At 45.1% G+C, this 144,179-nt stretch overlaps 1 protein-coding gene across 1 annotated transcript; it reads left to right on the top strand.

The window, feature by feature from the left end:
* The first annotated feature begins 54,559 nt into the window (after positions 1–54,559).
* HEY2 (hes related family bHLH transcription factor with YRPW motif 2) lies at positions 54,560–126,746 on the top strand. Its single transcript, XM_085611686.1, has 5 exons — positions 54,560–54,759; positions 81,436–81,514; positions 81,632–81,715; positions 101,577–101,658; positions 124,839–126,746. Exons 1-5 carry the CDS (start codon positions 54,677–54,679, stop codon positions 125,504–125,506), a joined length of 996 nt encoding a protein of 331 aa, XP_085467812.1. The 5' UTR covers positions 54,560–54,676; the 3' UTR covers positions 125,507–126,746.
* Positions 126,747–144,179: the final 17,433 nt, after the last annotated feature.

Raw genomic sequence — 144,179 nt, 5'->3', positions numbered from 1 at the left:
TCCGGTGAAATCACGAGATGCCTGGTCTGACTAAGTTTGGAAGAATTTGTTGCTTTGGTTGTAATAGGGATTCCTGGCTTGAGGACTCTTGTCCGATTCCTTCGGTTGGAACTCCCATTGATGAACTCTACTCTAAACATGGTGTTGGCCCCATCGCCTTTAATGAGGTATGGATCCGATACACGAAGAATGATGGTGTTTTAAAATGGAAAGAAAATGGTAGTTTTGAGCCTGACATATTAGATAATTTGGAAGCAGTTTTAATCAAAAGAAAAACCCGGCCGGCAATGTTTGACTCTTTCCGCCTTTGGCGTAAGGAAGCCAAACAGAGGAAAATTAAGCAAGGAAAACGAGATAAGAAAGCACAGGGTATGACCATTATACAGGCTGCTCAACAGTTTAAAGATGAAGAAGTCGATAATGCGATGGAAATTTCAGAGAGACAGCATCGCATGACAATAGATAAATGCTACCCGATGTTGCCAGCTTCCCCCTCTGATAAAAGAAAGGATTTAGAAGAGGATTCCTTGATGTCTACCTATTGAGATTGCCTCCGCCTTATGCACATAGTGCTAATGCACCCCAGTTGTTACAGCCTGTTCAGCCGCCAGTTGCGCCTCCGCCTGCTCCGGCTCTTCCACATTTGCCCCCTCAAGTATTGCCGCCTCTGCCAGCCTTGCCTTCGTCTCCTTTGCTTTTGTCTTCTCTGCCTTCTGCTCCTCCGGTAATTACCGATTCCATTTCCGTTAGTTCACCTAATACTTTGTCCCCTATTCTAATGTCCAGTTCTCCGTCTATGCGTAAACGACTCACAGAAACGGTCTCTGGTCTTTTGTCTCCTTTCTTTGAGGCATTAAATGTGTCTCCGGCATTTTCTCGAAGACAGTCTCGTAGTCAGTTCCCAGATTCCGAAGAACGAGAAATGTTGGACTCTCTTGCTCGTAAATGGATTGAAAAGGGTCCTCGGTATAATGTATCTGATATTATGCCTACCTTCTTACAATGGAATGCGCCTACGCAGAGATATGTTTTCAATACTATGTGCAATACTCTTGTTAAAGGATGGGAGGATATGGACTTGGGTTCAGTTCTTCAGGGTCTGTTAGACATTCAGGCTAATTTTGATAAAGGTCTCATTGTGGGTTCTAAGGTTGAGGACGCTGTAAAGACACTTGTTTCTTTTAGAACCTTATTTTCCACACAGACTTTTCCAGAGTCCGATCCTTCATTTAGGTTGACACTGAAAAATTATCCAATGAGAGAGGTTCCTCCAGTATGGAGAGAAGCGGTTCCAGCAGCAAGTGCTAATCAAGCTATTCCTGCTCACTTCCAGCGTATATGGGTACATGTCCCCTGGAAAAGATCCAAAGTTTTAGCCCTTAAACAGTCTCTACCAGATCCTCGTAAGAATCCTGCAGGCTATTATAAAGAGTTGTCACAAACTGTTGAAGCCTGCATCATGAATCTAGCAGATATTGATATGTTGATGGGGAATGTAGTTCCACAAGCATTATGGGCTAGAATTCGTAAAGAGAATCATGCCCAAGAATTAGGTGGAGACTGGGATGCTATAATTGCCGCAGATAGAAACCAAGTGGGTGGTGCGAAGCCTGATGCTTTGATTTCAGAACTCCCTGGTAGGATTATTAAATTAATGAAAACGATGATACCTGCCTTATGAGTTAATTGGGAAAAACTAGCCGCGTGTAAACAGAAGAAAGATGAGAGTGTCTCCGATTTCTTTACTCGTTTCGAGGAGACATTCATTGATCACAGTGGTCAGGACATGACTACTGAAGGTGGACAGCGGTTATTTGTGGATAAGTTCGTATTTAATTTGCTTCCCGAGCTGTCGCATAAATTGAAAGACTCCGAAAGTTCATGGGCTGTTTCTTCTTCAGCCCAGATATTGGCTACTGCTCAATATTATGAAAATAGAGATAAAGAAAAAAGAGATAAGCAGGAGAAAAAGACTAAAGAATTAAAAACTAAAGTTCTCTTGCAACAGGCTTATCCACCTCGTTATGCTCAGCCCCAGTTTCAACAGCGTCCGCAGTTTCAGAGGGTGTATCAAAAGCCTGAGCCATATATTTCGCGACCTTTGTTAGGTACTAATCAATGTGCCTATTGTAGAGAGGAAGGTCACTTCAAGAATAGTTGTCCAGTTTTATTGCAGCAAAATGGGACACCATCTGCTTCACGAGGTCGTGGTGGCCTCCAGTCAGCAAACAGAGGTAGAGGTCGGGGTATGTTAACCCAAGAACAGTGTTCTCTCCCTCCTTCTAATTCTGTGAATTACTTTGATCAGCAAAACATTCGGTCTACACAATATTACAATGAGGATTGTTATGTTGAAGACGGGAATGAAAGTCTTCATGCTAACTAGGACAGCCATGGACAAAGTAAGGGAGTTATGTTGATTCCAATAGATCAGAATGGACCTTATGTTAAAGTCACTACAATGGGTGTTTCAGAGCCATTTCTTTTAGATACTGGTGCGATGAGAAGTTCTATCATTCATTCAAAACTCCCTGGGGCACCTTTGTCTGGCTTAACGAATGTATCTGTAGGATTTTCTGGCGCCCCTGTTCGTAATCCGGTTTCTTGCCCTTTGCCCATTTCAATTGGCCCATATGATTTGGAAGCTCCGCTTCTCTTGACGAATGGTTGCGGTGAGAATCTGTTGGGTTTGGACTTATTGAAAAGAATGCATGCTACGATACACTGTTCTCCTTCTGGTGTACATCCTACTTTAGGTCAGAAATTAATTTCTCCAATGTATTTGTCCAAAGATCAGTTTCCACCTGAATTGCTTTCTCTTCCGGAAACGCTTTGGGCCACGGGTCCGAACAATGTGGGCTGTCTTGAGATCCCACCTTATGTTGTCACTCTCAAGCCTAATGTTGAATTGCCTCGTATTACACAGTATAGAATTTCCACTGAAGGTGAAAAAGCGCTTTTGGAAATCATTCATGATTTGATTCAGAAAGGTGTGGTTGAAGAAACGAGAGGAAACATATGCAATAGTCCTATTCTTCCTGTTCTTAAACGCACTGATCCTTCTCAGCCACCTGTATATCGTTTCGTAATTGATCTTCGGGAGGTAAACAAAATTGTTGTACCACAATTTCCTGTTGTCCCAGATATCACTGCTCTGTTGACAATGATACCTTCCACAGCGACTTGGTTTTCTGTTATCGATCTAAAGAATGCCTTCTTTAGTATTCAAATTGCAGAAGAGAGTAGAGATATTTTTGGCTTCTCTCTTGGAGGCCGAAGCTTCCAGTTTAAGCGCGCACCTCAGGGCTATTGTGAAAGTCCCTCTATTTACAGCCAAGCTTTAAAATGTCATCTTGATACATTTCATTTGCCGTCTGGTGCTGCTTTAATCCAATACATGGATGACTTGTTGATCGCCGCTGATTCAGAAGATATTTGCAAAAACGTGACCGTTGCATTGTTACGCCATTTGTTTAATCTGAATCATAAGGTTTCACCTTCCAAACTACAATATGTTCGTCGAGAGGTTACCTACTTGGGTCATCTCCTATCAAAGGAGGGACGACGATTAACCCCAGAACGAATTCAGGCGATTGCGCAAATGTCTGTGCCATCCACACAAAGAGAGGTACGTGCCTTCCTGGGCATTACTTCCTATTGTAGGCAGTGGATCTCTAACTTCTCTCTGTTGGCCAAACCTCTGTTGGCACTTACTTTGAAAGATACACCTCAGCCCCTTCCATGGACTGACGAATGTCAGAAGAGTTTCTTATTTTTTTCTTTTTTCTTTTTTTTTTTTTTTTTTATTAATTTTTTATTGACAACACCAAACAAAACAAAAGATTAGCTGATAACATGTACATCTGATATCCAATAGACCGTACATATAAATACACATTAGAGACATGTTGGCAAAAAAAATAAATAAATAAATAAGCTTAAAGAAAAGTTCCCCAAATTTTTTCAAATTTTATCATAGATTTCAATCCCCTCGTTTTGGCAATAGCACGTTCCATAGTGTAAATTTCATTAACTAAAAACCACCATTCCATGATATGTGGGGGTTTCTCAGATATCCATAGCCTGGCAATTGTCAGTCGAGCACAGGAGACTAATACAGTTAATAAATCTTTTTGTGGACAATTCTCAGATTGTATATCTAGTAGTATAGACAATGGTGAAAGAGTTACCAAGAGCAATTTGTTTTTGCAATAAAATATTTTCAAATCCGGACCAAAACTCAGACAAAACTGGGCAGGAAAAAAATATATGAATGATATCAGCCGCAACAAGATCACATTTGGGGCACTTAGAGCGAGAACTTAATGTAGGATTTAAGGACCACTTAGAAATTCTAAACGGTGTATAATATAAAGAACAAATAGTTTTATATAACTGAATCCTCAGGCTTGAAGATTGTACTACTTTGTTGATATTACAAAGTGACGCCGAGATCTTGGTGGGAGTGATATTAGTCCCTAATCTAGAAGCCCATTTCAGAGCAATTTTTGGACAATTATCTTCTTTGAAATTAATTAAACATTTATAACCCTGACTAATTACTGACTTCTGATTTTTTAAATAGAAACATGCCCATGAATCTGAATCTAAGATTTGGTTAATTTTCATTTTACCAACCAAAAAATCTCTAATTTGCATATATTTAAATCGCATACCATCCGTTAAATTAAAAAGAAGTTTAAGTGTTGCGAAATCTAAAAATCCCTGGTTGCCATATAAATCACCCAGTGAATTGATTCCTAAATTAGCCCAAGCGGTCCCACGTCCATCGTTGAATATATCCGGTAGCCCAGGATTACCCCACAGATCAAGCTTAGGATGAAAAAAAGAGGTCTTGCATGTAGTTAATAAAGTTTTCCAGACCGCAACTGTCTCTCTCGCAGTCTTGAATTTGACCCTTTTGAAGTAATTAGGGTCGTTGACTCTTGCAAGAAAGCAATTAGAGTCATTGCCTAGCATAAGTTGGTGGTAGTAGTATTGATTATTTATAAAAAATAAACTACGCAAACGGCCAATAAAAGTTGCCAAAAAATATAATTTAAAATCGGGGAAGTTTAAACCGCCCTTATTAATTGGTAATTTAAGCAGGGCAAGCAATCTTCTAGCTTTCTTATATCCCCAAATATAGCTGCTTAAAATCCCATCTAGTTTCTTAAAGAAAGGATTGTTTAGACATAAGGGTATAGACCTAAATAAATACATAAATTTAGGCAAAATCTTCATTTTAATTAAATTAATCCGGCCTATAAGGCTTAGAGGTATTTTGTGCCATTTTTTGAGTATACAAGCTGTTTCTTTCAATAATGCGTCATAATTCAGATTTTTTATATCGCTTACTTTAGCAGAAATTTTAATACCTAAATACGTCGCCACCCGGCAAGTACCTTGAACAGGGGTCAATGATTTATAGTTTAATACAACTTGCGTTTTGCTTAAGTTTAATTTATATCCTGAGACTACTCCAAAAGCATTAGATTCTTCTATTATCGCGGTAAGAGCTTTTTCCACATCAGTAGAATAAATAGCGATATCGTCTGCATAAGCAGTAATTTTCAGAGAATTAGAACCAAGTTGTAATGGAATAATATGTGATTGGAGTGATAGTGCATTTATAAAAGGTTCCATAGAAAGTGCAAATAATAAAGGTGAGAGCGGACATCCTTGCCTTGTACCCCTAAGTATTTTAAAACTTGGAGAAATCATACCTGCATAGCTGATTTTGGCGGTTGGCGAATTATATAGGGCCTGTATCCATTTTAAATATCTACCATTAAAGCCAAAAGCCCGCATTACAGTCCAGAGATACTCCCAACCAACTCGGTCAAATGCCTTTTCAGCATCTAAAAGTATCATACCGAGTTGGGTGGAATTAACCGATGCTATGTCAAAAGCAGTAATTGCCATATTGACATGGGCCGTAGTATCCCGTCCTGTAATAAATCCATGTTGTTGTGGGTTAACTAATTCGGGCATAAAAGGGGCTAATCGAAGTGCAAGTATTTTAGAGAAAATTTTGGCATCGACATTAATTAAAGATATGGGCCGGTATGAACTACATTCCTCAGCTGGTTTATTTTTTTTAAGGAAAAAAACTATTTTAGCAGAGTTCCAAGAATCTGGAACTTTCCCTGTTTGATCTATTGAATTGATGACTAAACAAAAAAGGGGGAGTATTTCATTAAGACAGATTTTATAGAATTCTATGGGAAGTGTGTCTTCACCTGCAGCTTTGCCAGATGGAAGAGACGCTACTGCCTTTCTAATCTCAGCAGAAGTGACATTCTCTGCTAGTTGCCGACTATGTTCTACCATTATATTGTTGGTAACATTATTACCAATATACGCTCGAATGTTGCATAAAGTAGGAATATTTTCTGGAGTGTATAAATGGCTATAGTATTTAACAAATTGTGTTATGATGTCCCTAGTTTGGTCATAGATAATATTATTGGGACCTTTAATACATTTAATTATTGTATTAGCTTTATTATCTGCAATTTTATAAGCCAGAATCTTACCGATTTTATCACCACTCTCATATTGAGAGATTTTAAATTTCTGTAATTTTACAGTAGCTCGTTCTCTAAGAACCTTTTTAGTAGCAGATCGGAGACTGATTAGCTCCAGTCTTACTTTATCTTCATCCAAAGTATTTTGTATTAAAGCATCTGCTAGTTGACTTTCTAAAGATAGAATTTTAGTGATAATATTCTTATTATCTTTACGAAGTTTAGAGTTTTGTGTAAAAATATATTGTTGAGTAAATCCCCTTATGCTAGCTTTGCAAGCATCCCATACATAAATTAAAGATGTGGAATCCAGATTCGTATCAATAAATTCAGAAACGTGCTTTTTAAGTTGTAAAATGAATGCTGACTCAGAAAAAAGATATCTCGGGAAGGAAAATAATCTTGTATCTTGAGTTCTGGTGACTGTTTGAAAGATAAAAAGAATGGGATTATGATCTGATGTAAGTCTAGGGCATATTTCGATAGTGCTAGCTTCTAATATCCGTTCAGAAGCCCAGATCATGTCTATTCGGGAACATAATTTATGAGGTGCAGAGTAATACGTATACCCTGGTATTTCAGGATGAAGAGTTCGCCAAGTATCTTTTAAATTGTGTAACCGACCTAGCTCTAAAATTGCCGCACGTGTCTTCCGCATACGTTGAAAGCCAGTATGTTTAGTAGTATCTATGGCATAGTCAATTATACAATTAAAATCACCTCCAATTAAGAGTTCTCCTTCCCATTCCAAAAGTTCCATATTTAACCAATCAAAAATGTAAGGATCGTCGACATTAGATCCATATACAGAGCATATTACATATTTACAGTTTCCCAAGTGGAATTGAATAATTATCCATCGGCCCCTTTTATCTACAGCAGTTTTAATAATATTTAGTTTCAGCTGTCTTTGTTTTAAGATGGCAACCCCTCTGATAGTAGCATTTAGGGTTGTACATGCAATAACCTCATACCCTACCAGCCTTAACAAATTCCTATCTTTATAGCAAATATGTGTCTCCGTGATTAAAACTAAGTGGGGATTGTACAATTTGAGCTCTTCTTGTACTAATCGTCTCTTATTCTTACAGTTGAGGCCCGAGACATTCCATATTAAACAACTAAGTTTAGACATTTTTTAAAGAGAAAAAAAATATATATATATCAGCATTTCTTTTTTTATTATTTTCAAAGATTATTATCATAGTGTTGTCATTTTTAACATTTTTTACCAATACCCGTGAACCCCTCCTCCAGACCCACCCAAGCCAGGACCTTCCCCCAAACCCTATCGGGGAGAGCACCCCCTTGCTACATGCTGCCGTTGTTTGGTAGCCTAATAGAGGGGCAGCATTAGATAGCTCCCTCTCTCACTCACCTCCGCCCACTCCTAAAAAAAAAAAAGAGTTTCACTGACTTGCGTGCTGCGCTATGTTCTGCTCCTGTATTGGGTACTCCCGATTACAGTAAGCCATTCACGCTATATGTTCATGAAAAAGAAGGTTGTGCGTTGTCAGTTTTAACGCAGCGTTTTGGAGAGAAACAGCGACCATGTGCATATTTTTCAGCTACATTAGATCCAGTAGCTAAAGCATTGCCTAGTTGCCTTAAAGCAACAGCAGCAGTAGCAATTTCTATTTGACAGTCTGCTAGAGTAGTGTTAGACAACACACTTATTGTTATGGTACCGCATGCAGTAGATACCTTACTGAACCGAACGAAAACACAGCACCTTACGAGTGCTCGTTTGTCTGGATATGAGCTGACACTCTTGGCTAGTCATGTGCACATCAAACGATGTAACACTTTGAATCCAGCTACTTTATTGCCCCTTCCAGTAGATAAAAACGATGAAATACAACACGATTGTTTCCTCCGTACTGAGGAAGAGACAAAAGGTGCCCGCTATTATGTTTGCGGATGACACCCTGCTGCTGTCTAAGTCCCCCATGGGAATTCAACGAATTTTAGATGGATTCTCGACCTTTTGTACTGAGCGGGGTCTAGAGATCAACGCAATGAAGACGAAATACATGATTCTCAATCCCCCAAATTCCACCCGGCCTAATCCCATCATAGGCACTCAGAAGTTGGAAAGAGTATGTACATTTGAGTATTTGGGGGTCACCATTAATCAAACAATGTCCTGGGACACCCATCGTAACAAGGCCAATTTGAGACTCGTTCAATTAACTGGAGGTATCAGTAGGTTGAGGAATACTTCGTCCTTTAAACCTTTGACCCCAGCCCTACAAATTTATAAAATGCAAGCGCGTGGGGCAGTAGTATACGGCGGGGAACTGTGGGGCCACACCTCTACACAGAACTTACTAGTCACTGAAAACAATTTTATTAGGCAGCTGGCAGCCCTTCCAACAAGTACACCTCTTTTGTCGTTGAGGCTGGACCTGGGATTGAGACCAATTAGTGAAGAGCTGGCACTCAAACCGCTGACTTTCTGGCGTCGATTGTGGGCTAGGCCAGAACTTGCAACATATAGGTCTGAACTACAAGAGATTTTAACTCTGCCAAAAGCCGCTCTTATCCCATGGTTATCCTATGTGAAAAAGACATGTGAGAATCTGGGACGGCCGGAGCTTTGGCTAAACCCAGGGAGTGCGTGCTGTAGGATCCCTAGGAAACTCCTGGCAAAGGAATTTTATGAATTTAAATTATCAAAACTTATAGGGGCTACAAAGGAGGGGTCTCTTACTAACTTATTTGTTAAAATGAAAGATGTGTACCACCAAGAGAGTGTTCTTGACAATATCAGCCCGGTCTTCACCAGAAAATTGTTTCTTCAGTGGAGACATAGCTCACTCCCACTTGGGTCATTTACGAAGCAGTGGTCCAATCCCCCCTCATCAGAGCAATGCTCACTATGCACCCAAACCCGGGAGGATGACCTACATATGATCTTTTTCTGTAAAGCATACCATAGACCCAGAAATTATTGGCTTGTTCTCCTTCTTAAGAACCTGGGTCTTAGGCATTATCTACATGCATACAGAGTGTTAAAAACAGATCTTTCGCCCCCGGTTGTATTTGCGGTAGCTAAATTTTTAAGAGCAATGTGGCACATTTGAGCAAGACATATAAAGCAGGTTGAGGCTGGGGATAATAGAACTATTGAATATATTGTATTTTGCACCATGTTGTTATTTATGCTCCTTCTCAAAATGTCATGTGCTTTTTATTCGAAAGTTAACTCTATTTTAAATGTTTTTATTGTTGTATATCTTTTCTGATCTAAAACGGTCGAAATAAAGATTATAAAGAAAAAGAAAAGAAAAGGAAGAATTGACTTGAAAGATACGCCGCTAGAGAATCCGGACGGAATTCTATGGGTGGACGGTTCTTGTTTTAAGCTTCCTAATGGAGATACAGTTTCAGCCTACGCTGTTACTACTTTGCATACAGTTGTGGAAACAGCTCGTATCAGACACAATTCAGCTCAAGCAGCAGAACTAATAGCTTTAACAAGAGCATGTGTGTTGTCAAAAGGAAAAAGAGTGAATGTGTATACTGACAGTCAGTATGCCTTTGGTGTGGCGTTTAATTTTGGGCGTCTTTGGAAAGAGAGGGGATTCCTTACTTCACATTGCACTAAAATACAACATGGTCAGTTGGTGACTGATCTTCTTGAGTCACTTTCTTTACCTGCTCAGATTGCAATTGTGAAATGTAGTGCACACAAGAAGATTACAGATGATGTTGGTGGAGGAAATGCATTTGCAGATGAAGTAGCGAAAAAGACAGCGAGAGATGCTACAAGTCGAATGTATGTTGTGGGTCCTGCGAACTGGGTTAGAGAGAGAGAAATGTATGAGGATACAGTAGAAAGTGTAAGGTCGATTCAGGAAGAGGCTACAGAGAAAGAATTGAGTAAGTGGAAAGAAAGTACAGGAATGTTAGATGAGATGGGATGTTGGGTGGAATTATCTGAGCACCAACGTTGGCTGTTACCGGACGCCTATGTACTTCCAGTAGTTACTATGGCGCATGGTCCAGCCCACTTAAGTGCAAAAGGTATATGCAAGCTTTTGGCTCCAGTGTGGCAAAATGAAGGAATCCCAAAGTGTGCAGACAATGTAGTAAAACACTGTATTATTTGTTTGATGTACAATCCAGGAAAGGGAACCCCAACTCCAGCGGGTCACTTTGCTCCTCCGACATATCCATTTGAGGTGTTACAAATCGATTACATTCATATGGAGCGATGCAATAACCTCAAATATGTTCTGGTGGTAGTATGCGCCTTCTCTAGGTGGATAGAAGCATACCCTCTAAAAGACAATACAGCCTTATCCACAGCTAAGGTTCTACTGAAAGAATTCTTTCCCAGGTTTGGTTTGCCGCGCATTGTCTGGAGTGACAATGGAAGTGAATTTGTGGGCCAAGTCATGCAGAAAGTTTGTGCGGGACTTGGTATCAAGCAAAGGTTTCATGCGGCAAACCATCCACAATCAGCGGGTTTAGTGGAATGCTACAATGGAACCTTGAAGCTAAAGCTAGCCAAAGTCCAGGCTAGTACAGGACTTAATTGGCCCGATGCTTTACCATTGGCTCTTCTATCCACCAGAACTGCTGTACATTCTCGTTTGGGACTTAGCCCTTACGAAGTGGTGTTTGGACGCCCAGCTAATATATGGGGAGTCCCTCGCCCTAAGAAATACTCAGACTTGCCATATCCAATATTGATTGATTACTTGCATGAACTTACAACTAAATTGCGTGTTCTCCATCAACAGGTTCAGAGTGCTTTGCCGGAGGCCTCCACAGACCCAGGTCATTCCATCCGACCAGGTGACTGGGTCTGTACTAAGAATTTCAAAAGGACGAATAATTTGGAACCCAGGTGGAGGGAGCCTCGGTTGGTTCTCCTCACCACGAGAACGGCAGTAAAGGTCGAAGGAAAGAAAAACTGGATTCACGGTGTGCATTGTAAGAAAGTGCCTTTGCCCCTACCCTTTGATCAATGGATGCGTAAGGGCATTAGCGACTCTGAGAGCGAGAAGGTTCCACGATTTGTACCTTTCAGTGATTCACGCCTGAATGGAACATTGTCTGAGAAAGAGGACGACGACATTCTTCAGGGAGCAATAACACCACATCGTCGCTTGAACACGACAAATTCGAGAACATTGTTCCAGGACCAAATCGTTCCTGACAAAGAACACTATAACCTAAGACCTAGACTGAAGAACACTTAAGATTTTCTCTCACCTATGTAGTATTCTATCCCGGTTGCAGGGTCACGGTAGGAGTCTTGATTGTGACCTGAGTAGTGGCAATAGGCCTGCAGGACTTGCAGTGTCATAGGACGGCAGATAATCATAATTAAGTGATTAAGGAAGATTGCCGTGAGCATCCATTAGAAAGATGGAAACTACATTAGGGAAAAGAGAGAGAAAGGATAAAATGAAAAAAGAATTCTGTAAATTATTGTACAGTCGTTTTAGTATAACCTTGTGTGTCATTATATTATTGTGTATTCTTTTGGCGTGTATAGTTTGGATTATTTACGCTCTGCAGCAAAAAGTTATCTCTCATTCTACCTCTTTGTCTTCCTCTACTGTCTCTCCACATTTATTTCATACCCTTCCTCAGCATGAACTCATTTGAAGACCCGAGTATTACAACAATTCATTTGTCCAATTATTACATCAACACCAATTAGTGATCAATACAACTGACTGTTGGGTGTGTGGACTTATACCACATACCACAGAGAAAGGAACGCCATATTTAGTACTTCCGTTTTCTTATGAGGGTTCCGCTTGGGCTTACTTTGTTATTTTCGCCAATGCCTACCAAAGCAAATTCAGACGACCCGTTAGTTCATATATTGGTGGTCCGGATTTTAGTCATAGTTCACTGATTAAGGGAATGGTAGCTATGGCTAAAATCATGGAGAATGGTAAGATTTCCATTGACGAAAGAAAAGCGTACACCAACTGGAATGTCACCCATTATGTCACTAGCCTTAGTGATAAGTTAAACAAGGGAAATCTTCACCGATTTGGACTATTCCTCAGCAGGGAAATTTCTGTCTGCAAATTAATGATCCCATACCGTACAAAGAAACAACTGTTCCCACACATACGTCTACTCCTCTCAGAACTCGCCTCCTCTAGTACCATCCCAAGGCACGTATTTTATCTGCCACGATAGAGCTTACACGTGGTTGCCAACTGGTTTTTCTGGTACCTGTTATATAGCTTTCCTTCTTCCCCCTACATACACCGCTTCTGCAAATCATCATCGAAACAGATATGGCAGAGGGATTATTGACTCAAAAGACACAGCAGGACAAGAGGGAGGAGATTTCTTCAAAGGAATTCTTCCTTTTTGGGGTCCGATGGCCAACAGCAGAAATATAAGGCATCTGGTTCGTGTCGTAGAAACCACTATAGACATCACTGTAGGAGCCTTAAGTAATATCACGGCAGAACTACAGGCAGATCGTCTTATGACGTTACAAAACCGAGTTGCCTTAGACTTTGTTCTTGCGGATCGTGGTGGAGTGTGCAAATTGATCGGGTCAAGTTGCTGTATTTTCATACCTGATGACGCACCGACAGTATACCAAGCTATCTCTAAGTTACATATAATCTCTGAGTCGATTCATCAGGACGAAGGCGATTGGTCATTATTGGAGTGGTTTTGGGGACTACTGTCCAAATGGGGTTGGAAAATATTGACATTCCTTGGAGTAGTTTTGACCATCATTTTCTCTTGTTGCCTTTGTATGCACTGTGGTCCCGTCTTCTGCGACCTGTGTGCTACTATGTGCATCCCTAAACCCAAACCAGAAGTAACAGAGAATATTAGAATGATGCTACAGCAACAGCTCGATGACCTCATGGCCATCGACATTGACTCAGATTAACGTGAGTCTATGTATCTTGCCTGAGTTCTGGAAAAAGGAGGGTCTGAGGAAATTCGATTTTCGATCGGGATCGAATCGACCTGCCATTTTGTGCTCCGCCGCAATTTTGTGTTGCCCTCACTCAGGCAGCACGGCGAACATAGTCTTTTCTGCTTTTTCTGCAGCTTCGTGTCGAAATAAGCCTTCTGCCTCTATTTACAAAGCTGATGTTAGCCCTGGCCGAGTACACTAATCCCCGTCTGTTTTTTCTAATCCCTGTCTCAACTATCTGTTGGTTCACACTATTCTCTTCTGCTGACTTTATCTTATCGTCTGGCCTTCGCTGTCCTCTGCTCGTATTCTCTCGTTTCACAACTGTCCTCCAAAACATACAAACGTATCTCGTCACCTGCGAGTCGACCACAAAACCTGTTAATGAATTAGTTCTTGGGGAGGGGTGACAAACACAGTTGGAGGAGAGGCTCTTCGAGTTATCCGATACCTTGTTTTCGAACCTTTCCTATTGGTTCTGTTCTATTTTCCAACTTTTCTTATTGGCTCTTTCTATATACTTTAGGTGTGTTCTTGGTTAATGTATATTTCACGTATGTCCTATATAAGATTGTGCGCCACGGAGTGAAGTGGCAGTCTCCTGAGAACATACCGTGTGTACTTCTAGGATAACTGTACTAGCTGCAGCTAATAAAATCTGATCTTTTACGTCGACGGAGTGTCCCCGTGTCTCTGTGTAGCTGAGCAGGAGAACCCAGGAGATTAATGCGTACCCTGCGCCGCCGGACCCAAAAGGTTCCGGTTCTTCAACCTCGTCCCCACATTAAATGACAGTAAATGGCTGAATTAATATAATATCATAACAGTTGAAGTAACTTCCTTTTCTCATGTCACGTTGGTCCCTCCCTTTACAACCAGACAATTCTGTGGTTCTCAGACAACAGATCAGACTGAGCAGGGAGAACTGCTGCTTGCTCTATCAAAGCACTGTGTAATAGGTATTTTGTGAAGACGTCCTAGAGGTTACCTATTTTCTGGCAATGGCTTGCACTAATGCTTCCTATGCTGTCCCAATTTAGTGCCAGTGAGGCTTGTGCTATCACTTCTTTAACATTAAGCAACTGTTTTCTAAGGTAGACATGCACAGTTAGATTCTTTTGTGAACATGTTTTGCACCACTACTTCATATATTTTGTAAGAGGGTATTAACAACTACTGCCCACTGTACCAGTTTTGAGTGAGGGAGACTTGTTCAGCTACTTTGAGTGCTGTGTCTGCTGTTCATGGGGGACTTCCGCACTTCTGCCGCCCATGCTGTGTCTGTTCTGCTTGAGGGACACTTGCACTGGGTGTAAAGGTCATTTTCCTTTTTGTTTACTCTTGGCCACCAACTTATTACTGTTGGTCCCAAACAGAAAAAAATGTACATCAGAATGTCCACCCAAAAAAAGGTGCACTGTCTGAAGTACTTACACCGATGGCCCCAAGTCCGTTGGGCCATCGGTGCAAGGTTTCTCTGACAGAGTCACTGAAGGCCACTGTTGATGGAAGCATGACAACCTGTCCAACAGTAAATAGAGCAGGTGGATCATTAGTTTACTGGACAGGGTACTCTGCCATTTTGTGGCGCCGTACGCAGTCTGCCAAACATTAAATGACTATTTATATGTGCAATTTGGCCAATATTTGACAAACGTTTCTTGGGCAGATATGACCTCACCAAACGTCTGTAGAAGATCAGCTTTAGGAGATTGTCTTTGTAGCTCCTTAGCGAATTTCTTTAAACATTGTGATTTAAAGGCACTATTTTTCCCCATTTTCCATTTTGATCAACCTTTTTTCAGGGGGAGAACGTCTTCGTTCCTCACAAGGGAGGGACAGGCTATACTCACTTTCTTAGCTCTGTGCGATTGGTGTTGTGGATGAAATTTAGGGGACTGTGGCTACTCCCTTGGTACCGCTCCTGGTGTACTTTTGTGTAAAAAATAAAGACAGTTCCCAAAACAAAGGCACAAAAAAGAACTATATCCAGTTTTTAACTACAGGGGTTGCAGTGGTGATGTAGAGAATCTAGGTCTCGATTATGGGTTGCCTGAAGCAATATACCCAGGAGCCTAAATTTGGGACTCCGTAGTAATGTTGCTCCCCAAATGTTAGTTCCTCTTCAAGGGCAGAAACTCAGAATAGTATTATGCGGAGGAGGCTTTCACAGTCAGAACTTGTCATCATCATCATTCCAACTTTAATTCGATCATACAAGATCAGAAAAGTAAAGAGCACATTGGGGATAAATTATGAAAAATAAATAATCATAAAAAGCAGTAATACCATACAAATAGAGTATGAAATGCAGGGAGAGAAATAAAACAATGTCATAAAGTGCATTTAAATAGACATAAGGAGCGTTGATACCATACAAATACAACTAAAAGTCTTGGGTGAAAAGATTGACATGTCATAAAGTACATTTAGTGTGCCTGATCCAAAGTGCATGCCAGTATCTAGACAGACCAAAAACCACCACTCTATGGGTATCAGTCATCATAGTTCTTATCACCTCGAGATAGTAGCCCGGGCCGACTAGATTACACAGTGGAATTATCAATTTTTTCCTTGAGAGTTGATAATGAGGGCAGAAGAATAGCAGATGTGCAATTGTTTCTGGGCTGGCATTACACGCAATCAATCAATCAATCACGGCATTTGTAAAGCGCGCTACATACCAGAGAGGGTCTCAAGGCGCTGGGGGGGGTGGGGGGGGTCTACTGGTCGAAGAGCCAGGTCTTGAGCAGTCTTCTGAAGGCCAGCAGGTCCTGGGTCTGTCGTAGGATGAGGGGGAGAGTGTTCCAGGTCTTGGCGGCGAGGTAGGAGAAGGATCTGCTGCCGGCGGTGGTTTTTCGGATGCGGGGGACTGTGGCGAGGGCGAGGTTGGCTGAGCGGAGGCTTCGGGTGGGGGTGTGGAAGCTGAGTCGGTTGTTGAGGTAGGTGGGTCCGGTGTTGTGCAGTGCTTTGTGTGCGTGGATGAGGAGTTTGAAGGTGATCCTTTTGTTGACGGGGAGCCAGTGAAGGCCTCTCAGGTGGGGTGTGATGTGGCTGCGGCGGGGGATGTCGAGGATGAGTCGGGCCGAGGCGTTCTGGATGCGTTGGAGTCGTCTCAGGAGCTTGTTTGTAGTTCCTGAGTAGAGTGCATTCCCGTAGTCGAGTCTCTTGGTGATGAGGGCCTGGGTGACGGTTTTTCTCGTGTCGAGGGGGAGCCATTTGAAGATCCTGTGGAGCATACAGAGGGTGTTGAAGCAGGACGTGGAGACGGCGTTGACTTGCCTGGTCATGGAGAGAGTGGAGTCGAGGATGACCCCCAGGTTGCGTGCGTGGTCCGTGGGTTACGGTGCTGTGCCTAGTGACGTGGACCACCAAGAGTCGTCCCAGGCTGATGGGGTGGGTCCGAGAATGAGGACCTCCGTCTTGTCTGAGTTCAGCTTCAGTCTGCTGTTCTTCATCCAGTCGGCTACGGCCTTCATTCCTCTGTGGAGGTTAGCTTTGGCGGTGTGGGGATCTTCGGTGAGGGATATGATCAGCTGGGTGTCGTTGGCGTAGGAGATGATGTTGAGGTTGTGTTGTCGTGCGACGTGGGCGAGATGAGCCATTTAGATATTGAACAGCGTCGGGCTGAGGGAGGATCCCTGTGGGACGCCGCAGATGATCTCGGTGGTTTTGGAGCGGAAGGGGGGGAGGCGGACGCTCTGGGTTCTGCCGGAGAGGAAGGATGTGGTCCAGGCCAGGGCCTTCTCTTGGATGCCGGCGTCATGGAGGCGTGCTGATAGGGTGCGGTGGCAGACCGTGTCAAAGGCTGCTGATAGGTCCAGGAGGATGAGGGCGGCTGTTTCTCCTTTTTCCATCAGGGTCCGGATGTCGCCAGTGGTGGCGATGAGGGCGGTTTCGGTGCTGTGGTTGCTGCGGAAACCGGATTGGGAAGGGTCCAGGATGTTGTTAACTTCGAGGTAGCGGGTCAGCTGTTTGTTGACAATCTTCTCGGTCACTTTTGCCGGGGGATGGGCCGGAAGTTCTTGAGGTCCTCGGGGTCCGCTTTGGGCTTCTTCAGAAGGGCGTTGATTTCGGCATGCTTCCAGCTTTCTGGGAAGATTGCTGTCTCGAAGGAACAGTTGATTGTTTTCCGGAGGTGGGGCGCGATGGTTGTGCTGGCTTTGTTGAAGATGTGGTGAGGGCAGGGGTCCGACGGGGATCCGGAGTGGATGGAGTTCATGGTTTTGATGGTGTCTTCGTCACTGACGCTGGACCAGGCGGTCAGGCGACTGGTGCGAGTGGTGGTAGCAGGGGTGGTGGACTCGGTGGTGGGTGCGGGGGGGTCGGAGTTGAAGCTGTTGTGGATGTTGGTGATCTTGCGGTGGAAGAAGGTAGCCAGGGAGTCACTTAGGTCTTGAGATGGCGGGATGTCGTTGGTGTTGGAGCTGGGGTTGGAGAGCTCTTTCACGATGCTGAAGAGCTCTTTGGTGTTGTGTACGTTGTTGTCTAGGCGGTCCTTGAAGGCGTTCTTCTTGGCGGTCCTGATGAGTTGGTGGTGTCTGCGGGTGGCGCTCTTGAGGGCTGTGTGGTTGTCTGGTGTGGTGTTCGGTCGTGGAGCCATTTCTTCTCCAGCTTCCGACAGGTGTGCTTGGAGATCCGGAGGTCCTCGGTAAAACAGGCGTCTTTCTTGTTGGTGTGGTTGGTTGTAGAGGTCTTGAGAGGGGCGAGGGTGTTGGCGCAGTCATTGATCCACTGTGTGAGGTTGGTCACGGCGGTGTCTGGGTCGGTGGGGTCGGTGGGTGGTCTCAGGGCGAGGGCGGTAGTCAGTTGGTCCTCGGTGACCTTGCCCCAGCAGCGGTGCGGTAGCTGTTGGGTGTGGTGGTGTGTGGTGGGTTTTCTGAAGGTGAAATGGACGCATCTGTGGTCGGTCCAGTGTGGTTCGGTGGTGTGGTTGAAGGAGACGTGGGGGCTTGCGGAGAAGATAGGGTCGAGCGTGTGTCCAGCGGCATGAGTAGGTGTCATTACGAGCTGTTTGAGTCCGAGGTTGGCGAGGTTGTCGATCAGGGTGGTGGAGTTGGCGTCGTTGTTGTTCTCGAGGTGGAAGTTCAGGTCCCCGAGAAGGATGTAGTCCGTGGAAGCGAGGGCGTGGGTGCTGATGAGGTAGGCGATGGTGTCACTGAACTGTGGGCGGGGTCCGGGAGGTCTGTAGATGAGAGTTCCTCTGAGGGTGGTGTTGGGGTCGGTGTAGATCTGGAAGTGCATGTGCTCGGCGGTGGTGAGGGTGTCGTCGGTATTCGGTGAGATTTTGATGGAGTCTTTGTGGATGATGGTGATTCCTTCTCCCACTCCGTTGGTGCGGTCTCTGCGGGAGATCTTGTAGCCCAGTGGGATGGCTATGGCGATGTCTGATGCTGAGGTGGCGTTCAGCCAGGTCTCCGTCAGGAAGGCGATGTCGGGGGCGGTGGAGTCTAGGAGGTCCCAGAGTTCGATGGCGTGCTTGCGAGCGGAGCGGGTGTTGAGGAGGATGCAGCAGAGGTGGTTGGGTTCTCTGGCTGGTGGTGTGGAGGGTTGGATGCTGGTGAATCTGCAGTTCCGGCAGGTGAAAGGCCCCTGGGTGCGTTTCGGGGTAGCCCGGTAGAAGGTGTGGTCTCGTCTGGTGTTGAGTGCGTGGAAGGTGCTTGCGTCGTAGTGCAGTCTGGCGTTGCGGGGGGGGTGCGGGGTCCAGGGGTTCTGGCGCTGGGTGCGGTCCAGGCACGCACGGGCGCAGACGGGCTTGCCTTAGGCACGCCTGCTGCGCGCGCCCGCTGCGTGCGGCCTCCATATGAGGGCAGAGGTAGGGAGGAGCAGCTGGGAGGTGGGAGCGGGGCGGCCAATGGGGGTGAAGGGGGCGGGGCCGCAGGGGCTCAGCGGCGGGGGAAAAACGGCGGGAAAAGGACGGCGGGAGGGGGACAACAGGGCACAGGGGTACAGAAAGCAAAAAACACTGGGGCACAGAATCAAACAACAAAGGGGTACAGAAAGCAAAGAACACTGGGGCACAGAATGAAACAATAAAGTGGCACAGAGTGCCAGGCGCAGGGGTACAGAAGTGAAAAAAGGGAGCGAACAGTCAGGTGGCAAAAGCGGCAACGGAGGATCAACCCACAGGGGGCTGCATGGCGGATGGGGAGAGCGACCTGCCTGGTGACATGGTCAAAGGTCGCAGGACAAAGGTCATCATCAGCAACAACATTTGACCACTTTGAGCAAAACTGTTTTGTGGGGAGGGTCTTATATCGGAACTGGAGAAATAGTTTGGGTGCCATTGGAGGGACAATTTCATCTATTGTGTCCTCAAAGCAATAGACTGATTTAAAATCTAGAAATTCAGAGGTGAGGCGACCATCGCTTTTTACTAGTGCTGTATTTGATATGGCTTCCCAGAACCTTTCTTTCAGTTTTGTTCTAGGGATGGTGGTTAAGCTGCCGGTTTTATCCAGAACTCTTCGATCCTGATCCTCTCGAGTAGCTCTCTCACTAATCTAAACCAGGGGATCGAGGATGTTGATGGTAACTTCAGGAGCGCTATCAAAGGCTCCCGATAAGAAGCTAGCTCATCTACTGACCACAGCCAGTGCCAGAACATTAAAGGTGTGTAGCTTATTTTGTGTGTTAACTGCCTGTGTTCAATATCCAGACAGAGGAGCATCAGCAGAGTGCTAGACGGCAAATCCACCAGGGATCTAAGGAACCGGTTTTCAGTTGTAAATAAACAATTAGGGCCCGATTCACAGAACTAACTTAAGACAAAATCCTAAACTTACTACCATTTTCGTATTCACAGAAGGCACTTACTCATTTTGGTATTCACAGAAGACACTTACTCACTTCGGTATTCACAGAAGTTAGGAGTCCTAACTTTAGGACTCCTAAATGCCTTCTGTGAATACCGAAAGTCTTAAAATTAGGATTTTTCTCAGTTTAGGAGTCCTAAAGTTAGGACTCCTAACTTTACTACTACTAAACTGAGAAAAACCCTAATTTTAAGGCTTTCGGTATTCACAGAAGGCATTTAGGAGTCCTAAAGTTAGGAGTCCTAACTTTACTACTACTAAATTGAGAAAAATCCTAATTTTAAGACTGTCGATATTCACAGAAGGCATTTAGGAGTCCTAAAGTTAGGAGTCCTAACTATACTACTACTAAACTGAGAAAAATCCTAATTTTAAGACTTTCGGTATTCACAGAAAGCATTTAGGAGTCCTAAAGTTAGGACTCCTAACTTCTGTGAATACCGAAATGAGTAAGTGCCTTCTGTGAATACCAAAATGAGTAAGTGTCTTCTGTGAATACCAAAATGGTAGTAAGTTTAGGATTTTGTCTTAAGTTAGTTCTGTGAATCTGGCCCATAGTGTTACCAGTGCCCCACAGCTTGACTCCATTGAATGCCTCCTAATACCTTAATATTATAAATATCCAGGGCAGGGACGAGCTGTCTGGGGAGTGTTTTCTTGTGTATTTTGGTAATATTTGCTGTCTGATGTATTAATTGCAATTTAGCTTTCTCGATATGCGCGGCCCAGTTGATTGTTGAAGTCAAGCGGATGCCAAGATAAGCAAAGGCATCCACTCGCTCCAACTTGCTGTTTCCGATTAAAATCGGTCTTTTAATGGGGTTGGCCGCTCCTTTTTTAAAAACCATGTAGTTTGTTTTTGACTCATTTACCACCAACCCTCGGGCATCACAGAACTTTAAAAAAATCATTAAGAGCTGTTGAAGTCTCTGCAGTGATTTAGAGATTAAAAGGGTATCATCAGCAAAGAGCAGGGCGGGTACTCTTTTTACACTAATTTTAGGAACATCGCACCCATCTCTGTCTAAAAAATCTACAACTCCATTAATAAAAAGGATAAAAAGAGTGGGGGCGAGGACACATCCCTGTCTTACTCCACACTGGACTTTGAAGGGATCTGTAACTTTGTAGTTCTCCCCACCTCACTTGTGCTGTGTTGGATGCATGTAGTCTAATTAAAACATCTAAAAGATTCGTCAGAATGCCCTAATCATTTACAATGCTCCAGAGCCTTGCATGCAGGACCAAATCAAAGGCAGACCGGAGATCAACGAAGGCCACGTAGAGCTTTCCTTCCTTGGCTGACACTTCCTTCCAATATATGTAGAGAAAGAGGAAAACTTGATCCAAAGTACTTATCTTTCCTCGGAGTCCCTCTTGGAAGTCACTTAAAATACGGGACTCAAGGATCCAGTCCTGTATTCGTACTAAGATTTGCTTGCAGAAAATCTTCTGTAGGGAGTCAATAAGGCTAATGGGCCTATAACCGGCTGGCTTAGCTCTGTCCCCCTTTTTGTACATGGGGACAACTTCTGCAGTAGTCCAGGAAGAAGGAATGGGAGTGTCTGCTAGGATTGAGTTAGACAGAAGATTTATATATGAACCTCAAAGTGCTATGTCCTCTTTGTGTAAATCATTGGGGATCCTATCTGGTTCAGGAGCACGAGATGAAACGCAAGATCGAATTGCTGCTTGCGTTTCTTCTAGAGTGAAAATGAGGTCACCTCCCTCTACTGCGGGCAGTATCCCACATCCATGGTGCTCTCCCTCAGCTTCATTGTCCCTAGATTCATATAGGGAACTAAAATGCGCTACCCACTCCTCGGGCTGAATTGAGAAAACTAGGGCCCTCTCGCTCCTCTTGAGCCAGTATACCGCTTTACTCCAAAAGCTCCTAGTATCTTTGGCTACCAATGCATTCCATAAGGAGCACCACAGTGAGCCCTCCCACTCTCGATTGCCCGCCTATGGTTAGCTCTGCAGACCTGAACCTCGGGATGGGATTTCTGCTTTATAGCCCATATGAGTGCATCCTTTGAGGCCATGCAATCCTTATTGTACCAAGAGCCCTGGCAAGGCGGCTTCTGATGTGTGTGGTTCCCTTCCTTTTTCTGCGGTTTGCAAGGCTTAGTTAGCAGTTCCCTAATTTCTGTGTGTAGAACCTCATGCCTGGGGCCCAGTGTCTCCACAGTGTTGTTAATGGTATATACTGCCAGCTCCTCCATTAGGAGACATACTTTACTTTTAGCTGCCTCTAATGCCCTTGGGTGTCCCTCCACCCAGTCCCATCTAATCAATCTCTGGTTATTTGTAGTTGACTAGACACCAAAGTCCGGGCATCCCCTTCGATCTGGCGCAGTCATGCCCTGCTTTGTAAGTGTGAGTATGAGTGCGTTTATATCGCTGTCACCCCTCTTAATCACTGCCATATCTTGGACTAAGTACCAGAGATTGAAAAATACCAGACAATATTCAATTCTGCTTTCCTGACCGTGTCTGTTGAAAGTAGGGTCACCATTTGGGTCAAAATTAGTCCTCCCATTTGTAGCTCTCAGGCCATGCTGCATAGTAAGTGCTAGCAACTGAGCATCTCTCCTGGACCACTTGATCAAGGGGATCGAGGCAAGCAGTTCAAACATGCAATTAAAGTTGCCTGCTACTAAAGTAAGGGTGTTGTCTGAGTAGCGAGACAGAGCGTGGTTAAGAATACACACTGTGCTAGTTTCGTCCTGGCCCCGCAGCACTCTATTATAGACATTAAAAATCATTATTTTCTGCCACTGTAGAGAGTGAGCTCCAGCGCTAGAATATCTTGCGAGTCAACAGTTAAAAGTTTGATTTTGGCCCCTGATTCATTTTGTATCCATACTGCAAGCCCTCCAGAGGGTCTGATCATCTCTTTTCTCGTGGCATTATGTGCATGAGCATTAAAGCCACTTCTATAAGGACAGTGCAGGCTCCAAGCTTCCTGATATAGAATTAAATCAAAGGAATCTACAAAGGAGCACCAATCCGGGTCTATCAGTGAATTTGAGATCCCAACCACATTCCACATGAGAACCCTCATTGGGCTGTAAAAAGACTCCCCCCTTCCACAACCCCAAGCATGGGGGAGGGCGTACCCCCACTTTTATCCAAAAAGACGGATTCACAGACATTCTCTTGGCAGACGACCAGATCAGGTAGTGCTGTAGTGTTTGTTGATATGGCGCTATATGGTGATATCACTAAGGCACTTACAGGCCCAACCCTGACTGCTGATTTTACCGCTTTCTCTAAAGGTGGTCAGCTCTGTCCTCTCCGTACGCCCCTATACAAGATGGACGGATCGAATTGAGCTGAGACCCAAGCAGTCATTGGTGGCCTAAGGGAGGTACTGGAGCAAGACGACAACAAGGGTCTGACCCTGGTAGGCACCTGGGGGTCTGTATCTAAAAGAGATGCTGGTGGGGGATTGCAAAATAACACGTGAGTCAGTGGACAACAAACCAGAGATTATGCCCTTGTCATAGAAACAGACCTCAATCATGTCCCAAGTTGGATTTTGCATAGGGAATCTTTTTGTCAGTTGTATATTGTCTCTAATGATTGAATAGTAATGACGTGTGGACTTAAACCAATAGATGACCTTATTCTTAAGAGAGTCTTGATGGTTTTGGAACTTCTGTAAGATAGACCACGGCTCGTTTTCCCCCACCCAGGATCTCACATAGACACCATCTCTTACTAGCCCCTTGATTAGTGAACTTTTGTGATCTTGCTTATCCAGGGGCCCTTCGCCTAAGACAACCTCTCCTCTGTCAGTCCCACTGACTTGATCGAATCTTAGTGTATTCCATGCAGTTAGGCTGTGAGTATCATTGAAGCTACCGTACTCAGTGGCATGTGTCGGAGGGTGAGTACACCTAGTTTTCGGGGGGTTTTGGGTTGGGGTTACATTAGCCAAGCTACTAGCTTCAGTCCTCCTGGGGGCCAGATTTATTAGTGGTGGTGTGATCTTCGATTGGGGAAAATTCCCACCATTAGCCCTCTCTAGCAGACTGGCTACCTTCATTCTAAGGTAGTTATTTCTTCTTTCAGTAATTTAATTTGATCATTTAAATCCCTGAGCTCACCAGCAGAGATTGAACATGACTCTTCAGGTTCACATACAATCACCCCTGCTTCATTTTCCTCTGTTGCAAGAGCATCAAATCTATTGTGGCATTCGATGTGTACAGTCTGGTTGACACTAGCCTCTCTTGTTGGGGGATTACAGAGCAGGTCAGATGGTACACTGGGCCCCCCTTCAGAGGCTCCAATGGCTGCGGCCTTACTGCGCCTTTTGTTATATTTTTTACACAATGAGGGTATCTGCTTAGCAGATGTTTTTTTTGCAGACGGTGGTTCTGGAGAAACATTAATCATGGTCCCCGGGGCATTCACAGAGCTAGTGTGGCTTTCAAGTAGAGGAATTTGGCTTGATGAACCAGAACAAACTATGTCATGACACTCATTTAGGATGGTCTCGATCCTATCCAGTGACTCATGGCAGACCGCACTAGAGGACCTCTTATTTGGCTTCTTATTTTGCAAGTCCAAGCCCTGGGCTTTTCTTTCACCCATCTCTGCCGTATGGCTAGTAAATATCGCTAGGGGCTCCAGGGGTAGAATCGAGACAAGAAGCAATTAGAGAAACCTCCACCACAGAGTTCCCAGAAGAAATACTGGTAAGGCACTGGCACTGTCGCAGTCACGGGTGCAGTTTTGAAGGTGTTAGAAACACAAGGAGAGTTCCAAAATAAACTTGGCCACTGTGACAGTTAGTAAAAAGTGTATATCAGTAAAAGTTTGATGAAGTCACTTACAAAGGATTAACAACAGCGACCACAACAGCCATGGGGGGTGGCCCCGTCCAGTCTCTTCCTGTCGCTGATGGGTGCAGATGGGCCTGCCCTTGGGCCAGGCTTTGCTCGGGCATGGCCCGGGCACGCCCGCGTGTGTCCCGCACTGCGGGAGCCCTGGCCGGAATTATAGCGCCTCCTGGCACGCGACATTGACGGCGTTGGTGGCGTCTATGCCGATTGGGATGCTGGGGGTGGTGGTTCACGTCTCCCCCCGGTCGCGGCAACAAAGTTGGTTTACTTACGGGCTCCCGCACTGAGAGAGCCCTGGCCAGAATTAAAGTGCTGGCGCTATAGTGATGGCGTTGGCGGCGTCCACACTGCTTGGGATGCCGGGGGTGGTGGTTCTCGTCCCCCCTGGTCGCGGCAACAAAGTTGGTGCGATTACGGGCTCCCGTGCTGTGGGAGCCCTGGCTGTAATTAAAGCACCTCCTGGTGAGCGATAGTGACGGCGTTGGTGGTGTCCACGCCACTTGGGATGCTGGGGGTGGTGGTTCTCGTCTCCCCTGGTCACGGCAACAAAGTTGGTGCAATTACGGGCTCCCATGCTGCGGAAGCCCTGGGCGGAATTAAAGCGCCTCCTGGCGCGTGATACAGACGGCATTGGTGGTGTCCATGCCGCTTAGGATGCTGGGAGTGGTGGTTCTCATCTCCCCCCGGTTGCAGCAACAAAGTTGGTGCAATTACAAGTTGCATTGGCAGTTGATGGGCACTTTTGATGAACAGAAAACTAATTTTCTACACGAAAAATTGTTTCCGAAAAGGAGTAGGCAGTCCATGTTTGACTCCCTCAGAGCATGGCAAAAGGAGGCTAAACAAAGATGAATGAAAGCAGAGAAAGAGGCCCGGAAGGGGGGAATGCTGGTAGAACATTTCTATTACAATGTGAAAAGTCTTATGATGCCCTAGATGAAAATTATACATTTGTGGAGGAATTGTTAGATACTCGACTCCCAACCCCATACGCCCCACAGAGAATATACCCTGCCATGCCCCAGCCTCAGCCATCTGTTCCTTCTGTCTCTGCTGCTTCTGTTTCTTCTGCTATTGATCAAGCTGCTTTGGCCACCGCACCCTCTTTCTTTGACTTCGCATTCTGCAGCTACGATGACTGCCAGTCTTCCTACTACGCCTATTGTTTTGCCATCTCTCTCCAGTCCTTACACCTACGTCGCAGCCTGCAGTGACGTTGGTGCCTGCTACTTCTGGTGCTACTCCTCCCTTGTTCCTCCATCCCCTGGCATTTCTGAGCAGCGGAACGCACATACATGGACAAGGGGGAGAGAGACTGGGCGACAGCTAGGGAGTGACTGGGGCAGATATTGACATGGTCTGATTTGTGAGATTTAGAGAAAAGGGTGGTAGCCAATCAGGCCGCCCAGTGGGCTCAGAACCCAATTTACTGTGTGGATGATGTGTGGAGTGTGATGAGAGATTATGAGCCATGTGTGCAGCATCATGCTCTTAAGAACATGTTGGCTTCTTTGATTGGATTGTGGGAACAGTGTTTCAATGAGGCAGCACCCCAGATTATTTATGATAATAGGGGTCATGTATATGCTGCAGATATGGCACCTGGTGAGGTTTTTAATAATGTTGCAACACTGGTCGCTTATCGAGGTAGGCTGTTTGAGAAGAGCCCAAATACAATATCTCACTTTCCGATGATGGAAGTCCACCCCTTTTCTCACCCTGGAATACCAGAGATACAGGATCAGCATAACGTTGTTACTAGACCACGGATAGATGCCCGGTTCCAAGAACAATGGGTTTATACTCCATGGAAAAGGAATGAGGTTTTGTCCTTTAAGACTCAGTTGCCCGACCATAGGAAAAACCCAACTCCATATTAAAAGGAATTGACTGAGGCCGCTTCATCAACAGTGATGTCGCTTGCGGATATTGAGATGTTCTTTGGTTTACTGGTGCCCGTTGATATTTGGAGACAGGTGCACACACAGGACCATGTTGTGTAATTGGGTGGAACCTGGGATCAGATTAAATCAAGGGACCAGGAGAAGAAGCCTGGTGAGAAGCCTAAGGCCGAGATACTAGCTTTGCCTGGCCGAATTATTACATTGGTGCATTCTCTTATTCCACCGAGAGGATAGATTGGGACAAGTTAACAGCATGTCGTGCAAAGAAAGATGAGAGTGTGTCTGACTTTTTTCACTTGGTTTGAAGGTGTGTTTTTAGATTTTAGCAGACAGGATTTGTCAGTGGAGGGAGGTGTCCAACTGCAGACTCACTCAATTGTCTGGATAACAACTACTTCGATGACAATAGGTGCCAACAGTATTATCACGATGACTATGACCTGGATGAGGTGACAGGGATGTCTCACAGCTAGAACAGCCAGGGACAGGGTGAGGGACCAGTTTAGATATCTGTAGATCAGCATGGTCCTTACGTTACTGCAGATTTCCATGGCTTGGCTAAGGGATTTTTGGTGGATACAGGTGCAATGAATAGCTTTATTTCTCGTTCACTGGCAGCTCTGTCTGGCCATAATAATGTTTCAGTAGGATTTTCTGGTGTACCAGTTGTGAACCTCATTTCCAAACTTTTACACTGACTATAGGCCCTTTTACTGTATTTTCGCCATGTTTGTGGACATCTAATTGCGGAGAAAATCTGATGGGCTTAGATTTATAAAAGAAGTTGCATGCAACCATTTATTGTTCCCTGGAATGTGTTTACATGACTATGGGTCCGAATGTGGTCAGCACTAACCAATGTGTGTCCAAAGATGCGCCCCTTCCTGTTGAGTTTAAGACTTGCCGCCCACGTTGTGGGAAATGGGTGACACGGCCGTATGGCGATTGCAGATACCCCCAGTTTTCATTAAAAAGAACGACAATGCTATTTTGCCTCGTATTCCCCAGTACAAAATATCGCAAGCAGGGGAGCGAGCCCTGTTGCAGATTATACAGGACCTGATTAAGTCAGGAGTTGTTGAAGAGACGACTGCTAATGTGTGTAATACTCCTATTCTTCCTGTTCTTAAGAGGGCACCTTCGGGTTCCTCTGATGATCATCCAGATGTTTATCGTTTTGTGATTGACTTGCACAAAGTTAATAACATTGTAGTTCCTCAGTCCCCGGTGGTCCCTTACATTACTGCCCTTTTGAAGATGATTCCTCCCACTGCTAAATTCTTCTTGGTTATTGATCTAAAAAATGCATTCTTCAGTATTCCAATTGATCCAGATAGTAGGTACTTGTTCGGTTTTACACTAGCTGGCAGAAGTTTTAGATTCTGTTGAGCTCCTCAAGGCCATACTGAGAGCCCTAGTATATATAGTCAAGCTTTAAAAGCCCAACTGGACTCCCTTGCGCTTCCCCAGGTAATGTATTGCTCCAATATGTCGATGACCTTCTCATCACTTCTGCAACTGAAAAGGGTTGCAAAGACAGTACGGGTAAATTGTTGTTGCATTTGGTACACCACGGTACTAAAGTGTCCCTTTCCAAATTTAAATATTGTCGACAGGAGGTCACTTATTTAGGTCACCTACTGTCGAAGGATAGAAGGAAATTGACCCCTGAGCGCATCAGAACTATTGTTAAAATACCTATCCCTAAATTTCAAAGTGATGTACGTGCTTTTATTGGCATTACTTTCTATTGTCGTCAGTGGATCCCTCACTACTCGTTATTAATCAAACCCCTGCTTGCACTAGCCAGTAAAGATATGCATAACCCCTTGCCTTGGACGCCTGAATGTCATCAGTCTTTTGGGCAATTAAAAGTTGCGCTTTGCTCTGCACCTGTGCTTGGTACGCCTGACTATACGAAGCCGTTCGTGCTGTACGTACAGGAGACGGCTGGTTGTGCACTTTCTGTCTTAACACAGGCCTTTGGAAGTAAGTAATGGCCATGTGCTTATTTTTCTGCTCTTCTTGACCCTGTCGCAAGAGCCCTCCCGAGCTGAATAAGAGCGGTTGTGGCAGTGGCCGTCTCTATAAGGCAATCAGCTGGGCTCGTACTTGATACTGACCTCACAGTCATGGTCCCCCATGCTGTGGATACACTTTAGAATAAGACAAAGACACAGCACCTCACCAGTGCACATCCAACCGGTTATGATCTTACTCTCTTTGCACCATATGTCACCATTAAAAGATGTGCCACTCTGAACCCAGCCACGTTACTAACCCTCCCTTCTGAGAGTGAGGAAATTGGCATACATGTTTGCATTTTGCAGACTGAGGAAGAGACGAAGGGATGGGTAGACGTGACTGATGTTCCCTATCTGACCCCCAAGGGGAACTATATGTCGATGGCTCATGTTTCAAATAACCAGATGGCACCACAACTGCCACACATGCAATCACAACACTGTGCACGGTAGTTGAGACGTCACGTGTTCCCTATCAGTCGGCCCAAGCTGCAGAGCTCATTGCCCTTATTTGAATCTGTGAGTTGAGTGAAAGACTGGCTGTCAATATCTATACTGACAGTCAGTATGCCTTCGGAGTTGCCCATAATTTTGGACGGCTTTGGGCAGAGAAAGGGTTTCTCACATCTCATGGGATGAAGATCCAGCATGGCCCCCTCATACATAGGCTTTTGTTGGCTTTGACACTCCCCAGGAAATTAGCGATAATAAAGTGCAGTGCCCACAAGACAATCATCGGCAATGTGGGTAAGGAGAACGCCTTTGCAGATCAGACAGCTAAAGAGACAGCCCGAGCAAAGATGAAAAGAATGTTTGTAGCAGGTCCCATTAGGTGGGTGCCCGAGGTCACCATGTTTGAGGATACGCTGGAAAATGTCAACGAGAAATAGAGTGAGGCAACAATCGAGGAATTAGCAGTATGGCAGGAATGCACAGCACGTTTGTATGAGGAGGGGTGTTTGACTGATAAGTCAGGGAGACAGAGATGGATGTTACCAGATGCATATGTTCTTCCCATAGTCACCATGGCGCATGGGCCAGCTCATATCAGTGCTAAAGGTATTTGTAAGCTGCCAGATCCTGTATGGCAAAATGATAATATCCCAAAGACTGATGCTCATTTGGTCAAATATGGTATGGTGTGCATGATGCACAATCCTGGAAAAGGTACCCCAACGCCACCTGGTAATTTTGCACCTCCCGTTTTCCCTTTTGAGGTCCTCCAGATAGATTATATAGAGATGGATCGAGTCAATAATTTGAAATATGTGTTAGTGATTGTTTGTGCATTCAGTAAATGGGTTGAAGCCTACCCCATGAAAGAAAACACAGCCATTGCGACTGCAAAAGTACTCTTGAAGGAGTTATTTCCTCGCTTCAGCTTGCCCCGTTTGCTTTTGAGTGATAATGGAAGTCACTTTAACGCTAAAGTAATTCAGTTAGTTTGGGAGGGACTACATTTTAGACAGAAGTTTCATGACGCAAACCACCCCCAGTCCGCAGGTTTGATTGAGAAGTACAACGGTACTCTCAAACTGAATTTGGCAAAGATTCAGGAGAGCACAGGGTTGCAGTGGCCAGATGCTTTACCATTAGCCCTTTTGTCCACAACAACTACAGCGCATTATAGAGTTAGACTGTCACCCGACGAGGTTATGTTCAGGTGCCTGGCAAATGTCTTGGGCATCCCGCATCCTCGTAGATTTTCCAAAATTTAAAAATCCTCTGTTAGTGGACTATCTGTATGAGTTAACTAAAAGTCTGCATTCTGTTCACCAACAGATCCAGGATTCTCTCCCGCCAGTAACCGAGGGGCCAGGACATGATATTCGGCCTGGTGATTTTATTCTCATCCAGAACTTTCAGAGAAAGAAGAGCTTGGAGCTGAGGTGGAATGGACCAGTCCAGGTGCTCCTTGCCACCCGCACAGCAGTGAAGGTCACCTGCCAAAAGAACTGGATTCATGGTCAGCACTGCCGCAAAGTGCCTCTGCTCTTACCCTATGATCAGTGGGTCAAAGATGGAATAGGGGACTCGGAGTGGGAGCAAGTCTCATGGTTTGTCTCCTTTTCGGACACGAAGCTGATGTGGAACCAAAATGAGGCTGAGAACAAACAGGTAGTAAATGGGGCAGTGCCCCTTGAGATTAAGGCAATTTAAGAGCCTCTCTCCACTGGCCCCTCTGCTTCAGAGACCCTTTTTATTGACCCTTCTGTGTCTAGAGTCGCTAGGTACAATTTGCGCCCCCGACGGAGGAACAGACCACCAAAGGAGAAGTCAGATTAGTAGGGATGGACTGCGCATGTTATCGTGTACTTTGCCTATAGTACCAACAGTAGTTTAGGGAGAGGCGAGATTGGTACATTGTTCGGATATTGGACAGGATAGATTGAACGTGCTCCCCTGGAGGGGGGTACATTATCTTATGCGATGTGGGATTGTTTCAAAGAGCTAGGATCGAACAGCCCCATCGCTGGTGCTCAAGAGCACCAATGTTGATGAACAATAGGAGTCTACCAGTGAAGCTCAGATGGACACTGGGAATACTTGCCCCTTTTTGTCATCATTTCCATTGCATTCCCTTTCTTTTACTTTACAATGTATCCGTTTGGTCAACCCATTTCTGAGGAAGAACAGCCCTTTGCACCTCCACGTCCAGAGCGGGGTTGGTCCATGAAAAATTAAATAGTTTTTGCAGCAATAATTGCTATTACACTAATAATTGTATTAGGGATATTCTACTTCCTGAATGAGAAGTATCCTGTACAATCTTTGGTTGGGACAACACCTGTTCCCCTTGTTCCCCTTGCACACCTGTTTGTTACTTTGGCCCCTCACAAAGGAGAACACCACAAGACTTTACCTCTTAATGTTTCTATACAAATGTTGCATGAAGCTCATAATGTATCTAACATGACGAATTGTTGGGTTTGCGGGTTGCTTTTCTCAGTTCCTCATAAAAGAGATAATCTATTGTCTATGCCTTTGTCATACCTTGGAAGTTGTGAGGGCTGGTTTGAATTGCTTGTAATGGTTTACCACCATTTTCACCACCACTCCCGCCACGTTATGACCCCTGCTGATTCTAACACTGTTACTGATCATATACGTTTCCATCATGGATTTACTCCCATAGGTAAGGCAGGATTGAACATCTCTGGTACTTTGTCCCCAAACTCCTGTATACGCAAATATGATAAGGTGAAGAATAGCACGTGGCTTCAAATTGAAATGTCTGATTTCAAGAAATGTAATACCTCTGAGTACTTCTGCTCCTTCCAAGACCGTAATGTGACTAGGGATAAGCCAATACCGGCGTGTGTGGTCAGCTCTACAGCCTCTTTCTGTGTTCAGAGAAGGGGGGAGGTAGAGGTGGGGGACAGCAAATGTAATTTTACCTTCCCGCTTAGCACGATTAATAGTCTACCTTTGGTTTTGCCCCCTAATATTTTACCTTCCCGCTTAGCACGATTAATAGTCTACCTTTGGTTTTGCCCCCTAATGTCTACTTCGTTTGTGGTTCCCAGGCGTGTGTCTGGCTGCCTAGGGGATGGTCAGGCAGATGTTACTTATCTTTCCTTCTTCCCCCAGTGTATTTCTCTCCACCCAATTACCATAAAGATAATCAGCTGCAGTGCAGGAGTGTATGTTTGTCCCGAGTGAGAAGGGTTATTGACACAAAAGATATAGATGAGACAGATACCACTTTGCAACAGTTTGAGGATGCCATGAAAGGTATTGTACCCTTTTGGGGCCCCATGTCCAATAGCCTTAATATTCATAGGCTCACAAGAGTTGTAGAAGGGGTTATTAAGACAACAGCAGGGATTCTGACCAATATCACTGTTGAGCTCCAGGCTATGAGGCTCGTTACTTTACAAAACCGGATGGTGTTAGACTTCATCCATGCTGATTGGGGAGGGGCCTGTCGCGTTATCGGCAGTAGGTGCTGTGTATACATACCTGAATACGCCCCCTATGTATATGCTGCCATACATGTAATAAACATAGGGATCCACCCATATCACATATGGCAAAGTGTCCTTCCAAAAAGAGTGTGGCTCCTACGTTCTGGGAAGGCACACAGCTTTGTTAAAATACCCCTCACCCACCAAAAGGACACTTGGTGGCATGCTTCATCATCGGGGTCTTCCCGCCCCACTGTGGGACGGGGCATGCTACGACCTACAACTACGCGGGAGCACTGATTTTGACAATTCTATGTGCAGTGTAGAAGTGCGAGTGGAAGGGTCAGGAGTGACTAAGTGAAGTGATTAATTAATGTAAAAGATACCTGGATCCCTATGTTTATTACATGGTTATTGGAGGAGGACGTATCCACCTCTTATGCTGATGTAGCGAAACCTCTTCACTCCCCCCTTTTGTTTCTTGCTATGCTGCCATACATAAATTACACAGACTCTCCTCTGACATTCACAAGGAGAATGGTACTTAGACCCTGTCTGGGTGGTTCTGGAGTCTGTTAACATCCTGGGGTTGGAAGATTCTTGCTTTCCTAGCTGTGGTCTCTGGCATTTTCCTAACCTGATGCATTTGTATACAGTGTCTCCCGGCCTGTTGCCCTTTTTGTGTTACACTTCACACCCAAAAGCAGAAGACGTCCATCCATGATACCAATGTTGTAAATATGACTCAGAAAGAAAGAAATAGTTTTATGCAGATAGACATGGGTGTACTTGAGGACTCATCTTCCCTTGATGCCGATAGATCATTTGTGATACACAAGCCATGCTACATGCCATATTCTCTTAACAAAATGGTTAGCTTCTGCTTTAAGGAGGATCTGTTGGAATAGAAAAAATTTTAGTCGAATTCTCTATGCATTGCATGCTTTAAGTTAGCATTCGCTGCACCATTTTGTATTCAGCCGCCATTATGAGCCGTGATCGAAACTAACTTCTGTCTTATTCTGTCTGCCTCAGCAGCAAGCAGTTGCGATATTTTTGTTGTATTTCTCCAAGGTTGAGCTTCACTGTACTAATAAATAGACTGTTTTCATAATATACCTTTCTCACTAGATAGGCCTACTCCCACCCTTAGAGCGACGGGCGCAGGCAGAGTAGCCTTGACGCTGAGATAGCATGTAGCTGGTCCCAGGATTGCAGCTCACCCTTCTGTATCTCCTTTGTTCACCAGCTACCAACTGGAAAATTCCAGTCTGGGCATGTCTTTAGTGGTTCTGAAGATGTACATTATGTGTTACCATGTTGGCAGAAGTCAGTCCCTCTGCAGCAATCCAAGGAGGCTGGTCAGACCGGACTCCACTCAAGTGTATGTCTATTAAATACCTTAGGTTTGTATTCTCTACTGTCTGACCGACTCTTCATTTGTATGGAGGCTGAGAGGTAGTCGCGAGTGACCCAAGTGACCCTAAACAGGCCACTTCCTTCACCCGTGTCAGCATATTGGACCCCGCCACCATACGGGCCAACCAACATGCAAACTCGACGTACCCAGAACAAAGAAAGGGCCAGCCGGCAGCAAGGGGCCAAACCTCGAATCATAGTGTGAGGGAGTTTAGTTCTGATTCGGAATCGCCAGGCGGTAGGGAGCTTCAAGACACCCTACGAACCAAGGACCTGGACCGTATTGCAGGTGAATGGAACCGCCCTCACCGCCAAGCGTGGAGCCAAAGTAGTCATCAGGAATGTGTTGTGGTTCCGGAAAGTAAAATGACCGGATCAAGGAGGCGTACGTACAGGAGACGTTGAAACAGAAGCGGACTGGGCCGAAGGAACTGTCCAACCCAGCCCTGAAAGATCAAACCTGGCCAACTGTCCTAGCCGCCTGGCAACCCTGCCTGAGGAGAGCGAGGAGTCGCATGTCACATCTCAGCCAAGCACGAACACCCAGGGCGCAAGTCATCGATCCAGCTCCCAGCGCTATAACCTGAGGCCGAACCCACCACCCAGCCAGAGGCTCAAAGACTTTGTTTGTTAGGTTTTGTTAAGATGTTTGTTTTTGATGCCAACTTGGGGAAGGATGTAATGACTCTAGTACCACAAGAGTGGATCCAGAGACCAGGCCCGGAAGGACCTGCAAACATTGTATCACTCTCTGGCCAGGTGTGGCCAGAGGATATAAATAAATTAGTGAAGATCACTCATGGTCTTCTGCCTGTACCAGTAATCCAGTGTGAGTGGTGTTTTTTCTGCGCCTGGCCCTAGGCCCCACCTTAGACCCCAACGGGCCTGTTAACAGCCACCACAGATCTTTGCCAACTGCTCAGAGCAGATGGTAAAGATCTGTGTTAAACTCCACAGACTCAGGAATTTTGTTAATATTGTTAATGTTGATATTATTTGCTATAGCGCACGTCTCACCCGGGGCATCTCTGAGCTGTTGCGGATCCTGACAGGGAGAGCAAACCAGGAGAGATTAGTATAGGTAAGCTTTTAGCAATTTCCTGAATTTGTTATATGTGGGAGTCTCACGGAGGGTTATAGGTAATTTATTCCAGTAACGTGGGGCAAGATATGAAAAGGTCTTTCCCCGGTGCAAGTTTGGCGAATACAGGGCATGCACAGTTGGGCTTGGGAGCTGGATTTGAGATTGCGACTGAGGACAGAAGTCGTCAGTTTATTTTGGAGATATCGTGGGCCTTTTCCTCTTAGGGCATTGTACGTCAGGCAACAGATTTTGAAACAGGAGCGCTTCTTCACAGGTAGCCAGTGCAGTTCTTTCAGCAGAGGCACAGAGGGGGTGCATGCAGGACGGTTCAGTATCAGTCTGGCCGCGGTGTTCTGGACCACCTGGTGCTTGGAAAGCAAAGTATCGCTGACTTCAGCCAGGAGGGCATTTCCATGGTCCAATCTGCTTATCAGCATTGCTTTAACCAAAGTTCTATGGACATTTATAGGAAGGAGGGGGAAGATTCTGCGCAGAAGGCACATACTTTATTAGCAGGAGCTAGTGATAGCTGCAATCTGATCTTTCATTGTTAAGGCATGATCTAGTTTTATCCCTAGGTTTTTTTACTGTTTGTTTGGGCACGGGGATAGCACCCAATTGGTGAGGCCACAAGTCGTCCAACCAGATGGCTGGGGCATGCAGCATGATCTCTGTTTTTTCTGGGTTTGACTGGAGACAGTTCTCTGTCATCCATTGCTAGCATTCCTGTCGAGAAACGTTTTTTCTCCAGATCCAGATCTTGGCCCATAGTAAACATCAGCTGGGTATCATCGGCGTATGATATTATCTCAAAGCCAAAGAGCTCAGTGATCTTTGCTAACGCGGCCATTTAAATATTGAACAGGGTGGGGCTCAGGCATGAGCCCTGCGGTACACCCTTGTCCAAATGCCTTTTGCTTGAGGATAAAGGACCTAGAATGATCGTCTGGTGTCTATCTGACAGAAAATGCTGCAGCCAATTTAGTGCTGTCCCCTGGACACCGATTGCCTGCAGTCTTTCCACAAGCCTTGCGTGAGAGATGGTATAAAAGGCAGCAGACAGATCTAATAATATTAGTGCTGAGGTTCTGTAGCGATCCGAACCCGTGAATTCGGTATCGTAGTACTGACACGATTTTGGTACCAATGAACCGCAAATGATCCATTATATACATGACAGTGTTTTCGCTGCGCAACTAGCATGAATTCACTGGAAAATAGGGCATTCTGTCACTAAAGTCATGGCATCCATTTTAGTTACGGCATCCATTTTGTTTCTTGCCCTCACATAGTCAATGAACGGACGATGACCTTGGCAGAGTCACCTTGTTAAGGACACGTAAGCTCGAGCCCCGAGAAAGGCTGACGCTGCATGACTAGGCAGAATCAAGCTGCCTCCCTTGCCTAAGGCCAGTCCTGCTATACTGGTTCTCGTGTCCGTTGTCCTGACTGAAAGGCCGAAGACGGTAGCCATGCCCGTTTATGATCCATAAACACCTCTTATCCTACATTTCAATCCTTTGCACCGGGCTCTGCTCCTTACCTTCTGGGCTTTTACAATGGGGAGGTTACGATTTTTATGATGGGGAGGATCGGGCAAAGAATGGAAAACTGTCGAGAGGGCCTGATCGAATACCGAAAACCAACGACTAATTATTGTTTGATGTCAAATTTACTGTTTGTTTGGGATACCGGGTTAGGCATGAGAAATATTCGTGTAATGTAGCCCAAAGACATTTTGCATGTATTTAAAGAGTAACCCACTTAATACAATTCGAACAGTCTCGTAGATTCTGCCTCTGTGTGGTTCCTATGATTTCTGTGTCCCTGCAGTAAATAAACCTTGGTCTTTGACGCCGCCATCGAGAAGCCCGTGTCTCTGTTTATTTGTGCACCGGGACAGGGGGAACTCAGGGGTCTTCGGGTGTTGTTTCCCTGACACCTCTGGACTCTTAAAAGTCCAGAACCTCAAATTGGCGCCCAACGTGGGGCGACGTCATCCGGTACTGGTCCAAAGCCTGAAAAGTTCGAGAAGTTTCGTGTGAACATTCCGGAGGGAGGTACCCCGCTTCATCGATCCCTGCATGTCGTAAAAGTGGCCCGACGATCTCTTCCACGAGGGTTCCCGTTCCCAGACGGCTACAGAGGACTGCTGACTTGACTGTCGCCCTGTCTTGGACCCGAGGTGCAGACCTTAGTACGGCGAGACGTAGACGGGTTCTCCTTGGTGACGTCTTCCACATTTCAGTTAAGTATTAAGTGGGCTACGCTCAGTTTGGTTGTTCCTTGTTGCTTTGGTTTAATTCGTAGATTATCATTGGTTGCTCTTGTTTAGATAATCTTTGTTTTGGTATTGGTTCATTTTGGTAGGCCTAAGTTCTCTGCGTGTTTTGGTTAGAATTTGTCTTTGTTGTCATGACTACCAGTAGTAACTGTTTTTTGTCCTGGTTACGTTGCAACGGGTATTCCCGGTTGGAGGATTCGTGTTCGGTTCCTCCGATTGGAACTCCTACATATGAGCTCTATTATAAACATGGTGTTGGTCCTATTACGTATAATGAAGTACGGGTCCGTTATACCAAAAAAGATGGTGTCCTTAGTTGGCCACCGCATGGTAGTTTCGAAACGGAAATACTAGACAATCTAGAAATGAAGTTGTTCAAGAAAAAAGCCCGGCCGGCAATGTTTGAATCTTTTCGCGTATGGCGCAAAGAAGCCAAACAGAGAGAAATTAGGAAAACGAAGAAAGAACAGAAAGAGAAAGGGTTGACTTTAATGGAGTCTGCTAGGCAGCTGCATGTCGACGAGACTGAGAAAGCAATGGAGATGGAGAATAGAAAATATAATATGGCAATTGATAAATGTTACCCTGTATTGCCATCTTGTCCAACTAAGCCGATGGAGGATCATGAGAAGGATCCTCTGTTGTCTTACCTGTTGAATTCACCCCCACCGTATGCACAGGGTATTACAGTACCACAGTTACCACCTGTTGTACAGCCAGCTGCTGGTCAGCCTGGAATAGTTGCTCCACTTCCTTTGATTCCAGCTCCTATCCCTCCCGTGGTTAATGTTCCTTCGGCACCCCCTCTTCCTGGGGCGCCCGTTTCGCCTTTGCCTGTCGTTTCGCAAACTGCTTTACCTGCTACTCCTACCCTTACTATTTCATCTGCTTCAGCTGTTCTGTCTCCGAACCCTGTGAACATTCTGACTCCGCTTTCCGTTCGTCGTAAAATAACCGACTCTGTAACTAATATCTAAACTCCTCTCTACAGGTCTTTAATTGGGACCCCCGTTTCTGACTCTATACAGAGACGTAGCCAGTTTCCTGGTCCCCAGGAACGAGACACGTTAGATTCGACAGCTCTTAGGTGGATGTCGAAAGCTGCGAAGTATGATGCACAAAGAGTGTTAGATACCTTTATGCAATGGAATGAACCAACTCAACGTTATGTTTTTGACGTGATGTGTTCTCTTGTGCGTGAAGAATGGGAAGATGATGATTTAGACTCCGTCCCCTCTGACCTGATAAATATTCAACAGAAATTTGCCGCAGGAATGGTGATAGGTCCAGAAGTAAGGGGAGCGATAGAACTGATTTTAGCTTATAGGGATGAGTCCCCTCTTCGAGCGACAAGAGACCCTGATGGTTCACCGATTACTACTAGGAAAAAACGAGGTCAATATCCGATGAGGGAAGTTCCACCGATATGGCGTGATGCAGTTGCAGCTGATGGGAACTTGGGTATTGCAGCTGCTCCGGCACATTTCCAGAGAGTGTGGATACACATCCCTTGGAAACGGGCCGAAGTATTAGCCGTAAAACAAGCATTACCAGACCCACGTAAAAATCCTGCTGGTTATTACAAAGAGTTAACGCAAACAGTTCAAGCGTGTGTCATGAATTTAGCAGACATTGAAATGCTATTTGGTAATGTGGTGCCACAGCCTATATGGGCCAAAATTCGGCAAGAGAACCACCCAGTCGCCTTAGGAGGTGATTGGGCAGCTATTATAGCGGCAGATGCGCAACAAATTGGCGGTGCTAAACCTGAACCTCTGATTGCTGCTTTACCTGGCAGAATAATTACTCTAATGAAAACGTTGATGCCAGCGTTACGAGTCAATTGGGATAAATTATCGGCATGCAAGCAAAAGAAGGACGAAAGCGTCTCTGACTTCTTTACTAGATTTGAAGAGACTTTCGTGGACCACAGTGGGCAAGATATGAGTACTGAGGGAGGCCAGAGATTGTTTGTCGACAAATTTGTGTTTAATTTACTACCTGAGCTTAGTAACAAGTTAAAGGATTCTGAAAGTGCATGGGCAGTGTCGACAACAGCACAGATACTTGCAACTGCTCAGTATTACGAGAACAGAGAGAAAGAAGAGAAGGAAAAGTCAGAAAAGAAAACAAAAGATTTAAAGACTAAAGTTCTTCTGCAACAGGCGTATCCGCCTCGTTCGAATCAGTCAGATTTACGACAGCAACCCCAGTTTCAGCCACAACCACAATTCCAGCAAGGGACGGCCCAAGGATTTAATTATAGTTTTCCGCGACAACAGTTAGCATGGAATCAGTGTGCTTATTGTAAAAAGGAGGGTCATTATAAGAATGAGTGTCCAGTACTGCACCCACAAACTAGTGGTGTCCCAGCCCAGAGAGGTAATGTAGGGTTTATGCAAGCTCCTAGAGGTAGAGGACGTGGGACGATGACACCACAGGCCGATCGCCAATCGAATTATTTCGATCAGCGAGATGCACAATCTGCGCAAACAGGTAGATCTCCACAGTACCACGTTGAAGATTACTATGACCATAATGAGGAGATTCAAAGAAGCGAGCACTAGGACAGCCGCAGGCAAAGAGAGGGAGTAGTATCAGTTCCAGTTGATCAGAGTGGACCTTATGTCGCAGTAGTTACCTCAGGCGTGGTCGAACCGTTTCTGTTGGATACTGGTGCGGCAAAAAGTTCAATTATGCATGCGAAACTCCCTGGCGCACCTTTGTCTGGCTTAACGAACACTTCGGTAGGATTCTCAGGCGCCCCTGTTCACAATCCTGTTTCTAGTTATTTGTCAATATCTGTTGGGCCATGCGAACTAGAAGCACCCCTTATCTTAACAACAGGTTGTAATGAGAATCTGCTTGGTTTAGATCTGTTGAAACGCCTGCACGCGACACTGTACTGTTCTCCTTCAGGAGTACAGCTCACATTAGGCAAAAGAGTCATCTCTCCAATGTATATGTCGATGGATAAGCTCCCACCGGAGCTGCGTTCTCTTCCTGATACTCTTTGGGCGACTGGTCCTAACGATGTAGGCCTCTTAGAAATTCCCCCTTATGTGGTAAGTCTGAAAGCTAATGTTAAATTCCCACGAATCCCACAGTATCGGATTTCGAATGAAGGGGAACGAGCACTCTTATTGATTGTGAAAGACCTAATACAGAAAGATGTGATTGAGGAAACTAGAGGGAACGTCTGCAATAGTCCTGTTCTGCCGATTTTGAAACGTACTGACCCTTCCAAACCTCCAATTTACAGATTTGTGATTGACCTCAGAGAAGTTAACAAAATAGTGATTCCACAGTTTCCTGTAGTCCCAGATATCACTGCATTACTGACGTTGATTCCTGCCTCAGCTTCATGGTTTACAGTGATCGACTTGAAAAATGCCTTTTTCAGCATTCCCATAGCCGAGGAAAGTAGAGACATTTTTGGTTTCTCCTTAGGAAGTCGCAGTTTCAGGTTCAAACGCGCTCCACAAGGTTATTGTGAGAGCTCTTCAATTTACAGCCAAGCATTGAAGAGTCAATTAGATGCCCTTGTACTTCCTCATGGTGTTGCTCTGATCCAATACGTAGACGATCTTTTACTGGCTGCTGATGATAAGGAAACTTGCAAAGCAGCTACAATTTCTTTATTACGTCATTTGTCAGACTTACATCACAAGGTGTCACCTTCTAAACTGCAATATTGTTGCCAAGAAGTGACCTACTTAGGTCATCTTTTGTCAAAGGAGGGAAGAAGGTTGACCCCAGAGAGAATCAAAGCAATTTCACAGATGACTGTACCAAGCACACAAAGAGAAGTGCGTGCGTTTTTGGGTATTACGTCATACTGTAGGCAATGGATCCCAAATTTTTCTCTCATGGCGAAACCATTGGTAGCCCTGACTGGAAAAGGTGTTCCGAGCCCTTTGCCATGGTCTGATGAATGTCAGCAGAGCTTCTCCGACTTACGTGATGCGCTGTGTTCAGCTCCTGTGTTGGCTACTCCTGACTACAGTAAGCCGTTTACTCTATATGTCCATGAAAGAGAAGGTTGTGCATTGAGTGTATTAACGCAACAATTTGGTGACAAACAGCGGCCTTGTGCATATTTCTCATCCACATTAGATCCGGTAGCCAGAGCATTGCCAAGTTGTTTGAGAGCTACAGCAGCAGCTGCAGTGTCTATTCGACAGTCTGCCGGACTAGTCATGAACAACATGTTAGTAGTCATGGTTCCACATGCTGTGGATACACTCATGAATCGAACGAAAACTCAGCACCTCACCAGTGCTAGACTATCAGGCTATGAGCTGACGCTTTTGGCAAGTCATATTCAGATCAAGCGATGCAACATATTGAATCCAGCAACACTGTTGCCGACTACTCAAGAGTCGAGTTATTCAGAGCCCCATGCTTGTTGTTTCAGAACTGAGGAAGAAACAAAAGGTAGGATTGATTTAAAAGACACTCCGTTACTAGATCCAGACGGCACTTTATATGTCGATGGTTCTTGTTTCAAATTACAGAATGGTGATGTGACGGCCGCGTATGCAGTTACGACCTTGAGTACGATTGTTGAGACTGCAAGAGTAAGTCAGAATTCTGCCCAGGCTGCAGAATTAATTGCATTAACGAGAGCGTGTGTTTTAGCTGAGGGAAAGAGAGTGAATGTGTTTACTGATAGCCAGTACGCCTTCGGCGTCGCACACAATTTTGGGCGTCTCTGGAGAGAAAGAGGTTTTCTCACGTCCCATGGGACTAAGATCCAACATGGACAACTAGTCAGCGATCTATTGGAATCCCTGACTCTACCGAATGAAGTTGCAATTGTGAAGTGCAGTGCACATCGGAAGATTACGGATGATGTTGGCCGTGGAAATGCGTTTGATGATGAGGTCGCCAAAGAGACGGCCAAGAACATGACGAGCCGAATGTATGTTGCAACGTCTGCAAGATGGATTGCTGAATCAGGAATGTGTGAGAATACGATTGAAAGTGTGAAAACAATCCAGAATGAAGCAACTGAAAATGAGAAGAATGAATGGAAGGAGAAAACGGGTAAAATGGATTCAAGTGGATGTTGGGTCGATTTGTCTGAGCAGCAGCGTTGGATGTTACCTGATGCGTATGTACTTGCAGTAGTCACGATGGCGCATGGAGCGGCGCACATCAGTTCGAAAGGGATCTGTAAAATGTTAGCTCCAGTATGGAAGAACGATGGAATTACTAAGTGTGCAGAAAGAGTGGTGAAAAATTGTATGGTATGCCTGATGCATAATCCTGGCAAGGGAACCCCAACTGGCCATTTTGCTCCCCCTTCTTGTCCCTTTGAAGTGATTCAGTTGGATTATATCCACATGGATAGATGTAACAATCTCAAATACGTCCTAGTGGTAGTCTGTGCCTTCTCGAGATGGATTGAGGCATATCCGTTAAAGGACAACACTGCTATGTCCACTGCCAAAATCCTCCTCAAAGAATACTTCCCCAGGTATGGTATGCCACGGATTGTTTGGTCGGACAATGGAAGTGAGTTTGTAGGGAAAGTTATGAAGAGTGTGTGTGCGGGTCTGGGTATTTCCCAAAAATACCATAGTGCGAATCACCCACAATCAGCGGGTTTGGTTGAAGGGTAAAATGGCACCCTGAAGCTGAAACTTGCGAAAATTCAAGCTTCCACTGGTCTCTCTTGGCCAGACGCACTGCCTTTAGCTTTACTGTCCACCAGAGCGACTGTACACTCTCGAGTGGGGCTTAGTCCATATGAGATTGTGTTCGGCCGCCCTGCTAATGTTTGGGGAGTCCCTAGACCAAAGGAATTCAAACAGATTGAATACCCAATGTTGATTGATTACCATCATGATCTGACTGCTAAATTGAGCCTTATTCATCAACAGGTATTCGAATCCTTGCCTAAACTGCCGGAGAGTCAAGGCCACACGTTGAAACCAGGCGACCAAGTGGTGGGTCGGAACTTTGAACGTACCCGAAACCTCCAGCCAAGATTCGTTGGTCCGTTCCAGGTCCTCCTCACAACAAGAACTGCAGTACGCCTAGCTGGAAGGAAAAACTGGGTGCACGCCAGCCATACGAAGCGTGTCCCTCTTCCACTCCCCTATGATAACTGGGTTAGACAGGGAATTGGTATATCTGAGACAGAACCTGTTCCTAGGCACATCCCTTTCAGTGATGCAGAGTACATAACGGACCACCCACGAACGGAAACACAGAACTTTGACACCCCAGCAGCAACTACTCCTTTGAATCCCGAACCAAGTACTGTACAAAGTGAACATTTGTCGCCTGTGGAGTTGAACATTTCCGCACCTGTAGACCAGCTATTTCTTGACCAGACAAGACCCGGAAAGTACAGATATAATCTACGTTCTCATGTTATGAACTAATGGCATTGCATAATTACCATTCTGTTTGAAAACTGTTTTGATCTTACTGCATTCCATTCAGTCAGGAAGTTTGCTCAAAATTTTTATCTTTTTGTTTTTTTTTATTATTTCTCTCACCTTGCCATCAGGGTTACCGTAGGGTCGTAACGTGTGCCTTGTTTTAATTTGCAGGGAATCAGACACTAGGTCGGTTTCTTCTGTTTGTCTTGGGAACTCCCGGGATAAACAGAGGCAAGTTTTTAACAGGTACAAACCACCCGTTGCGAACGGTTGTAGAAGATGGAGCTTCCTGAATTACGAAGGGTTAATGTCATAAATGTGCACAAGACAAAGCTATATGACATATTGTATAGCAAATGTTTTCTAATGCAATGTACTCTGACACTTCTAATTGTTTTAATAACTTTGGCAGGCGGAATTATTTTTGGTATTCAGTTGATCTTTACATTTGTTGCATCTACAGTATCTCCCCATGCTCCTGTTTCTCCGACTGTTGTTTCTCTTCATTCTTTCCATCCTTTTCCTGCCCACGAACAAGCCCGACGTTCTGAGTTTATAAATAACACTTTCATTCAACTCTTGCACCAACATCAACTAGTGGTTAATACAACAAACTGCTGGGTGTGTGGTTTGATACCACATACCATGGACAAGGGCATCCCCTATTTGGTTCTGCCTTTTAGTTATAATGGATCATTCTGGGCATTTCAGACCATGTTCGCTTATGCCCTAGAGACCTATCCTCCACGACCTCCGCGTTCCACTCGGTATAACTCTGCTAATAGAGCCTTGGTAAAAGGAATCACTGACATGATGAGAGATGTCAATAATACTCCGTTCATTCCCAAGGATGAATTGCGAGTTTACATGGGTTGGAATGTTACGGAATATGGCATTACTCTGGGTGAGAACAAACGTAAAAGCTCGACTCCGATCTGGGTCGTACCCCACCAAGGTCAGGTCTGTTTGCAAGGAAATGGGAGGAATCCGAAAGCTCGACTAGGGAAGAGTGACTGTATCGAAACATATGTTTTCCCGTCACAGTCTTCCCCGGCATTCTTAGCTGCTAAGGGTACCTATTTTGTTTGTCAAGACAGAGCATACACATGGCTGCCTGCTGACTTCTCAGACTCATGTTACATCGCTCAACTGTTACCTCCGACATATACTGCTGCACCGAACTATCACAAAACTAGAGTTGTGAGAGGTGTTTTCAGTAAAGAAGATACTGCTGGCCAAGAAGCAGGAGACTTTTTCAAGGGTTTCCTCCCATTCTGGGGGCCTATGGCCAACAGTAGAAACTTACGTCAACTAACACGGGTGGTTGAATCCACTATCACTGAAACGGCGGGTGCTCTTAGTAACCTAACAGCAGAGCTTCAAGCGGATCGCCTCATGATGTTACAGAACCGTATGGTCCTTGACGTGTTACTTGCAGATCGAGGTGGAGTATGTAAGATGATCCAATCAAGTTGCTGCGTTTTTATTCCAGATAATGCGCCAACGGTGTACAAGGCCATCTCTAAGTTACATAAGATTTCTGACTCTATTCATGTAGGGGAAGGTGACTGGTCATTAATGGGATGGTTCTGGAGCCTGCTGTCTGCGTGGGGGTGGAAGGTTCTGATAGTCACTGGTGTTGCGTTAGTATTTTTATTTTCGTGCTGTCTCATTGTTCAGTGTGGTCCTGCCTTATGTAATCTCTGCATTTCTACATGCGTAAGAAGACCACCTGTTTTTAGAGATACGCCACGGGATAGAGTAATGCTCCAACAACATATCAGTGACCTGATGAACATAGAGATGGACTCTGACATAGAGTGAGTTATTGCCTATGTAAGGGCAAAAGGATGGTCTGAGGTTCTGTAGCGATCCGAACCCATGAATTCGGTATCGTAGTACTGACACGATTTTGGTACCAATGAACCGCAAATGATCCATTATATACATGACAGTGTTTTCGCTGCGCAACTAGCATGAATTCACTGGAAAATAGGGCATTCTGTCACTAAAGTCATGGCATCCATTTTAGTTACGGCATCCATTTTGTTTCTTGCCCTCACATAGTCAATGAACGGACGATGACCTCGGCAGAGTCACCTTGTTAAGGACACGTAAGCTCGAGCCCCGAGAAAGGCTGACGCTGCATGACTAGGCAGAATCAAGCTGCCTCCCTTGCCTAAGGCCAGTCCTGCTATACTGGTTCTCGTGTCCGTTGTCCTGACTGAAAGGCCGAAGACGGTAGCCATGCCCGTTTATGATCCATAAACACCTCTTATCCTACATTTCAATCCTTTGCACCTGGCTCTGCTCCTTACCTTCTGGGCTTTTACAATGGGGAGGTTACGATTTTTATGATGGGGAGGATCGGGCAAAGAATGGAAAACTGTCGAGAGGGCCTGATCGAATACCGAAAACCAACGACTAATTATTGTTTGATGTCAAATTTACTGTTTGTTTGGGATACTGGGTTAGGCATGAGAAATATTCGTGTAATGTAGCCCAAAGACATTTTGCATGTATTTAAAGAGTAACCCACTTAATACAATTCGAACAGTCTCGTAGATTCTGCCTCTGTGTGGTTCCTATGATTTCTGTGTCCCTGCAGTAAATAAACCTTGGTCTTTGACGCCGCCATCGAGAAGCCCGTGTCTCTGTTTATTTGTGCACCGGGACAGGGGGAACTCAGGGGTCTTCGGGTGTTGTTTCCCTGACACCTCTGGACTCTTAAAAGTCCAGAACCTCAGTGCCACAGGTCTTCCTGCATCCATCTTTTGTCTCAGTGAATCGGTCACGGCCAGGAGTGCAGTCTCTGTACTGAAACCTGGTTGGAACCCAGATTGCGAGGGATCCAAGATGTGATTAAGTTCAAGGTATGATCACAGATGCTTATTTATTATGCCTTCCAGTTGTTTACCCAGAAGCGGTAGCCGGGAGATCGGGCGGTAGTTGCCTAGTGATTGTTGGTCCATAGTTGCTTTTTTTAATATGGGCTGTACACACGCTTCCTTCCATTCTGTTGGAATGATTCCTGTTTTTCTAGATCATTTAAAAATCTTTTGGATCATGGGGGCGCAGCAGGTTGCTAGAAGAGATATTGTCTTAGGTGGACATAGATCCCTGGGGGATCCGGATTTGGCTGTGGCCAGGGAATTGTGTACTTCCTCTAAGGTGATAGGCTGAAAGCAGTCTAGTGTACAAAGAGTTACTTTTACTTGTTCTCCTATCACAGTGCTGGATTCTGATAACTGCAGAGGGGCAACCGGAAATTTTGAGTAGATATGGGATATTTTTTCATGAAAGTAATTAGCCAACGAGTCGCAGAGCTCCTGAGATTCCATTGGAGTTTGTCTGCATGCTTGTGGGGGGATACAATCCTGTACTATACTGAAAAGGGCTTTTGGAGAGTTATTTGCTTGTTCAATTTGGTTGATGATAAAAATCTGCCTGGCGGTTTTGATATTCCAATGGTATAGGGCCTATTTATACTGTTCCCTGTCCTGGGGCTCTTTCTTTCTCCGCCAGCGTCTCTCTAGTGTTTTACATTCAGCTTTTTCTGTTTTTAATTCTGGAGTGTACCATGGAGCTGATGGTCGCTGGTGAATGGAGCCATGATTTTTAAAGGGTATCGTAGTGTCCAGTGCCATTGTGAGGGCAGAGTTAAAGCTTTCCAGCAGTTCAGACACCTTGGGGTTATTATTTGGTAGCTTGGGGTGAAAGGCGTCACTGAAGGCTTTGGGGGTACGTTTATGCCAGGGTCTGCGTGTTACATGTTGCCATCTTTTGTTTGTGGTAAGACCCTTAGTGTGTGGGAATTGGATGTGGAATGAGATTACAAAATGATCAGTCCAGGTAAGGGGAAGGGGGGCTTACAGACCAATTGGTCTATGTTAGAGAAGATTAGATCCAACGTATGGCCGGCCAATGAGTTGGGCCGTTAACTCTTTGAACGAGGCCAAATAGTTCTAAATTGTTTAGGAGTGTCCTGACTTCTGGGTTAGTGTGTTCTTCCCCATGGAAGTTAAAATCCCCTAGCAGAAGAAATGTATTGGAAGCCAGGACATGCGGGGCTATATGTTCTGTCAGTAGCTCACTAAAATTAGCCTTTGGTCCTGGGGGTCGGTAGATCAATGCTCCGTTCCAGCTATCTGAGGCAGATATGCTTTTCCTAAAAATACCTAACTCTATAGAGTTATTGCTTATAGTTGAGACCCAAGTCACATTTAAGGTGGTATTGAAAGCTATAGCAATGCCACCATCTGTTTTTTCTCCTCTGTCGAGGAGGATTAGCTTGTGGCTATCAGGGATAGCTAGTTCGATAGCCAGGTGGTTGGTGGAGTTTAGCCAAGGTTCTGTGACAAAACCTGATATCTGGAGATTGGGAGGTAATCATGTCCCATATCTCAATCGGGTGCTTGGCTAATGACCTAACATTGCAATGAAGACCGCTTAGCCCACGTATTGGTAAGTTGGGTCTTCTTGCTTTGCCTTGTAATAGGGTCCTTTCAGGGGCACATTGGAAATGACAGTTATGGCAGGCTACCAGGCCTTCTAGGATGTGTGGGTACTGGTTGAGACAAGTAAGCTGAGGTGGATAATTTGCATGAGTCTGAGTTCTAAGTTGATGCAGGTATTCTGCTGAGTAATACAAATGGCGAGGTTTGGGGGTTTTTACCTCTAAAGAACCAGGGTTCCGGGCGACGATCGGGCGCAGACGGGGTTGCCTTTGGCTCGCCTTCGACACGTGGCGCGTCCATGCTGGTATTGGCCTTTAGTGTCCGTATCTGCTGTGCCGCTAGAGCGCTAACAGCGCTTCCGGCGGAAGTGAGGCCAAAGCTCTCTCCGCTCAAACAGCACTTGCTGTGGCGAACCGGAAAACGGAAGGCGCAGTGCAGGGAGCTAAAAGCTCAATCCAATATTTTGGGTGGAATACCGGCCGTAAAACATTTTTCCATTTACTCCCCACTCTGTGGGATCTAACTTGTTATCACAAAAATTCCATGTATTGATTCCAGTCCAAATCTGGCGCGCAACGCCCATTGGGCTCAAAGGGCTTCAGCGCCCCCCCCCCCTCCCCGTGTGTGGCAGCCCGGGCTGAGACAGCTTCCCGGGCACTCACACAGCAGCACCCGAGTACTTAACAGGTCTTTAAAAGACCATGTACTTGTTTATGAGGCTTGTTTGTTCTTTCACCCCTTCTTAGAGCCCCTGCATCTTCACTCTGCATATTGCTGGAAGAGTCAGCCCCCCTCCCAACCCCCAAATTTGTATTAGCCCCCCGAAATGTCACTCTAGGTGCGGTGTCGCTGGGGGCCTATGCTGATGACCCCCACTAGATAGGCCCAACACGTGTGCAGGAATAATCACACGGGACACTAGTGTGGTGTACTCTCCGTCTCCGCAGCCGTGGCGCTTCTGCCTACGTGCCTGCGTGACGTAGCATTTATTAGGGGCTAAAGTGACGTGCCCTGACGTGCACGCCAACGCGTGTCACGTCAGGGGTGATATCGCGACACTACATTCCTCCCCAACACACAAAACAACAAGATAGCATGACCCCAGATTAGTGACGGCACCCTAAGGTATGGACAACAGGTCTCATAGTGTCCCGCACCTCTGCCTTCGGCATCTGCAGTCTGAAATTGTAACAAACAAAAACTTAAACAGTCTTACTTGACGTAGTCACGTAGCCGCCTGGAGGGCGCGGGGTGCGGCCGCAGGTCATATCGCACTCCACCACGGTCCACCACAACATCCTGACCTCCACTCCCGGAGTCGCCATCTGCACCGCTCTCTCCGGTCTCAGGCACGCCGGCTGCTTCGGGTGGCAAGTTCTCTGGCTGGTGCTGCCTGGTGTCAAGTCCATGACCTGTGGACTCCGCTCCTCCACTCGCCTGGCCCTCGAGCTCTACGGGTCTCTCATCTCTCGGCATGTCCATCATAGCCCTGTCCTGGCGTCGTTCCTCCACTCCGGAGGGCACTGGGACTTTCTTGAAGTATGAAACATTCCTTGTTATCTTTTCGGCCCCTTTTTGGGCTGTCACGCACGTGCCTCTGACTTTCTCCACAGTCCAGGGCTGAGGTTCAAAGTTCAGACGAAACTTGCCCCCTGGCATCCGATTGCGGATCAGTACATTGTCACCTGGGGCTACTTGGACCAGGGCCTCCTCGGGCGAGGCTCCATCACCACGGGGGCTGGCCTGGGCACATCTCCGGTTAACTGGCACGCTTGGCATTCTCGAACAGTGGCCTCCACAATTTCGTCCATGAGAGGGAACCACACCTTGGTTCGGAGCCTTGACTTAGTCTTGACCATGCCTTGGTGACCGACGTGAGCCAGATCCACCACTCTCTGGGTGAGGGACGTCGGTATGACCAGCCGGTGGCCTCTCAGCAAACACCCTGTATCGTCTTCCGTCAGTTCTGTTCTCACATGGTACAGGCTCTCCATTATCTGTTTCGCCTGAGGCGTCAAACTCTTCCACTCCTCTCTGGCGCGGGCCCAGCTGTTGTCTCGGACCGCCACTCTTGCTCTTTGTAGGCACTCGTCTTCACTGGTGGCCTGAGACAGGCTAGCCATGGACACTGGCCGGGGACATGACCGCGCCGTGATGCACCGGACATACTCTTCTGTTTCTGCCGCCTCCTTCATTTCTTTTGGAGTGGCTGTGCGAGGGTGGCAAGATAGGTAGTCCGCCGGGTTCCGCGCACCCGGCTGATACTCGATCTTGCAGTTATAGTCCTGTAGTTGCAACATCCATTTTTCGATTCTTGGCGGCGGCTTAGTGGAGGTGCCTGCAAACAGGGATACCAGTGGCTTGTGATCCGTGGTCACAACAAAGGGTTTGCCGTAGACATACAGGTGGAAGTGACGACACCCCCAGTGAATGGCGATCGCCTCTTTTTCTATTTGGGAGTATCTCTGCTCCGTCTCAGTGAGGGACCGGCTGGCGAAAGCCACCGGGGCCCATTCCTCGGCACTTGTCTTCCTTTGCAGCAGGACCGCGCCCAGCCCGACTGGACCGGCATCGACAGCGATCTGTGTCAGCTTGGCCGGGTCGAAGAAGGCCAGCGTCGTGGCTTCTGAGAGTGCCTGTTTGACTTCCTCGAATGCTCGGCTCTGGTCACTGTTCCATGTCCAGGGGGTTGAGTCCTTAGTGAGTTCTCTCAGTGGCGCCGTGAGGTTCGCCAGATCCTTGATGAACCTGCCACAGTAGTTCACCATTCCTAGAAAGCTCCTCACCTCCGTGACATTGGCAGGGGCGGCTGCCTCCTTGATGTCCTTGACCTTGTCCGGATCCAGGTTGACACCATCGGCCGAGAAGGTATAGCCGAAGAACTGGATCTTCCGGCACAGGAATTCGCACTTCTCCCGATGTAGCGTGAGGCCTGCGTCTCGTATGCGTCGTAGCACCTGCACCAGTCTCTCGTTGTGTTCCGCTACGGTCGTGGCATGGACCATGATGTCATCGCTGACGTTGATCGCTCCGGGGATCCCTGCGATTAGTTCCTGTATCACGTTCTGGAATACCTCCGCAGCGCTCGACACCCCGAAGCTCAGCCTCGTGTACCGCCTCAGACCTACATGGGTGGAGAACGTGGTTATGTTCCGGGATGCTTCGTCAGAACTAACTGGTGATACCCCGATCGTAGGTCCAGCTTTGAGAACCACTTGGCGCCGGCCATTTCCCCAACAATGTCATCGATGGTCGGGGTGATGTGTCGCTCCCGTTTGATGGCAGCGTTGGGGAGCCTCATGTCCACGCATATTCTGACAGCGCCTGGCTGCTTGGGTTTCTTCGCCACGACAATTGGCGACACCCACGGGGTCGGTCCGGATACTTTCTCAATGATCCCCGCTGCCTCTAGCTTCTTCAATTCCGCTTCCACCAGTGGCCTGAGGTGGAACGCTATGCGGCGGTGCCGGAGGGCTATCGGCTGGACAGTGGGATCGATATGCAGGTGGACTTCTTTTCCCCGGAACTTGCCTATCCCTCGAAAGATTTCCTCGAACTCCTCCAGGGTGTGGTGTACTGATTCTTGGTGTACTCCGAACGCGAACGTCACCACTCCCAGATCTTCTGCCGCCCGACAGCCCAGGAGCATGCCTTGTCCGTCTTCGGTGACGTAGACATTCGACGTGATGGACCTCGTCCCATGGGATATCACCGTTCTGAACTTTCCTCGTACCTTTAACGGTTCTTCCTGTCCATAGGCGAACACCGTGATTGTCGAGGGTTGGAGCGTGGGCTGTGGGCGCATGGATTTGTGCATCGCGGCAGCCATGATGTTGATGCTGGCTCCTGTGTCTACCACGGTCGTGACTTCTTGTGACCCTACTCGGATGCTGCATTGCGGCAGTCTCCTAGTCCGGCGGGCCGCCGTGCCTATCATGTGTACCCGGTGTATGACTTTTTCCTCCTCTTCATCGTCGTCCATGTCGCTGGCCCCCGGACCTCCTTCCTCGACCGTGTTGACGGCTTGGCGGGGCTTTCGGAAGCCCTTCGATCGGCACACTTTTTCAAAGTGGTTAAAACGTCCACACCCTCTGCACTTGGTCCCTCGTGCTGGGCACTCCGACGGGGTGTGGGGCGAGCCACCGCAGTACCCACAGGACTTTGGTTGTTCTTGAGCAGCCGGGCCTGGCTTTCGTCGGGGCCACCTCTGTTTAGGCTTGACTGCCACAGCGTTGACCGGCTCGGTCTTTACTGGCACTTGCAGGGCCGCCTCCATGTGCGCAGCGCGCGCCTTGGACAGTTCCTTCGTTCGGCCCATCGTCAGGATATCAGCTAGGGGCTTACCGGATTCCTCCAAGATCCTCTCCCTCAGCTTGACGGACGCACACCCTTGTATTATCTGGCCTCTTATCTCCTCCGTCTCGTCTCGAAACCCACAGGTGGCCGCCAAGTTCTTTAGACGAGCGTAGAATTTGTCAAGGGACTCCTCCGGCAATTGGCGCGCCTGGCGAAATATGAAGCGTTCATAGTCGCGGTTTGCCATTGGCTCAAAGTGTTCGTTGAGCGCCGCTATTAGCGTCGTGTGCGTCTTGGGGGTGGCTTCCGCAAGCGTCTTCACTATATTGTGGATTTCTTTCCCACCTAGGTGAATTATCATTGCGCGCTTTTGATCCCTGTGGACCTTCGTGGCTTCGAAGAATATGCGTACTCTGTCCTCCCAGTCTCTCCATCGGGCCGCAACCGTCGATGGGGGCCCCTCGACAGAGAATGGCTCTATTGGCGGAATTGTCGCCATGTTGCACGTGCGCGGCTTGCGCTGGACAGAACCTCCTTCTCACGTGTGTGTTAGCGCTGGGCGAGACCTTCGGGCACGTGCGCTCTAGCGCTGGGCGAGACCTTCTCCACCCCAGGACAATGAGGGCCTCCACGTGGGCTGCGGGACCTTCACCCTTAGGCAGTGTCAGATTCCCCAGGGGGGGGGCTCCAGAACAGCAGGGATCGTGATTAAGGGCTCTTACAGGCTCAGGGCACGTGGTCCTACCTTCCAGGCAGCTGCAGGCCCAGGCGGCGCTATTTGACCCCACAGTAGACAGGAGGCGGGGCACGACAGGCGCTGCGCGCTCTCCAGGCCAGGGGGGGGGGCAGGGCACGTGAGGTGAACGAAGCGCACTGGGGCGCCGATGCCAGAGACGGCCCCAGCGCGAACCACCAGTCAACACGGAGCACTCCGGCGCTTCCGCGCACGTCTCAGGCAAACCTGGGAGGCAGGGACAGCAGCGCGCTCCGGCGGGGCACGAGCACCGCGAGCGAGGAGCGCTGACGGCCGCCACACCGACCGGACGCGCAGAGCTGGAGCGGGGGCACGCCCACCCTCGTCGCCAGTTTGTGGTATCGCTGGGGGCCTATGCTGATGACCCCCACTGGATAGGCCCAACACGTGTGCAGGAATAATCACACGGGACACTAGTGTGGTGTACTCTCCGTCTCCGCAGCCGTGGCGCTTCTGCCTACGTGCCTGCGTGACGTAGCATTTATTAGGGGCTAAAGTGACGTGCCCTGACGTGCACGCCAACGCGTGTCACGTCAGGGGTGATATCGCGACACTACAGGTGCGCCTCTGGTCCACATTGATAATTCCAGCCATCCGAAATCTCTGCATAGAACTCCACCTACACCAACCCGGGCTTCCCGGTGTTTCCGCCGTGCAAATCTATCTATATTACACTGATGAAACGAGCCGAGACAGAGCCCAGGAGGGGATACACAACGTGTGTCCCTGTAACAGACAGTTTGCTTCCGGCGAGAAGCCCTCGCTCCCATGGGAAGCGCGAGTCCATGCAGACAGGAAGGCTGCTGATTCTGGAACTTGACACATCGAAGCTCCGCCTTCACAGCCCTGGGTTCTGGGGAGAGAGCTGTGTCCTCCCGGGAAGGGGCGTGTCCTCACGGAGGGGGGTGTTGCCCGTCGCCGAGGTCAGGCTGGGCGGCGTGGGAAAGCACCGCAGAGATCGCTAAGGCTGCCAAGTCCGTGGAGTTGTCCCGCCGCAGCCGACCCCTCGCATCCCGGGCACCGCCGCCATGAAGAGACCGTGCGAGGACTCCAGCTCGGATAGCGACATGGACGAGACCATTGACGTGGGCAGCGAGAACAACTACTCAGGGTGAGTGGCAGTTTACGCACCTGCCACCAGCCGGGGAGCGGGCACTGCCACACAGAGGGTGAAAACCTGGTCACTGCGAGCCCGGAGAGTCACTGAGATGCAAGGCAGTCTTGCCTGGCAGAGCAGGGAGACCCAGCAACTAGGGACTATCATCCAGACTACGCCACCTGTAGTTTTAGTCACCGCACAGCATCCCTCATCGGCACAGTGTCACCTCGCTGGCACAGCGCACGCCCATCACCTGCACATCATCGTTTGCACGCACTGCCCTCACTCTGGCAAAGTTCTCGCTTGTATCCATATATTGCCCAGGCCTGTCTGCCAGAAGTGCCCTTCTAGCTGTAAGTACCCGTGAGTTACCTTGAGATATTCTACCAGTGCTTGAAATAGAAAAATAGAAGTGCAGGTACTCTGTATCAGAGTACCTGCTTGTTTCTGAGAAGTGCTGGTACTCTCCAATTAAAAGTATTAGTTGTTCTTGAGAAGTGCAGGTACACTCCTCCCAAAATAAAAAAAGTGCCGGTACTCAGTCCCGGACAGTACCGGTCTGCCGATTTAAAGCACTGCCTATCACACCTAAAGTGCCCTTCACCTGGCTAAATGCCCGTTCTGTAGCCTCAAGTGCTCATCACTTGTGGAAAGAGCTCCTCGCTTGTCTAAAAGTCCCCTCTCCTGCATAAAGTGCCCTTCTCTTGGATGAAGCGCCCCCTCCGTTGTGTAAAGTGCCACTTTTTTAAACAAGGAAAGCCCCCGCCCGTTTAAAGCGCGCCTCACTTGCGCCGATTTTCTGTCACTTTCAAACACTGTCGTCCTGACTTGCCCGAAGTAGCCCTCTCATGCTCATGCGACACCCACATCTTGTCTATATAAAGTGCCTAGACAGGCACAAAGCACCTTTCGTATGCACAACATTCCTCACATGTACACAAACACGTTCTCGCACGTTCTTAACTCTCAAGGTGTGTCGACACTTTCCACACAATCAATGTGGAGGTGTACACTTGGGTCAGTGGTTACATTGCCAACTTGTCCGACCAGTACTTGGCACCCCCTAACTACCTCACAGTGCTTAGAAACGTTACATTTAGCGCTATGTAAAAACAGGTGACTCATGCGTTGTAGAAGTAAATGCTATTACACTAAACTCTTCTTTTCGTTCGCTTCAACCGGGGTTAATAGCCCTCACTCGGGCCGCTTGGAGGGAGAGCTTTCCCATCCCTTCTGACCAGGCAGGGGAATGGCTATCGGTGGTGCAGCGGGAGCAGTGGCACCTGGGCCGACAGGCGCACTACATTTATGGGTGCCTTGTACTACCCAGCCATAAGGAATGGGTCTGTTTTCAGAGCTTGCATTAGGCCCAATGACACACTTGCTATACCAGTGTGAACAGGGCTGATTTTTAACATGGCTGCAGAGAGGATGATAAGCTCCGCGGTCTCATTCACTGTATAGCTGTGATCGACGGGAACATTGACAGGCTGGTCTCGCGATGTTTTTACTGCTTGCGGAACTCTGCAAAATAATGCTGCTCCGGTGAATGAATGTAACCGGTTCGGAGCCGTGACGATATCCAATTCACGTTTATTTACCGTTCAAGCTGTTGGCTTCCACTGTAATGTCATGAGCAAAACTGCACCATGAGAGTGGCAGAAATACAAATTGTTTTTATATAGGAAAAGTTAACAAATCGAGGTTTTGACAGCTTAGTCAGGGACAGTTCATACATGCGGACTATGAAAGAGGGACTAAATCTGAAAAAAGTAACTTTTTTAATCCTATGCCCGCGCCAAATCAATTCACCTTTTTGTCACGTGCAAACATTATCAGATGTTCAGGTCATTAAACCCATAAACGCACTCCGTGTCGCTGCTTTCCTTATAATGCAACCTGCAAAATGCCCCTAAAATGCAATAGTTGCCCCCCATTAAAAACAACGGACTCTAAACTCTCTGGCGGTCTGCGCCTGCGTCACTACACTTCAGACGAAGCAGAGCATGGGCTCCATGGGCTCCATGAGGTTGTTGGAATTAATGCCTAGTTTGGCTCAAATTGGGACACTTTAGGCACATCTTTTTATTTCTTGTGTTCTAGCTCCCCACTCTGCTAATTTTTAGAATATTTAGGAAGAGACGGAGCAACAGCACTAATCAGCCAACTTTTGCAATGTTTAGAAACAGACAGAGCGCCAGTTTTAATCTAATATTTTTTGGGAATAAATGTGAATGTATCGAGCCCTAGAATGAATCTGCCAATTTTGAGAATATTTAGAAACAGACAGAGCGCCAGTTTTAATCTATTTTTTTGTTGTTGCAATAAATGTGAATGTATCGAGCACTAGAAAGAATCTGCCAATTTTGAGAATATTTAGGAACAGAGAGAGCACCAGATTAAACTTCATTTTCTTAGAATACCTGGGAAGAAAAAATTCTGAATATTTCGGAACAAGCAGCGCACTAGGTTTAATGCGCCAATTTTCAGAATGTTTATGAACAAGCAGAAATAGGTTTAATGTACCTGTTTTCAGGGTATTTAGGAACAAGCAGCACTATGTTTAACGTACCTGTTTTCAGAATATTTACTATTTGGGAACAAGCAGCACTATTTTTAAGGTACATGTTTTCAGAGTATTTAGGAACAAGCAGCACTAGGTTTAATGTGCCTGTTTTCAGAATATTTAGGAACAAGCAGCACTATGTTTAATGCGCCTGTTTTCAGAGTAGTTAGGAACAAGCAATGGACTGGGTTTAATCTGCCAGTTCTAAGTATACGGAGGAATTAACAGAGCTTTTATCTGCTCATTTAGGTCTAGTGAAGAACAGACAGAGAATTAATCTACTATTTCTTGCACTAGTAAGGGCCAGAGAAAGAACCAGCATTAATCTTTTATTATTTTGAGTACTTAGGAACAGAGACATCACCACCATGATTCAGAAAACGTTCACAATACCGAAAACAGACAGATCACCAGTATTAATCGGCTGCTTTTAGAATTGCGCATGAGCAGGCAAAACACTAACATTAATCCAAAACTTTTGTAATATTTATAAAGAAAGCGCCAGTATTCATTTGTCAATGTATAGAGTCCTTGGGAAGAGAGCGCCAGCATTCATTAGTCAATGTACAGAATCCTTGGGAAGAGAGCACCAGGATTCATTTGTCAAAGTACATAATACTCTATAAAATACTCTGCACCGGCATTCATCAGTCAATGTATAGAATCCTTGGATAGAGAGCACCAGCATTCATTAGTCAATGTATAGAATAGTTGGGAAGAGAGCACCAGCAATCATTAGTCAATGTATAGAATAGCTGGGAAGAGAGCACCAGCATTCATTTGTCAATGTATAGAATAGTCGGGAAGAGAGCACCAGCATTCATTTGTCAATGTATATAATAGTCGGGAAGAGAGCACCAGCATTCATTAGTCAATGTATAGAATAGCTGGGAAGAGAGCACCAGCATTCATTAGTCAATGTATAGAATAGTCGGGAAGAGAGCACCAGCATTCATTGGTCAATGTATAGAATCCTTGGGAAGAGAGCACCAGAATTCATTTGTCAATGTATAGAATAGTCGGGAAGAGACCACCAGCATTCATTTGTCAATGTATAGAATAGTCGGGAAGAGAGCACCAGCATTCATTGGTCAATGTATACAATCCTTGGGAAGAGAGCTCCGGCATCCGTCAATTTATAGAATACTCTGCATCAGCATTCATTTGTCAATGTATAGAATAGTCGGGAAGAGAGCATCAGCATTCTTTTGTCAATGTATAGAATAGTCGGGTAGAGAGCACCAGCATTCATTGGTCAATGTATAGAATCCTTGGGAAGAGAGCTCCGGCATCCATTTGTCAATGTATAGAATCCTCGGGAAGAGAGCACCAGAATTCATTTGTCAATGTATAGAATAGTCGGGAAGAGAGCACCAGCATTCATTTGTCAATGTATAGAATAGTCGGGAAGAGAGCACCAGCATTCATTGGTCAATGTATAGAATCCTTGGGAAGAGAGCTCCGGCATCCATTTGTCAATTTATAGAATACTCTGCATCAGCATTCATTTGTCAATGTATAGAATAGTCGGGAAGAGAGCACCAGCATTCTTGTGTCAATGTACAGAATAGTTGGGTAGAGAGCACCAGCATTCATTGGTCAATGTATAGAATCCTTGGGAAGAGAGCTCCGGCATCCATTTGTCAATTTATAGAATACTCTGCATCAGCATTTTTTTGTCAATGTATAGAATAGTCGGGAAGAGAGCACCAGCATTCTTTTGTCAATGTATAGAATAGTCGGGTAGAGAGCACCAGCATTCATTGGTCAATGTATAGAATCCTTGAGAAGAGAGCTCCGGCATCCATTTGTCAATGTATAGAATACTCTGCATCAACATTCATTTGTCAATGTATAGAATAGTCGGGAAGAGAGCACCAGCATTTATTTGTCAATGTAAAGAATAGTCGGTAAGAGAGCACCAGCATTTATTTGTCAATGTAAAGAATAGTCGGTAAGAGAGCACCAGCATTCATTTCATTTGTCAATGTATAGAATAGTCGGGAAGAGAGCACCAGCATTCATTTCATTTGTCAATGTATAGAATAGTCGGGAAGAGAGCACCCGCCTTCATTTCATTTGTCAATGTATAGAATAGTCGGGAAGAGAGCTCCGGCATCCATTTGTCAATTTATAGAATACTCTGCTTCAGCATTCATTTGTCAATGTAAAGAATTGTCGGGAAGAGAGCATCAGCATTCTTTTGTCAATGTATAGAATCCTTGGGAAGGGGGCACCAGCATTCATTACTCTTCCGGTGTTCTGAATAATTATGCGCAATCAGCGCACTAGGGTTAATGTGCCAGTGCTTAGCACGCTCAGCAACAGGGCACCGCCATTACTCTGCCAGTTGTTGGAGCACCAGCACCATTCAGACAATGTTTACAATACCCATAAACAGGGCACCCGCGTGAATGTGGGATTGTTCAGAATGCTTGCACCATAAATCTGCTAATTTCTAGAGTATTTAAGAATGATCTGGTTATTTTTCATATTTCTGTGATGGTGAATGCTGGCGGTTCTGTCTGGTCCTTTCAACTTGGCAGTGCCCAGAGGCGATCCTGTTCGCGTTAATAATCGTTATTGCAAGCTTCCTCACTGGTAGTAACAATAACTTCATTTTCACACAGCGCTCTTCAACCAGGGGAGCCGTTTCTTATCGATGTAGTAACCAAGTTTCATTATTACCCCACTAATGTTACTTTTGTTATCGAGCTCAGACATAGAAGGCTGGTTCTGCAAAACCTGCAGGCCGCACACAGTTCTCAGCAGCAAGGGGCCATCCCTCTAAAATGCTTCACGAAGGGCCTCCGTTGAAATGAGTTGGACACAGTACACTGGGGGCAGATTTACAAGCCCCGTGCGCCACTTTTGCGTCACTTTTAACATGGGAAAAGTGACGCAAAGGATGCGCAAGGGGCTTGTAAATCTGCCCTCTACACCGCTTCTGCGTCATGACGTAGGACTTGCGAGTTATTCTCTGTGAGCACCCTGCCTTGTTTCTGAGTGCCACTCAGCCTTTCATTCGTGTTCGGGTGATAAAATGTGTACCCATAGTTCGAGCGTCTCCCGTGTAAACGATGCTGAGACCAGGCGCGCAACACCCATTGGACTCACAGGGCTTCAGCCCCCCCCCCCCCCCCCCCCTGTCGCGTGTGGCAGCCCGGGATGAGACAGCTTCCCGGCACACACACAGCCGCACCCGAGCACTTCACAGGTCTTTAAAAGACCATTTGCATGTTAATGAGGCCTCGCTGTTGTTCACCCCTTCTAAGAGCCCCTGCAGCTCCACTCTGCCTATGGGTTAAAAGATTCAGCCCCCCCCCCTGAAATTTTTTCTGAGTCCCCCCCCCCCCCCCCCCCCCGAAATTTGGCTCTAGTTGCGCCTCTGGTTGAGACAGCGCAGCGCTCGAGCTCAGTCGAACTGGAGCCAACACCGTATCTCTGTAATCAGCCTCTGGTATTTATCAGAACACACCGAAAGGGGATTCGCTAAAATAACCATTTTTGCCTGTTGTGTCGCAGTTCACAGGAAAGCTGCAAACATACCGCTCAAGCTAGTGTCTTTATTATAGCGCTACACCCTAGTATTAGCGACAGGGTCAATTTGTAGTGCTTTAATGACCAAAGGGCGTGTTTGGTATTAATTTATTTCTGAAGAAACAACGGAATCTTCGTCCCCGCACCCTTTCGGTTCAGTGAAGTGTTTGCAGCCTGGTGATCATCTTGCAGGCCTTTCACAAGTGCTAGAACATGTCAGCATATACTATAATGAAAATAACATATTTGTATAAACAGAGTATACAGAATTTCCGCAGTTTCTAAGCGCTTGAAACAACCGGCTAAGGGCGTAACACAGGCCCCCGCGGTGCGGGAGGGGGAGGGGGGGCGGGGAGCTGCAGGGGGCCCCCTCAGCACCGTACTCAGGCCTGAGAGCTCAATCTTAAATACTGAGTGAGGGCCCCTTCAAATCCCTTGAAGGGCGGCCCCCTCAACTTTCGTTACGCCAGTGCAACCGTTACAGCAGCGAGCGTTCAAATAACTGAATCACTTTCCCGGCGATCAGAACAATCTCACACGATATCCCGCACCTGGAAGTTCCGTGAGGTTGCAGTTGGGCAGACCCTTCCACCACCAGCGGGTAAACTGTGCCCCCTTCAACAGTCTTTCACTATAGGGGAGGGGCAGATTCGTCATTATCAGTGGTGTAACAATCCTTACACTATACTGTACTGTGTACTATGGTCACTAGGATTGCCGAGTTACACTATACCAGAGTCCAGGAAAATCTTTAAAATCACCAACGGATATGCATAGCGTTTCTACTGAAATCCATTATATGTCAGTTTTTATCATAAAGAGATGGTTGGATTTCTCTGTTTGGTGGCTAACGCTTCCCTTGTTAAGGAGGCAGGGGCAGATTTAATCATATATGGGATCCATACCATTGAAATGGGGGGGATAGTCGCACTACATTAAAATATTTATTTAGTCTTACTAGTTATGAGTGATTATACACACAGAGAATCAAACAACAAGAGAGAGAGAGGGTCAAAACACACTCTTGGTCCCCCTAGGAGAATACTATTAAACAACAAAAGAGTATGAGGAAAAAAAAACTACAAAAGCGGGAGTAAAGCCAATACGAAAAGATCAATCAGATGTGTAAAAGGAGCTTTTTTTACACATCTGATTGATCTTTTCGTATTGGCTTTACTCCCGCTTTTGTAGTTTTTTCCTCATACTCTTTTGTTGTTTAATAGTGATTATACACACACACACACACACACACACACACACACACTATGTATATCTATATATATATCTACATATATTATCTACTGGCGGTCGCCAGTAGATAGTTATAGTTAGGACCCTGTTTCCATAGGAAAACCGCAACATTCTATTTGGAATAACTTTGGCGCCGGTCGACGAATCCTCGCGAAATTTTCAAAATAGGTGGGGCGCTACGCTCCGCTCCTACCCTGAAAGTCTCGGGGGGATTCGTCAAGCGGGGGCTGAGAAAAAAGGGGGGTCCCAAAACACGTTTTTCCCATGCATTTTTCCATAGGACCTTTAGACACAGCTACAGCCCGAACGGCTGAACAGAGTTACTTGAAATTTGGCACAGAGGTAGTCCTCAGGTCAAGGAAGTGCCTTTTGTAGGTCTGGTGTAAATCTGTTCAGTAGTTCCTGAGAAAATAGCATTTAAATCAATATATATATCTGAGCCAGCTTATGGTGCGCTTACCGTGCGCTTACCGTGCGCTTACGGTAAGCTTACCGTACGCGTACGGTGACGTGAGCGAGCGCGATTCTGATTGGCTTTTAGATCTTAGTAAACATTCGAATCGGTCGAAACCAGGAAGCGGCGGCCGCCATTTTCTCTCTCGCACTCTGAGGGGGGGGAGGAAAAACAAAGGCAATAAACCTGTAAAGGCGCTTTTTTGACAGCTCCTATGCACCTAGCCTTGATTAAGGTGTCCCCAAAGATCCCCCAAGGCCAAAAAGGCAATTTTATTTTTTTCGAAAATTTCTCCGATTACGCTTACCGTACGTGTACGGTTAAAAAATTTTCAAAGAAAAAAATTATCCATATTCTCCCCACCCCATGTGCAATTGGTGCCCGTAGGGAACCAATTGCGCATGGCTTATTTATCGTCCTGAAAATGTAAAAGATTACCTTTCACAACGAAGCGCATAATATGTCCTCCATGTGCGCACGGTGCGCGAAGCGCATCGTGCGTACATGGCCCATCTAGCGTAACGTGGGCACGTGGTGCGCGTAGCGCACCGCGTGCCCACCGTGCGTGCACGGCACTAACTGCGTAAAGTGGGCGAAGCACACCGTGCGCGCACGGAACGAACTGCGTTAAGTGGGCGTGCACGCCACGAATGGCGTAAAGTAACTTAGCATTTAAAAAAACGTACAAATTCACTGAAAAAACCATAGGTTTCACACACGTTATAGTTAGGAATTAGCATTTAAAAAACCTTGCAAATTCACTGAAAAAAACCATAGGTTTCACACATGTTATAGTTAGCTGGACATTTTACTGATAAAAAACCAATGAAATTCCCCCATTATAGTTAGTGCAGGCAACTATAACTCACGCGACCGCAATCCTCTGCTGATGACATATGTGTCTTTATGAAAAAAAAATATTTGTAATATATGTATAGCTAAAATTTAATGGAAGAAGACATGGGCAAATAAGTGTCTAAATACAATATTAGCATCAGCAGAGGATTGCGGTCGCGTGAGTTATAGTTGCCTGCACTAACTATAACGGGGGAATTTCATTGGTTTTTTATCAGTAAAATGTCCAGCTAACTATAACATGTGTGAAACCTATGGTTTTTTTCAGTGATATATATATCTCCAAGTTCCAATTTGCTTCTACCGCCCTTCTCACGCCTGTGGCAGTTGGAGCGCAATGCCGGCGAAGCCCACCGGACATAATAGAGCTGCAGCAACGAAGTAAGCACTCACTCTGGGGATATTTTGTCAGCAAAGATTTAATTTGCCAGTAACGCGTTTCGGAGAACCACGTCTCATTGTGAACAATGAGACGTGGTTCTCTGAAATGCGTTACTGGCAAATTAAATCTTTGCTGACAAACCATCCCCTGAATGAGCGCTTACTTCATTGCTGCATATATATATGTGATCAAGGCCGCTCGGACGGCCGAAACGCGTAATGGCAGGCGAGGAGGAATAAAATTATTCATCTTACTTAATGAGGTCTACATTCGTTCTTTTCCTGGAGAAAAATTTGGACGAAGAGTCCAGTTGAAGGCATTCCCTGAAACGCGTCGCCCGTCCCTTTTTTTGCACCTGGTGCCAGAGAAAAAAATGAAATAAATATAAATTAAATTACCTTGCCGTGCTGTGGAATCCCTCTGTGCTGTGGATACTCTGGTGAGGGACACTATATATACACTCACTGAAAAAAACAAAGGTCACAGGGACCTTAAAGTTAGGAAATAGATTTTAAGAAAAACATTAGATAGTCACTAAAAAAACAAAGGTTACAGGGACATTATAGTTAGGTTCAGATTTCACACACAGAAAATCATAGAAATTTAGCAGTTGTAGTTACATCAAGTAACTATAACTCGTGCCCTAAGGTAAATATAGCTTGCATGGCAAGGGTATGAGTTATAGTTACCTTAGGAAATGAGTTATAGTTACTTGAGTGGTTGTATGAGTGTCTGTATGTGTCTGTGAGTGGCTGTGTCAGTAGCAGTGCGGATCTGTGAATGAGTGTGTGAGTGGGTGTCTGAGTGTCTGTATGGGTGTGTGAGTGGCTGTATTGGTCTGTGAGTGGATGTGTGAGTGGCTGTTTGGGTCTGTGAATGGGTGTGTGAGTGGTTTTGTGTGTGTGTCATGGGCTGTGTGAGTGGTTTTGAGGGTGAGAGTGATAGGATGTGTGAGTGGCTTTGTGGGTGTGTGAATGGGTGTGTGAGTGACTTGTGGATGTGTGAGTGGGTGTGGGAGTGGCTGTATGGCTTGGTGAGTGGGTGTGTGATTTGCTAAATGGATCTGTGAGTGGGTGAGTGAGTGCCTATATGGGTAAATGCATAAGTGGTAGTGTGGGGGTAATATGGTGTGTGTGTAAGTAGGACTATGCATGTGTGTAGGTTTTTTTCATTGGGTGCTAATCAGCTGATCATCGCAGATTTACATGGGGGACGCACAGAGAGCCTTGATGGATCTGCAGATCCTCCCACCTGGAAAAAAATGTGTTTTGGGGCAATTTCTTGCCCATCAGGGCTCCCTCACAGACCCATATATATTGCACTCATGGGTTCAGGGTACCTCTACCCTGACCCCTTCTTTTACATTTCACTTCAATTTTGAGTCCCTGGGATCTTGTCCCAATAGATAAAATGGCAGCTGCACCTTTCTTGTCAGGTTGCGGCCGGCAATCACAGCATTGCTGTTGACGCATGGATCTGTGGATCCAACACGGTAGATCCTCGATGTATGCGTGTCCCTAGATATCTATATTTCTTTTTTCTTTAATAACTCCAAAACTACTGAATGGATTTACACCAAATTACAAAAAGTGCGTATTATGGATTAAGAGCTAGTTTTCTGGCATATTTGGTCTGATTCCGTCTAGCGATTCGGGCTGTAGTCGTGTCTAAAATTTCTTTGGGAAATTGCCTGGGAAAAATGTGTTTTGGGGCTTCCCTTTTCTTGACCCCTGCTTGAAGGATTAATCCAAAACAGCAGCTGAAGTGACTAGTACACCAGTTTAAAAAATGTGTCACGATTCGTCAAACAGTAACAAAGTTATTTGGAAAACAAAAACGCTTCCTCTATGGAAACTAGGTCCTCACTATAACTGGCAACCGCCAATGGGTAATATATATATTATAAAGATAGATAGAGATAGATATAGTTATATTCACTGAGAAAAAATAAAGGATAAAGTAACGTTATAGTTAGGTGAATATGTCAGTGACAATATTTTAAACTAAAAACACAGACATTTACCAGTTATATTTAGCATAGCTAACTATAACTTGTTCCCCTGTCTTGAAATGCTTATGACCTCACATCTTACATCACTCATGACATCCTATATGACATAATTTATTACATCATTGAAGACATCTCAAATGACATCGTTGATTACATCATCCGATGAGTGTGTTAGTTTATTTGATAGTTTACATAGTTACAGGTAACTACCAAATTGCTTTTCTACTTAATTTTGTACAGCCTGTGTCCAGCTAATGGGTGTAAGTGTTTACGCAACTCATGTGCTCCTAAAGCATCATAGGTGTGCAGAGGTTTCGAACGTGTTATAAATCTTTGTATTGAAGAGTAACTCTGTGTGCAGGTGACAGTTGATGACTTGTGTTCATTATGTTCCACACAAGCATTTTGTTACTGCAGAAGAGTTTCCAGCAGGGGCAAAGCTTCTACATATTGCATACTAAGTATTGTGAGCAGCCTTGAGTTATTAGACAGAATCGTCTCAGCATGACAATTTCTATTTAACATAGAAAACAGTGTGCAGTATGTAATAACCTATGTGCATGTGCTTGTTTTGCTTTAGGAGATGTTTGCACCACAGTTTGAAATCTGCAAGTAATATAATCTTTAGCACCTTCAGTCCTTGTTTCTTTAAAGTGAACAGTCGAACTTGGAACAAGTTTTGCATAGAGTGTACACAGTTCTTAGTAAACACTTTTTAATACTCTGGTGTGTTTCTCATGGCATTTTCACTATATGCAAACAGTGTAGTACAAAGTAAACTCTCTTTAAGGAGTAAACCGTGTTAACAGTACCCATTTTTCTACTTATATCCACTTCTTTTCCCAATGCAGGTTCAGAGATGGTCAGGGGTTTGATTCAAGTAAAGACTGTCCATGGTAGGGCATTAGTTATGTAACAGGGCTTCATTATCTGGAGGAACTTGGGGGCATATTATCAAGAAACGGCGTTAAAATTTTCGCCAATTAGCGGCAGGAAACTGCCGCTACAGCGGCGATAATGGGCTTGATAATATGCCCTTGAGAATTCCAACATGGGCTTCTATTGGAATTCTCATGGGCATATTATCAAGCCCATTATCGCCGCTTTAGCGGCAGTTTTCTGCCACTAAAGCGGCGATAATTTTAACGCTGTGCTTCATAATATGCCCCTATGTCTTCTATGAACAGCTGTACACAGATTGCACACCTTGTGCAGGATACGTTACTCTTTTATCTGTGGTTCATAGTCAATATCAACTTGACTGTCAATGAAGTGTATGGTATATGGTCAGTGTTCCACACAGCACAAGCTTGCTTTACCTACAGAGGTTGTATGTAATGATGCTTCATATTATTCTGCACTATTTTCCACCCACTTTCATAGCTTCAATGATATACTTGTTTATAGAGCAATGTGTGCAAAAGAAGCTTGGATGATGTCATCAATGATGTCAAACAGGGCCAAAGTTATTAACAATACAAAAAATGCTTTTCCTATATGTCAGGCTTTTTGTTTCTTTAAATAACTTATTTCAAATCCCGTGATTGATCACAGTGATTTTCTAATGCGTTTCGGTCCACCTGGACCACGTGCACATGTGTGATATTACAAGTGCAGTCAGGTTGTTTGTGACCGCAATACGATAACAATAAGAATCTGAAAAAGGCCTCTTTATTATTGAGTTTTTAAGCATGTCCATAAAATTAACACTCTTGACATGCAACATAATGTTGGTAGTCCATTCCATATGTGGGCAGCACCTGGCAGTACAATTTTTCTCTTACTAGTCAGCCTTTAGATCCTCCTAGATGCATGCTGGTCTTTGTGGTCCAACAAGTAATTTCAATTCATATTTCTCCCTGCAGTGGGAAATTATTTGCACAGTTAATTAATCCCGAATTTCTTTATATGTAGCACACTTCATTTGGTCATTCTGTTTTAGGCGTAACAAATTACAAGCCTAAACGGACCCGCTGTGTCTGCACTTTCAGCGGCAGCAGCCCTTGCCCTAAATTAATTTCTAAAAATCACGAAAGTGGTCCAATCTTGGGTAGTATAGGCACTCTTTTCGTTAGATATATATATATTGCTTCGTTAATACCTTTGGCACCGTTTGATGAATCTTTATGAAACATTCCCAAAATAAAAACTCATCCACTTCAGCTCTTCCTGGAAAATTTCGGGGTGATACATTAAACGGGGGCCAAGAAAAAATGGTTGTCCCAAAATGCAGTTTCTCCAAGCATTTTCCATTCAGATTTTTGAACAGAGCTATAGCCCAAATGGCTGAACAGAATTACACCATATTTGGCAGGAAGCTAGATCTGTACACAGAAAGCATGTTTTTTGTGTGATTTGGGGTCTATCTATTCAGTAGCTTTGAGAAATTAAGGCTCAAATGTGATGCATATCTGGGCAGCTGGCATCGTGGGACTCTTGCAAGAGTCTTGTGAGCAAACCAACTTTAAGTAATAGAGCTCTTTGATGAGCTGAGGGGGCTTTTTTCTTTTCCGGCCATTTTGCTCCCATGATAGCTAGAGGTTCCTGCGTGTCCTGCGGGAGCTCGCACTCTGACTGGTTGGCCACAACATGAGGAGAAATATTGTGGCTGACATTTCAGGACATGGAGGACTCGGTCCCCGTGTTCTAAAAAGTATTAAAAAAAGGTACGAGGGGGCAGGGTAGGGGTATCCTGACCCTCTGGACCTTGTGGGCCCCCTACAGTCCTCTCTCCATGCCAAATGTATTATTATTTTTTTAACGTAAATTAAGATGTCCATTGCAGAGCGTGGCGTGGAGTTAGGCGCATGGCCTGGCCACACGCCGCACTGTGCCAAAGGCCCTACACACTGGGGTTGGGTGCCCGCGGGGGTGTTGTGCACCCAACCCCAGGCAGCACATGGCAATGGACATTTTACTTTATGTTGTTTATGTTTTACTAGAGCAAAATATAATGGTATTCATACTAGCAGTGTGGAAGGATAGGAGGCTCAGGTAGCCCGGCTAAGATTCAAACTCATGACCTGCAGGTCAAAGCAAATGTCAGGAGCCAGTTTTTCACTCAGCCATTTTGTCACCTGCAACATGATGTTGAAAACATTAATACTATCAAGAAACATAAAACATTGTCTAGGGCTTTCCAGAGGGTAGGACTGTCCTATAGGGCAATCAGGCAGTGTCCAATGGGCTGATCTGACAGGTCAGTGTGTGGGCCCTTGTTTTGCGCTGTTTGAGGGCCTGTTTAATGGTCTGGTGGGTCAGATTTTACAGGTGATTTCCTTGATATTATAACAAACATTGAGTGCGGCACGGACAAATGCATGCAGTCTCCATTATTTCTCAAAATATCTATGTAACATGTCTTTACAAGTTCAGAAATGCTCCAATTAACAAACTTGGACCGCGTTTATTAGCTATCTAATTTAGCAATGGGGACCACGATGCTACTTTTATTTTGATGCACTGGCCCATTTTCTGTCCCAGTCCAACACTGGGTTTCCAACAGTATCTTGTGAAAAGTCAGACGCGGTGGAACAAAATGAACCGCCATCGAGAATCATAAACAAGGCTTTTAAAAAAAATATATCCTTACTGGAATAGTAATATGATTGCTTCCACCACACAATTAATTGTCTATTTTGAGGCGCTATAACAAGTCAGAAGTTGGAAAACATCTTCACTGTCAGCCAAAAAAGTAACTTGAGCAGAACACGTTTTGACCAATTAGAGCCAACGAGCATATTGGTGAAAAGGGGAGAAGCAAAACGCGTCGCCCCCTGAGTCAAAGTCCCCTAAAAAGGTGGGTTCCCTAAAATCAGATGGGTGTTTTCTCAGCTCAGTGAGAGATTAAGCGCTTCTTTGGCATGATTACCTCTCCTAAAAGTGGGCTTATTGTACACTCAATATAATATTTACATATTTACATTAGTTTAATCCAAGAAAGTAGAATTGTGTTCAGCCTACTGCTCAGGCATTTCACAAGTGTTCCCAATATGGATTATTTCCTGAAATATGTTGGTCTGACAACATTAACTCCAGAATATGAAACGTGGCATGTTTACGACACCAGTAGTGTCATATTACTGGTTGACTGTCGCGTTTTGGTGAAGTCAGGCCTGCAGATGCCAGCTCAGATCCAAGGATCCTAGAGGTGATGCCATCACAGTGCACCTCACCAGTGTAGGTGAGCAGGGCTTAGGGAGGGGCGAAGAAAGGCCAGCTCTAGAGATGCTCGGAAGAGGCTTCCTGGCATGTTTGCAAGCTGATCAAAGTCGGACTTTGTAGCATGTGAGCTTCGACATCCATGAGTCCAGCCTTTCCTGGGTCCACCAGTGGAGGTGGTAGGGGGGGTAGCAACGGCAAAAATACTGAGTCCCTGAGCGGAAAGTGGTGAGGGGCCCCTGATCCTCACATATCAAAGCTATTATGGCCTGTCAACTCAGGTTTCTCCAAGAAATCTGCCAGAGCCAGTGCTTAATTTGAGCCGGTGGTTCCCAGTGCTTGGCACCGGCACTTAATTGCCAAAACCGGCACTTATGACAGTCTGCCACATGGTGGAGCCGTTGTCTAATTTGGAGACCAGCACAACAACAGTTGTTTATGAATTCAATATATATTAAAAATGACTAATACCTGCCGCCGAAGCCATTCTTATAGGATTGGGGGCCTGTAATAGTCAGAATTGTCACACTTAAATGAGTGTGACGGTTAGTAGTTGGTTGTTACTGTAATTGGCAGCCCTGAGAGTGGCAATGGGCGGTGCAAGCGGAAGTGGCCTCCTGACGAGGACCCTAGCGTGTATTTTTTTTACAAATTAAGCCCTGGCCTGAGCATACTGCTGGGCAAGCCCAGGAAGGCGATTCATGCCAAACGTATGGCTCTGGCTTGGCTCTAGGGATGAAATAAAGGATGTGCCGCAGACAAACCAAATCACTGGCCTCTCCCCCTGCATTATGCAGCTTGGTAAAAAAATAGACAAGTAGTGACCTGCATAGTGAAGAAGAGCTTCTGTTACACAGTATGAACAGGAGTGAAATGTGAATGGCGCATTTCCTCTACTCACACAGAACTTGCAGTTTTAATTAAATGCAAAGAAAAAAGTGACAATATGTTTTGTAGCTACTTTCGATGGCTCGACTTGTGCATTGGCTCTTATGCGTGAAGCCAGATCCATGCATTATCTCTGCCGTGGCTCTCCTTATGAAACTGATGGCTTGCCCACCCATCTCTAGCCAGAGTCTGCAATACAGATTAAGTGTGTTTTTTCTTGTGTGGTTTTTGTTATTATTTTTAGTAACACTTCCCAGTGTTTTCAAAAATCTGTGCGGGGAGCGTCTTTTTATGATGACATCATTTGGATCTTTTTGTTTTTCCCACAATTTTCTCAAACATGTTTGGTGCCTTTCTGAATAGGAAGTAAAACATCTGCGGAACAAGCTACAAGCTAATTGTACACCAGGTTGTCAAAAAATGTTTTCTGTGTAGCAAACCCACAAATTAACCTTAAATTGAATTAGAGTTCAGGTTGCTGTTTGAAACTAAGACAATAATGTCAACAGAGCAGTGCATGCCATTAGAATATTAGCACCTATAATTACAATTGGTTGTTGTATTGTTTTGGATTGTATTTACAAGTTGCTTTCTTGCCTTTTGCAAGGCCCAAAGGATTTTTGGGTGGCAGATGGAGTAGGTTTTCTGTTTGCATTATTTACAGTCCTCACCTTCCCCAGATCCCTTAGCAGGGTTGGGAAGCTCTCTGATGTACATTGGGTTCCTTATTCTTTTAAAGATAATGTCCTTTAAATACCAAATGTGCATGAATACACCAAGTCTGTGACTTGGTGTATCAAGTCTGTACTAAACATCACTCCAGTTTCTCTCGTGTTCCAACATCTCACCATTGATCATGCCATCACTGTGCCCAAATTGAGCTTCCACTTCATGCCTTTCCTCCTCCACCCTGCACTCCCTATCTCCTTCCCTCACCTGTGCAGTGTCTTTTTTATCCCTGTTTTTTTTTCTTGTCACTCTGTTCCTTTATTTGTTTTCTATGTTCTTTCTCCCATTTTCAAAAATGATTGTGGGTGTCCACCACCAACAGCCACTTGCACAAATGTAGTAATGCTGTCAGTGAATATCTCAAATGCATTTTGTTAACACAGCCTACAGGGACTGTAACCTATACTACTTTAAGGTCAAACCTCCTAAATATTTCTTCAAGACATACCTATAGAAAAATATGTTTTTGGGTACAGTTGTAGGACCCCCTACTGGACTGCCTTCTGGGAGCCTATGTTTTATGGAGAAGAGTGTTTGGAAACTGCTTGTGGCCACAGCCCTGCAATGATAGCTGAGAAGACCTTGTTAAAAATGAAGGTTTATTTACAAACCTTCATTTTTTTTGACGCACCAGTGACACAGTGTGCAGGCCCTTATTTACAAGGCCACGCAAAGCCACCCTGCATGGTTTTTCATGGCTTTGTAAATGCGTCCCCTTTTCACGTATAGCTTGTGTGAAAGTGGCGTGCCATGGAGGTTGCTGCGGGTGTTGCCACGCAACACCCATGAATTGTGCCGCATCCGCAGATTTAAAACATTTCGTAAACCTGGGAATGCATCAGAATCCTACACCTCCCAGGAGGGGCGTATGAAGGAGAAATACTTATATTTCTCCTCTTTTGTCCTCTTTCTATGCATGCGCATTGAGAGAAGAACCCACCATCAGTGATTGCTTTTGTGCAGGAAGGTGTCCCTTCCTGCACACCAACAGTCATTCCCACAAAACAGGCACCCTTGCACCCTGGTGCAAGGGTGCCTGCTTTGGCGCATGGCAGCCAATTGTGCGACAGAGCAGGGGAAAACACAGAGATGCGTCATATTGTTGTAAATATGATGCATTCCTGTGTTTTTAAAAGGACGCCGCTCTGTGCAACAAAATGACTTGTGGCACCACGCTGCGTCATTTTGCTATAAAAGAGGCCCTAAGAGTTGTGTTTTGCTTGGTATACAAACTACAGTTTATCTGATCCATCAGTGCATGTGTTTAGTAAAGTCCTCTACATACTGAGCCTGTGATCACTCTAAACAGTCTCCCAATCAATGCTTCATTATAAACGATATTACTTGGTTCACACAGTTAGACTAGTATTGCTTGGAGCTGTCTTGTAATCATAGGTTGCTTTGTCGTGGAAGAAGTCACTTTTTTCCCCCAGATTCTGCCCTTGTAACATGACTTTGAGAGGGGAATTGTTTACTGGAAGCATATATATTGGTTTGTTTAAAGATGGGAATTCACACATCTGGAGTATTGTTATTCAAGTTATCATGAGAATATGTAATGTCAACTTGGGGTTTGTTTGTCTAAGAAATTGATGTTTACTTCGGAAGAGGCAAATTTTATTCCCAAAAAGCTATGAGGCTTTATAAATTAATTCTTAAAATCATAAAATACTAAATCCTGGCTCATAGACTAATCGTAGATGTAGACTGGATGGTCAAATAAAGAAACAGAAATTAACTTCCTAACTACATGTGTGCTGCAGAGTTCATAAAGACTGCTCTGAGAAAAGTGTTTTCGTTATTTTGGGATGCAAAGTTGCATTTGGTCGGCCGCTAGCTGCACCTGGAATATCTGAATCTCTTTAAATGAAACAATGTGGGGAAAAAACAGAGATTATTGTTCCCGTTGTCAGCAGGTTGAAAATATGAATTGCTAGTTGACAGAAACACCCTTAGGAATAATCTCGTCAAATTTATAAGCAAAGTTGCCCAGGTAAATGTCCTCTGAACGGGACTTTTGGAAATGGATGACTTGGATGTTGGCTCCCTGCCCACTTTTCGATTGGAATTTCCTCGCCTCTTTGAATTTGATGACAGCTCTCTTAAAAATGTACAAAGATTGTGAAAGTTGTACTTTTACTAATATTAACAATTTCAATTAATTGGGAGTGAGCCTGTCAGCATAACGTGAGCAGATTGGATCTCGTCTGCACTGAAACTCGTTTGAGGGTAAAAGCCCCCTCTGACTTTGTCGTTGGTTTTTGCTAAGGCTCTGGTTGTACCTTTTGTCCCTGCCAGTTTTTTTTTATTTTATTTATTTTACATTTTTCCAAAAAAGTTTCACATCTGCAAGTTCCTTTTGGAGGCAAATAACACGTTTTAAACGTGATAACAAAGGTAGAAATTACTCCATGCATCATGCACTGCGTGCGAGACACAAACATCTAAATGTCAGTGCTCAAAATCAGTATCTGCAAACATGCACTGTACTATACAAATCAATCAATTACAAAAAACATGATTTGTAAGTTCCATCATCACACAAAAACATAATCGATGCAATGCAGTTGATCAAACACATAAATAATATTAAAAAAAATGATAAAACAATCAATACAAAGGTTAAAGCAGTTCCTCTCCTAAGTACAATAAACATAATAAAAAGTATCCAAAGAATGCATATAATTAAAACTCCTATGTAGACAGCATTATACAGATATGCCCAGAGCACTATAAGTTCTTGTGAAGGTCTGCTTCTGAAAGCAGGTCCGTTTTTAATGAAAAGTTAAATTGCCCATATTACAACTGGAGATAAATCAAGGGGGTTTAGCCTTACCAAACATTCAAACCTATTATGAGGCAGCTATATTAGACCTTACCGCTCGTCTACTTGAACCTAATGATCGGATAGATACATACTTTTTTGAAAGAATGATCGTGAGTCTAGCACACAAATTCCAATCTTTTTAAAAACATCCAAATTTCCCCAAAAGTCCCGTTACAAGACAATTTGTGCTTATTCTAATCGACTTCAGTCCTTTTTAGGTCTCGCCTGAGCCAGCTCATGTGCTGCCTGCGAGACATTTAGTAAGCGGCTTTTGAAAGTGCCACCACAGGCTTTTGGTGGCCTCAAGCTTGCGCGCAGCCGCCATCTGTCTTTCCTCCGTCACACAACTCCCGCTTCTCCCCCTCCCCACCACAGATCGCTTCACGCGGCCACCCGTGCGCGGCCAATGCTTGCATCGCTCGCCGCGCTTGATCGCGATCACTGTCACTTTCACGGCAGCATGGCCAATGCTTGTTTATTTGACTCTCCCCGGCAACGCCCCTGGTGAGGCTTCCGACTCTGCCTGACTTCTTGCCACTGGGCAACTTCTCTTCCCTTGTTGCGGTCACGGAGGCGGGGTAGGCTCCCGCCCTCCTTCAAGAAAAGCAGCGCCCCAGACCAGGCAACCTCTGCCTCACTTCCAGGCCGCAGTGGTGCCTTTCTCGGTGACGAAGTGCGGGGTGGGCTCTCGCTGTAAAGCAAACACATTGAATAGCCACTTTGTAGCTTAAAAATACAGTAATAATTTATATTGAAATTGAAGCCCCGAAATCACATTTGTGTATCATAGTTCCTGTTATGAAACGTAAGCGATTCGTTTGCTTTTATAATCCTCTTTTCGTTTCTTCTTTCGGCATTACTTGCACAGGTAGCCTTGCAGCAAAATGTTGCCGATCTCACTTAAGCATTGAAACTGAGACTTGTAAATTGTCTACTCTAGCGTCCAATAAATATGGTGACTTTAAAGGTAAGTACCTGTCAGGTTTAATTTAACGTGTCATCAAATAGCATGCTTCTTCCAGTGCAACGCCATTTCCTGTTCAAGCCATTTGTTTTGATCTAGTAGTCTAAATATAATGGACGTTAAAGAAGCCGCAAATTTGTGTGAACCTTTTATTTCCGTTGTTTAGAGAGTCTGTGAATCAAGAATTAAAGAGCCAACTGAAAACTCAGTATGTGGTATGCACTATTTCCCCTGACTCGCTGCTGCCGAATTCTGTATGGTTCACTTTGCCTAGCGTTGCTTCACTTTCTTTAACATCAGCTCAAAGTTGTTTTTCTCCATTTCACTGATGCTTCTCATGACAAGTGTGATTCAACTGAGAAGGATGAAAATTGTAAAGTTGTATTAAACTCTTTTTGTAACAAAAAGCCCCCATGGTGCACAAAACATTCTGAGAAAGTGGAAATGAAATACCTCTGATTGTGAAGCATCGATACGTTTGTTTCTTTTTTGGTTCATATGAGTATGTTAATAGTGTGCATTTTAGTGCTCTTCTGTTCGTCTTTGGACCTGTTCTTATACTCTGAAATTGAGCATGTGAGTTAGCTTCCGAAGTGAGAGGAGAATCGACTCACACAATGCTATGTACTGAAGCACATGGTTTGCTCCTTCACCATACACTGGCGCACCACTGTCTCCGGCACTGTACAATGACTCTCTACACCTAGCTGTGCACTGCCACGTGTTGTCTGTTGCTTGCACCATATAGTTATGAGACACACACACTCAGTTTTTAATCGCAGCATATAGTTCGTCTTTGGTGCTATATAATAGCTCACCACTGGCAGTGCTGTGTACTGAAGCATGGGATTTTGCTCTTCCACAGTGCAGTGACTTAGCAGACACAGTGCTCTTTTCTTCTGTATGTATTCTGTGTCTTTCAGTGTACACTAAATCGCTATACACAGTGCTGTGTCCTGCAGTAAATGACCAAAGGGAGGGGAACTGGAAACATAATTAGCATTTAAGTTTCAATCGATTTCCTATTATGCTGATTTTATGCATTGGCTGCTTTCCCTACAGCTTGCACAAGCTTAAGAAATAAAATGTTTCGTTGATCTCTGAGGTGGGATTTCATACAAATTAGAAACATGGATTGGCATTCCACGCCTTTCTGTTACATTTCATCCATCATGCTTTTTTCTGTTTCGCTCTGCTTTCATATATTTTTTGCTTTCCTGTTTGTATTTGTTTCTCTCTATTTCCTGCTTTAATTTGTTAATTTTTGGACATTTTTTCAGTCTTCACTTCTTTTTTTTATTTTTTATCATTCTATCTATATTGTGCCATTTCAAATTTCCCCTATATTTTCTTTTCACCCCTTTCCTCAGATTCGTTCCATCTCCATTTCATTTTCCTCCTTTCTCTAGCATCCCTTCTGTTTCCATTTTCCTTCCTCTTTCACTCCTTTAGTAGGTAAAAGACATTGTGCAATGCCAATACCTCTAATTCTCACAAATGAGAGACCAATTTGCATTGCAAATGTTTGTTTAAACAAGCGAACTCGTCCGGGTTTGTCTATCTGAAATTAGAGGAATGTAGGGTTTTTGGTCTGCAAATTCATTCTAGTCGCCTGAAGAGATGGAAAGATAGTGGCTTTGAGGATCTGGGCCATTTCTTAATTGCGAATACAGTGATCTCTTGGGATGAGGTTCTAAGTAGAACCGGCAATCGAAGCAAGCCCGGGTTCCTGGAATACTTGCAGATCATAAATTTTATTAAAAAATTCAATCCCCAGCCAAGTGATCTCCCAATTGACCAGATCAATGCCCTATATAGAGCTAAATTAAAGGGGGTAGGAAATTGGTACTCTTTGTTGATAAAACGCAAGGCACTCCCCCTGGTTAATGAATTTTGGGAGAAAATAAATAGGGAGACTAATTGCTCCTTTTCTTACCAGGAATGGCAGGATATAGCCCAAGCAGGAAGCAAGGCCCTGAGAGCAGCCAATTTTAAAAGAATGGCCTTTCTGTCAAGGTGGCTGACATATTACACCCCGAAAACGTTAAACAAGCGCCATGCGGAAGTGGAAAATAAATGCTTTTGATGCCAGTCCCACGGTGAGGGAGACTGGCTTCATATATTTTTTACATGCCCGAAGCTTGAAGCTTTCTGGAGTAATATTTGTTCAGTAATAAGCCAGGCTATTAAAAAAAAGATCGACCCCGAGACAGAAGTGGCTCTTTTCGGGCTTTCTAAAGTAAGGTCAGATTTGACCAAAGCGGAAGAGGCGTATATCATAATTTACTCTATACTAGCACGTTCTCTAATTCTCCAAAATTGGAGATCGGAAGAGATCCCATCCTATTCGAAATGGTTAAATAAAATGTTAAGGATAAGGAGATTCGAAAAAGCATATACAAAACGGGTTGGGGCAACGAAAAAGTTTACTACAATTTGGAAGTTTTTTGATAATTGGGATGTATCGATGGAAGTTTAGCACTTTAGCACATTGGACTTTTAGCCTTACAATTTAAAGGTTTCTGATTGTTTTTATTTTACTATTGGGATATCATTGATAAAAATTCAGCACTTTAGCACATTGCACTTTTAAACCCCTATATACTAGGGGAAATTTGATTGTATTGTAATAATGCCAAATTTTGCACAGTTAGATGATTTTAGATAATTATCAATGGATTCCAGATGTTATTGTTATTATAATGGATGATAATTCGACACAAGTCACTTAAGGGTCTTATAGTAATGGGAAGGTGCAATAATTTCTTGATCTTTACAAATATATGGTTTCGCCGGACTCTTAAATTTAAATGCTAATGATTAACAAGGGTATGTTTATCCTTGTTTTAAGGGTTTCAGTTGATAAATGTATAGAATGTGTATCTGTGTAAAATGTGGATTGGTTTTAGTATTTGTTTTTTTTCTCTGTCCTGACGTCTAACTCTATTATAAAATTGTTATGTCCTCTGCTCTGCAAAAAAAAAATAATAAGAAGAAGAAAGTCCATCGACCCAATATGACTTGCATTTACTATACATTGGAAGACAGCTGACACGTGTTTCGTCTTAGACGACTTTTTCAAGGCTTGATATGTAAAATGAGCTGGATAGTCAGAAACTCTTCAAGGGACTATTATTAGCCTGTACGGACACTATTCCATTGCGGTTGAAGCAGACGGGCTTATTATAACCTGATAGCTGGTACTAGAAGTGAGACAGCTCACTGCAGAATTGAGATTCAGATTGACCTTACAGGTCCCTTGAAGAGTGTCTGACTATCCAGCTTATTTTACATATTAAGCCTTGAAAAAGTCGTCTAAGACAAAACACGTGTCAGCTGTCTTCCAATGCATAGTAAATGCAAGCAATATTGGATCATTGGACTTTCATCAACAAAAACAGACCTGTTCTCAGAAGCTGACTTTCACAAGAACTTGTAGTGCTCTGGGCGTGTCTGCATAATTTTGTTATGTGAAGGAGTTTCTCTTTCCATATATATTATACACTATTATGATGGCGTAGTGTCTAGCCCGTGGAACACACTTTACGTTGAAGTTGTTTGTACTTACCCTGTGTGTGTTGTTGGGAGGTGCAGAATATCTCCATACCACTTCTACCAATTTTCTCTGTTCGTATGTATCCATCATGTCCATAAAGTACCTCCTCATGTGCCAAATACAAAGGAGGAACTTAGCCAGGCAGCATACAATTGCTTCTCTGGTATCTGTTCTCAATATCCTTAGGGTCACTGCATGTTGGGTGGCCTCTTGGAATCGACAAATCGAGGTTATCCACTACCTCCTAGGTGTAGTAAAGGCAGTACAGAAGAATAGTAAGTGGGCCACCCGTTCACTGGGCATGCTACAAGCAGGACAAGTATGGATTTATCCCATTCAGAACAAAAACTATTAGTAGGAAGAATGGCGTACCTAAATTTAACATAAAGCTACCTAGCAGCAGCATTTGTGATAAAATTAAATATATATTCAAAAAGTAAGTACATTTAAAATCCAGGAAAGTTGTGGTTAGGGACCCACTTTTGGGACTGGTAATTTCCTTTTCCATCACATAATATTTCTTTTATCGGTTCTTTAGATATTGGCTAGGAAGCAGATGTATCTTTGTATTGTTCTTCCAAGCCAAGCAGCATCATCAATGAGAGCATTTTATTGATCCATGTGATTTTATGCTGCCTATCTAATGAAGTGACCCCTTCAAGTGCTGAGCGACAGACCACTGATTCCGGAGTGTCCAATAGCCTCTGTCCAAATAGAGGATAATCTTCGGGAAAGCGAGGGCCTCAGTAACCTCCTGACTGATGCGTAGGCAGTCTTAGTCTTAGTGGTGTTGCTTCACTCTCCTCATTTTAGGGGGTTATGATACATGCAACACCAAATATTATATGACATAGGAAGTAACATACTTCACACATAGATTTCTGTTGTTGAAAGGAAAGGCAGAATCCATCGACAATCTCTACTAAAGTGGAGCTCTTCTAAACAAAGCAAGGCAATACCAGTTTTTTATGTCTGGTGTTAGCCAAGACCTATTGATTTTACTAAAATTACTTATATCTAATAGACCTACTTATAGAGATTGTCAGGCATCCCAGTTCATCCATTAGTCGGTTGTTGTCAGTTACATTTTTCTTCCTCCCACTATAGCATATAGCAAGGGACAGTGGTTCAGCCCATTTCAGCCTTTTGCTAACTTCCCTACCAGTGAGTTTCTGCTCTTTCAGAAGTAGAATATTCACACCCAAAGTACTTTCCTTAAGTGCCATGGACTACTATGGCAATTTGTGCATTTTTAGAGGGAACAAATGCTTTTGTGCGAGAGACCAGCAGCTCCCACAACTATAACAATTTCCAAAAAACATGAAAACCAAAACAAATAATGACAAAGCCAAGAGGCCAGAAGCCAATGTCAGATCTGTTAGCTTTGCTAGTGCTTATCATTTTAAGCAAGAACCTCAAAGCGGCCTTCACATGGGCAGTAGCTTGGCCAGATGCAGACTGGTAAAGGAAAGGGTTGATATTCTAACTCAAGAATTTGTTTGAACGGGATGGTCATTGTAGTGTTCTCCCAAGAAGGAAAAGGGAGCAAATCCCCTGTTTTGAACAAAACGAATACCTACTGGCATTAGGCCGGCCGACTGGAGAAGTGTGATTCTGCTACTGCAGCATATAAAGCATAGTTGTGAATTGATTGCACTTGCCACAGAATCCACCATCTGCTGCATAATTTGCAGAGTTCAACCAAAAATACTTTCTTCCCCAAAACGGATTTAAAGTTATTTAAATTGCCACATATGATGCCACACAGTAGCGGACCCTCTGAAAAGGTTAACAGGTCACTTCCCAATTGTGGATTGTAGTATTCGGGTGTTAAATTGATACCAATGCGGTGTAACTTTTGCCCAGAAAGCATTAATGTGTGTTAAAATAGTAAAATAATACAACCACAGAATGTGCCCCATTATGTGGTATGATTTACCTTTTCCTGCCACATAATCTCATCAGATTTGCCACATAATGTGTCCTCCACTGCAGCACATAGCCAGTGCCCTGGCATTAAGGCAAAGTTATTTTCCACTAGAGAGCAGGAATTTGTGGCAGAGCTCACACACTCTCTCTTGAGGCGACATGGAAATCCCACCTGATTTATTGTGATGCTCTGTGATTTGTCTTTGCCCCGCTCTGCTTGTTGGTTGCACTCTGCTGGACATGTCTTGTTTTGTAGTGTACTCTCTGAGGCTTGTGGTGCGAGTTTGAGCTGAAACGATCCCTTGAAACCAGATACGCAGTCAACAACTGCTTTGTGTAATGGCGCGGATCTGCATTATTTGGCGGGATTTGTGTGTGAAAGGTCAGCTTACTGGGTTAAGTGGTCTGCAGTGTCACGTGAACACTGAGGTGGTATTGCAGATGGACCTAGCTGCCTGCACTGTGGGAAACGGCTAAAAGAGATGTCATCCCCACCAATGGCCTCTTCTGTAGGGTCATTGATTGGAATATGTCATGGTTGCACACCGGAAACCACTCTCTTTCCTATTTCACAGGCAAAGCAGCAGCTCCGCAGTGCGCTCCAACTCCCCGGCTACCACCTCTCAGATCATGGCGAGGAAGAAAAGGCGAGGTGTAAGTTACGCAAGCAAAACACATTCCCACCAATACCCACAACAGACAATTAATACTGGTAAGAATTCCTGTCTAGGTGTCCTAACAGCCTTTTCTGCGTGCATGTTCTCTCCACAGATAATCGAAAAAAGGCGCAGAGACCGCATCAACAACAGCCTTTCAGAGTTAAGAAGACTGGTGCCAACCGCTTTTGAAAAACAAGTAAATTCTCCATTTTCCTGCACTTATATGTTTTTCTCTGTGTTTTTTTAAACGCCGTGTGGTCGGAGCTCGCATGAAAGCGTTACTGAGAGGAAATGCTTTGTTGTGGCTGGACTGTACTCTCTCCCTCCACCACCCACCTCCTGCATGCTGTGTAACAGTTTGTCTGTTTCCTTTTTTTATTTTCTTTTTTTTAATTTTCATTTTTGTTACTCTTTATATCCTTGCCAGCGCCGTGTTTGGTCCCTTCAGTGTCTTATAAAGTTAAAGACTCTAACCACAGGACTTTGCTGGTTGTGAAATTGCCATGTCTAGGTTTCCAAGCTAAAGGTTAATAAGATTTAATTAGTAAAATAGGATAAATTAAAACGTAGCAGAATTGCAGAAGTCAGCAATGATCAGGTAGAGCACGCACAGCGCAGCTTGAAAGATACCACAGCATCAACAAGTCGTACTGTAAACACGCGCGCGAGCCAGTGTATACGTCATCTGGGCTTCACTGTGCGCCTTGATAGCCGTGGCGCATTCACACCATGCTCCGCGTGCAGCTGGTACCAAAACACGACGTAGACACATAGTCTGACCGACCTAATTTTCAGGCACAACAGCGACACAAGAGACAACCCGTGTTTATTCCGCTGAGTTGTTTACTGCATGAAAACCACAAGCTTTCTAAAGAGCACTTAACTAAGCAAGTACAAATTGGGCAATGAAAGGCAACGTTGAGATATTCCAGGTCGCTTTTCTCTAAAAGCCACGCCAATCAAAAACACAGTTCATCTATTTGTTGAATATGGATGGGTGAAAAACTCCATTTGATTTCAGATTTTTATTTTGGCGGGAAACACATGGTGAGACATAGGAAATAAAATAAAATAAAATGTTTGCCACATAATGATGTTCAAATCGTTTCACTCCATTTACTGGATTTTGCAGAGGCTCTTTCCATGTGCATAGGTGCACATCTCAGTGTGTGTGTGTGTGTCTGGGTGTGTATGTGTGTGTGTGTGTGTGTGTGTTTGTCGGTCTGACATTTTATTAGAGTTGTGTGTATTTGTGTCTTTATTATTATATGTACATAGGCATTTCTAAGTATATATAAAATGTACATACATTCAAGATTTTACAAACAATTCGAAAAATCTGACGAGAAAGTTTTTAAACTTTACACATATAGCCAGAAAAATATAGTTTTTCGCTCAAACAGAACAGAATGCCCAGGCATTATCTGCAATTAGAAAACCCTTCTAGCAGCTGCTGAGTGTAAACTTAAAAAAAATATATTAAACGTTTTTATGTTGATTTTGTGTTATTATTCAAAATAACAACAATCTCACAGTTAAATTCCTTCATGATAATCTTAGAAATCAGATGTCAAATCTCTCAAGTGAATGTGATTCTCGGATGATGGTAAGGTGCTGCATGAGCCACCTTGCGGTTTTGGGGCAGGGCCTGCTTTAGCGCTGATGGCGTCTAGTGCAATAAACTCCCCGCCCCTCCCTCCGAGGGCGTTAAGTGGGTCGGGTCCTGCCGGTGCTCAGCACCAGCAGTTTTAAAAAGCAGGTGCTGAGACTGGTCCCTATCAGGCTCTCCATTTTTGCCCTCACCCTCAGGATGAAAAAAATGAATCTTGATTCTGCAATAGTACCACCCTTCACTCCCTTTAATGTAACTTCAAAGAGACTCGTTGTATTTCTTTCACAGTCTCAACATTTCAAAACGGAAGCATTGTCAATGCTATGTACAACGAAGCCATGGTTGTTGCTTAAATATCTTATGCAACTAGCAACCATTTACTAAGTCAATAGTCCTGGTTTTTATCTGTGTAATGTTACTTGTTGTATTATACATCTGGATGCAATGACAGAAGCAGCAAAATACCAGTCGCCGACACTATGCTAAGCACAGATTTTTAGCTTAAGTATCTTTAAATCACGCCCTTAATTACACCGGTCACACCCCTATGAGAGACCCTTTAGTTTTTTCACCCCAATTAAAGTCCTGCCCCCCCCATCACTTCCTCCATGGATTCCCTCACTATCACCCTCCAACAGTGTTGCTCATCTCTCTATATCCCCTCTCTCACATAATAGGAATTTATTGATACCCAAACTAACCCTTTTTTGTAACATTAACATAATGAAAGACTGGGGGAAAGGCATAATGTTCTAACCTACACCATGCAGTTTGTATGCAGCTCTTCGGTGACAGTTCATAGGTCACTGTGCTGTATTCGGATTGTAACTTATGAACTGCAAGTAACAAAAGGATCTCTGTAACAAAAGCAGTAACCGACTGAGCTATCCACATCAAATACAGTTCTGTGATCTGCATGCTAGACGTTCTTTGAAGCAGAGACATCATCTTTCTGCACTACTTTGTGATGATTGAAAACTGCTAATAGTCAAAACTCCGAGCTCTCTCCAACAGGAACATTAATCAACAGAATAACTCAGCATTTTTATTGTTGCCTGAAAATGGCAGGACACACAGGAAACTCGGTAATAGGTGCTTTTAAGGCCATAAAATATTTGAAAACACAGCACCCGCCCTCCCCTGAGCACAGCGCCAGGTACAGCAGCACCGGAAGCACCACCCTAAAGCCAGCCTGGTTTGAGGACGAGTCCTATTATCTTAGTTCTTGGTAGTTCGTTTGAATTTCTGGACTGTCAGGTGAGAATTAGGGGTTGCGGGTGCGGTGCAGGATATGTTCGCACTGACTTCTAATGTCAGATGGGGGATGTAACTCTGATGGAGTACACGCCTCTTGTAGGACATTTATTTTTCGTGAGAAATTGACCTCTGTTGGCGGCACACACCTCATATGGGTCATAATAAACTCTCTTGTTTTTAACCTTGTGACAGGGAGGGGTGAATAAACATAGACTTCACCTAACCCTGCACAATTTAAATTTCCTTGATCCAGCAGTGTCAATCCTTTTATTAAGATTTTCTGCCCAATTCAGACCCTCCATGGGCAGAGCAGAAGCTGAAGCACTCCAGTCATATGTAGGGCACAAACTTGGCCACACATTCCAAAGAGGTCACTTGTAGTAGCCCACCATGGATGGCAGGATCCTACCATGGTAGATGGAGACCCTGTGAAGAAGCATGCCACTCAGCGTCGTCGAGGGTCCTTTGAACAACTCAGCATCCCATTAGTTAGGGATAGCAGTTTTGTTTTTTGCACTCATGTCCAAGAAGATAAGGTACTTTTGCAGAAAGAGAGTCTTGCACCATGTTATATTTATATGTGTCACTAAGCAGGGTGTCCTGGAGTCCTTAAATGACTTATCCCATCGCTATGTCCTTATTGGCATAGGTTGAGGTGGTGCAAAACCATTGATGAAGAGAATACACAATCTAGTGCCATCCATAATAAAGATGTATGGGTGAAACAAGTGTGAGGTAAACTAAGAGAAGAAAAACTGAGGCAAAACAGAAGCAGATTCCAAGTTAGGGAACAAATGGGAAACATAAGTTAAGCATGGTTAAAGGACGGATAACTTCAAAGATGATTAAAGTGTTGCTTGTGAGCAAATTGTAATTAGCCAAGTTTACCCTTTGTAGGAATCTGTTGTTTTATGTAGTGTGCCAAAATGAGGTACACTATGTAGAAAGACCAGATGACCCCTATTGGCTTACTGGGCTAAAACTAATAATCCCAAATGCTCTCTTTTGTGGTAGCGTGGGCAAGCAGTTTAGGCTTTTCAGAGGGTAGTGTTATGCATTTTTAAACACAGAGTCAAGAGATGAGACACACACTCAAGAAGAAACACCAAGAATATTGGAATTAGGTAAGTACTTTAGTCGTTATCAAATTTTAGAGTAGAAACAGTAGAAAATGACAGCTGTCACATTTGAGGAATGAGTCTCGAACTCGGTAATGTTATCCTACAGGAGAAACATTCACTGCATAGATACACTTAAAGACAACTTACAAGACTGTTCTTCTGGACTTAAGGTAAATAGGGGCCTAGGTTCAAGAAAGCACCATGAGTTCTAGTTTACCTGCCCTTGTGTGTCCGGGTGCTGAGATTCTTTCAGCGGTGATAGCCTCGAACGCTACACGCAAAAGTCAATGGGGAAAATTAACTGTAAGAAAAGGCTGCAAAGGGATTTGGGGGACCAGTCCGGCAGAACCTAAGGGAGGGGATTGACTCTTGAGGGTCTCGGGACCCCAGAGATACTGTTAGTTGCCTCAGACTTGGGCTGGGGAAGCTCGGGTGCAGAGGTGGTTCATCCGGCGAGTGTCTGAGTTAGAGGCTCTCACAGTTCTCGGTGTTTCTGCAGAAGAGGGGAAATAAACACAGCAGGGCCACTTTCAGTGAAGAGCCGGCCTCTCTCAAAATCTCTCGATGTTCTGGTAAGTTTCGGCAGTAGTGGTGTTCTGACTGAACATGAACAAGCCTTGGTGCCTGCCACTGGCTCGTGTACCTCGGGTATTGGTGTAGGACGGCTCCTGGGGGTCCCGGGGTTTTGAAACTTGTCAAATAGATGGATCTGCCCTCCTGAAACACAGAGACTTCTTGCTGGGGAGTTGCTTCCTTGCTGGGCCCAGGGGTCAAAAGAACAATGTATTGGGCAGCTGTAGTCGGTGCCTGCTGGCGTAGGGGAGTGGCTCCTGCACTCCAAGGGAGATGTTGCTGGGTCGTAGAAGTGCTGGGTAGACCTTCAAGGGTTTGAGGAGGCTGTTCCACCTCTGGATGAGTCAGTGATTGTCGGGAGAGCAGCAGTTTTGGACCAGAAAAAGTTGATGCTGGTCCACAGTTCCCACGTCTTCTGCTCTTCTTTGTCCTTCTTCTTCTTCTTCAGGTTGATGAATCTGAGTTCCTCGTATCTGGGGGCCACCTAAATACTACATTTAGGGGTGTTAAGGGGATTGAAAGCTAGTAGTCAATGGGCTACTTACCCTTAGGATCACTACAGCCCCTATATAACTACTTCCTGTGAGGAGTGGGCATAACCTTGCGCCAAAATTCATAATTCCACCACAAACAAGATGGTGGAACACATCTGGGCACATCAGCCCACCTTAGTGGTGTGACTAGCCTGGTGGTGCAACACGCCTCCTTGCACTGCCAAGCCCTGTTTTAATCATGAGGGATGCCAGACCCACTCTCATTGCCTTGGACGCAAGTGCATAGAACCGGCGAGCGAGATGTGTGAGGAACCTGAAGAGACTCCGCATTTCATTTGTCTGAACCTGATGAAAGCAATGCGATTGGCTACTAATATCGTCACTTTCAGCGCTTAGAAGCTTGAATGGTAAAGCGCTATGCGACTGTTTGATTATCAATGTGGGACCGCCCTTGTTACTAATGCAGGTCGAACAAATTAAAAAAACTAAATTTAAGCCAAGAGTCAATCGTGGACACACAGCAGATCTTTAAACTCTAGAGACAGTCACAATCTTCAAATATGGAGTGTGTAACATCTGAGTGAATCCAGGGACTCCGTATAAACATCAATAAACCACCACATGTTATCACTAGGGTGAGTCACCCTGCCTATGAGCACCGTGGCGAAACACAATCGAAAATCAGTGCATGTGCTAAGAAGGTCTCCTTATCACTAGTGGAAGCAGTGCTTCGTTCTAGTGCCAGGGGAGTCCCTGGGGCGGGGTATTTATCTGAAATCAGTCTCTGTAGTGGGGGAGTACTTACATTTACACCCAATGTGCTTACAAATCTGGGGTCGGGACGTCCACAACAAGTCCTTCCTTAAGCTATTCCAATGTCATTGTCATGGTCGACACTCGAGTCTAGCACTGACGTCAGAACTGGTTTCACGTGGAATCAAACACTGCGCTAGAACGAGGGACAAAGGCACAAAGGTCACCTTTTACAAAGGTCACCTTTTGTGTTTCTGTGCGTTTTGGGAGGTTTGACCATGCGTCTTGGATTTGCGGGACAGTCCCGGGTTTTCACCAGCTGTCCTGGCAGATTTCGGGAAATTTAGGTAATGTCCCGGTTTTTAGAGAGGGTCGACTGAAAACGGTGGATGGTGCCTTTTTAGGTTTTACAAAGCAGGGATAGTTGCCAGCTGTTAGAAGAAAGCAGTTTAATTAACAGACATGATACTGGCTTTAAAAAATGCATTTTAATTATGTTCTTATTGCCTATTCTGTAATTCTATGCTGATGAGCGATGTCATTCTGTGCACTCAGTTAAAGTAAAATTGTAGTCCTTCTTCTATTTTAGTGAAATGTCACGGTTTTTGGCTTGAAAGTTCTGGTCACCTTAGTTTTGGGGTACACAAGAAGCGTCTCGTGCCAGAGGAATGGCACTTCTTGAATACTCAGCTACAATGGGCTTCGAGCTCCTTGCTGCATAGTCAGGCTTCCCGTCGGCATTCACACAGCTTCAGGGCGCAGCACTTTAAATCACTAGCTCCTTGTGCAAAGTTTGAGGGACACTTTGCACGCTTTGGTGAACAGGACCCCTTTAATCCAGATTGTTTCGAGCGTATTTGCCTTTTGTTGTTACTGTTTCATAGGATACAACAGAAGCAATAAAGCTGTATAAAAATGACAAGGTCTGGCTCCACGCTTACCTCTGTGCGCCTCCTCGCGCAGCGCCTTGACACTCTTCGGAGCCTTTACTGCGCTTGAAAAATACGCAACATGATATGAGAGGTCTTTAAAATTAACAACCAACACAGGCCTGAGGCTGATGCACACATGCCTTATTAAAACTGCCCCCTTTGCCTGCCTACGTAATATCCCACGCACTCGAAAACAAGCTCTTGCGCATTGCAGACGCTTGTTTACATTGCGCTTAAAAACCAGTGTGTTGTTCATTGTAACTTAGCTGAAGACACACCTCTTCAGCAAAAACACCGAAGTGGATGCCTGTTTGTGCCCCGGGGGCACTGACATAAAATTTTTTTAAAAAGCACACACGAAGCGTCACTTCAGTTGCTATAGCAACAAAATGGCGTGGAACTGTCCACAGTCCCTACGGACTACGAACACGCGCATGCTGTTGTTTGCTATGGACACATGGCAAGAGCAGCCATGTTTGTCCATGCAGACGTGTGCATACAAGCCCTCCCCTGAATTGATTCAAAAAGGTGCTTTCTCTGACGAGACAGCGCATGCGCTGCTTTCGCCAGGCAAGACCTAAAAAGGGGCACTCTCATACTGTCTTGGTTTCTTTAAAAAAAAGGCAAACGTTCACAGCGTGTGGGAAGTTTAATCTTTCCCATTCATTTTCACTAGAGTAGTTGCAAGTGCAATTTCTCTTTGAATTTTCTTGGGGTTGGGAAGCCTGCAGAAGGTAAGACAACAGAAGCGAGTAAAGAGCCAACCGCAAGAGCACAAGGAAGCAATAAAGATACTGCAATAATTTAAGCATGTCGGCAATAGAGGGGAGCAAAGCACAATACTTGCTGGCATCTCTTTTTCGTCATCCTACCGCGTACCGGCTGGTGTCTGTGTTTCCTTCCTGTCACAGCCCGCTCCCCCCATGCAAGAAGCAATTGCGGTTTTAAAGTCTCCTCACACCCTGGTGCTTGTGAGCTAGAAGCCTAGCTGCTCCGAGCCCCCAATCCCCTCTGCATACTATCATCTAGTGTTTCTGTGCCTGGTTCACACATTTTTCATTATGTGCCATAACAAATGAGACCCTAGTGCATACCTCCACTCAATGTATTGCAGAAAAAGTTTTAAAGCATTGTATTTTCTGCAGGAAAATTTCAGAAACAGGAATATCCTGCAGCAGGTTGCCTCGGTTATAGCTATCACAACCAAGATTCAAGTGCTGCGCTTGGTTAGTGATCTGATTACATACTTTTTATAAACTATACACAATCCATCCATAAAAATGTGAACTTTTCTTTTTCAAATGTGTGCCTAATTCCTACTGAATGTATTGCATTATAATTAATTCGATGTAGTGCTTGGGTCCCATGACGACATATGGATGTGCATTAGCAGATGGCAGCTTAGCAGAGGGTTAGCTCACAACACCAAACACACAAAGATGACATGAGGAATGCCTGCAATTTGTCTAACCACTGTCAATCGCTCTGGGTAGAGTTCCACTCTATTGTTCTTTTGCCCACTAGGCTTCCTCAGTTTGAACCCAGCCATATGCAAATCAGTATTCACCCTTCTCCAATAGGAACAGTCCAGCCTGAATTGCCAGGCCAGCTCTTCCCTGAACTGGAAAACAAGCATCTCAAAACCGATATCAGTCTGATTAGGCCTCTTCAGTCGGGTGTAGCCTGGTTTCAGTGTCACACCACTGCCAGGAAGTGCATGGATGGGAGAGTTCCAAATTGCAGCATTGCCAATGTGGGAAATCTGTTGGTGTCATGCCTTATTACCAGAGTGGTGCCTTAACTATGCCTTGATTGTGTCTTGCCTGTAATGAATTTGAGATTCATTTTATCACCTTGCTGTTTGTTGCTCCTCACACCCTAAGTGCAATGGATATGCCCAGATGCGGGTCCCATACTTACTGCTACACAGGGCAACAGCTGTACCTCACTGAGCAAGTCTATGTCCAGAGAAGGAAAGTAGATTAAATAAAATCAACTGGAATTCAACCTGAACAATCACCATTGCTGAGATGAATCCAAGCATTCTTTTTATCACCTTGTTGTTGGCTGCTTTTCTTGTCTAGGGTCGCAGCACCTTCGCTTATACTGAAGAAAGAGAGATGATAGATAGAAAGCTGGCACGCTGCGTTAAGCATTATGTATGGTTTAACAGGTCTCTGTAGAGTGCAGCCTGGAGTTACAAGGGAGCCAGACATGGAATACCCTGTGTAGAGGCTGTAGTTCTGTTGCCCAAAGTTCTCAACAATCCCCAGAGTGACAGGTGCAAGCCTCTCGGGCATGGACTGTATCCAGCAGCCATTTTTGGTGATTTTGAAAATTGTTCCAGGAAGAACTGGGAATTTTCCACAGGCATACATAGGAGAGACTCAACCATTGTAAACGTCTTTAGGGACTATACAAGAACAACGTGTTCTCATTACAGGTTGCCCGAATACGCTATACAGTCGCCACCCATGCAAACGAGAAACGCAGCCCTACTCTAAGCCCTTATCATATACCAACAGTTCACTGGAGCAATCCGTCAGCATCCACTAGGGAGCGGTAGCCAACCCCCAAGGTCACAATAGGCCACGTGGACCCATAGCAGTAGAGGTTAAAGGGTAGAAACACAAAATTAGGTAGGTGATGGTCTATGGTGTAATGCTCAGCTCGACAAAAAACATCCACCCCTGTGTCCTCGAGAAATTAGTGGTGTCAGGCTGCTTACACTGCCAGGATAGATTCCCTGTGGGCAGGGACGTCTTAACAGAATTATAGGCCCCCGGGCAAAGCAGTGCACTGAGCCCTGCCTACACAACCACTCACAGGAATGCAAATGTTTAACAGAAATTTTTTGTTAAATCATTGTATGCACGGCCCCCTATGCTCGTGGGGCCCCCAGGCACCTGCCCACCCATGCGTTAAGCAGGCACTACCTGTAGGGTCAGGTGAGTGCACCAGAGGAGCTGGATACGCCAGGGACTGATTACAAGCAGCCCAGATAAATGACTGGGGTTATTTTTCATGCCTCCTTATTACTGTAAATCTAGCCCATTGGGGATGTCCATGTTTTGTTTTTAACAACAAATTTTATTTGGTCATTTTTCAATGAATCGGGCCGAAGCCCCACATTGGCATAAACGAATAAGTGGACAATATTTAGAGCCATATCTATTACCACTAAAATAATCAACACCTGCCAAACATACAGGGAAACAAAAGATAAAAACATTTTGCAGGCAGCGGTCAAATCCTCTGATACAGTACATGATGCAGCAAGTTCCCTAGAGTCATCCCAAAGAAATAATAACGTAATCAAACAGGGGATGTCCATGTTTGACCATGTGTGCACTGCAGCTGTCATCTGTCCCGGAGATCACCGAGCGCTGTGAACCTCACAGCTATGTTGGTTAATGTTTGGGGACCACTTACACATTTGTTTTACTTTGCAGTCTCAATGGAACAAATAGTAGACCTTTCCATTGATTCTGATCTGGTCTGCTCGGGTGTGTTCATACTGTCGTGTCGCGCTCATTCACAACTTGTACTCGCTTTTATTTTAGAAGAATGGCCGAAGGAGAGGGCATTTCCTGAAAATTAGTGCCCTGATGAAAGGATCCCGTCAGAGCCCCAAAACTCAGGAAATGCTTGCGTCTAACTCTATTTTTTCTATTAAAAGAAAAAAAGCAGTTCTGACTTTTCTTTTCAGAATCCAATATTTTTTGCCAGGGAACTAAAATGTTCTTACCTGATTATGAGTTAGGAGGAAGGATGTTTGGAAATATGGGATGGCTGGATTTAATGATCCCGGCCACTTTCTCTGCACATATTAACTCCCATTATGAGTTAAACTACATGGATTCGGGAATAAATATACAAACCTGGATTTACTAGGCGGAATTCCCAATTCTAAGGGATTTAATGCGCACATGTTCTTGCTTTCAGCAGGTGGAAACTGTGTGGGACACTGATGTAAAACCCGGGTTCAAGAACACCAGTTCACTTTTCTGTTAGAAAATAGGTCAGCCCAGATCCCATCTGGACACAGAGCTTTATTCTCTGACAGCTGACAAATTGACAAATGCACCTCCTCAAGAGAAAAAACGATGTTCTAGGCACCCATTAACTGTAAGGTAGATTCAGGAGAAGAATCTGGCACCTTTTCATGGTACATGGATCTAAATGTTTGACCCAGGTCCTAAGAGAAATGTGGCCAGACAGTGAGCCCTCGCCTGACTGAGAAAAACATGGGCGATTGGTAATTGCCCAGAATACAGAACTGTTAGAAAGGCAAAAGCCTGGAGGAGCTGAGACCAAGCATCGTCTTAAAGGGCTTTCTGACAACTTTTAACCTCTGCATTTTTTTATGTAGGCAGAGGGAGACCATATTTTGCACCCTAGGGGCAGCTTTAACCGCTTTCATTAGCTCCTGATGTGCCCTAGAAAATTTTCTGTCAAACCACCTACATGGCGGAACTTTCACTCACTTATTCTGAATGGTCAACAGTTCAGCGATCTCTCTGGAAATTAATATAAAAGAACTAGTTATATTTAAATCAGATGAGTTCTCGCTGAGACAAAAAATGAATTCTAGAACTATGGAGGAAAAAAGTTTGGCATTAAAATCATGCACTTTTACCATGGTCTATTCCAAACTCAAACCCCTTTCCATGTGTTTTTAAACAACCTCCTCCCTGACTAAGCAGCTAATATTATTTTAGGCCAGTCTAGTGGATGGAATATGGGATTGTGGTCACTAGAGACTAGGCAAGGTATTTTAATAGACTTCACAATGTATCTGAGGGATGCGGATACAAAGATAAAATCAATGACTGTGGAACATCCTTGACCGGGAAAAATTGGAAGAATTGAAAGTTTGGGATAAGAGCCAATCATATCCAAAAGAAGAGAGAGATTGAACTCACAAATAATTGAGACTAAGAGTTCCCCTTGGCCTGACTGGTTCATGTGCAAGAAACTGACTCTTAGGCAAGTATCAGGACCATAGGGCCCCTATGCAGCACACTTACAAAAATGAACATTAAAGTCCCATGAGAGAACTTAGCAAGCAAAAGAGAAGCGTTTATCTTTAGGAGACCCTCAAAAATGTGCTTTGAAATATATGTTCCAGGATACTAGCTGAACAGTTAGCATTATTAAAGTTTAATATCAGCACATGATCAGCATCAGGCGGGCTAAACTCTACCGCTTGCAGATTTAGAGATCCGGAATAAGCTCATGCCCATCTCCCACTTAGGAGAATGTCTGACCATCATTAGACCTCCTTTTGCCTGCACAGAGGGAGACGAAACCACTTCAAACACTTTGACAATCCAATTAAAAGGTATTAGAAGAATCCCATGTCTCCTGTAAACAGTTTAGCCCAAAGTTTGAAATATAATCAAGCCACAGCTTGTCTAACAACTTATTTCTCAAACCCACAACCTTCTAACTCAGGATTTGCCCACCGTTGATGACCGAAGTCCAATTGGCATTATCTAATCCAGTGGGTCCCCGCTCAGAACCTAGCACAACGTCCCCATAAAGTAAATGTCAGTCATTGTCGGCCAAGAAGCTTAAGGCACAACCCTGTTATGAGACAACACATTATAGGACACTGTTTTGATTTCTACCTCCACAATCACTTTTATAACAATGCATGATCTTGTTTTTAAGCTGGGAATAAACTTCCTTTACGCCCTCCTTAGGGGGCCTAGTTCCCTAGTTGGTGTGTAGGAATAGCCAGGTGTAGATAAGTAGAGGGTGGTGTTGGTTGTGATCGTAATATAATAATGATGTGAGCATAGAGGTTTTTACATCATTTTGCACTTGCTGTGTTTCAAATGGTACATCAAGTGGTTCTTAATTGTGTCTAGCTATGGTTGTGTCAGCTATGGCCAGTCCATTTAGATTTAAGGGTCACGCCCCCCACCTTTCTCCCGGCAAGAAGAGTGTTTGCCAGGTTGAACAAAGGTCAGCCTGACAGACACTCGTCTTGTTCAGGTCAGGCAGACAGCAGCTAGGCATGCGCTAAATGCACAGGCGCCTGGATGCCTGAGCTGAACTTTGCCAGGCTGAGGATTCCACAGCCCTCTGGACGTGACCTCCTCAGCCTGGCAAAAGTGCCTTGAGGCCCTCCCCTGATGATGAAGGGAGGTGTTACTGATTGCCCTCGGACTGGGCGTGTCAGTTTTAATCTCTGAAGTGCCCAGGGTAGAGTTTCAACCAGTGACACCGCATCACAGAGTGGGGTGGGTTCCGAAGTCCAACTGATCCCATCCCACTCTGTGATGAGTAGGGTCTGCTGCCACCCCTCATTGGTTGACTTTAGGTCAGCAAATGAGGGAAGGCAGCAGTCCTATCCCTCCTAGGACCGCCGAGGATTCCCAATCTACAGTGAAGGTAAGTTTTATGTGTTTTTTATGTTTGGTGCGTACATGTATGAAAGAATGTGTATTTCTTAGTGAGTGCTGTGAGTGGGCGTGTGTGCGTGTGTGTGAGGGTGTGTGTGTGTGTGTGCGCACGGGTGTAAATACATGTGTGTTAATTGAGTGTGTATGTGTGCATGTGTTGCCCCCATCACAAGTAAAAAGTACCAGCCACCACTGAGTTGTGTCCATCCATACAGAATATATTACAGCATGTAAAGTTTATTGTGACTATTCAGAGTTTGCTAATGGTGCTGTCCCTTAAATTTTGGTAGGCACCAAAAATAAAAACTTGCTCACTTTGCCACTGTATTCAAGATAGCCTGGCTGATGAGGGTTATGAACCCAAAACCGGTCCCAGGATGCTTGTTTCCGGTCCAGGGAAGACATGGCTTGGCATTTCGGGCTGGACTGTTCCCATGAGGCACAGGGTCAGACTGATTTGCATATGGCCATGTCTGAACTGGGGTGGCGGAGTGAGCTAAAGAATGATGAAGGATTAAACACAGATCAGTTGACTGGGGTGAGTCCTTGCAATGTTCAACACTCCGTCCATCATCCCCTTTGGTTTTGCTCAGTTAATTCTGGTGGCAGAAGAGAAAGGGGGAAGCTATACAGTTTCTACGAATTTAGAACTTGAGGCAGATATTCTCAATCCTAGGTGCTACTGAAGTTAAAGTAAATAGTAATTTGGTTCTACCCCTCTTCTGTTGTATTACTTGCCAGTTCAGCATTGGCTCTGGCCTCGTTAGACTCTGCCAAGCCCCATGCACAGCTGGAGTAACCGCAATATGCTCCAGTTGACAATGGCACAGACCTGGCCTATGATGACCCATTGGTGGGAGTCTAGAGATAAACAAGGAGACAAAACACAAGCATCTTTGTTGACAGCCCTGAGGGTGATTGGGCTAAATGAACCCTACAGCTAGCGGCTAGCGGGCTCAATTATAAAGCTCTTTACTGCCTCCTGGGGTTTAATATACGTCAGTATTTGACAAATGGAGACAGAGCAGATAAAACACAATGGGACATCTATCACATGACGGGAAGTTTTCCACAATTAATGTGGTGGGTATTCCTAGGTTCTTCAGTGTGGAAAATATATTGAAATGGCCAGATCACAGCGTTTGTGGCACCCACCATTTCTACATTTCCTGGGACCACTGGTACTCATATTGTCATGTACTATCTTCTATGGGCAGTGGGCAACAGGAAGCAAACAACCAACAGGAAGACGCTTGTGATGGCTCTTACCAAGCCTGAGATAGATGAACCAACCAAATGAACTAGGACATGAGATGCTGAAAGGATTTTGGCTTAATCTGTAAGGGCCTAATTTAGATATCGGCAGAGGGCTTATTCCGTCACAACGGTGACGGATATCCCATCTGCCGAAATATAAGTTCCATAGGATATTATTGGATTTATATTTTGGCTTACAGGATATCCATTACCGCTGTGACAGAGTAACCATCCGCTGAAATCTAAATCAGGCCCTAAGTATCTCTGAATGTACCCTATCCGTTCTTACATTTCAGTATTCTGAGAGATTTTTTTACTCCCATTCTATTACACTGAATCAATCCTGAGATGGAGTTTCACACTTACGATGGAGATGGACTGCAATTTATCTTTTTTCGTCAAAGGCTGATTAGGAGGACTGATATAGTACAATGCAATACTGGTCTAGACCCCAAAGTAAACCTAATGAACCATCTGCTAAAACTCCCTACGCTAAAAAATAGAATTTGTCATTCTAGCTATAGTTTTGGCTAAGATACACAGCAAATCAAAGAGTCCTGGCTTGTTGTCTTTACAGGTATGATTGAAGCAGATTGCTTGCTCATCCCAAGCCACGTCCAAAGATTTTGGGCAGAGTACAGACACTATATTGAGGTTAAAAACGTGTAAATGGATTGATTCGGAACTGAACAAATAATTATAGTGTAAATAAGTATCTGTTCTGAAGAAGCGGCATTCCGGCTGCGAAACATGTTAGCTGTTTCTTGTTGAGGATTATGATATTTAAATGAAATATATAATAAATATTCACAATGTGAGACTTGGAGGTGCCTCTGATTTTGTTTTTCAATCTATACCTGTGGGCATTTTGGCGGTGTTCGATGTCCATTTGAGAGGGCTTCAAGTCTTGGATAAATATACTTGAATCTACAGTTGGGTAAATAAGTTATCACCATGCTTTCAGTTGAGTTATTACATTTACTCCTATTCTGGGAATATGGGAGTAACAGTTGTTCATATTCTTTGTAGCTACACTTGATGCTGAATGTTGTACATTGTATGTCGACACTGTGATGTCTTTGTCTAGCAGTCCTTACAATGGACATTTTGTGTGTCTGTGTTACGGTAGTCGTTGTTTCGAGTGTGGGATGTTTCATTGAGGTATGTACAAAAATCAAGACCCACCTCAGTGAAAGGCTCTCCTTTGTCTTTTTCCAAAAATGGTAGCCTGTAATCTACCAATGCTGAAATATGATTGATTTTGTGTTGGTCGGTCGACACCTTGCAATGATTGACTCCTTGTGTACTTGGTGTGAATTTGGTGCTTCCAATATGCAAAGGGGAATTCAGTCTCTGTGGACAGTGCCCGATTAAACCCTGTGGAGGCCCCTAGGCAGTCGCAATTATCTCATAATATTCAATGCACCCGATTTTGTTTACAAACTACAGCAGCCAGAAGATGAGCTTTTAAGAGACAAACTGTTATATGAATCTGATGTCTCTGGTTTATGTACTTTAAGTTGTTATTACTCACATTCATGAATACAGTCTTTTCTCTATTGTCTTTAATGTAACGTTTTCGTTTCTTCAAGTTGATTAATTTGTTTCTAACTTTTGAAAATAATAATTCTGAAATCTTGATTGTAATTGTCTTTCAAGATCAAATCAATATTATTTTAAACCGTTGTCCCGGCCGGGGCCCCTAACAGGAGTGGGGCCCATCGGCCAGTGCCTACTTTACCTATTTGGTAACCTGGAACTGTCTGTGGAAGACGAATGCCAGGAAAAAGAATGCCTGCACTTGAGGAAAGTTAGTCTAGAAGATGACCACACTTTCCACAAGCATTGGGTCACTTCAGAGCAAGCTTCAGTAACACACAAAGCACAGGTACTGCATGGGCAGCCGGAATGAAAAGTTCCCGCAAAACACAGAACAGGTGCCTCATGATAAGCTATAGTGCGTGATCATATCGCATACAGTGAGCGACTAGCATATGGACTACAGCATTGAAGGTTTCCTACACTCCTGTATTGTAGATACAGATAGACAGCAACAAAACAAGCTTCCCACACACAGAGAATATGTACAATACGGGCATCGGTGGTGGAAGGAACGTTGTGCTGTGCGTAAAGAGCAATACATAAGCTGTTGTATTACGAATGTGCAGTGTACACATAGTTGGTGGGATCTGCACTGGAGTGGTGTGTCATGGAGCCTTCACATGAACCTTTGTATCCTGTTCTGTGGAGCCCGTCTGGTACATCATGTCTATTTCCGGAAGCTATATCTAGCATTTTGAGTCAATGTTTGGAGTACTCATCTGGAGTGTTATGTCGTAGCCAAAGGTGAGCTCCATTCTGCTGTCCCCTGTCTTGTGTGAAACAACTGAACCCTGTGTGCATCCGTTCATTTCCTCCCAACGGGTGTTGGTCACTATGCAGTAGCTCCTCGTGCAATAACGTAGCTAAGGTGCCATGGGCCCTGGTGCAAGCAAAGAAAATGGCCCTTCTTACTGCTGTTTGGTATACTTAAATTCAGCAATCTACAGAGGTCAATGGGACCCTCAGGTCTCTTGGGTGCTGGTGCACTGCACCTGCTGCACCAAACTATGCTCCTGCCTCATGCTGCAGCAACCAGCCTTGGTGCTCTCAAGTTAGGCCTGACAGGCAGCTGCAGCTGCTTTAGCAACACTCGCTCATCTCCCAGACACTCATATCCCATGATCCTCCAGTTAAGGCAGAAGGTGGAAGGGCTCGAAGTTACTGAACTTTGCTGCAGAGCATGGAAACGCATGGCTTGATCTGCTGGATCCATAACTGGTTGAAGGTTCTTTTTCTGTAGTGGGCACCTCTCACTCCAATGGCGTGCCTCCTAACACTGCTGCTGGGACTCGGTCTCTCTACAAGCAGCAGAGAAAAGTGGGCATAGGCAGTGCTTTAAATGGGCCGGCACTCACCGGTATTGAGTACCGGCACTTCTCAATTTTATCGCTCTGAGTACCGGCACTTCTCTGCTGCCAGGGAGAGTACCGGTACTGATCAAAGGTAGGCTCATTGTTGCTAATGCTCACGAGCACGGACGAGGCTGTCTGACCGCCAAAGCGCCTCTAGCCCAAGCTGAGCCACCTCTAAACAATTCAGCAGGGCTCATTAGCATAATGTCCGGTGTTCACCACCACGCTGCGTTTGACAGAGCAGGGTCCATTCAGGCCCTGTGCTGTCAATCACATTCACACCATGGTGTGCATTTGTGCACACACTCAAATCCAGGCATCTCGCTGACAGCAGCAATAGCAGCAATTATGAAAGCGCGGGAGATAAGGAGTGTAAAATTGCCTTTATCCCACCTGAGTCTTTTGAGTGAGTGTCTCTCTGTTTGCCTGCTTGTGTGCGCATGTGTGTGTCTGTGTGAGAGAAAAGAGAGTGAAAGAGGGAGAGAATTCAGACAGTAGGGAGGTATTTTAAAGGACATTATTGAAATGCTTTGTGTGAGCATTGCTGCTTCTTTCTGTGAGTGCGCACACATATATAAGCAATCGGCCACATAGTAGAAGTGTCTTATATGTCTTGTCCTTAGTACCGCCCCTAGCCCCGCCCACTTTCTACACTCATAGCTCATTTTAAGAGTACCTGCACTTCTTTTTTCCCATTTAAAACACTGGGCATAGTTGATGGTGAGAAGCATAAGCTTTTGGGAGAGACACAGAGACATTTGCAGACTGGAGCAACAGATTGCAAAACAGGCAGCTACGAAGCCTGAAAGGGTGACACCCAGGGCTTTAAGTGGGCCGGGTCCTGCCGGTGTTCAGCACCAGCAGTTCTAAAAAGCAGGTGTTGAGATAGGTTACTATCGGCTATCCCTTTTTGCCCTCCTACTCTGGGTGAAAAAAAATCTTATCTATGCAGCAGCATTGCTTTTGCGGTAACTTCAAAGAGACTTGTTAAAATTCTTTCACAATCTCATTATTTCAGAACTGAAGGCTTTTCATATTCTATACAACGAAGCCATAGTTGTAGCTTATGCAACTAAGAACCATTTACAAAGTGAATAGTCTTGGCTTATTGTAGGTGTAATGTCACTTGTATTATATATGCGGATGTAGATTTTTAGCTTACGTGTTTTTCTCTGGGGGCTATAAACAGTCTGAATTGTCACACTTCTAGGAGTGGTGATGCTTAGTAGGTGTGTTGGTGCCGTCATTGGCAGCGCTGGCTGGGGCAATAAGTGCTGCATGCTGTAGTCGCCTCCTAACGAGAGTCCTGGCACTTACTGTTTTACAAAGTAAGCACTGTGCGCCTTTAATTACAGAGTGGGCCAAAGAATGGTGATGGATCAAACCCAGATCTGTTGACTGGGTGTGAGTGTTTGATTGGTTCTGATGCTCCGTCCATCACCACCCCCTTTTGTACCGCTTTAATTACACTGGCCACGCCCCTTTGAGGACGCCACGCCCCGCACACACAGCTTTTTCATCCCACTTAAAGCCCAAGTGACACCCAAGCCCTTCACCCGTCTCTTGCAACGCGCTGTAATATTCATGGCTCCTCACAAATAATCCAAACGCAGTGAAAGCCCCCCAGTCCCTGGGGGCAAAACCAGGGTGAATTTTGTTGTGTACCAAAGGGCAATAGAGGGAAAATAAGACTCACGGACACAGGATCCGTTGTCCAACGGACAGCCCTGTCTAGTGGCAGTGACAGAGTGATGGCATGTCAGTTGGACTTGTTATTTTTCCACTGAGGTCGTAAATTGAGGACTCCACAGAGACACATTAGGGTGAAATTCTGATTTTTGATAAACAAGTTTTTATTGTTTTGAATAATACAACATAAAAACCATGAGCCTGTCGATCCATCAGCTGACAACAGCATTACATGAGAACAAGCCACATCCCGCCCCCCCCCCCCTGAAACCCTCCTCCCGCCCCCTCCCCCCCAAACCGCCTGCTCATAATACATTACCCAACCATTTCCCCCAGACCTTGAAATTCAGATTTAACCACAATGTCTCTGTTTGGGATTCCTTAGGCGTGTGAGTGCTACAGATCATATAGAACAATGCTGTGGCTGCCATTAGCGCAGCAGGTGCAGTTCCGCCGGGGCCCTGTATGTGAGGGGTGCTCTAAACGTTAAATATGGATGTAGTTCGTACCCAACAAGGGGGCAGGGTAGTCCCTTTTCATTGCTTGCACCAGAGCACTAATTGTGCCCACTCCATGCCAGGTCATTGCATAAACACGTGGCAGACTCGTAAAAGTCACGCAAGGATCAAAGCATGCCTAAAATAAAGTTAATGTGTGTACTGTAAACCCTCGCAAACAGTCTTTCTATTGAGTGTGTTCACAGTAGTCCGAGCCCTTACCAGATGTTTGCTGATGACGCAAATCAGACATCAGCAGCTCCGGGATGTACAACATTTACTCACTTAGAAAAGAAGTGTATCCGCTCACGCACAGCTCGCCTGGAAGGCCGAGACTCCCTGAAAGGCTTACTGTGAGAATGCCGGGTTGTCTCGGGAAATTGAAACCATAAGACGAAAATGAATGGAAAGGGTCACAAATGAGGGCCTCGGGCACTTGTTAAAAAACAAGAAAAACTGAGGGAGAGAGCAATCTTTTTTTTATGCGTTCCTTTATCTCACGCAGGGATCTGCGAAATTGGAAAAGGCGGAAATCCTGCAGATGACAGTGGACCACTTGAAGATGCTGCAGGCGACCGGAGGCAAAGGTAAGCAGGCTGTGCGACGCCATTTAATACCTTTTTGGCGGGAGGAGCGCGCGGGGGGTTGGGGAATCCGAGCAAACAAGCCGGCCATAGGCGGTTCTAGATTAAAGGACTGGAAATCAATGCTAATGGCAGGATTGAACTCGTGGGAAAGAGCTGCCGGGACAAAGGAAGGCACTTGACCCTGGGCTTGTGTTTGCTTTCATAACACTGTGGGAGTGAAGGCTTCATTCACAGGCCTCCCAGTTCCAGGGTTTGTTTGGGCTTATTTGCGAGGGAGCTCAGAAATGCGCACTGGGGGAGACAAAACAAACACACAAACATGCAAACACAAACAAAAGGTCAGAGGCGGCCATTCTGCTGCCCAAAAAAATATGCATGTGAAATTCCGTTCGCCCACAGCTTGGTGTGGGGAAGCGGGCACGAGAGAGTGTATTGTTTGGGCGCTTTATAGCAAGTGCTTTATGTAGAAGGGAAAAAAGACACCAGGGCAGAAACCGTATCCGAAGGAAAGGAATCATACTCGCTGCCCAGCAGATAGGTTTTGCTTTTCGTGCTTCTTAAAATCCATCCATATAAAGGCTTTGTCATGATTCGCTGCATGACATTCAGTGGCATGACATTCAATGCCACTTCATGCTATACACCACAGCATTACACATCATTTCCATACGACGCACACATCATCATTCAATCCACTATCATAGTTTGTTCTTCTTCTCAATCCACTGTGGCAGCATGTCACAGGATTCCCACCCAACAAAAAATGCCACGCCAGCCGATCCAAAACAGTGGCGTAGTCCGTGCTTTAAATGGGGAAAAATAAGTGCAGGTATTCATTAAAATGGAGGTGTGGCAAGTGGGCGGGGCTAGGGGCGGGGCTAAGGGCAAAATATCATCCGACATAGAGACTTCTGTACCAGTTGCAGCACATATTAAAACACATGAGAAATGTGTTTATGTAAAAAAACACAGATTAACTCATAACACAAAATGAAAGTCGTGATGGCACTTTCACCCGAATGGTCGCTGCGCATCTGCTTGACAGTGCAGGGTCTGTCTAGAGACCCTGTCCTGTTAATCACAGCATGACACAAGCCCTCTCAACCCCCTGCAGTTTGGCGACATTCAAAGGGGCGCTGCTGGAATCTTCACCAGCAACTCTGGGAAAGGATACTTCAGCCGTGTTAATTACAAGCTCCTTGGAAGCAGAGCGGCCTCTGCCCTGTACTGAAGCAGAAACCTAACCAGAGCCTGCCGTGCAGAGGATCAGGGTACCGGTACTCTCCCTGGCTACAGAGAAGCGCCGGTACTGACGGGAAAAAAAATCGGAAGTGCCGGTACTCAGTGCCGTGAGTACCAGCCCATTTAAAGCACTGGGCGTAGTGAACCCCCCCCCCCACAAACACACACAGCTTAAGCGGGGGTGGTGTTGACACCTATAATTATTTACCGGCTTGTTCTGTCTGCAGAAAAACGCTCATAAAATAAGAAGGGGATAACCATACTAGAGATCAGGGGTGGGAAGCCAATAACAGTAAAGGGGGCCTAAAAGGAGAAATGATGAGAGAAAGAGTGAAGGAAGTCGCCCTTAGGGGCCACCCGGGTTACTTACAACCACCTGCTATGCCTTCCCAAGAATGAAGAGTCGGTTAGAACGTAGAGAATACAAACATGGTTTATTAGCAATACTCTGCAGAGGAGTCCAATCTGACCTGCACCCTAAGATGTCTGCCGAGGCACTGACCCCCCAACAGTCTGCAACACGTAATGGTTCTTCCCAAGAGCCTCCAACTATGCCCACAATGGAAAGCTACCGGCCTAGGCCGAACATGAACAAAGGAGGCACAGAGGATGAGCTTCTGTTACAAATGAATGAAAGCTAGGTAGTCCAAGGATGTGGTTCAAGATCTCAGCTTTATTCTTTAAGCAGGATCCACAACAAGTTCATGCTAGGCCTCAATCAATGTCCAGCAATGCCCCACCAGGAGCAGCCTCCCTGCTGCTCAACCCATCTCACCAACTGATCTTTGCTTCCACTCAAACACACTAAACATTCCGATGACATCACACAGACTGAGCAGCAAGGCAAGGACAGCAACAGAGAGGATGCATCATTTACTTCCTAGATTATAACATATCCCCCCCCTCATCAAATTTGTGAAAATAGGAACATGCAAGAACAATGTACTTTCATGCAATTTGTGAAAATAGGAACATGCAAGAACAATGTACTTTCTTGCAACAAGACTAAATAAATAGATTGTGCGATGATAGAAAGACACACAAACCCAAAAACCAATGAGCTTCAAGTATAACACGAAGCTTCAGAATATAACCCTGGGAGGGGTAATCTTGCAACCCCTGACAGGAAAATCAAGATGATAAAAAGATAATAAGTTTCCACACGTGCGCATCCGTGACGCACAGACCGAACACTTAACACAAGGTAACCCATTCAAGGGTACCACCAGACATATAAGTCTGAGAAGCCTCCAAATAAGGATCTTCTTGCGTGCGCACCCATAACGCACAGACCGACACCTCACACAAGGTAACCACCAACTCATGGGTAAAACCAGACAGGTAAGTCTAAGAAGCCTCAAAACAAAGAGCCTTCTTGCGTGTGCACCCATAACGCACAGACCAACACCTCACACGAGGTAACCACCACTCAATGGTAAACCAGACAAGTAAGTCTGAGAAGCCTCAAAATAAAGAGCCTTCTAACGTGCGTACTCGTAACACACAGACCAACACCTCACACGAGGTAACCACTAACTCAATGGTAAACCAGACAAGTAAGTCTGAGAAGCCTCAAAATAAATAGCCTTCTAACATGCGTTCTCGTGACACACAGACCAACACCTCACACGAGGTAACCACCAACACAATGATAACACCAGACAGGTAAGTCTGAGAAGCCTCAAATTAAAGAGCCTTCTAACGTGCGTACACTTGACACACAGACCAACACCTCACACGAGGTAACCACCAACACGATGATAACACCAGACAGGTAAGTCTGAGAAGCCTCAAATTAAAGAGCCTTCTAACGTGCGTACATTTGACACACAGGCGAACACCTCACACAAGGTAAAGTTTAATTAAGCACACACTATACTCTCTTTCTCCCTCTTATCCATACAAACACACAACACGGACAACCCTCATAACCACCAGCTCACAGGACCGCAAACACCAAAACACCTCCCCTACAACACCCATATACGCACTACAGTTCAGTAACACTTGGACTTAAAAGGTAACACAAACACCCTCCTCTTCTGCAAAAACCCAGGACTTAGAACATACGTAATCCTTAACTTGAACACACCTAACACCATATACTGGTGATGACATACACCAGAGAACCTTCACTCATCACACCAAATATTCTTAAAAGAACATAGTAAAATCTCATAAGCGTGGAAAACCAAAACGAAAGTATAAGTATGGCGTAAAACATCAAGCAAGACATAGACTTTACATATGAGAAATTTAACCAAACAGTCAACGTGACCGGTGAGCGAACTCTCACCCGAGGCTCACAGGTGCAAAGGGAACCTTCCATCCGACATTGCCTCTCTCTTGGTAACCGTGGAACAGACACCCGAGGCACACAGGTGCCTTCAGACAGCAAATCCAAAGGAACTCCTCCAAGTGACTTCTGCGTTCCCTTTGGAACTTGTGGAAAATCGCTGCAAGTCAAAACAAAAGGATATCTTCCATGCCACTCCGCGTCTTGCACAATCGCCGCTCCTTGAAAGTGAATCTTGTATGCGACTCTGCGTTACCCCTAGTAACCACAGAAAAATCTCCGCTCCTCCAATAGAGCCCTGAATGTAAAATGGTGGCACGTACATGACAGCGCGTCGGGTGGCTCCCGGCACGTTGTCGCATGCAGGCTATGGAACAGGCATCAACAGCGCTCGTCGAAGAGGATCCATGGCAACCCCAGCGCTCACTAAGAAACAGGTACTACTGCGCGCGCTGTTTAGGGCACGAGCGTCGTTTTCAAATTTAACGTCACAGCCAACAGACGCTTTAAATTAAGATTAAGAATTTGTAGAAATACCTCCTCTGTTCAGTCACGATCCAAGTACACTAGTAAATCCAACCCTCCTTCGTTCAGACACACGCCGGTTCGTTGTATAAATACAACATTGCTCCATTCAGTCACACAACGAACACTAGTAATTCAAGATTCCTCCAATTCGACACACCCCAGTTGTCCTGGTACTCTGTAGGACAGCAACTTGAACAGCTCTCCAAACCTTGATGTGACATGAACACAGAGACTTGCATCCATTACATCCGAATGTGCTTCGAGGCATCTCATGTCAGCAAGTAGCAGAAAGCCGAGAATTCGTCATCCTCTGCATCATAATTTGGTATCACATTAGGTAGAAGAGTCAGTTTTGCACCTCACAGCAGACCAATTTAGACAGGCAAACAGAAACTGCCACAAACACGTCGTGGGCGACCGTTGACAGGGTCACTGGTGGGGCATTAGGGGTGCCAGGTTTCTCCAAATCCAGACGATTCACTTACAGAAATTGATTTCTTCACTTTTAAAAGTCCAATCAGCACGCAGGTTCTTATAACTCGTCACCAGTGTTACAAATGAATGAAAGCTAGGTAGTCCAAGGATGTGGTTCAAGATCTCAGCTTTATTCTTTAAGCAGGATCCACAACAAGTTCATGCTAGGCCTCAATCATTGTCCAGCAATGCCCCACCAGGAGCAGCCTCCCTGCTGCTCAACCCATCTCACCAACTGATCTTTGCTTCCACTCAAACACACTCAACATTCCGATGACATCACACAGACTGAGCAGCAAGGCAAGGACAGCAACAGAGAGGATGCATCATTTACTTCCTAGATTATAACAGCTTCCACCTAACAGATGGGTACATGCTATATACAATTCAAGGCTACAGTGCTGAGTCTCAGCGTCTCCTAACATGGGAGCAGAACTACACACTCGGATAGGTATGCGAGGGCAGAATGGCCTATTCATTAGTAAGTTGGGAAGCAGCCTTGAACAGGAGAGAAAATAATAACGAAGTACAGTGTTCTGCTGAGGCAAGCAATACTGAATAATGAGGCCTAGAACGGGCACAGCCTAAGCAGCCTAATAGGGATTACGAAATACAAAATTGAGTCACACTTGCTAACTGAAGCCTGCACATTACAGGGATAACTCAGTGGGTTGCATAACGTGAATACAAATGGCATCTATTTAGCCACACACTACTAACCTAAATAGCATGAAATGAATGGATTGCAGGAATAGGATTTTCAAACCTAACAGACCCTCCTTTTAGCATGGGTGGCTAGATGCTTTATTGGACTATCCGGTAGGGTCTTAAAATTCTAAGTGGGGAGAAAGAAAATGCATAGTCACTCAAGTTACAAGGGAGAATAAAGCAACGCATGAGCATCAAAATGTCTTAATATTCAAAGATGCCCTCATCAATGAGCATTATGTCCTGGATATCCTGCATGCTCATAGTAGAGACTTTGGTATCGCGTCCTGACAAGTTAAGGGTAGGGGTGAGTTTGCTCACACAATAGGTGCAACATGCTGGAAGGCAACATGTAAAGATGACACCTGCGATAGCTATTAGGATAAGTAATATCTTCCAACCCCATGATGTCAGCAGACCCCAGAGCCTCTCTGTGTGGGACCATGAACCCTTATCCTGAAGGATATCTGAAGCAAGTCTGTGTAATTTCTGTATTGTGGAGTACACATTAGGGGCATTATCAGGAATGTTCACACAGCCGCTACTGCCACTGACACGGCAGGCTCTACTCCTATCAGCAAGAATGACGTCTAAAACAATCCGGTTTAGAAGAGCAACGAGCCTCGTAGCCTGAAGCTCGACTGTAATATTAGTCAGTATACCTGCAGTAGTATTAATAACTCCCTCAACTACCCTGGCAAGGCAACAAATATTACAACTATTGAACATGGGACCCCAAAATGTCAGAATGTCCTTCATTATGTCAGTAAATTGCTGTAGGGAGGTATCTGTCTGATCAATATAATCTGGATTGACAACTTTCTTAACTCGATGCACATGGAGATCCCTACGCTGTAGCCTATGATCCTTGTGATAATTGGATGGTGCAATGTATATGGGAGGTAAGAGGAAGGAAACATAACACCGGCCAGACCATCCCTTGGGAAGCCATGTATAGGCCTGTTCCCCACAGATGAAGTATACATTCGGAGGTGTAAGCAAAGGTGGGCTACTAGTAGTCAATCGGTATGTATAGTTACAACTGCTCTGTCCTACTGGAATGTTCCCTGAACCTTCCACATAGAAACTCGCTGGTGTATTGATCACAGATACTGGCATGGCTTTGTCTTCAGTGATATTGCGTTACTGGAAACATTTAAAGTATTCAGTGATATTGAATCCTTGGGAATCTAGCATTTCTTTTTGTAACCAAGTGACATTCTCATTAGCTTTGAAAATGTTCATGCAAGCTTCTGGATGTAGGGTACCCTGCATGCCATCTGCCCCAGGTGTATATCCTTGGTGTACCAATATATACTCCAACACTGCTTCGTAATCAGCCTGTACCATTTTCATAGCATCAGCATAATAGTGCATGTATACCATCAAATCGTTCTTGTGCATACCTGTGGGAAGTAGCCCACACACCCAATAATTTGTGGCATTGGTGGTACTGTGTACCTGATGGAGCATCTGCAGGAAAGCATTGTCGACATAGGTCTGCCTATGTCTCTCTTTATGCGGGCCAGTGTATCAAATAGGTGCTCAGGTGGACCGGGGTAGTCCCTATCAAGGTGTGCACAGGATGTTGTTCTACTAAATTCCAGACCACCCCAAATAGTGTTATTGTTACTATGAGAAGGAACACTACCACCACTACCCTACTCCCAGTAGACCAACTAGACCACCTAGGACCATTCTGCTGTAATGGAGGAGCCACTAAAGGCTGCTCCTCCCTCATGACTGCATGACCAAATGGGTACATGAAAAGAACCATAGGAATTGGAACCACAAAAATACAACCGACCAGAGGGGCACGAATCACCCAGTCTCCGTTTAGAGCCTCACTGGTAGGCTCCTATTATTCATCAACGACGGTGCTATGAAGCACTCCCACAGAGGAGCTGCGCAATTGCAGCCCTTGCTGAAAAACAAATCCTCTTCTTACAGGATAGGGCACCCTCTCTCCTGGGCAAGTACCCTCAGTGATCTTGTCCAGTGTTCAGGGCAGAGCACCCGTGTAGCTCACTCTCATCTAATACAGGCACCTTAGGCATGGCACCTATGCTCTAAGCTCAAGTCCTTCCCTAACTCCTAGACTGTCCTACTGATCCACTGTCCTTCTTTCGGGGCTGCAGGTTATACCTGGTGGCGCCAGGCACTGTCTCGTCAACAAAAAGGGGGTGAAACTCTGGGTCAGATGGTCATTGAGACTCAGATTCTGGTGTATTGGAAACGGGGTTGTCCGGGGCGGCCCTTATCTCTGGTGGGACCGCCTCCAACAAGGCTGTGTCACTTTTTTCGTCCGTCTGCGCCCACCTCTATCGGACGTCAGAGAAGGGAACAAAGAGGGGCACCCGCCCTCCTTCCTGGTCAGCAATGCCGGCGAGAACCCACCCATCATACGAAAGCGGGAGAGGCACCTTTTTGACGTGAGTCCCATGGACCCAATGCTTTCGGCCCTCAAGCTTCAAAGCGGTGGGGGTGGCGAGTAGGACAAGTAGAGGCCCTTTCCACCTGGGCTCCAGGCAGTTCTTCAGTTGAAAATTCTTCACAAGGACGAAATCCCCGAGCTGTAGCTGATGCCCGGGTCCCTCTGGTACTGGTTGCAGCGTGGCCTGAATCTGTTGGTGGATAGAAGATCTTTAGGCAATTCATACAGATAATCTATCAGCAGGGGGTACTCTATCTCGGAAAAGCCTTGGGTATTGGGACGCCCCATACATTGGCGGGGCGCCCAAAGACCACCTCATATGGGGACAACCATGTTCTAGAATGCGCTGTCGCCCTGGTAGATAATAAAGCCAAAGGTAACGCATCTGGCCTTCGCAATCCTGTGCTATCTTGATACTTTGCTAGTTTCAGTTTGAGAGTACCATTGTACTTCTCAACCAGGCCTGCTTACTGGGGATGGTTCACTGCATGAAACTTCTGCTTAATATACAAGCCCTTGCACACCAATTCAATGACTTTTGAATTGAAGTGACTTCCGTTGTCACTCCAGATCACACGTGGCAATCCATAGCGTGGGAAGAACTCTTTTAAGAGTGCCTTCGCCGTCGCCATAGCTGTATTGTCTTTGGTGGGATAAGCCTCAATCCATTTACTGAATGCACAAATCACTACGAGCAAATACTTCAAATTGTTAACTCGTTCCATTTAGCTGAAATCCATCTGGAGAACCTCGAAAGGGAAGGAAGGCGGTACAAAGTTTCCTGCTGGTGTGGGAGTGCCTTTCCCAGGGTTATGTTTCAGACAGACAATGCAGTGCTTCACCAGGTGTGTGGCTACCTTAGAGATATTATCATTCTGCAATACTGGGTCCAGTAGCTTACAGGGAGCACGTATGCGTTGAGCAGGAACCACCTCTGTTTCCTAGACAGGTCAGTCCAGCACCAATCCTCATCCAAACTCCCTGTACTCCCATATTGCCAGTTCATCTACAGTTGCCTCACTCTGGATTTCCCTGACATTTTCTAATGTGTCCTCGAACATTCCATTGTCTGGAACCCACCTAGCAGGACCTACCACAAACATCTTTTTCATCTTCGATTCGATCTAGCTGTCTCCTTAGCTGTCTGATCTGCAAACGCATTTCCCCTTCCAACATCATCTGTGATGGCTTTGTGAGCGCAACATTTTATTATTGCCAACTTATCAGGAAGTGTCAATGCTGACAACAGTCTTTGTATCAATGGACCATTTTGTATTCGCAACCCATGCAAGGTCAAGAACCCTCTCTCTGCCCACAGGCGCCCGAACTTATGGGCTACCCCAAAGGCATACTGGCTGTCGGTGTAGACCTTGACAGTCAGTCCCTCACTCAACTCACTAGCCCTAAGGAGGGAAACCAGCTCTTCAGCTTGGGCCGATTGGTATGGGATACGGGATATCTCAACTACAGTGTGTAACATTGTGATTGCATAAGCTGCAGTGGTAGTTCCATCTGGTAGTTTGAAACCAGAGCCATCGACATATTGGACCCTTGGGTGTCAGATAAGGGAACATCAGTCAGGTCTGCCCGTCCCTTCATTTCCTCCTCAGTCCAAAATAAACAATCATCAACATCATTGTCCTTTTCTTCCGAAGAGAGGGGTAGTAACGTGGCTGGGTTCAGAGTAGCACATCGTTTGATGGTAATGTGTGGAGCAAGCAAACAAGGTTAACTCGTATCCAGTCAGACGCGCACTAGTTTGGTGCTGCGTCTTTGTCTTATTCAATAGCATATCCACAGCATGCAGTACCATTACTGTGAGATCAGTATCAAGGACGAGCCCTGCCGTTTGCCTGATAGAAACTGCCACCACCGCGGCAGCTCTCAGACAGCTCGGGCGAGCTCTGGCGACATTATCGAGAATAGCATAGAAATAAGCGCAGGGTCTCTGCTTACCACGGAAACCCTGAGTTAGGACAGAAAGCGCGCAATCATCCTCCTCGTATACGTAGAGCAAAAAAGGCTTCTGGTAATCGGGAGTACCAAGCACAGGAGCAGAAAAAAGGGCAACCTTTAATTACTCAAAAGCTTGCTGGCATGCAGATGTCCAAGGCAAGCGTTCATGCACGTCTTTAGTGGTCAGGTAGAGGAGGGGTTTTGTTAGTAAGGTGTAATTAGGGATCCAGTGCCGACAATACAAAGTTATACCAATGAATGTGCGTAACTCGCATTGGGTCTTAGGAACAGGCATATTAGTAATAGCAGCTATGCGTTCAGGTTTCACTCTGCGATCCTCCTTTGACAGTCGGTGACCTAAATAGGTGACCTCCTGTCGACAATATTGAAATTTTGAAAGGGACACCTTGTGTCCATGGTGTGCCAAATGCAACAGTAATTTAACTGTGGCCTCTTTACAACCATCTTCAGTGTCCAAGGCCACAAGGAGGTCGTCAACGTACTGCAACAGCACATTACCAGGGGAAAGTTCCAAAGAATCCAATTGAGTTTTTAAAGCTTTACAATAGATACAAGGACTTTCTGTATAGCCTTGTGGAGCTCGACAGAATCTAAAGCTCCGTCCAGCTATTGCAAATCCAAACAGATATCTACTATCTGTATGGATTGGAATGCTGAAGAAAGCATTCTTCAAATCGATCACAGAAAAGAATTTTGCTGACGGGAGAATCATTGTCAAGATCGTGGTAATGTCTGGAACCACAGGGTACTGGGGACCACTATTTTGTTTACCTCTTTAGGGTCGATTACAAAGCGATAAACATCAGGGTGAGCATCAGAAGAATCCAGGGTTGTCTTTTTAAGAATGGGAAGAATAGGGCTATTACACACATTCGTCACTGTCTCCTCAACCGCACCAGACTTAATCAAATCCTGTATTATTTGCAATAAGGCCTTTTCTCCTGCCTGGGATATCTTGTACTGGGGAATACGTGGCAATACAGCATTGTCCTTAATCTGTATAGAGACTGGTGGGATCTGGAGTAACCCCACATCCGTTTCTCCTGTAGCCCATAGTGTGCGTTGCACATCTTTAAATTCAGCGGGGAGGGGGGCATCCTGTGCGAGACATTGTTTGGCATGGGCTACCTGCGGTCCAATAGTCATGTAAACACCGTCTGGAGAAGAAAATATTGTTGCATGCAACCTTTTTAACAAATCCAATCCCAACAAATTCTCCCCACAATTTGACATTAATAGAAATGGTGAATCAACCGTAAAGGGGCCAATAGAACAAAGCAAGAGGTTCGGAAATGGGGCTAACAACTGGCATGCCTGAGAAACCCACCAAAACATTGTTTTGGCCAAACAGAGCTGCCCCCGGGACCAGTGAATGGGAAATAGAGCTATTCATAGGCCTTGTATCAACTAGAAATTTCTCGGTCGTACACTGTAAATTTGCAGTGACATAGGGTCTGCGCCGATCTACAGGCACCGGAACTGGTCTCTTGCCCTGTCCCTGGCTTTCCTAGCTGTGGGACAACCCAGTCACCTCATCCATGTCATAGTCATCGTGATAGTACTGTCGGCCTCGGGGGTCATCAAAATAGTTCCTGCTCTGTCGTTTATGTGATGTGTACTCTGACTGCATCTCCCCTCGGCCTCCTCCTCGTCCTCGTCCTCTAAAACCTCGACATCTCTGTGCCTCACCTTTCTGCAACAACTCCGGACACTCGTTCCGCCAATGTCCCTCCTGCTTACAGTACGCACATTGATTGAACCCAATGGGGGCAGTCGAAGCACTACCCCTGTTGGACCGGTGTAGCCGTTGGGCCGGACCAGAACCTTTCTCTCTTCCACTTCCCCTCGCAACTTGCTGCATCAACACCCTCATCTTCAAATCCTTTGACTTTTTCTCTACTCTTTCCTTGTCCTCATTCCCTCTATGTTCATAGTACTGTGCCATACTCCATATTATTGACGAAGAGGAAGGAGTCCAAGTACTCTCCGAAGCCTGCAACCTAGTTGCAATGTCGGGGAGCAAGTTAGTGACAAACCTGTTAACAAACAAACGAACACCACCCTCCTGTGACAAGTCCTGACCACTAAAGTTTAAAAAAAACATTCAAATCTGGTAAAGAAATCCGACACACTTTCATCCTTCTTCTGACGACACACAGTCAACTTATCCCAGTTCACTCGCTTCGGCGGGATAAGGGAGTGCATGTGAGTGATAATACGCCCCGGTAAAGCTAGGAGCTCCACTTTCGGCTTGTTGCCGGGCTTACACTCCTTATTCCATGCCTTGATCTCATCACATGTGCCACCCAACTCCAGTGCATGATCCTGCCTCCATATATCTACTGGTACCATCATGCCAAAAAATAACTCTATATCCAGTAAGGTCATCACTGTGGAGGAAGCCCCCTCCGTCAATTCTTTATAATATGCAGTAGGGTTCTTCCGAGGGTCCGACAGCTGGCTTTTTAGAGATAGAACCTCACTCCTCTTCCAAGGAGTATAGATCCACTGTTCCTGAAACCGAGTGTTGACTCGTGGTCTAATTACAGTATCCGTTGAGTCGCGTAGTTCTGGTATTTCTGGATGGTAAATGGGATGGACCTTCCTCATGGGGTGCTGTACCTCGATCGTCGGAACCTTTTGGAGAAGTCTGCCTCGGTAACCCACTAATGTTGTTACATTGATAAAAACCGCATTGGGAGCAATACCTGTAGCATAAACCCTGTCCCGTATCTCATTGATGATCTGCGGTGCAACACCCTGGAAACACTGCTCCTACAGTCCTTTAGCGTGGCCGACATGTGCTTAAGAGCATGCTTCTGTATGAATGGTTTATAATCTTTCATCACACTCCACACATCTTCCACACTATAGATCGCTTTCTGGGCCCACTGAGCTGCTTGATTTGCCACCATTTGTTTGTCCTCATCACCCACAGCAGAATGCACCAACACTTTCTCCAAGCGGTCTCGCACTGTTGCCCAATTCGCTTCATGCATCCCACGCACAGGCGTTTCGACATTTGACAGTGTTTGGGGTGCCACACTCAAGGGGGAAAGAGCAGACGCAGAGACAGGTACCATCATGTAGGGAGACAGTGTGGTAGTGGTGAAAGGGGGCGTAGCAGTCGAAACAGAACCAATAGACAGGACAGGAGAGCCTATTGCACCAGCCCCTGTGACTTGCGGGACTAGAGAAAAAGCAAGTGGGGCAGGGGGCTGAGGCAGTAGCACTAGAAACAGAAACACTAGAGAGGGCGGCATTAGGGGCCGAAGACTGGGACGTCAGAACTGTCGGGTATATCCGTTCAGGGGCATAAGGTGGTGGGGGGCGAGAATCCAATAGCTCTTCAACAAAATCCTCACCTTCCTCTCTAGTAACATAACATTTATCTGTCACTATGCCTAACGACATCAACATATCACACCACTCAACACCAACTCACACCACAACTCACAACAGCACAATCTGAGCAACAATACATTTTGGTTCACAGCACACCACACAGAATGTAAAACCACTCAACAACATCTTTCCACATCATGTCATGATTCCCACATAATGCCTCAATTTAATCCAGTACAACATGCCACACCATACTCCATCCTACATAGCATAACAAACCATATTGAACCAAACATGTTACAATAAAATACACCTTTATCACCTGACCACCCCATTCAACCATGTCTTAATGGGCCTAGAATGTGAAACATCCCTTCTTCAGGAGGATGTTATTCAGAGCAGGCTGTGCTGTCATATTAAACTACATCATAGAGACACAGAAAAGTAGATGCAGAAACAAAAGATTGTGAGGTAGGATATATCCAAATACAGGACTACTCGTTAAAAAATACTATGATAAATAGGCAGCAATTTCCAATTCTAAAATACAGATGAAATCAACTGGAATTCGCTCAGTAGTAATTCAGAAAGTGTCCTAAAAGCCTAATGCCAAAACTGACCAGATTGTACTTCAACTCAAGAAATATTAGCAGCATCCAGAGACTGTTCATGTACTGGTGTGAACACTTGTTATACTGGTTATATGAGTCGTTGCCAGTGGGTCATCTTGTTTCCATCTCTTGGGTTTCCTTTTGGAGCCAAGTGTTGTCTGGTACTAGTGTTGCTGTTGTTTTCACTGTGAACCAGAGAGACATATTTATCATTATTTCAAGCAATGCAGAAACACACTTTACAGCTCTGGGCTGGGTGAAAGGGAGAGGGCTGGAATGAGCCAGATATTTCACAATGCTAATGCAGGCATCTTTGCACTATGGTGCAAGCGGTCTGGCGTTACAGCAGGATTGTTTTTGTGCAGGAAGGGACACCTTACTGCACAAAAACAATCTTCTAAGGCTTTTTCCTCTTTCTACATGTGCTGCACAATGTGGAAATAAAGATATTTCTCGTTGTTACCCCTCCCCTAGGAAGGTGTAGCATTCTGATGCATTTGCAGGTCAACCAGTATTGGTAAATCTGGCAATGCTTCAGAATTCATGGGTGCATGCATAGGAACACCCATTCTCCACCCATGGAACACCTCCCTGGGGCAGAGTAACTTAAGGCAGTGACTTGCGCGGCCTCGCATTACTCCATATTTATCAAGCCACGCAGGGCCACACAAAGTGAACTTGTGGGGCTTGGTAAAACTCACTATCGTTTTCTTGTCACCCTGTGCCCCCTTGGGCGGCACTACAGAAATGCAAAACCCTATTTAAATATGCCCCAGAAACGTGGTACTGCAGATGTGACACACTTGCACGTGAAGCCATGGCCAGTTTGTGAACCATATGGAGTGCACAAAGATCAAGCAAAACTAACTCTGTAGAAAGGGAGCAATTGGGGGTACAGTTCCCTTGGTGAAATCTAGGGACACGAGACTTGAGCAACCTGGATACAGCAAAGTTATTTCTTAAATTCAAGTTCTCATAACTGGCACAGGGCAGAGTAAGTGACTGAAGCCCTCCTTTTTAATGGCTTGAAGCAACCCCTGTTATTTCTCACCCCGACATGACCTTTACTAGGAAGGTGATCCTGATAATTCTGGGTTTGGGGAAATGAATGAAATTTCAAGTTTTGGGGGTTTAAAATGTTGGAATCCTGTGCAGATTCCTGTATGTTTTCCCCCAGTATTCCACCTGGAGAGTGTGGCTGTCTGCAGCTTGTTACACAATGTGAAGTACCATTCACCAATGGAGACCCCGCTTAATTTAAAATTCGGATGGGCAGGGGACCTGCATTTACCAGTTCCAAAGAAATTACCAGACTGCTCCTAATCAGACCTTAAATGTATTAAATGGAGATCAGTATGCATGAGAGTATTTTGGTGACCATCTATATTCAGAGAAAAGTTCAAGAAAACCATGGACCAAAGAGCGACCACCAGTGCACCCACACCAACACAGTGCGACTGATGCTGTGGTGTACAGAAAAGCATACTACTCTGCTTTAATAGAGAATGATTGCATGTGTGTTCACAAAATGCCCGTTGGGAAGCATGTTAGTTGAAGGGAGAAGTCTATTAAAAAATACTGGCACTACTTGACATAGAATCATGAATGCCCTCGAGGACACGGGAATTGTGGCTGACAAGAGCAGTCTACATTTATTGCAATAATGGAAGAATTTCCGAATATAAAGAGTGGTCGTAGACATGCTGGACATGTAGGAAAAAAAATCACCTAACACAATCCCATTCCCACTTGCTGACTACATGCAACCTGTAAAACACAGACAGACACCGGCTGTGAAGATACCCAATTGCGATGGTGTTGTAAGGCAATATTAATGACAGTACATCGCTATATAAATTTCTGTAACAGAATATAATCACAATAAACATGCATGTAAAGCTTGCACACCAACCCCAGTGACTCCATAAAAGCATAAATATGAACTATTTGCTCACAGGATGTGAGCTCAGACAAAGTTTATTTGCAAATATTAGGGGTAACACAAATTGCATAATCTAACGGCCGACCCAGAAGCTACCGCAAAAGATACCGCAACACAGAGAAATTACAATTTAGGCAATAACTGACTACTCCTACTTAGGATTATACTCCTTTTTTTTTTTTACTGTGGTTGGGTGTGCCTAATAAAATGTGGCCATCATTTTACCTTTCAGGCAGTGCTACTGATTTGTAACCATCTTTCGAGTTGTGCTTGATGGATTTGTTTGCCACCATACTTCTTTTAGCCAAATGATCAACTAAGGATGAAAGCTATTTTTTCTCTTGGTCATGCAAAGCTGGGGAGCCGCCCTGAAATTACAACAGACATATATAATATAATATAATATAATATAATATAATATAATATAATATAATGTAAAATAATATAACAACAGGTTAAATATTATAAAATTGAAGTTGCATACTTAACATTCAGTATACCAAATAATTGTGGTTTTTGTCGAGGCCAGGCATGTAAACCACGATGAGCATCAGTTTTTTGTAGGTTTCTGTGTCAATCCCAGTGTTATGAGTAGGTTGCCATCAGTACTTAGAACAAATAGCAATAACCAATACTTCCAGAATAAGTTGTGTGTCCTACTTCCTGACTGTTCGTACAACAACAGCTAGCAAAAGAGCCCCGTGCTAATGTAGCAATTACCAATATATAGTGGCTTTCAAGTATCTGCTAGGCTGCTCCAACTTAAGTAAAATGCAACCTCTTTATACCTTGTTCTTCTTATCCCCCTCCTACCTTTTTAAACCCCTCCCTCTGACTCTTCCCCCTCCCCCTCCCCTCCACCTCCCCTTTACTCATACAAAACCCTCTCCTACTGCTATGAACACTAAAAAAAGAAAAAAAATGTTCTAGACCCTTCCTTCTTCTATCCTTCCACTATTCCTTTTACAACCCAAATAACAGACTAACTTGTGCACAGCTCAAATCAAATTAATTTCATATTTCCTTACACTAATAAACCACAAATTGTTTTGGGGTTCCAGAGTAGCCTGCTTCTCGCCAAAAAGTGCTACAAAAAAAATCAGGAGAGCGAGCGCTATCTAAATGCAAACCCTTCCCTCTTCCATCCCTCCACTATCCTTTTTAATCCAAATATCAGACTAACATGTCCACCTCTCAAATTCATTTCATTTTTCCCTATACTAATTCACCACTAATCCTTTTCTGGTTCCAGAGTAGCCTGCTACTCGCTGAAAAGTGCTTTAACACCTCATCAGGGGTAGCAAGTGCTATATAAATGCAAACCTTTTACTCTTCTATACTGCCACTAACCTTCTCAATCCAAATAACAGACTTACATATCCACCACTCAAATTAATTTCATATTCACTATACTAATTCACCACTAATCCTTATTGGGTTCCAAAGTAGCGTGCTACTCCCTGAAAACGCGCTTTGACGCCTCATCAGGGTTCGTAAGCACTATATAAATACAATTGAAATACAATAGCAATATCAAAGAAAAGCTTATTTATAACCAGTATTCTCTGTCTTATTGATGATCTAAGTTGCTTTAAAAAATGCACCTAGGTCTCAAACATCCTCCTCCCAATAATAACCTCTGGCTTGCCTCACAAAAAACAGTTTAATTGTGCCTCATCTTCTACAGTGCCTCGTTCCTGCTCCTTAAACAAAGCTCTCACATGCCTAAGCCCTCTGGAAATCTGTGTGCCATCTCCTAAAAGCCGTTGTCTTGTCTCACACCACATATTTCTCCCATTGATCCATAATCCCTTGTACGCCTCCTACATTCTCATTCAGAAGACCTCTACTTCCTCTAGTTGTTCACTGTGCCTTTCACCTGCTCTCTCAGGGTCATCTCTCTCAATACCAGCCCTCTTGGCCTGTTGACTTATTCCCATTACTATTTTATTAGTGAGACCTCTTTGGAGCCCTAAATATGTCACCCTTGCACACCAGGTGCAACCATGTACCATGAACCATGGACCTCCGTGTATCCATGCTCTTCCGGCAGAGAGACACCCTTACTGCATGGCAAATAGCAGTGATCTCTTGACAAACTGATCCCTGGACTACAACTTCTCTTCTGCTCCACACTGTCCCATATATACTCCAGTTAACTCTTCTTTCCAACTGTTATTATCTTGCTCTACTTGCATGGTACAAAAAAATCAGACTCACGTTCATGGTGCTGTCTCTACTCTGAGCAGACCCATGTCGCCCTCACTCCCACCTTCCACACAATTTGGTACCCCACTGGACTTGCTGCCCTTATCACGGACACTGTCTACCATTCATCTGATGTGCTAAGCCTCAGTGCTTCACTGACATTGACTAGCATGCATGTTATACATTTTTCAGACAACCAGTAGCGGTGGGCCACCAAAGGTTTCCTAGTCTCCACCACTCTTGCAGGCCCAGCTCTCCCATTGTAGACATTTTTTACCTATCAAAGACATATTTCTCTTTGTCTCTCTCTCTCAGGCTTTACAGCCAATAGTCCTCTTTTACCTATCCGGTTCAAGACCTTCCACCCAGGGTGCAAGCCTTGGTCTCCACCATTGCCAACTCTTTCCACAGAAGCACCAGAACACTCTCCCCTGGTCTCACACATTGATAACTCACCCGACCATCCGGTATGTTGCCTTTTTTACTGGTCTCTCTATAATTCGCCATTGCATAAGGTCTCACTGCAGGTCTGGTTGTCAAAGCTACCTCACCAGATACAACCGAATATCCAGTGAAAGATACACAGGATCCCTGGGTCCTATGGTGAGAATATACAGGATTTGATGCAAGAGGGAGACATTAATGCAGTGTAAATCTAAAGCAATGCTTTGAGCATATGTTAAGGAATGAAACCCCAATGTCACTTGCTAGTGCAAAGAGCCTAGTGCTCTGCAACCATTTTACCCAACTGATCAATCATTTATGCGTCTGGTCCTCGGGTGACCTGTGAATCCCCTGCTATTTTCAACCTACAAAGAGATTAGCCACACATACCACTCCAGCTACCCCAATAGATAGCTCTTCACTGGTCACCTTTGCATTTTCCTCTCTTGTGCTTCTCCAAAAAAACAAGGGATGCAGTTTGCTTCTCTGTAACATCCTAAGGAAACAAACAGTCACATGGTCAACCCTCACTACTATGCAAAAATATTCGGGATTCCTATTTCCTACAAGTCAACTATCTGGTTCAGTGAAACACTATGTCACAATTTCCCTTGCCATGCCTCTGGTCTATTGAGTATTGCCCTTCTGAAGTCCTCGCCTTGGTGCTACAAATACACACACTGAAATATTGTTGTTGCCAGTTCAAAAACTTCCCTCGTATGACTCCCGTATGACATACATTTCAAACTTGAAAGAACATCTTTTAGTTGCCCCAGTGTCCATACATTCCGTACTGCCAATATAATTTGTAGCCGCTTGCCTTTTTTTTTTCAAAAGATGAATACAATTCTACATTCACCAAAACCAGTGTCATGCACCTCCAGCACACGTACCAGGTAAGCCTGCCATGGCGTCCCATCACACTAAAGACACATTCCTAATTTTCCCTAGTGATTTGCAGCCCCTAGTATTTTACCTGTGTGGTACCAGAATATCGTAATCCAATTATCGCCTGACAGAAATATTTTATCCGAAATATCGCTCACAAAATTATCTCCACATTAGAGTTAATAATAGCAAATGTATACCCAATGGGGCAATATTTTTGTAAACGATATTTAGGACAAAGTGTTTCAGTTGGACAATATTTCTTTAACAACAGTTTAACATTTACCCCATTTCCCTCATAGACTGCAAGCTAGGGGGCTGCTTTCAGTACTGGGTGGGCTGCATGACTCAATCATGAGGCCTAGCCCCATGCTAATATGGAATTCATGAATTCATGAAGTGTGGGGGTGGTCTGGTCATTTATGCCAGGACTGATTTTGGTTTTATGTGACGACAACACCAGACCTTTTTTCTATGTGAGCACTCACTTCACAGTGGCAAAGCAAGGGCACAATGGTGTTTAAGCAAATGCAAGCCAGACCAAATGTTCCCCTTTACCCTGTCAGGGCCAGACTGGGAACCAAAACCGGCCCTGGCAAAGAGCTCGGCCGGCCCCAGAAAAGGGGGATGGGGGAGTAGAGGGGTTGAGGTGCTAGCGGAAAGCTTTGTGCTGGGGGTTGCCAAACCCGCCCCCTGTAACAAAAAACCGCCCCAGGGGTCTAAAACGGACCCCCCTGGCGGCCTACTGAGTAAACGCCATGTGTCCGCTATGGCCAGTCCGGCCCTACCACCAGCGGGTAGTAAAAGCCAGCCATAATTAGGGTGAAGTGGACTACTCACACCTTTGCTGCACTAACGACGGCTGAGCCCCTGTTTCTTGCTTTCTCTCCAGACATTTTGAGGAAATGCACCCCAGCTCCTACCAGTCACATATTGTTGAGGAGTTTTAAAAGAACCGAAGACAAAAGCGCGGGGCTTCTGCAAAGCTAAGCGGCCGACCAGGGAGTAAAGCATTTCAGATGCTGCCAGGCCTCAGATCAGTAACCACGTTGCACAGGAAAATTATTTCCATTATGTGTTATGCGGACAAAGAAACGACACAAGATGTTTCTAGTTTGCCTTTAAGTAACTCAGCATGTAAAAGAAGGTCTTTATAGAATCCCAAAGCAGCTGACTCTCAAACACAATGTTTCTTTTTTCATTTTTCAATTCTTTCCTAACTTCCCAAAGCTGGCAAGAATCAGGAATCCTTATACCATCTCATACATGTTCAGAGGATAGATGGATAGGGCAAGATGTCACTAATAGCCTTTTAAAATTGCCACCAGTTTGTGTGTGTGTCTGTCTGTCTGTCTGTGTGGGTGTGTGTGTTTGCCTTGTGTGTGCTGGTGTGTGTGTGTGAGAGGAAGAGAACACAGGGTCTGGATCCAAATCACCATGAAAAATGCCTAGCCTGGAATTTCAGTCTCCCACAATACAAGATGAGAGGCACAGAAGTTTCTTTTTAGTTTAATTTTTTGCTTCAAAGCAACTGAAACACTGATGTTCTTAATTTTTTCTCCACTTTGTTATTTGGTTACGAGAAAAACTCCTGCATATTGCGTTACCAGAAATGGTCACACATGTTAATTTCCATATGTCTCCTAAACTCATCCCTACTGAGCCATCCCCTTACGGTGGAACTGAAGCTAGCCGGTGAAGATTGTGTTCATATGTGATGCAGTTCTCTATGATATATAATACCAATTTTGGAGGGCAGGAGTCTTTAGGCAGTTATATCAGGAGTTTGAGTATTTTTCAAAAATTTGAGAGGGCATCTTTGAAGAGTATCAGTGAAAAACACACAGGGTCTGATTAAAAAAGCTATTACCATAGGTATATAAGGTTTACTGCTAAGCATTCATAAAATGTTGCCTAGTGTTTGTAAATCTATTTATTGTTGCATAATTGTACGAAAAGATTGTGTACAAATATGCGGCAGTAAACCCCACACAAGGGGTGGGGTGTGGTCATATAAAGGTGTGCTTTTCCTTGAGAGTTAGTGAGCACTTGCAAGCTCATCAGTTTGTTGTCATTCCGGGTACCAGACAGGACGCGGTTTCCCCTTTTTGAAGGAGTTGAATACCACCTTGAGTATGAAATGCCGAAGTTCTAGGTGTCTGTTTGCTTGCCCGACAATTCGGGGTGTTTCCTGACCAGTATACTCCCCGGTTGAGTGAACCTCCACTCCATCTACTGGTTATACATATATATAGATATATATATGTATGAATATATACTTCTTCCCACCAAACTATAATAGTGGACATTGCACATCACTTCTTTTTCACTTACCTCAGTCCTGATGAAAACCGCTACATCCCCTCGGATGTGTTAGGCTGAAACATGTTGACTATTCTAATCATTTGACAGATCGAATCTCCCTCTGTCTTAGCTCCATTTCACACCCTGTTCATCACGAGGTTTAGTATAACTCAGCATCTCCATTAAAACATCTGTGAGTTCCTCCCTCTCAGAGTACGATTAGGTTCGTAGTGCAAGGAGATCCCCGATGATGAAGCATGTCACCCACGGGTGGGGGAGGGAAATCGTCCCAAGAAAGGGATACTCCAGCACCCCTATAATATGCTTCTAGACCCAGAGGCCCACATTGTATTGTCCATTTGTATACTCTTCTCTGAGCCTTTTCCATCCTGCAAATGATCTAAGATTTGCTCCTGCATAAAGAGTAGCTTCCCTTCCAGGGTGGGTAGGAGAACCCCCCCCCCCCCCCCCCCCCCAAAGATGGTGGGGATGTCAGAGAGTGAAGTTCTCCATGGAAAAAATAGTTAATTGTATTTATATAGTGCTTTGTACCTTTGACATGGCATTGAAGTGCTTTGCAGTGAGTCTCATGCTACTGTAGAACGCAAGATTAGAATTAAATAGCAGATCAGTAATATGTGCTTTCTTTTTTTCCTTGTGGATTAGTTGTGGTAAATTTGTTAAGTAAATGGTTTCAAGCAGGAGTGGCCCGTGCAGGTTAGAGTGGTGGGGCAGGTGTCGATAGACGACAAGGGAAAATTAAATGAAACAAAAGAAAACCACTTACCTTACACTTGCAGCATCACAGGGTTGGCAATGTAGTGAGCGCAAGGTAAGTGTTTTATTTTTTATTTTTATTTAATTTTCACTTGTCTGTTGACTCCCCGCCCCACTGCTCTTACCCGCATGGGCCACTCCTGGTCTCAAGTACTCATGTGCTTAGTTGTGTTTTGAGTTAGGATAGAATGATGGAAGTAGACTAGAAAATGGAAGCTGTGAGTTCTTATTGAGAGTAGTGGCCATAACCGCCTGTTAGATTGGTGAACTGGATAAAAAGGAGGTGGAAGTTTGAAAAGGATGTTTAAAGTTCATAGTAGTCAGAAAGGTGTAGGATGAGTCAAAGAGAATTATGGGACAAAGTTGAATGGACTTTTTTCTTTTTTTTAAACAAATATTTGACATGAACATATACATGTATAGCGATAGAGCCACACAGCAAAATTTGTGGTGACATGAATGCACACATATACATATAAACACATGACTCTTAGCAAAGTTTTAGTGCCAGAAATAAGCCCTTGGTTATATATACCCATATGTACAGAGATGCAGCGATATCTACATTGTCGAATTATATACATGTAAGTGGTAGATAGGTACACAATTTTTTTTCTCCCCAAATGGGCTATCCTGCCCAATTCATAATGGACCATTCAGCCTCAGAGGACAAGATGAGCCCAGGAAGTCCGATTGTGGCTCCTGATAACTCATCGTCTTAATGTACAAAACATAAAATAAATACATTCAACAAAAGTAGGCTGGGGCAATTAGAGAGTCTTGTCAAGAGCAAAGCAAACATGCACAGATATTGTATCTTTAAAGTAAATGTGATGCATCCAATTCATTGTGAGAGCCTGTTAGACCTGTGCACCAAGCTTTGCTGCACATACGGAGGAAAGAGGTGCCGACATTTTTACAATCGTGTTTTTACTCTCTATGGTTTCATCTTTAGAGGCTTGTGCTATATTTAACCCTATTTTCTTATCCTCCAATGCACAGGTTTTTTTGACGCGCATGCCCTGGCTATGGACTTCATGAGCATTGGCTTCCGGGAGTGTCTGACTGAAGTGGCTCGCTACCTGAGCTCAGTAGAAGGCTTGGACACAACAGACCCACTGCGGGTGCGGCTCGTCTCTCACCTCAGCACCTGCGCTTCCCAACGTGAGGCAGCCGCGATGACCTCCGCGATGGCCCACCACCATCACCCCCTGCACCCTCAGCACTGGACTGCAGCCTTCCACCACATCCCTGCGGCCCTTCTGCAGCAAGGTGGACTCCCGTCCTCTGAGAACATCCAATGTAGACTATCAGCAGCAACCGAGGCGCCCTCACCGCATGCCTCAGCCCTTGTGACAGCTACTTTTGCTCATGCTGACTCTGGGCACAGAGGGCCCTCTAATGGCAGCATTGCGCCCTGTGCCCCAGCACTTCCTACCTCCTTGTTGTCTCTTTCAGCCACTGTGCAGGCTGCGGCGGCTGCAGCTGCGGCCCAGAGCTTCCCACTGTCTTTTGCCAGCGCGTTTCCAGTGCTTCCACCAGGTGCAGCTGCAGCCATGGCCGCATCAGCAATCAGTCCACCGCTATCGCTGTCGACCAATTCCAGTCCGCGACAAGCCGGTAACAGTAAGCCATATCGACCTTGGGGAACTGAAGTTGGGGCTTTCTAGCTGTTCCGAGCACAGCCTTTCACTGGATATCGCAGTAGTGACTAAAAATATTTATTCCCAGCACAAAAAAGACTTTCCACCAAGTAGCCTTAGATGAAACCCAACGGCTTGTTGAATATTGTGCCTCGAATCTGGGTAATTTCTGTCAACGCAAACACTGGGAGATGGAGATCCTGCTAGATTGACTGCAAATTTTGAAAAAGGGCAACTTGTTTCACTATGCAAAGCTTCACTTGGTGATGGTCATCAGCTGTCGCGCCAAGTTCAGGGCCACCTCTTTCTACACTTCCAAATGGAAAATGTAGTTTACTGATTCGTTGTGAAACTTTATAGTTAAAGAAGGTTCAATTCTACAGCAGACAAAACAATGCTAAAGATGTAAAGGAGCTGATGTAGTTAGATGTATCCTGGAGAATGCACTCTTACTTGGGTTCCTCCCTGTCTTTGCACAAACTTGTGAAGGGGCAGAATCCACTGTAGAACCTCTCTGCTCAATTATCCTATCAGTGCCCGGATTAACATCTCAGCACAGCCCAGTCGCCTTTGGCAATGTTGTTTCTTTCCTTATAATCTGGTCCCTGCATAGTATAAACCAAGGCATTAATAGGCCTCAGTGCTGTAACCACTTTCAAAGAGGCGTTGGACCACTGCCAACTTTGTTAGACTACCAATTTTGCACAAATGTTTTGTGTTGGATATGGGGAATTCAGTTAATTCACCTGTCTCTTACATTCATGCCACTGTTAATATTAATTAGGTTCCTGGTGGCACCAGGGATTTCCGGTTATAGGGGTAGCTGTGTACCTTGTGGGTAATTTGAAACCAAAACTAATGTTCTTAATGCGTTGGATGGTTAAAGTGGTCTCCCAACATGCTCCTTCCTCGAATCTATGACCATGACTGAGTTGCATACATTGTGTTTTATGTCTAAGTGTGCCTCTGCCACATAAAGGCATCTGTATGTATGCAAGTATGTCCGGAAGCATTTATTTTTTATTTTTAACAAAATCACAGCATGTATTGTTATGCACTTGATTTCTCTGCTGTGTGGAGAGAGCAATAAAAAAGCTATAAGAATGTTAAACATTATGCAAACCCTAATACCTTAAAATATTTGTTTTAAAAATACTGTACCCTGGTCGCCAAGTTTTTTCCGTTTTTGTGTTTTTCTTTATAACATTTTTCTATGCAAAGATATTTTACATATCGCTCATTAAAAGAACTACTTTTTGACCCTTTCCGTGGGATTTTGGCCTGTAGTTTTTGTGTTCGCCTTTATGGAGTTCAAAGCCATTTCTGTTCTGAGGGATGCCTTGAACAGTTAGATTCTAACATTGTTGAGAATTCTTTTGATCTAATTTCGTACTTTTCAAAGGAATGAAATTCATTGGTCCTACACATTTTTTGAAATACGAAGATCTAGGCATGGGCAACTAGAAAGCTTTGTTTTTAAGCCACTTAAATCCACGCCGGCTAGGATGACAGCAGAGTGCAATAGGATATGCACAGTGCAAAACAAATGCTTGTGGCTACTTGGTTGTCTGCTGGTTCTACATGTGGGAGTCACTGGAGTGCAGCACCTCTTTGCAGGTCGGCCAGACATTCCAGGTGAGGGCTGGGGTGAGTCAAAGCCATCAGCATGACTCTTATCTGGCTGTGAAAAATTTATAAGTTAATAAGCAAGACTAGAATTTCAAAAGCTGGAATTTAGCCTGGATACGCACAGTAAGAGTGACTATATATGTACATTTACATAATGATTTCAGCAGATTTAAAAACTAAGACCAGCGTTGGGGGTTGCAGGCTATGCAAGTTCATGCATGGTAACCAGGAGTGAGTGAAGAGATAAGAATTAACAAATGAACACGTAGGAGGCAGTACCAATCTGTTGGTTTGTAACTTGCAATCCCACAAGCGTAGGAAGTGTACACGGTTTGGAGAAGCAAGAGTGCATGACTGCCTACCGATGCTGACGGGTGAACCCCCACATGAGAGACAGAAATACAGACGCAGTCATGGGAGTGTGCCATAAATACAGCTGTGCGTCATGAGGCTGCTTGAACTCTGTGCATGTGTCCAGGCTAACAGAGGTGAGTCCAATTCTCATTGGTTGTCCATGATTAAAGACTGTGAGAAAGGCAAAACGTATAAACAATGAATCATCGGTAAGGTGGTCTGCATCAAGTCTCCCGTCAATTAGATAATGTTTGAGCAAAAAAATTGGATTCAACGCATGGGCCGTGGTAATTCCCAGAATAGTAAAAGACACATTCAATGGCTATCTGGCAGCTGCGGGTGGAGACAGGTTCCTCAAGTTTAGAAACTGGATATTTTGTGGAATTGTTTTTGCAAGAAGGGGTAGCGGAGAGCAAGGATCCCCATTTTATAAGGTGATTAGGTAGATTAAGATATTTTGGGAAAGAAGGTTAATACTTTTAGAAAGTGCAAGTTATTTTCCCAGGTGCATAGAACTCTGGATGAACAGTTGATAACTATGCAGTATAGGCCGAATGCAGCAGATGCATTCTCCTTTTCTTCTCAAACCACCTGGAAAGTTGGTAGCCTGTATTCCAGTCAAAACTCATCTTAAAAAATCCAAAATGGCTATTAAATTCATGTACCTATTTCTTTCATGGCTGAAGAAAACTAACTGTCAATTTTTACAAGGATAGTATCATTTTTCAGGTCAAGGTTTGGAATTTTGAGGCCTTTGATGAGCTAATGTTTGGTCTGTATATATCAAACAGCGTTTCCTTGACACTCCAATACTTAACTATTCTCTATGTCAACTCAATACCATATCACAAATCATGGGCTCTTTGTGACGGATCAAATTCTGGGGCTAGGTCCCGATCCCACTCCCAAGGCTGGTACCAAGACAAATCATTGCCAAAGTCCAAATTCTTGAGTAACTCCAAGAAAAACACAAGAAGACCAAGCAGGACTCTGCCTTGTCCTGCAACTCCCGCTCTCCTGAGAAGACTTGAGGGTGTCATCGTGCCTCCAGGTCGCTCCACCTCGGAGCCAATTCAGACCCTTGTCTTGCAGCAACCTGAATTTTCAGGGCCTTTGGCAACACTGCAGCAGATGGAGGACTTCCAAGAAGTCATGCTGCAGCATTATGGCATGCTGCTGGCTCCCTCTGAGGTGCATGTGTGTACCTCCTGGACTTCCACCCGCAGTTTGTGCTCAGTGCCAACTCAGCCCTCTGGGTTCATTCTGCATTACCTGTGTACCTGATTCATGCCGAAACATGACCCATTGTTACCAATGCCAACCAACCCATAGTGCTGTTGAACACAAAGACAGCACTGTCCCAACCTCGACCAAGGCTGCAAGCTGCTTTTAGTGAACAATCGCTGCTTAGTTTCCTATCTAACTTATACTCAATCCCCATGCCTCTTAGACAAGTTCACATCCTACACAAATAGGAATGTAGTCATACAATGGCGGCTGTGGATGAGTTTGCCCAGCCCTATCAGGAGTATACTTATGAGGACCTGCAGGACGCTAGTGGTCCAGCTACCTTCCCAAATATAGGACTGGTGTCACGTCATGATCCTGCCATGGAGGAAGGCGTCTCCTTCGCCATGGTTGTGCTGAGAGTGGCGGAAATTCTGATCTTTAGCTTCCTATCCAGGAAGTCATACCTGTGAGTGCAGACGGGTCAGAAATCAACTGATGTCAGCTTGCGTGGTTGGCATCTGCACATGCCCACAAACATCACGTTGTGCGTGGAACAATGTTGATGCAGAGCTGCCAGCGCCACCTGCCAGTGCACAGAGGTACTGCTCAAGACTTTTTTGGTTCGTCTAATGCCTGGAGGAATATTCAAAAGGTGGGGTATCTATGGTTAGATAGAGTCTCTACCAGAAAGAGCATCACCAAAGGTAAGTAACTTGTTCGTTACCTCTCACTTCTCCAGTGCAATATGGCCACCACGCCCACTCATTCCTTCCCAATTACCCCATAGCCCTCAGATGGACAAAAAGCTCAACATTTCACCCTGGATCATCTTCCTCCAGACACCATTCCTTAGTCTTCGCTACCTGCAGTGCCACTGAAACTGAACCTCTCAATAGGCAAATTTTCTCCCGCTGACCCTCAGTTCTAAAACACAGCTCAAACTGGTAGGCTTGCCTGATTCCTTAAATAAAATGTTGATCAACACATCCATACACACCTGCAACCTTGTTGCTGAATCGAACTGTCTTCCTTCACATAACTGAGAAATGTTTTGGAGACATATCTAGTATATGTGTTGATGACTTCCTTCCCATAGACCACAAAAAGCAGTCTATCGCCAAAAAAACTGTGATCATGGGAGCTTTAACTTTTGGATTGACAGGCCAGATTGAAAACCTGTAATGGAGCTCATCCAGAATATATAAACTCTCTTCTTCGTACACATAGTGAACTGCCCAATGCATTTAGCCAGATGCATGTTAAAACTCAAGTTCACCCGTAACCTTGAAAAATCAAACTTGGTGCTACACCTGTAAATCTGGTCTGATCACTCTTTTCTCTTCATTGACTTGACTGCTTTAACTTACTAATGTGTAACCCTTGTTAGCCAAGACATACCCACATCTCTCTTAAGAGCTTCAGAAACTTGAGCAAAGTGTATATTTAGTGAAAGCACAATGCAACAAAATCTATACTATCCAACTCAATAGCCAAGAAAAGTTTACTTTCCAGCCTCTACTAAAAACATATCAACTCTAGATAACCTAAACTAGCCTCATCTAGAAAACCAAAAATGACATTAAAGCAACAAGTGGTTTACTGGAGAATTTGCAGAGCCAAATATGCTAACTGCAACCTGGATTGGCAACAGGCTGCACAGGACAACATAGGTTGCTAGATAACAATATCACTAACCATTAAAAGAGTCAAAAGAATTACTAATCTATAGGTATCCTCAAATCACCCAGTCAAAGAAAGGAAGTCTTCAATATTTTCATGCATAAAGGGGTGCTTTAAAAAGAATATATAAAAAATATCTGTGTGCAAAAAATACTAAGACCTTAATGCAGACAGCCACAATATTGTGAAGGGATGTGTGTATTTTAAAATTCTGAATTTATTTTATTTAATATTATATCCAATAGGGTGTTATATCAAGTCTATGCCTCCGTTATTTTCTGTCAGAGTGCGCTGCAGTACCTGTGAGTGGCCATGTGTGGTGCTGGATTTACAGCAATACTGGGCTGGAGTATATTTACAAATGTTTTTGATCTTTCTTGACTGTAGTAATTTTAGAAGTGACGTTTGTGAATACCAATGGGATTACTTTTTGTGGGTTTTTGTTTGTATTAGAATGTCCTCCTTAAATGCCTGCACACCCCTCTGATAGCCCTTCTTTAACCTTCCCTATACACCTCCCATTTAGTAGCAAGTAGTCCCTATTTCTCAGCCACTCCCCATGTTCATCCCACATTTATTACTAAAACATATACCTATTTGTGTAGAGATCTCCACGTTCACGGCGGATGAACTCAACATAGAAATTATAGAAGAGACAAAGTCACCGCACGTGGCCTTGTGAATAGCATTTTGTAGTACATGAGGACTACTTTTATAGTACTATTAAATATACTACAAAGTGCAACTCGTGAATAGGGCCCATTATACACTTTGTTGTGATCTGCAATTGTGTCAGTATTAACTAAGAAGTGATTAATTTAATGTGACTGGTTTTAGTCTAATATAGATCACACAAGGTATTTTAAAGCTTTTGATTCTCCAAAAATTTAAATCTGCCCCTCCAATGTTTACACCGATGTTTTGATGTACATTTACAATTTTTAATTCTAGTAAGAATTCCTGGAGTCTCATGGGAAGCTGCTACAGTTGCAGCTTTGCAGAAGTGATAAGCTTAAACAATTACATGTGTGTTACTCCACATAGGATGCAATTGTGCATTTGTAACCGCTTAACAGAAGTAAATCTGCCCCCACTAACAATTTTCCTCCATTGAGAAAACACTTTATCCCCTGAAGAAGTGCATGTCCCCTCACCGTCATCAATTCTGGGATGTTTCCTGCCCATTCCAACCCTGGAAAAAGATTTACACCCGCCCCTTTCAAGAGTAAATGTATAAATTTTGATGGTGCGAGTGGCTATGAAAAATGTTATGAACCGCAAAAATTCAAAAAGTATGTTGATGTGAGCAGACTTTCTGCACCACACCGGTATAGCATTCTGTTGGAGTAAATAGATTTAAGAGTTTTGTGAATAAAAACCTAAAATTTGCATACGTAAATCAAGTCTTTTACGTGTGTACATTGAACGTGCATACAGAAATGGCTTTGTGAATCGGTCCCACTCTGTCTTTGTTTTAACCCTAGTAAAATCTGTAAATCATCTTAATACTACAGCATTATAGGGCAGTGTACAACAATATGGCAATGCAGTAGTGTACGTGTTGAATAAGTGTATAAAGAATGCATACACATTTTTTCTTATGTATTTGTTTTTTTAGAAAACCCTGTGACAATTTGTTTTAGAGTTTCCTGAATAATGTAATTAATTTGGCAGCTTCACATTTTATTTGCTGTAAATTTCACCTGAGGATTTTGTAACCCCATATTCCATTGTGTTTTTCCTAGATTGGACCAAAGGTCTTCGCATGAGCTTGAACTTTGCTCATCATGCTACACACAGAAATCCCTTTAAAGAGTACTGTTTGTCTTGTGTTACAAGATGGTCATGTTTTTGGCACTCTGCGTGAAAAAAGGCTTTTATTTTACAGTTAAATTCCAGCTGTATGTTTCTGAAATTAATTTTCGGCTACTGCAATGTGTAGAGCCTGTCTGTTGTAATTATTTACCAATTAAATTGTCCCCATGTGCTGATACCATATGATGATTACACACGGAGTTGTACTCCTTCGACCTCGAAACAAGACCGGTTCAGTCGTGCACTTCCAGGTTCAAACTGCGGACTACACAGAATTTCCTGACATAGCTGTGAAATTGTCCCTTTCCAGGTGTGACTCCTGCAGCCAGCTCTGAATTTTTAATCAACGCTACTCAGTCCTCGAACAGAATGCACCAGTAATTAATTACCCCTGCGCAAACGCAAGGCTCGCTCACCATTACAAGAGGGTCAGATTACTGCATACGATAACTTCCGCCCCCTCACAATTTACCCCTCGCACATATTAGCAGGTCAAACCTGTCGATGTACACCAGGGGCCATATTACACAAAAGGCGCATTTTCATTGTTTGCAACGGGAGCACATTTTAAAAGAAGCGCTCAGCGCAAGCAATGAAAGTGCGCCTGTATTATGATGAATGCGCTGCCCCCAGGGCAACCGCGAACTCTTGCTGCCCCCAGGGCCTGCACTGTGTTTTCACAGTGCAGGTGGGGATCCGCCTGCACTTTTAAGGGGAATCTCTCACTACCACCTGGCAGTGCTTAATTTGTAAAATATTAATTGCCAGGGCTCTGATCAGGATGCCGCTGCAGCTTGCACCATCCATCGCCCTTGTCATCGCTGCCAAAACAACAACTAACCATCTCTCTTGGATGTAAATGCGACAGTTCAGATTATTCCAGGTCACCAAAGCTAAAGGAATGGCTGGGGAGGCAGGTATTAGCAAATTTAACTATATTGTATTCCTAAACAACCATTGTTCTGCTCATCTCTGAATTAGATGAGCAGCGCCACCATGTGGTGGACTGTTTTAAGTATGGTGTTGACAATTAGGTGCCGGTGCCTAGCACCAGAAACCAATTAAGTGCAGGTGCTCAGCACCGGAATGCACAGGCTCAAATTAAGCAATACACCCCATTTAAATGTATTCTTTAGTAATTAGTTGAGTGCAGGTGCTTTCAGTCTGGTATCGTGAGGTGTTTGTCGGATGTGGGTTTTTTTCATACACAAGCAGACTAAAGCAGAGACAATCACACACACTCTCGTCTCTGAATTAAAGGTTTTAAAATGGGTTAATTTACAATAAATTGAGTTTTAGCTCCTCTCCGTTCCTACTGCTCCTTAAGCCCCTGGCCTGCTTCTCCTGTAATGTATTTTAACCAGTGTGATTGTTGGGAAAAGCTCTCACTCCCCAAACTCACTGGCCGAGCGATGGGCTGCCGCCCTGCCTGTGCCGAGCCTCCTGTGACACTCGCAGGCGAGTGACCTTTCCGAGGCCTTGTAAAACCGAAAGAAAGATTCCCATTAGTAAATCACCAGAGGGCCATGAAATCTTTTTGTGGCAGAATGTGCTCTGGAGAGAATGCACATAGGACACCCAGAGCCCACTGCCCACTGACGACCATGGGAACCGACCTCAGTAATAAATCCGTGAGTTATGTGTCTGACCACTAACCAGTTCTCACGCCGGAGCGTCCCCTTTGATCTTATAGTGGACACCCAAGAAGCCCCTAAATCTCCGTCAGAGGAAAAACAACATCTGAGAAGTGGTGAACGAGTACTAATGCGGGACTCGCTTTCCACAACTCGCTCAGGGGTTGCAATGGGCGTGTCGTGTGCATCTCAGATTAATAACTGTGCCTTTTCTCTAGCTCGGTTATATGTTGAGTAAACTAGGCAGTACTCAAAAAGTGTTCACAGTCCAGTCAATTATCCACGTATTTTTACAATCATTATCTACAAACAGGAAGTTGATGGGCATCAAACATGTACTTGTTTTTTTGGGTGGTAGAAATTGTCAGAGAACGTAGCACATGTACGTATACAAATTACATATGAGAAGATGTGTTTATATTTGGCTGACTAACAGAAGGGTTTTGTAGAAGAGTATTGCCGATGAAAAAATGGACAGCTGGAAAGACAGAGGGGCATATTATCAAGCATGGCGTTAAAATTATCGCCGCTTTAGCGGCAGAAAACTGCCGCTAAAGCGGCGATAGTGGGCTTGATAATATGCCGCAGAGAATTCCCGTAGAAGCCCATGTTGACACCAGAACATGGGCTTCTATGGGAATTCTCAAGGGCATATTATCAAGCCCATTATCGCAGCCTTAGCGGCAGCGATAATTTTAACGCAGTTTCTTGATAATATGCCCCTGAGTGTTGCAGGTAAAATACACACTCGAGAGAACTGAAAGAAGGTCCCTCTTGAGTTTACAAGCTTTTTTCACATATTTTAAGTGAGTTTACAAGTTTTTTTCTCACATATTTTAAGGTATTAGGGGCATATTATCAAGAAACGGCGTTAGAATTATCGCCGCTTGCTAAAGCGACGAAATGGGCTTGATAATATGCCGAAGAGAATTCCCATAGAAGCCCATGTTCTGGTGTCAACATGGGCTTCTATGGGAATTCTCTGCGGCATATTATCAAGCCCATTATCGCCGCTTTAGCGGCAGTTTTCTGCCGCTAAAGCGGCGATAATTTTAACGCAGTTTCTTGATAATATGCCCCTGAGTGTTGCAGGTAAAATACACACTCGAGAGAATTGAAAGAAGGTCCCTCTTGAGTTTACAAGCTTTTTTCACATATTTTAAGTGAGTTTACAAGTTTTTTTCTCACATATTTTAAGGTATTAGGGGCATATTATCAAGAAACGGCGTTAGAATTATCGCCGCTTGCTAAAGCGACGAAATGGGCTTGATAATATGCCGAAGAGAATTCCCATAGAAGCCCATGTTCTGGTGTCAACAAGAGCTTCTATTGGAATTCTCTGCGGCATATTATCAAGCCCATTATCGCCGCTTTAGCGGCAGTTTTCTGCCGCTAAAGTGGCGATAATTTTAACGCCGTGCTTGATAATATGCCCGTGGTTTTTTTTTTTTCTGTAGCGGATATTTACAGCATGAACAATAAACAGACCACAAACCCGAGTGTGTGGAAGCAAATCACAGTAAACATGGACAGTTCTAGGATGTCTTGCTTTATAATCGTTAAAGCATTTTCAAGATGTTGGCACACCAAACTCTAAATAAGTATATTTAGATTGGCATAGCCCATGTTTATGTACTTTTCTCACAGAGTTGAGAGTAATGGCAAACATTCACTCGTCCAATGTTACAACTATTTCCTTCTTTGTTAAGTATACAATAGTTCACACAGTCTTCTCTTAGGCATACCATGTGTGAAACGTAGCATGGGCATCTCTTAGCAGGACAGATTTACCTTCAGAGGGATGGTGCAATCACTTCTCAGTGCATAATGCCAGTGGTTAATTTGTAAAAAAATGACTGCCGGGACCCAAAGTTCTAATCCAGGCGGTCCTATTAAAAATTGGCGTAATGTTGGATCCACCTCAGACCTCATTGATCCCCCACCAGACATTACCTTCCATTTATCTCACTCTTGCAGGCTCCAGCTTTCACTATATGTGGCAGTTTTTTCCGTTCTCTCTTCCTCTTCTTTCAGGTTTTGTGTTCTTCTCTTTCTTGCTTTCCGGAAACATCTGATGAAAAAAAATAAGTACCTGTCTCCAAAACTAAGTGACATTGGCCCCCACCGGCAAACACCGGTTCCAATTAAGCACTACATAATGCTAGCCCAGTACTGCTACATGTCAGTAGACAGTGCTTCTCCTGCACAGATGCAGTTCTATAAACAGTACTGACATATCACAAGTGGCGGCCGGTACAGTACGGAGGTGGCAGGGCAGCAAGGAGATAGTGTTGCAGGGAGACGGGGGGTTAGGAGGTTTAAAAAAAAAAAGAAATTCACTCACCTGATCGCTACGTCTCTCCTTCTCTCCCACGTCGTCCCTCCACTCTGGCAGGAAGTAGGAAGCACACAGGTTCCCCTGAGCCAATCACAATGCTGCAATGCAGCGTTGTGATTGGTCTAAGCACAGTGGTTCGGCGCTCAGATTGGAATGGGAGCCTGGGCATACTATCCACCCAGCCTGCAATATAGCCTGGGTGGAGAACATGCAAAGTGTGCATTACGGTCTGGCCAGGCCAAGACGGGGGGGGGGGCAAACCATCATGCGCACTTTAGAGTGCAGCAACCACGCCTCCTCCCTTGTCACAGGAGCCCGGCCTGCCCCACCCAAACCTCCTGGTGGATTCTACGAATAAAATGATAATAACTTTTGTTATTACCATTTTCTTTTTTTCTTTTACACTGCTCCGTGAGCAGTGGAACAACGCTCCTCCACCTTAGCAGCGGAGCCGCCACTGCAAATCACGCAGGCGTGATCCCAAGAACATACTGAGCTGGGTCAGCAACACTCTTCCCCGAAGAAATGTAAAACAGGCGGGCTAATGCTACACACTGCTGACCCACTATAAGGTGCAGATTGGCCAAAATCACACATTGATGGTAGAGAATCCCCTTCCCATGTCCAGTATGACACAACCCAGGGCCATTATTGCAAGGCATTGAGCCAAGTCAACAGTGCGCCATCTCACGATCGCAGAAAGCAGATCCCTAAGCTCTGCTGCAAGAGCACAGAGGACTGGGCCAAAGTATCATCAAGCGCTGGCCTAAAATCACACAGCACTGAGCAGAGATCACTGAAATCTTGATGGAGATAACACAGCACTGATAGATGATTACACAGGTGTGGGACAGGATGATGACACACCACTGGTCATTATACACACTCAACCCGTCAAATTGGCAACGAGAACATGTGAAACAGAGAAGATTGTCCAACCTGGTCAATTTGGATTCCATAAAATTGGTGAAATGTTCGGAGTGTCACAGACAGCTGGTCACTGGTTGACTGGTTTTGAAGGTGAAGCCCTTCAATTAAGTGTCACTTGAGATATGCACTCCTGCAGAATCAACCACCTCCTGCCGCCGCTTACGTACTAAATAGTCTTGCATACAAATGAGTGATATTCTCAGCATGAAACTAAAGGGCAGATTCATCAATACTTTGCACCAGTGCAAAATCACCAAAAGGGAAGAAAACCAGCACAAAGCCCTGATTTGATAGTTACCTTCCAGACCACAACTTAATGGGTGCTTTAAAGTTGCGTAGAAGTAAGGCTCTATACGCTGCTTTGTATTACTTTTCGTCAAGGGTGGTACATGGGTGTTCCCAAGCTACCACCCATGGTTTTTGAGGCAAAGGTCTATCTACTAATATTTGTAGACAGATCTTTATGCCAAAAATCATGCCTTCTAAAGGCAGGCACAAAGAAAGAGATTTTGTTTTCTCCAAATTTTTCAAACTTTGCATGTTTGCTGCATGGTACAGCACAAATGCAATGTGGGCATGTGAGAAGGTGGGTTGGTATATGCTGTCCACTAATTAAAGTGGGCACCTTGTACCAGTCCACACGACCCTTATGATGTATGAGGTCAAAAATAACCTTTTTGAAAGCTATCCTATTGGTAGCTATGGAGAGCAGCCTTCAGGCTTAATCTTGAAGGAATGTAAAGCAGCTTGTTTTACCAGAACATCACCTCCTGAATGACCAAATGAAAGGAGAACCACACAGTAGTTATATAAAAAGATGTATTTATTAATATAACAATCTCTACTAATCTCTAAACGAGATTAGAACATAAAGCACACAATACTGTAACAATAGAACATTTGTAAGTAGCACAATACACAGCAGGCTCCAGGGGGAGACCTAACATATACTAATAAAATGGTATAACAATCACGACTTCAATAGACACAGTGCCTATAGCATGTAGGATCACTGGAACCCCAAGGAACAACCCAGAGGAGTGACACAGGGAGCCCACGGAGGACAGGTGCAGTGAGGAAACACAACCGCGTGCTCCGCACAACTCTATGGGAAAGTCGCGGTTGCAAAGTTAAAGTTTAAGGACACTTCTACGAGGACTTCAAGCAGACCCTTTGGAACAGAGGAGGTTCTAGAGCCAATCCACCAGTGAGTACTGAAGTACCTGTGTTACCTATCCCAGAGGAGCCGGATGCATTGGGGTCAAGTGGTGTCGGAAACCTTTGTCGTTTTCAATGGAGAGCTGCAAAGAAGTACTGCTGCCAGGAAGGCGAAGAGTGTCTGGTGGAATCCAAGACTGGATTTTTGGTGGGAGGAACCTGAAAGCAGAAGGGACAGAGTCTGGGTCACGACAGGTGACCAGGGGCTCGGTAGTCGAATGCCCACTGATGTCGGGTGCTTCAGGTGCGAAGAAGAGATGCTTGACACGGGGACCAGGTAATGTTGAGGAGGACCAAGAACTGGAGTTGAGCTGTCCCATGAAGGATGTCGAGTGCTGAGGGGTCGGTGTCCGGCTGGAGCACCAACAAGCCTTGGCAAATGAACCCCGCGTGGTCAGAGTAAACAGGTTACGGTGTCGACCAGCAAGGTCAAGGGGACTCCCCAAACAATGGAGAGTCAGGGCTCGCCTGGAGCAACCACGTAAGCCCAAGAACAAACAAGGTGACCCTTGCTGGGACCCACAGGCCAACGGACCAGGGATTGCGCGGAGACCTCAAGCAAGTTTACAAAGCACCAGCCCACAGAGCACTCGATGAGTGGAGGCCAGATATCTTCAGTACAAATACTGCTCGGGGTCAGGACTACATGGAGTCCAATGCACAAGCTCGGGAATTGCCAACGAACATATGCACTTGCAAATGTACGCGGTGCACAGGGGTTCGGGTTGCCCGGTCCCCAAGAGGGATACTGGTCTCAGAATCGCTGAGAGGTCAGATCTACCTCGGGGACCTTCGGGAACCAACCTCCTGTGTTGCGGAAATCTTCATAGTCGACAGGAGCTCTGGAGAATCAAGCCAGTCAGATGCGCTTAGGTGCCTGCTACTGCAGGGGAGTAACTCCTTTACTCCAAGGGAGATTCTTCTGTCGTGCACTCGTGTGCAGGCAGTCGAAGTACTTGGTTTCTTCTTAGCAAAATCTTGTCCAGGTAAAATCTAAAGTCCTGTAGCCAGATACTGGTGTGGAGGTATGATTCCAAGGTGTTTGACACCAAACATGACATGTTTTTAAGCAGCCGTATTAAAGTTAGCATTTACTACGAGGTTATAATGCACTTAGGCCTATTTGTCTGGCTGCATCACAGACAACCCGGAGAATGGTTCCAAGGCTGCAGAGGGGCTCTGTTCATGCAGGGGCACACCCTCACGTAAAACCTAGCACCCTGCCTTTAGGATTGATAAATGCAAAAACAACAATTGATGGACAGAATGCAGAACAATGTCATATATTCACCCCAGTACAGAGATCTGGGCCTAAATCCATCGTTTTTTTGCTCACCATGCCATTCCAGTTTGAACCCAGCCATATGCAAATCAGTCTTGACCCTGTGCCCCATGGGAACAGTCCAGCCCGAACTGCCAAGCCAGGTCCTCCCTGGACTGGAAACAAGCATCCTAGGACCGGTTTCGGGCTTTCAGCCCTCGTCAGCCAGGATAGCTTGATTCCAGTGGCATGGAGAGCAAGGGACTCACGTCTGAGCATACCCTTCCCACTCGGGGTGACAAATGCAAAAACAACAATTGATGGACAGAATGCAGAACAATGTCATACATTCACCCCAGTACAGAGATCTGGGCCTAAATCCATCGTTTTTTTGCTGACCATGCCATTCCAGTTTGAACCCAGCCATATGCAAATCAGTCTTGACCCTGTGCCCCATGGGAACAGTCCAGCCCGAACTGCCAAGCCAGGTCCTCCCTGGACTGGAAACAAGCATCCTAGGACCGGTTTCGGGCTTTCAGCCCTCGTCAGCCAGGATAGCTTGATTCCAGTGGCATGGAGAGCAAGGGACTCACGTCTGAGCATACCCTTCCCACTCGGGGTGACAAATGCAAAAACAACAATTGATGGACAGAATGCAGAACAATGTCATACATTCACCCCAGTACAGAGATCTGGGCCTAAATCCTGGCTGATGACGGCTGATAGCCAGAAACCGGTCCTAGGATGCTTGATTCCGGTCCAGGGAAGACATGGCTTGGCAGTTCGGGCTGGACTGTTCCCATGAGGCACAGGGTCAAGACTGATTTGCATATGGCCATGTCTAAACTGGGGTGGTGTAGTGGGCAAAAGAACGATGGATTTAACCCAGATCTCTTGACTGGGGGAGAATGTATGCATTGTCAGCATTCCGTCCATCATTTGTTTGTTGTAACGCTTTTCGCCCTAAGTGGGATGGGTATTCCCAGACGTGGGACCCGTGCTCACTATGCCACTGGAGTCAAGCTATCCTGGCTGATGACGGCTGATAGCCAGAAACCGGTCCTAGGATGCTTGATTCCGGTCCAGGGAAGACATGGCTTGGCAGTTCGGGCTGGACTGTTCCCATGAGGCACAGGGTCAAGACTGATTTGCATATGGCCATGTCTTAACTGGGGTGGTGTAGTGGGCAAAAGAACGATGGATTTAACCCAGATCTCTTGACTGGGGGAGAATGTCTGCATTGTCAGCATTCCGTCCATCATTTGTTTGTTGTAACGCTTTTCGCCCTAAGTGGGATGGGTATTCCCAGACGTGGGACCCGTGCTCACTACGCCACTGGAGTCAAGCTATCCTGGCTGATGACGGCTGATAGCCAGAAACCGGTCCTAGGATGCTTGATTCCGGTCCAGGGAAGACATGGCTTGGCAGTTCGGGCTGGACTGTTCCCATGAGGCACAGGGTCAAGACTGATTTGCATATGGCCATGTCTAAACTGGGGTGGTGTAGTGGGCAAAAGAACGATGGATTTAACCCAGATCTCTTGACTGGGGGAGAATGTATGCATTGTCAGCATTCCGTCCATCATTTGTTTGTTGTAACGCTTTTCGCCCTAAGTGGGATGGGTATTCCCAGACGTGGGACCCGTGCTCACTACGCCACTGGAGTCAAGCTATCCTGGCTGATGACGGCTGATAGCCAGAAACCGGTCCTAGGATGCTTGATTCCGGTCCAGGGAAGACATGGCTTGGCAGTTCGAGCTGGACTGTTCCCATGAGGCACAGGGTCAAGACTGATTTGCATATGGCCATGTCTAAACTGGGGTGGTGTAGTGGGCAAAAGAACGATGGATTTAACCCAGATCTCTTGACTGGGGGAGAATGTATGCATTGTCAGCATTCCGTCCATCATTTGTTTGTTGTAACGCTTTTCGCCCTAAGTGGGATGGGTATTCCCAGACGTGGGACCCGTGCTCACTACGCCACTGGAGTCAAGCTATCCTGGCTGATGATGGCTGATAGCCAGAAACCGGTCCTAGGATGCTTGATTCCGGTCCAGGGAAGACATGGCTTGGCAGTTCGGGCTGGACTGTTCCCATGAGGCACAGGGTCAAGACTGATTTGCATATGGCCATGTCTAAACTGGGGTGGTGTAGTGGGCAAAAGAACGATGGATTTAACCCAGATCTCTTGACTGGGGGAGAATGTCTGCATTGTCAGCATTCCGTCCATCATTTGTTTGTTGTAACGCTTTTCGCCCTAAGTGGGATGGGTATTCCCAGACGTGGGACCCGTGCTCACTACGCCACTGGAGTCAAGCTATCCTGGCTGATGACGGCTGATAGCCAGAAACCGGTCCTAGGATGCTTGATTCCGGTCCAGGGAAGACATGGCTTGGCAGTTCGGGCTGGACTGTTCCCATGAGGCACAGGGTCAAGACTGATTTGCATCAAGACTGATTTGCATATGGCCATATCTAAACTGGGGTGGTGTAGTGGGCAAAAGAACGATGGATTTAACCCAGATCTCTTGACTGGGGGAGAATGTATGCATTGTCAGCATTCCGTCCATCATTTGTTTGTTGTAACGCTTTTCGCCCTAAGTGGGATGGGTATTCCCAGACGTGGGACCCGTGCTCACTACGCCACTGGAGTCAAGCTATCCTGGCTGATGACGGCTGATAGCCAGAAACTGGTCCTAGGTTGCTTGATTCCGGTCCAGGGAAGACATGGCTTGGCAGTTCGGGCTGGACTGTTCCCATGAGGCACAGGGTCAAGACTGATTTGCATATGGCCATGTCTAAACTGGGGTGGTGTAGTGGGCAAAAGAACGATGGATTTAACCCAGATCTCTTGACTGGGGGAGAATGTATGCATTGTCAGCATTCCGTCCATCATTTGTTTGTTGTAACGCTTTTCGCCCTAAGTGGGATGGGTATTCCCAGACGTGGGACCCGTGCTCACTACGCCACTGGAGTCAAGCTATCCTGGCTGATGACGGCTGATAGCCAGAAACCGGTCCTAGGATGCTTGATTCCGGTCCAGGGAAGACATGGCTTGGCAGTTCGGGCTGGACTGTTCCCATGAGGCACAGGGTCAAGACTGATTTGCATATGGCCATGTCTAAACTGGGGTGGTGTAGTGGGCAAAAGAACGATGGATTTAACCCAGATCTCTTGACTGGGGGAGAATGTCTGCATTGTCAGCATTCCGTCCATCATTTGTTTGTTGTAACGCTTTTCGCCCTAAGTGGGATGGGTATTCCCAGACGTGGGACCCGTGCTCACTACGCCACTGGAGTCAAGCTATCCTGGCTGATGACGGCTGATAGCCAGAAACCGGTCCTAGGATGCTTGATTCCGGTCCAGGGAAGACATGGCTTGGCAGTTCGGGCTGGACTGTTCCCATGAGGCACAGGGTCAAGACTGATTTGCATCAAGACTGATTTGCATATGGCCATATTTAAACTGGGGTGGTGTAGTGGGCAAAAGAACAATGGATTTAACCCAGATCTCTTGACTGGGGGAGAATGTATGCATTGTCAGCATTCCGTCCATCATTTGTTTGTTGTAACGCTTTTCGCCCTAAGTGGGATGGGTATTCCCAGACGTGGGACCCGTGCTCACTACGCCACTGGAGTCAAGCTATCCTGGCTGATGACGGCTGATAGCCAGAAACCGGTCCTAGGATGCTTGATTCCGGTCCAGGGAAGACATGGCTTGGCAGTTCGGGCTGGACTGTTCCCATGAGGCACAGGGTCAAGACTGATTTGCATATGGCCATGTCTAAACTGGGGTGGTGTAGTGGGCAAAAGAACGATGGATTTAACCCAGATCTCTTGACTGGGGGAGAATGTATGCATTGTCAGCATTCCGTCCATCATTTGTTTGTTGTAACGCTTTTCGCCCTAAGTGGGATGGGTATTCCCAGACGTGGGACCCGTGCTCACTACGCCACTGGAGTCAAGCTATCCTGGCTGATGACGGCTGATAGCCAGAAACCGGTCCTAGGATGCTTGATTCCGGTCCAGGGAAGACATGGCTTGGCAGTTCGGGCTGGACTGTTCCCATGAGGCACAGGGTCAAGACTGATTTGCATATGGCCATGTCTAAACTGGGGTGGTGTAGTGGGCAAAAGAACGATGGATTTAACCCAGATCTCTTGACTGGGGGAGAATGTATGCATTGTCAGCATTCCGTCCATCATTTGTTTGTTGTAACGCTTTTCGCCCTAAGTGGGATGGGTATTCCCAGACGTGGGACCCGTGCTCACTACGCCACTGGAGTCAAGCTATCCTGGCTGATGACGGCTGATAGCCAGAAACCGGTCCTAGGATGCTTGATTCCGGTCCAGGGAAGACATGGCTTGGCAGTTCGGGCTGGACTGTTCCCATGAGGCACAGGGTCAAGACTGATTTGCATATGGCCATGTCTAAACTGGGGTGGTGTAGTGGGCAAAAGAACGATGGATTTAACCCAGATCTCTTGACTGGGGGAGAATGTATGCATTGTCAGCATTCCGTCCATCATTTGTTTGTTGTAACGCTTTAGGATTGATAAGGCCTGCCATAGAGGTGACTAATAGGTTTTTAGGTGCAGTGATTTATATAGATATAG

This window comes from Triturus cristatus, chromosome 6, assembly GCF_964204655.1.
Source record: "Triturus cristatus chromosome 6, aTriCri1.1, whole genome shotgun sequence".
Taxonomy (NCBI): Eukaryota; Metazoa; Chordata; class Amphibia; order Caudata; family Salamandridae; genus Triturus; species Triturus cristatus.
The sequence above is the reverse complement of the archived record's forward strand: the minus strand, read 5'-3'. Positions and strand labels throughout refer to the sequence as shown.

What these genes read in the sequence shown, in the direction of transcription:
- HEY2 (XM_085611686.1), top strand. Translation starts at nt 54,677, where the DNA reads ATGAAGAGACCGTGCGAGGACTCCAGCTCGGATAGCGACATGGACGAG. An exon ending in AGCGAGAACAACTACTCAGG is followed by an intron (nt 54,760 to 81,435) that starts GTGAGTGGCAGT and finishes CCTATTTCACAG; the next exon opens with GCAAAGCAGCAGCTCCGCAG. An exon ending in CGAGGAAGAAAAGGCGAGGT is followed by an intron (nt 81,515 to 81,631) that starts GTAAGTTACGCA and finishes TTCTCTCCACAG; the next exon opens with ATAATCGAAAAAAGGCGCAG.